Source organism: Cetorhinus maximus, chromosome 24 (assembly GCF_964194155.1).
Source record: "Cetorhinus maximus chromosome 24, sCetMax3.hap1.1, whole genome shotgun sequence".
In the NCBI taxonomy this organism is placed as follows: Eukaryota; Metazoa; Chordata; class Chondrichthyes; order Lamniformes; family Cetorhinidae; genus Cetorhinus; species Cetorhinus maximus.
Window position 1 is genome coordinate 33,019,879 of NC_135902.1, and position 113,132 is coordinate 33,133,010.

The 113,132-nt window shown below is 40.6% G+C and overlaps 1 protein-coding gene across 4 annotated transcripts; it reads left to right on the top strand.

Annotated features, from left to right (window-relative positions):
* Positions 1 to 15,322: 15,322 nt before the first annotated feature.
* On the top strand, positions 15,323 to 72,136 carry LOC144699755 (casein kinase I). 4 transcript variants are annotated; one of them, XM_078570966.1, is made up of 10 exons: positions 15,323 to 15,715; positions 37,198 to 37,308; positions 43,998 to 44,146; positions 45,346 to 45,574; positions 46,175 to 46,345; positions 47,285 to 47,433; positions 51,146 to 51,314; positions 58,911 to 59,050; positions 66,571 to 66,630; positions 70,324 to 72,136. In XM_078570966.1, the coding sequence occupies exons 1-9, from the start codon at positions 15,640 to 15,642 to the stop codon at positions 66,598 to 66,600; spliced, it is 1,224 nt and encodes a 407-aa protein (XP_078427092.1). In that variant the 5' UTR covers positions 15,323 to 15,639; the 3' UTR covers positions 66,601 to 66,630; positions 70,324 to 72,136. The 4 variants fall into 4 exon arrangements, with proteins under 4 accessions (XP_078427092.1, XP_078427090.1, XP_078427091.1 ...); XM_078570964.1 differs by lacking the exon at positions 66,571 to 66,630; XM_078570965.1 differs by lacking the exons at positions 66,571 to 66,630; positions 70,324 to 72,136 and adding an exon at positions 63,812 to 63,883.
* The last annotated feature ends 40,996 nt before the right edge of the window (positions 72,137 to 113,132 follow it).

Genomic DNA, 113,132 nt, shown 5'->3' on the forward strand with positions numbered 1-113,132 from the left:
TTTCAGAACCAGCTGACATTTGGGAAATGTGCTACTGCTACATGAGCTTTCTGCGCTCTTAGCTGGCAGGTTTTTTCTCAAGGTATTGACTGGGACAACCGTGTCTCCCTTGATGGCTCCTTCCATTGGGCGACTGAGTAGGTGAGCTGTGTGGACTAGGAAGGTCCCAGATTTAATTCTGGGCACTGCGCAGGTTGATGGACCGCTCAACTGCAGGAGGCACCACCGCCATGCTTAGTTCCATCCTTACCTAAGATCCACACAGCATGATTTCTGCAAGGGCTGCTGAACATGGGTCGGGAGAGGGAAATCTGGCCAAATCTCCCTCTGCTCAATAAGCTACTGACTTTGCAGGAATTGTGGTTCTCCGCTGTGGGTTCAGGGTGGAGCTGATGTGGACATAAGCCCTGTCCACCCCATGCAAACAAAGCCCAGGAGGCGGAGCTTCACTCCGCCCCTGAATTTCCTGTAGCCACCCCAACCCCCCCATCGCCTTGTGCTCAGAATGTATTGGTAGGACTGGACACACCTACCTGGCAACTTCAATTATAAAGTGGCTCCACGAGTTAGAATGAAGCCAGCTCAAGTCTGTCATCTGCTGCAAAGCTACAGCAGCCAAGCTGCAGCCATGACAGTCAAAGTCACCTCCCCCTTTCGATATTTTGCCATCACCTCCTACAATATGCTGCTTTGCTTTCCTGAGATGTACCTTTCCCTCTCATGCAATAGCAAGGGCAATTACCCGCTCTAGTGTTTATGTGAGCCCGTGGTTGGATGCAGTGGTCTATTTGGCAGGCTTCTTAAAGTCATTTAATCTTTTATCGACATCATTCCAGGTTGTCTTATGATGGGACGCAATAGTCAAGTGTCATGTAATCATTTCGCAAATGACTCAATGGGCTCTGAGAATTCACATGCCCTCTTCACCCCTCACACTAATATAAAGTGTGACGGTCAGCTGTTGGATTGATTTCTTTTGGGTATGAAGTTACTCCAATGCAGCAGTGTAAAATCCAGGAGACTCCTGTTTACCTCAAAAGTGCAACTTATGCAAATAAGCACCGAGAGGTTTTGACTGTTTGCACCATTAATAAGATGGAGGAAATTTGTTTTTGATGCAATATAATCATGTGCTTAGTGCAATTTTCTCAATCTTTTAGTGCAACAATGACATGACAAGTGTGTAACTGCCTTATCTTGCGAGGAACTTCACTTCCTATGTTTTACTACTGCCAATAAACAATTATTTTCAGCTTGTGAGCTAACCTGATGCAGTACATCACTTTGTACAGCAGGTGGTGATGTCCTCCCACACAAAAAGTTTCCTGTTCGTCTTCCAGTTTATGTTGCTAATCCTTAAAGGAGAGCTTTCCCTTGTAGCCTGATTCTTAAGAATTAATTTTAGAACATACAAATAAATCAAGCTGCCCAGGTTGAATTGAAACAGTGTCTCCTCAGCTCAGATGCACAGCTTACAATACCGGTTCAAGATTTCCCTTTCACAACTAAAAATGTCACCGTGAAATAGTCACTAGGTGCGACAGATAAAATCCAACACCTGAGAGATGCCAGGCAGTCTGGGGCCTGTTACTGGACTCCCATTCAACAACACACTACCCTCGCTATTGACCATGCGTGAAACCCAATCAAGTTGACTACCAGTATTCCGGACCCCTCTCCTGCTCTAACAGAGCATATGCACCTCAACCTGCATTGTTCTCATTGCAAGCAGCCTGATGTGGCGATATATTTTTCTCATGGGCATGTGCATTCAGAATGCGCAAGTGACCTCATTAACACAATATGGGAATATAGGATCTAATTTAATTTGTGTGATTATACATCTAAGTGTACAATTGGCTTACAAAAAATCTGCGCAAATGCACCCTTAATTTACAACAATTGTACACAAAATGTACATGAATGTGCACCTATATGTATAGTAGCTTCATAAAATATGTATGAATATGTACACCTTATAACATTGAAAAAAGTTCTTAGCAGCCCATTTAAAAAAAAAGAAAATGCGCAAAAATCATTGAATTGCTTGTTAAAAGGAAAGGGAATGTCAAATCTGAACCTAGGCTAAGAGGGAAATAGGAATTAAGGAAAGGAAATACAATTTAAGTGCTCCCAGATCCATACATACTGTTTAGAAAAAAGTTCCTGTCTTTTCTTGTGAAATGTTCTCAGGGGTTTCTTTCTGCGCATGACTCAGCATTCATGCTGCACCCATCAGTACACATGTGCCCCACCCTCCCCGAAATGATCCTACCAGCAAACTGAATTCCAAGAGCCATGTGGTGGCCGGACCACTAAAAATAATCTCAGAGCCTTAAGATGTGGGAGAAAAAATTTGCTTGGGTTTCAGTTCAAGCTCGCTATCTCGGGTTCACGTACATGAGTGAACACACAGGATGTAAGGACAGAATAGAGCGCTCAACCGCAATTGTCCTATCGTGGGCATGTATCTCACCAACACCCACTCTAAAGGACTTGCATGTGAATAATGGGGCGAGGGCCTAATGGTGATTGTTGCTTGAGGAAATGTGAGGCAACGAGAAGTCACTGGCTTCAGGAGAAAAGGAAAAGGGCGACAAGCAGGGGAAATAATTGACAAGAAATAATACTCACCACAACAATATGAAAAATTGACATAAAATCTCCAAGTTTGTGGAAAAATAGCAAATTATGTTGACTGGATTGTAAACGGCAGGGAAGCAAACAAAAAGCGGTAGCACATTTTATCATTTTCAGTAGACCAGCACATTGAGCACAAAACAATCCAGGTGTATCACTAGTTACATGAACAGAAGTCAACGTCAGTAATTTCATGTTCACCCCTTCTCCCATTGCTCCGTTCCAGTATCAGACCAATTAGAAATCATTTAAACTCTTAAAGTATGCTAAGTCATAATTATTCAATTCATGTCAAATTCCTTTCTACCCAATGCAGCACTTTGTGCCAATGATTAAGGACTCTTTATGTGAGGGAGTGCAGGCTGTGTCTCACCACTTGTTGTAGAGTAACAATTTATGTACCTCAGTTTGAAAGACCAATCTGAATTTGGGTAAAAGTGTGGCGCATGATGGAACCAAGGCAGGGAGATGGGAGAGGAAGCAAATAGGAGGAGGATGGGGAGAGGGGAGAGGAGGAGGGGGAGACAGGGGTGGCAGGGAAGGGGAGTGAAGAATGAGCAGGGGGAAATTGGGAAGAGGCCGACTGCGCTCAGGAAAACCAGATCTACATCCAATCTAAGCAGCCGCTCTTAAAGAGACACTTGCGGGCTGCCATTACGGGCTGTTTTATTTTTTGAATGTAGAGCAGCGAGGTACAGAAGTACTCCACCTCGCTCCCTATTACAAAGGGTAAGCCAAAGTTCACTTTCCTCTTTTCCATCCTGAGTGTTCACTGGTCGTCAGCCAATCCACCCCCAGTCCCTTTGCAATGCTGTACTTGAAGCAGCTGTCAGGGTGAGTACAGGAACTGTACAGGGTGATACATCCTGTAATTATCCTTTCGTCCCTCCCTGTGGGGAAGAAAGCCTGGCTCTGCTGGCTGCACCCCTGAAGATCTTTGCTTTGGCATGTCATCCTCCAATGCAAAAAAGAAACAATTTTCTTCAGCAGCATCAGCTGAATAACTGTGACACAGCATGATATCAGCGTCTGGTTTCAAATAAAGGAGCGTTCAACCTTCTCAACAGGAGTTCGAGAGAAAATTTTAACCACGCAAATTCAACTGTTGGTGAAGGAAACAAGGAAAAGCAACAAACCTGCCAGGAAACTGGAACCCTCACAAGTACTTGTCAACCAGGAAATGAGGCCAATTTTTCACTCCCTCTCCACACTGGTTATACATCGGGTAAAAGCAGGACCTGCTGACACTCAGTGTATAAGCCAGGGATGTCCAACTTTTTGCCTTTGTGGTCAATTGTACCAGCAGGACAGGCATCAGCTAACCCTGCTCAGTTAAATTTAGAACTTCCTGGTCTGTATTGCCCACTATAGGCTGGAAAGAAAATCTCTTTCAGATGATAAGCCCACCAGTAATTGTTCAGGGATATGGAGGAGGTCCTGTCCAATTGACACCATCAAAGGCTTTCCAGCATTAGGAGCTAACATTCTGGAGCATCAAATTCCCAGAACATGGTGTGTTCACAGTGGCAGAGCCAGTCAGTATCCAAGGGGTGGCAGTGGGGTGGGGGGAGCCATGTCATTCTATCGCCCACCCCCCACCCCCCCCATTCAGGGTGAGGTCAGGCAACATGGTTTTGGGTGCCTGCCTCAATTTTCAGCCTCCAGGTTCAGCCTACAGCTCTGTGGGTCCCTGGGTCAGGGTTAAAGCCGGATATGTCAGTATTCCCCAGTTTTCAGCTCAATCCGCTCTACCCTAGTCAGTGAGATCTTGAATACTACTCCCCCCACTCCCAGTCAGAAAGCCTAGATCCACCAGAGTATGTTAACAAAACCTCCAGGCAATATCAGGCAAGGAGCAGTATTTAGCAAAACCCAGCTAACATACAAGCAAGGAGCAGGAGTAGGCCATTCAGCCTGCTCTGCCATTTAATAAGATCATGGCTGATCTGATAGTAACCTCAAATCTGCATCCCACCTACCCCCTGTAATCTATCACCCCCTTGCTTACCAAGAATCTATCCACCTCTGCCTTAAAAATATTCGAAGACTCTGCTTCCACCGCCTTTCCAGGAAGAGAGTTCCAAAGACTCGCGACTCTCAGAGTGAAAAAAATTCACCTCATCTCCTTTTTAAATGGGCGACCCCTCATTTTTAAAGAGTGACTCCGTGTTAAACAGCAAAGCCGGGTTTTAATTAATATATTTTTTCAGTTAGCATTAATAGATTCTTACACCACTATGAACCATATCTTTGAAAAATTGTACGTGATTATTTTGATTGATGTGAGTATTACAAACATAATAAAGGATTTCATCACTGGGTTTCTGGAAGAATTTCACAGCCGATGAATTACCTTCGAAATGCAATCAAGATTTTTATGGGGTAGGTAAATGTGGTAGCTACCTTTTATATAGCAACACGCCACAAATTATTTTATGTTATGCTGAACCTTCAGAAAGCTCCAATGTTAGGCCACGTCTGGAGTATTGCATCCAGTTCTGGTCACTACACTTGAGGAAGGATGATGAGGGGCCCGGAGAGGGTGCGTAGGAAATTTACTGGAATGTGTCCAAGGATGAGGAATTTTAGTTACAAGGTTAGGTTAGAGGAGCTGGGGTTGTTCTCCTTGGAGCAAAGGAGATCGAGGGGAGATTTGATAGGGGTGTACTGGTACCTCCTGTTTAAAGCGTGTTCTAAAAGCACATTTGCGTTTAAGCGCAGTTTGCAAATTAGGGAAGTTCCCCAAATAGCGCTGGCTTCATTTTCATTTTAGCGCAGTTACTGTGCATTTTTTAAAATAAGCTGCTACTTTGCTCACCTCCTTTTTCCTGCTTGCCACTTCCCTCTCCCAGACCTTTGCTGCTTCCTGTTCACCACCTCACTCACCACCTCCTCCAGATCCATCTCTATGAGTGAGGGTTCAGGAGAGGGATGGTGAGAGTGAGGGAGAGAGTGGGAGAGAGGCAGGTAGTGGGAAGTGGCGAGCAGTTGGGTGCAGGGGAGTCGCGGGAGAGAAGTGGTGAGGAGGAGGGTTAGGCAAGGGAAGCAGTAAGTGGGAGGGCCATTGGAGAGAAACTGGGAGCGAGAGGGAGTGGGATAGGGAAACAACGACGGGAGGGAGCGGGTGAGTCAGGATAGGGGTGACGAGCAGGAGAGTTGGGATAGAGGCAGCAAGCCGAAGGGTTGGGGAAGGAAGGCATCAGTGAGCAGGAGGGTTGGGAAAGGGCGAGCAGGAGGTGGGAAGCAGCAAGCAGGAGGTAAATAGAAAGAATTAGTAAGTTAATAAGAGTTAGTAAGTTATTAAGAGATAGCAAGTTAGTGAGAGGATTTTTGAACAAGCTAGGTTCAAGACAACCAATAGGTTTTTAAAGTAAAAATTACAGGTCAGGAACATGACCCACCCTTACTACATGCTTTCTTATGGGAAAGTGATTTTCATTTGGCACGTTCTCATTTAGCACACTGTAATTTTTAGGAACACATTCAGAGTGCTAAGTGAGGGACAGCTGTACAAGATTATGACAGGCTTGGATAAGCTCGCAAAGAAAAGCCGTTCCCATCAGCTGGTGCTACAAGAACTAGGGGACAAAGATTTAAGGTTTTAGATGAGTGATACAAGTGGATGTGAGGAAACACTGTGTTTTACACAGTAAGTGGTAATGACCTAGAACTCATTGCCCATGAGAGTGCTGGCAGTAAAGATGATTAATGATTTCAAACGAAATTGGATGGGCACTTGAGGAAGATAAACTTGCAGGGCTACAGGGATACTGTGGGGAATGAGGCTGACTGCCTTGCTCTACAGAGAGCCAGGATGCACTTGATGGGCCAAATGGCCTCCTTTGTGCCATAATGACTCTGACTCCATGACTCATAATCTCCTGGCTGACCACTCAGAGGTTTCCGGCTCATTTTTTCTTTTTTATTCATTCACAGGATGTGAGCTTCATTGGCTGGGCCAGCATGTATTGCCCATCCCTAGTTGCCCTTGAGAAGGTGGTGGTGAGCTGCCTTCTTGAACCACTGCAGTTCATATGGTGTAGGTACACCCACAGTGCTGTTAGGAAGGGTGTTCCAGGATTTTGACCCAGCAACAGTGAAGGAATGGTGATATATTTCCAAGTCAGGATGATGAGTGACTTGGAGGGGAATTTCCAGGTGGTGGTGTTCCCATCCATCTGCTGCCCTTGTCCTTCTAGATGGTAGTGGTAGTGGGTTTGGAAGGTGCTGTCGAAGGTGCCTTGATGAATTTATGCAGTGCATCTTGTAGATGGTACACACTGCTGCTGCTGTGCGTCGGTGGTGGAGGGAGTGAATGTTTGTGGATGTGATGTCAATCAAGCGGGCTGCTTTGTCCTGGATGGTGTCAAGCTTCTTCAATGTTGTTGGAGCTGCACTCATCCAGGCAAGTGGGGAGTATTCCATCACACTCCTGACTTGTGCCTTGTAGAGGATGGCCAGGCTTTGGAGTGTCAGGAGGTGAGTTACTCCTCGCAGGATTCCTAGCATTGTTAATGCTCCAGCAAGAAAGAAGGAAGAACTCGCATCACATATCACTTCCACATGATAGCCCTTCCTGCACATAACCACAAATTCCACTGGTTACCATACTGCTTACACTTAAAAACAGGGTACTTGAAACATAAAAAGCACATGGAGAACACAGAGCTGCTTCCATGGACGTCCTCCCATTTGGATTTTTAAGAGAGCTTCAGTTGAGATGCTGAAGCTCCCATTAGAATCAGGCAGGGCTCTAAAGAATACGGCAAGTCAGGGTCAAAAGATGTCATCAAGACTATGGTGGGTGAAAGGATGCTCCGGGCACCAGATTTGCAGGAACACAGGGATTTTGGAGGGCAACACAAGATATTGGTGGACTAGCAGTCAATGCAGGTCAGTGAGTACAGGGGTGATGGATAATTTATTTGGGATGCAGGCAACAGAGATTTGGATGAGCTCCGGTTTACGGAGGGTGGGAGTTGGGAGACTGGGCAGGACAGCAATGGAACAACTGAGTCTGAAGCTAAAAAAAAGCATAGTGAAGTGTGGTTGCAGTAGCAGAGAAGCAGAGGCAGAGCAGAAATGGCCAATGTTACGGAGGTGCAAGTAAAATCTAGGAGACATTTTGTTGTGACTTTTACGTTGTGGTTTTTGGCTACTTATAGCATTTCAAAACTTCTGTAGTGGTTTTCGAATACTGTAGATCGCGGCATATAAGTTGACCATTGAATCTTCAAAAAACCCTTCCAAAAATGTGGTTTGACTTAAACGCCAAGTAAAAAACTGTGAAGCGCCAGTGTTGCTGTAGGTGGTCACCATTCTGAAATGTGAAAAAAAAAACATCGGTCATTCAAATTAAATCAATGTGTCATGTTTTATGTAATGAAATTATTCTACAATGATAGTTTGAACCACAATCATAATGTTTTAAAAATCATCGAATTCATCCTCTTCGGAATCTGATGCAAAAATTTCATCAAATTTATCCTGAGCCACTTTGGCAATGGTATCTTCATAAGGATCCCACTCTGGGTCAGGTGTGGCACTTTCAGTTTTATAATCATCCCTCCACAAAAAATCATCTCCTTTCCATCTTCTGAATTGGATATTCTGCATTTGTTGAACCATCTGACGACAGTTTGTACACTAATAGCATCCCACAAATTGATGATGAAACCACACAAAACAGCAAGCAGGGCAGAATGCATATTTCCACTCGTCAAGATAGTTTTTTTCTCTATCAACCACCCACCTGTTGCATTTGGTGTGAACATGTTTCTTGTATGGCTTGTTGAGGTACACAACCAAAGGTGGAACTACGGACTCTAGACCTCCCAATATAATTGAAATTTGGATGTTATTTCTTCGCAGGCACCTCTTGATCGCATCGGTTATATGAGATCTGAACATGTCCCATGCTAATAAGCTGTGTTTTTTGCATAGGCCTCTGGGACATCTATTCCACACATTATCGATCCACAACTAAACTCCGTCCTCATTCATCCAACCATTGTCATGAACATACACAAAATCTCCCACAGGGAATTTAATGACATGGTTTTACATTTGAAAATTACTGTAGGCTTTAAATTTGTTGTGTCGGCCATGCAGGCTAGTACCACCATGAGTTATGTCTTCTCATGTCCTGTGGTTTTCACTAGAACTGCTTACAAACCTTCCCACTGCACAGTTTGGTTGCCAGGCTTAGCAAAACTCATGGTTGTTTCATCCACATTCCCAATGTGACATAATGGGTCCCTCCATTTCTGCTGCTGTCTAATGATGAATAATTGGAAACCGCTAATTTTGGCATTGAGATCTCTCGGTAGTCTCTGAGCGATCTTCGCCTTCTGCCGCAACACTAGAGATTTTCATTCCATAAAGCAGCTGCACCAGCCAGCTGTTGAAACCTTTGCTGGCCCCAGGGTTTGATGTGCCCCACCTAAGTGCATGTAAACGCGTTGCATTTCTGGTGATGATGTAACCATTCTGACCATTTTCGAGGACCCATTCCAACACATGCTTCTCAAGGTCAAGCCAGTGGCTGGTCCCTGTTCTCATGGCGCATTTGGACTTGGGCATCGTCTTCAGGGAGATTTCCTTCTTCTATTCTCGCATCAGGTTTTCACTAACACCAAATTCCCTTGTTGCAGCACAGTTATTTGACAAGTTAGCAAGTGTTACGACTCTTAGTTTGAAACCAGCTTCATATTTCATTCTTTTTGCAGGAGGACCCATTTCTGTTTGTTGGTTGCCACGCACACTCTAGTCTCTGTGGGGTTGTCTTAAACACCCCTCACAAATTCTTGTCAACATAGCCCATATCATCTACTTGGTCCCATGTGGTGATTTCTAAGGCAAATATGACTTCAAACATGTATTTCTGAATTGAAAAAATTAGGCTGAAACCTAATGTGAATTTAGCCCTAAACATGCATTTATTAGCTGAGTTATTCGCTGAGTAAAGGCCTAAACATGCATTTTAGCACCAAAAAAATGTATTTATTTCTTCACAAGGCAAAAAATGGGAGCATATTTGCCGGGTCAACTTATATGCGATCAATGATATTTTAAACTCTTAAGGTGATTGGACTCTGGCAAGAGGAGGAAAGAAAGGACCTTCTTTCTACAGCTCACATGTTAATGAGCACCTCCATAAGTACATTCATAAAGCTGAGCCCCTGGGTGAAGCCACACTGCTAGCTTCTTCAGAAATTCAATTTCAGCAACCTATCAATGAAAAAACCAACTCTCCTTTAAGGTGTTTGAGGATGCCTTTAAATAAGGCCATCCCATCATATTTACTAGCCTCCCAATTGGCCAGCTGCCTATAGGGGGTAGGATTAGCACTCGCAGCTCGCTGATTACATTTCAATGAAGTCCAATCATGGAAATGGCTCAACATCCCAAAAACTGCATTGAGCAAACAATGTGGTCTTCCCGTCTATTGCCATCTAATCTATGCTAATATACAAACATTGACCCATTGGAAAAACACAATGAGTTGATGAACATCTAAAAGAGAAAGATGAATTAATATTTCAAATATGCCTTCATTAGTATCGTTAGGTTAGGTTGAAGAAGCCCCCTTTTATAAAACTGGCAAGGATTTTTCTTTCTGTTGATTGATCCTAATATGTTTCTGTCTTGACTCAATGTTTACACACGGATTTGCAACCCTGGGCCAGTTATACAGCATGCACTGGATGTATTTAATGGGATTACTATCATACCGGATATGAAAATAGCTTTTGCAAGGTTTGTTAAAACCTTCCTGCCAGAAACACTTAGCAGCTGCTCCAATGCATTCAAACCCAGCCCACAGTGCACAGCACCTCCTCCGGCTGCTACCATGGTAACAGCCGAACATCCAGTAAGCACACCACATATAATCCACAATCAGGTCATCAGACAATAAACACGATTACCAAAAAGCGCAAACAGGAAAAGAAAGACACTGAGAAAATAAATCAAATTTACATAAAGCGTCAAGTTCCCAAGACATAAAACACTTCATCAGTGAGATGTCAAGGACTTTATAGAATCACTGTTAAACAGAAACAGAAAGCTACACTTTACCACAAGATACAGACAATTACAGAACCTGAACAATGAAGTGATATAATTACAGAAACAAAGCAAGCTTCAATACATATGTAAATGCATGTTGCTTGGCAAGGCAAACTACAAATAAAGACCTATTAAATATCAGAAGAACTATCCAACAAGTTAGAAAGGTACCATATAGGACAAAATTTAATAATATGTTACAAGACTCTTAAAACAATGACGCAGGAAGAAAAACTGGTTCAGAAATTAGATCAAACCAAATCAGACCCCGATTTTGGTGCAGTTCATGCTGCACCTTCTTAACAAGGCCAATGCCAGGAACATGTCAAAATGGTCCACTGTCCTCATTTGTATAGCACCAGCAAGCTGCAAGCACCAGTCACAGCCAAGAGACGGCTTGTTAGTCATATGTGGGCAGCAAGATTAGCCAGCCGAGGGCCTAAGCTAAGTCTGGGAATGGGCAGATAATCAGGAAGAGCAGGTGAGCGGTAGCCAGCATCAGTCGCAATTTTCATGTGGAGCCGATCAGAGTACTTCTGCTCCTCCTGGCTCCTTATTATGGATCTTTTATTGTAAAACTTAACTTACTGGCCTAAAGGGCATAGTTGCTAGACTGGGTCTGCAGTAGTTGGTGAGGGAACCAACAAGAGGGAAAAACATTCTTCATCCTCACCAACCTGCCCACCGTAGATGAATCTGCCTACGACAGTGTCGATAGGAGTGAGCACTGCACAGTCATTGTGGAGACCAAGTCCCATCTTCACATCGAGGATGCCCTCCATCGTGTTGTGTGGCATTACCTCTGTGCTAAATGGGATAGATTTCGAACAGATCTAGCAACTCAAGACTGAGCAACCATGAGGCGCTGTGGGCCATCAGCAGCAGCAGAATTGTACTTAACCACAATCTGTAACCTCATGGCCTGGCACATCCCCCACTCTACCATTAACACCAAGCCAGGGGATCAACCCTGGTTCAATGAAAGGTGCAGGAGGGCATGCCAGGAGCAGCACCAAGCATACCTAAAAATGAGATGTCAACCTGGTGAAGCTACAACACAGGACTACTTGCATGCCAAACAGCATAAGCAGCAAGCGATAGACAGAGTTAAGTGATCCCACAATCAACAGATCAGATCTAAGTTCTGTGGTCCTGCCACATCCAGTCGTGAGTGGAGGTGGAGAATTAAACAACTCACTGGATGAGGAGGCTCCATAAATATCCCCATCCTCAATGATGGAGAGCCCCACACATCAGTGCAAAAGATAAGGCTGAAGCATTCGCAACAATCTTGAGCTAGAAGTGCCGAATCGAAAATCCATCTTGGCCACCTCCGGAGGACCCCAGCATCACAGATGCCAGTCTTCAGCTAATTCAACTGATTCCATGTTGTATCAAAAAACAGCTGAAGACACTGGATACTGCAAAGCCTATGGGCCCTGACAATGTTCCAGCAATAGTACTGAAGACTTGTGCCCCAGAACTTGCCACGCCCCTAGCCAAGCTGTTCCAGTACAGCTACAACATTGGCATCTACCTTGAAATGTGGAAAATTGCCCAGGTATGTCCTGTACGCAAAAAGCAGGACAAATTCAACCTGGCCAATTACCGGCACGTTAGTCTACTCTCAATCATCAGTAAAATGATGGAAGGGGTCATCAACAGTACTATCAAGTAATAACTTGCTCTGTTTGGGTTCTGCCAGTGCCACTCAGCTCCTGACCTCATTACAGCCTTGGTTCAATCATGGACAAAAGAGCTGAACTCCTGAGGTGAGGTAAGAGTGGCTGCCCTTGACACCAAGGTGGCATTTGACCAAGTGTGGCATTGGAGTCCTAGCAAAACTGGAGTCAATGGGAATCAGGGTGAAAACTCTCCGCTGGTTGGAGTCATACCTAGCAGAGGGAATGATGGTTATGGTTGTTGGAGGTCAGCCATCTCAGCTCCAGGACATCACTGCAGGAGTTTCCTCAGGGCAGTGTCCTAGGCACAACCATCTTCAGGTGCTTCATCAAAAACCTTCCTTCCATCATAAGTTCAGAAGAGGGGATGTTTGCTGATGATTGCACAATGTTCAGCACCATTCACGATTCTTTAGATACTGAAGCAGTCCATGTCCAAATGTAGCAAGGCCTGGGCAATATCCAGGCTTCAGCTGACAAGTGGCAAGTAACATTCACGCCACACAAGTGCCAGGCAATGACCATCTCCAACACGATAGAATCTAACTATCTCCCCTTGACATTCAATGGCATTACCATTGCTGAATCCCCCACTATCAACATCCTGGCAGTTAGCATTGATCAGGAACTGAACTGGACTAGCCATATAAATACTGTGGCTACAATTGGAGGTCAGAGGCTAGGAATCCTGCGGTGAGTAACTCACCTCCTGACTCCCCAAAGCCTGTCCACCATCTACAAGGCACAAGTCAGAAGTGTGACTTGCCTGGATGAGTGCAGCACCAACAACACTCAAGAGGCTTGACACCATCCAGGACAAAGCAGCCCACTTGATTGGCACCCCATCTACAAATATTCATTCCCTCCACCACCAATGAACAGTGGCAGCAGTGTGTACCATCTCAACGATGCACTGTAGGAACTCACCAAGGCTCCTTAGACAGCACCTTCCAAACTCATGACCATTACCATATAGAAGGACAAGAGCAGCAGACACATGGGAACATTGAAGTCCCCCAGCCAGAGTACATTCTGTGCCTTTGCCACCCTCAGTGCTTCCTCCAAGTGGTGTTTGACTTGAAGGAGTACTGATTCATCAGCTGAGGCAGCAGCAGTAGGTGGTAACCTGCAGCATCCCATGTTTGACCTGATGTCATGAGGCTTCATGGGGTCCAGAGTCGATTTTGAGGACACCCAGGGCAACTCCTTCCCAACTATATACCATTGTTCTGCCACCTCTAGTGGGTCTGTCCTGTCAGTGGGATCAGGAATGGTGATGATGGTGTCTGGGACATTGTCTGTAGGTTATAATTCCATGAGTATGACTATGTCAGGCTGTTGCTTGACTAGTCTGTGGGACAGCTCTCCCAATTTTGGCAGGGTCCCCCAGATGTTAGTAAGGAGGACTTTGCAGGGTCGACAGGGTTGGGTTTGCTGTTGTCATTTCCGGTGCCTGGGTTGAAGCCGGGCTGTCTGTCCAGTTTCATCCCTTCTGGATTTCTCAGTGGCTTGATACAATTGAGTGCCTTGCCATGCCATTTCAGAGGGCATTTAAGAGGGAGCCACATTACTATGGGTGTGGAGTCACATGTCGGCCAGACCAGGTAAGGATGGCAGATTTCCTTCCCTAAAGGGCATTAGTGAACCAGGTGGGTTTTTATGACAATTGACAATGGTTTCTGTAGAGTATTGGTTTAATGGTTATGTTAATGAGGCCATGATGATATTAATGCTGTGAGAATGATATCAGTAGTCAGATGACCAGGAGGGTCCAAGAGAGCTCAGCACAGAACTGTCTGTGCCCTGAATACCATGTGCTTACCTTAAGGTCTTTATAAATAGTTCTTAATAAATTGTTTGAAGTTGAACTATACCAGCCATTCAAGTTACAGTAAGGCTAAAAAAGCATGGGTAACAATGAAACCTCACTAAAGCCCGACAATAACATTGAAATTATTTCATGGTCACTATTACTAAGACTAGCTTTTAATTCCAGATTTATTAATTCAAATTCCATGAACTGCTGTGGTGGGATTTGAACCCACATCCCCAGAGCATAGGTCTCTTAATTGTGAGTCTAATGACATTACTGCCACGCCATGCCACACCACACCACACCACACCACCTCCTCCACCCCCTCATGAACTCCAATGAATATAGGCCCAACCTTTCTTCATAAGACAAACCCCTTCATCCCAAAAATCAGCCTAGTGAACCTTCTCTGAACTGCTTCCAATACAATACCGAAACTGTACACAGTGCTCTAGGTGCCATCTCACCAATGCTCTGCACAGTTATAGCAAGGCTTCCCTACTTTTATATTCCTCACTGCAATAAAGGCCAACATTCCATTTACCTTCCTAATTACTCACTAACTTTTTCATATACAAGGACTCTTTGATAAAGCAGAAAGGCATGGTGAATTCTTATTCCAAGTTTTCTCATGTCCTTATGATAATAGATTCTAAAATTGTTGCGCGGTTGTATGATTCCTTTCATGGCGTGCAGGTCACAAGTATGTGTACAGGTGCAGAATAAAGTTCACATTGGAAATATACAAAAGGTCAAAATTGTGCAAAAGGTTGTTTTTCTATCTGCTAGATAATCACTTCTACCTTTTTATACCATTGGACAAAATGTATCTAAAACTTTAATATTTACATCTACTTTGCCAAGGCAATAGCTTTGTGACAATGCAAGGGCCAATTATCTGTCATTGGTAACTTCACTCACCTGAAAACTATTGCCTGTTAATGCTGGGCAGTGGGGCATAGTGATCATTTATTTCTTTTATATATATATACACTATCTATATAATGCCCACTCTGCAGTTGTAACATCTGAGCGAGATTATATATGACGTCACTGGTGTGCGCTCCTCCCTGTCCAGTGACGTCAGACAGCGGATGTGACGTCAGACCGTTAACTCAGTCCGGCCATGGCGAAGTAGAGCTTAGGAAGGAGAGGGGAGAGATAGTGACTAGAATCCGATGCAATCCTGCGTACAGGTGGCCAGAATGACAATAAAATTTGGTGGAGCATAATCTACAGCGTTTAGCGTGTCGTTTGGTGCAGATATTGTCGGGGTGCATTTGGAAAGGAGCGAGAAAAGTGTTGGTGAAAATCCTTCTGTGAGAAAGGCTGGGACAGACAGACAGACAGAGAGAGAGAGAGAAATATAGAGTTTCACTGAGTAACCGGGTTAAAATCAAAACTCATTCAGTGGGCACCAGGCGAAACCCCACCATGGAACTGAGAGTGGGAAACAGGTACCGACTCGGCAGGAAAATCGGCAGCGGGTCCTTCGGAGACATTTACCTGGGTAAGAACTGAAAGTGGGTATTGGGAGCAAAACAAGAGAGAATAGTACTCCTTAATAATAGCACGGCTAAAAACAGTGTATGTAATATATGCAGTCCTGTGTCACTGGCCCACGAGAGAAAGAACATGCTAATAGTTAAGAAAGAAAAACTGTCATTCATGTAGTCATTCTTCATATCCACATATCTGCTCCTGGGAAGATTATGATTCCCTGGGATCATATATAGAAAGAGCTGACTATTAGATAATGTCCAGGGTTCATTTCACCAGAACAGATGGACTGTTCCATCAATCAAAGGATAGAATATCAGTCATATATTTTCAACCGAGCAACAAAGAAATCACTAAAGGAGAGCATAACAAGCATAGCTGCTTTTTTTTTTAAAAAAAAAGCCCAGCAGATCTATGAAGTAATACTCCTGGGGATACAAGCTGTGGGAATTTGAGAGGAAGAGGTTGAAATCTTTTTAGATGTCCTAGTAATGTGGATGTATAGGTGAAATCCATTGCCAAATGGCGTGATAGTGCTGTTTTCTAAAGGAGCGTTTCAAAGTAATTGTTTTGTTTGTGTAAAAGTAGTGGATTATGGGAGGACCAAAAATAGTCAGATTTGTTTCCTGGTAAAAAAAAATCATGCAGCAGGAGCCAGGAGTATCAAATGATTTTATACATGCAAGAATGATTGCAGTTTGGCTGAGGTCAGAGAATGTAATTAATCTAAAAACCTGTTTCTGAATAGGCTATTCATGATGTAAATATTGAACATCTAGGGGCTATTACCTGGGCACATACCAGTGGAACAGTTTTGTAACTGAGTTTATGATGCTGCAGGTTTCACATATTGGGACAACCAGTGTTATCTTGAAATGCCCACAATAAGCATAGCTTTTCTACAGTGTAGACCTTTCATTTCCAAAATCTCACCCTTTTAGTGTCAGCATCAGCAGCAGACCTGGAGTTAACTCCTTGTCCAGGTATTTCTTGGAGATGAATTAAATAACACTGGGAGTAATACACAAATGCATGGAGAACTTTTGTTGTAAGATTTGATTGAAAATCATAGATGTCTGATTCCTGCTTGGATCGTGTTGACCTTTATTTATCTGAGTGCACATGCAGTGCTATAGCACTGGAGTAGAACATAGTGAAAGTTAAATATGAGAGCAAGAAAGGCAGACAGAATCTAATTGCAGTTCTTTTTATCGCAGCATTTTCATGTTTAAAATAGTGGCTTGCTGCAGTATTGGAGAGCCTAACCTTTTGTGTTGAAGTGATCAGCTGTGTCTTGCCAAACTGATATCTGATAGGCCATTCATGATAATTAAAACAATTGCTTCGGATCTCGTCAGGCAAGGAACCAGAAATTAACCTCTGACAACACGTGTAATCGAACAACAATTATATATGTTGAACAATAACAAAAATATTACTTAAGTCAGTGTTTTATGAATTGCTATTCTATAATGAATGTTGGCTCTTAAGCACAATGCAGTTTGCAGATTTCAAAATTGGCAGAATTTCTATCAGCCTTTGGGGGAAAAACAAATTTGTCATAGATTTTAAATATTCTAAAATTGAGAAACTTGTTGATGTAGATAGCCTTCCCCTCACAGGATGCTGGTCCCAATTGCAGCCTTGACTTTGCTGGCACAGCTTTAATATAAATGCTTTGATTGTATTGTCTCTTAAAGAACCTCAGGTTTGGTCATTTTCCAGAGCTTCTCTGAAGGCAGCAATGCCCCTGCAAGCTCTTGTTCTGATAGATTGTGACTTTTGAAGCACTTTGTCCCTGGTTTTTCTATTGCTGTCAGTATTCTGAAAGCTGCCCTGTATTGTAAATGGGAGAGGGTGTGTGGGTGAAGATTGCAGAACAGCATATTTCTATTTTGTCTCTGATTTTCTTCTGTAGCACTGTATGTCTCCTTCTGAATTCACATTGGAACCATTTCCAAATTTTGGCTGGTTCCTGTTTATGAACAATGGTTAAGGTTTGCATTGTATTTTGGAAATGAATCATGTACTACTGCACATTTGTGCCCCTGGGTCAATGAGTGTTTGGTGAACAGACTCTAGATTATATTGCAGAACCCATTTTCCTGAAATAATAGCAGTGGAGAGCTCTGATATATGTACATTTCATTATAGTCATATTTGGGGATGTCTGATGCACTGTTTACTCATTGTTAAAGGTTCCAAGGATTTGATCTTGATTTCTGTTTAGTAATCTGAAGTCTGATTACGATCCTGTTTACTATGGTTCTTTGATAATGTATTTTGTCACTTTTCTCCCCATCTACTTCCTTTGCATAAGTAACATGTATTAGGCATTTATCCTCGCATGGCCATGTGAACAAATTCTACAATCTTAGTCTTTGTGGGGGAAAAGTCTCCACCTGTTTAAATGGCAGCCCTAAATCATTCCTAAATTTCTTCCTTCCCCTCAAAATCCAGAATAGAATTCCTTGGTGAAATTGTGTGTCCCCTTTTACAGGATACACTTTAAAATCGTTGTTTTAGGAATCAATTTTCAATATGTTCTTGGTTAGATTCTCTCTTTTTCTTGTGACTTGTGCCTTGTCTGTCACTCCCCCCTCCCCCTAAAGGCCTTGATTCCTTTGTTTCTTTGTCCTGAAGCTGTATTGTGTAATTTGTTTTATAAAACACTGTTCAGTTGGCTTTAAATGACATGCAAGAACTACAGCAGTTTTTGGACAAAAAATCTTTATAAAATCTGGTTAGTCCTCAGTTTGATTTCCAACTGAGAACTTATATCAAGGTGCTTTAGTGTTTTGTTTTTCAATTTTCTTCTCAATTTTTCTCATTGTTTTCAAGAAAAATGTTGCATTTGATAGATTGACCTCAAAAGCAGAAGTACCCCACGAGTTCTATTTAAACTCTGAACTCAGTCCAGCTGATGCTGCAGCACTTTGTAAAACCATTTGAATGTTGACTGACAGTCTGTACCAGCTGGTCGTTAATGGATTTTATTCCCATCTTACAAAAATTATACGTTCTTCAGATTAAATGTTTCTTTTATCTGCAATAAATAAAGTGATAGGCAGCTTAAGTACAAAAAGCAGTGTGTGTAAGCTTTTTTCATTGTTTTTGGTTGTGGCGTCATGCAAAAGAAGGGCTAGTGACCATCTGCAGTGTTCAGACAGGGCAGGAAAAGGACCACCTTGATGCTTGAAAGCTGTCATGCGTGACCTTTAAGCAAAATTGATCTTCTAAAATATGTGCTTAAGTAGGGACGTGATGAAGTTTTGATGCATTTATTTAGGAAAATCAATGGAATTGATTACAGCCTCTCTGAGCTTGGGTCTCTGTTAGGATATAAGGAGATTTTTTCAAACAGACTTGCGCCTATTTAGCACCACTGATCGGTTTTTGGTGCAAACCACTGTGAAAGTCAGAGGACTCGATCGTTACTGTCTTATACCTCATCTGGGTGGGATTGCTTTCTCATATTAACCTTGGAACTTGGATTTATTTCAGCAGTTACCAGGTGCTTTGCCACAACCATTTGGCATAACTCCAATGGTTCAAGAGGCAAAGCTGTGGCAGATGGCCTCCCTTTGTTGTTTTACCAGTATATGAATTTTGCATCCCTAATTTTGCATTGGAGTTTGATGTTTCCTCTACTGTTGTAATTGTGGGGTTATTAGACTCCAGTCTGCCAGTATCTAAATTGTAAAATTCTCGTCGTTATCTTTATGGACTTGCCCCTCACTAATCTGTAACCTCTCGTAACCCTCAGAATTTTCCATTTGGCTAATTGTAGCCTTTTGTAAAATGTCAGCTGAAAAGACTATAGCTTCAATTTAAAGAGGATTCAGAATGGAATGATCTGAAATAGAAATCAGAAAAATTATTTCCTGGGAGCAACTCAGCTAGTACAGCAAACGTGGAAGAAGATGCTACTTTGAAACGTTGAGTTTGCAGTTCGTCAGATTGTTTGCCCCATGAAGCTGCAGCGTGAAATGTTCAAGTGTGCTTGTTTGTACTTTGAGCTGGATGTTTGTTCTTGGAGGGGCTGTGTTTTGATTGACACCTTCAAATTCCCTGATTTCCTTTCTGGAGAGCAATAGTGTGTGAAACTGGCTCTCGTATGTCCACTGAAGTCATTTAACACAAGACACAATGCAAGATTCAATATTAGGGAAATGCGTCTATCATTCAGAGTCCTTTTGTGGCTGTAAACAGCAAAGCTTCCCCTGAAACTGCAACACTTTCTTAAGATGTATGCTGCACTAAAAATAGATTGCAGCTCTGATTAGGAAGAGCAAGAAGTGTCATTGTTTTATCTTTGTTTATATTTCATGCAAATAAGGAGTGTATGTTTATCTCCCAACAAAGTTCTCTTAATGAATAAATGTAAAGGCAACTCCTCCAAGTGTCTTATGGGTGGCTTCCATTTGTACAAGCAGCAACCAAAAAGATTGTCAGTGTAAGCTGATATAAAGTATTGAAGCTTTTAAAGGCTGTAAAGAGTTCTGAAGGATTTCTATGCTAATGGTAACTTCATGTTTTCAGTATGACACCATCTGGGCACCTGTCATGAAAGTATAATAATTCTCATAAAATTATTGTGATTTATTGTAAAAGTAGGTTAATAGTGGGGTTTGGATAGTTCCTGTGTGTGTGTGTGTGTGTGTGTGTGTGTGGGATTTAATTGAATTGGAGATAGCAGGTCATCAAAAGGAAGCTAAGCTTGAAATGCTAAATATCTAAACGTGGCTGAAGTTCTAAAATGTGAAGTGAGGAGAATTTGCATTTTTATGTAATCCAGGATAGTTTGAATTTCAAAGAAATGGTAGGATGTTCAACCTAGCCAGAGAAGCTAGGCCAAGCAGTGTGTTTATTTTTCCCCAAAGGTTACTGATAGTATTAGCACCATGAAAAGATTTATATTATGAGAAAGGTAAAGTTCCAAAGACATATGGGAACAATGGAATTTGCATTAAAAGGGAGATACATGTATAAAGGGAAATGAGGCTGTGTGTCAGGGAAGGCATTGCAAGATCTTCTAGAAGTGTAAAAAGCCTCCAGTGTTTGTGCATTAAGCTGCTGTCCGCAGAAACCGACACTGGGAAAAGGCACTTTAAATACTGCTGTCCAGAGTTGCCTGGATCTGTTTAAAATCTATTTTTTCTTTACTGTTGTCTTAACGGGGTGTAACTGGAAGCCAAATTAATTAGGGGTTTTAGGAGTTGTTATAGTAGCAATTTGTAGACCTATGTATGTACTTGAAATTTTTTCTTTTGTTAATAAATGTTTAGTTTAGTTTTGTAAAAAAATCTCAAGCCTTGGTGGACTTATTACTACTGAATTCAGGGCACACATCTCAAAATAAAATACAAATTGCAAAATTGTTATGATTGCATATTCAAGTTTCCCTCATGAATTTGATCCACCTGGCACACATCTTCTGCCACATCATAACAGCACCGAGTTACTCTAGAACCATTACACACTCTTGCTCTGTGAACTTTCTACCATAGATGTCAGCAGATAGAAGCCTCAAGAAATCCCCCAAAAATAGGCCGACTTGTACCCAGAGTATAAAAGTGAACTGCTGGTGTGGGTGGTCGCCATTTTGAAATATGAGAAAAGCCACTGGTAATTCATATTAGATCAAAGTGACGTGGTTTATTGAATAAAGTAACTATACAAAGAAACTTCTAGCCATAATCAAAATGTTTTTGAACCCATTATATTCATAATTCGGATATCTTTGGCATCTGATCCAAAGCAACTAATTACATAATCATAGCCATCCCACTCTACAATAGATTTGGCTTTCAGTTTCATAATCAAGCCTCCACAACCATCCCTGCTGATCTGACATAATGGCTACTTGTGTTTTAACAGTTCCCTGATAAATCACTGGAAACTGATAATTTTGCCATTGAGGTCTTTTGGTAGTTTCTGAACAGTCTTGGTCCTCTACAACACCATAAAGTGGCTACACTGACTAGCTGTTGTCTTGAAATCTTTGCTGAGCTTGGGGTTTGGTTTGACCCACTTAAGTTCGTGTATACGCATTGCATTTCTAGTGACGATATAACCATTCTGATAATTTCTGAGGACCCATTCGATACCTGCTTCTCAAGATCAGGCCAGTGGTTGGTCCCTGTTCTCATGGCGCACTTGGTCTTGGGCATCATCTTCAGGGCAGATTCCTTCCTCCGTTGTCACACCAGTTTTTCACTAATACGAAATTCCCTGGCTGCAGCAGTTATTTGACGAGTTGGCAAATGTTACAACTTTTAGGTCAAAACCCGCTTCATACTTTATTCATTTTGTTGGAAGCCTCTTCGTTGTTCACCACACAGGGCTTGTTCTGTGTGGGCATTCCTTAAAATCCCGTGCATCTTCACAACACTGCGCATTTTGCCTGTTTGATTTCTTTGCACCCAGTTATAAGGTACTAGTACATAAAATCATCATTCGTGGGGTGAATAATTAAGGCTGACTACTAATGTGAGTATAGCATGTTGTGGCTGATAAAGGGAGTTGACTCATATTGTGAGTACATGCAAAAACATAATTTTTGCAGCCAGTAAAATGGGGTTGTCTTATACACTGGGTTGACTCACAGCTGTGATCTGCGGTATTCATAAAATTTCACTGATGCAATGCTGCAAATCTACTTGGTTGTCCTGGAGTCTGGAAGCACAAGGTATAAGAATCTTATGGTTAAACAGGAGGGTAAATAGTACATGCCATTCTGTTTTTTTGATGACTGTCTGACTTAATTAACAGTAACCCTTACACTTGATCCCCTGTTCAAACATATGTTTCATCTGCTCGCTTTTAGAATGTCATGATAGTAAAATGTAAAACTATTTCTCAAAAATAGTGTTCTGTTGGCATGGCTAGTTTTAAAATGTGGGATGTAGCTGTTGAGAAATAAACAATTGTAAGTTAGTTACAACATTTTCAGTTTTGTGTTTTGCTGACGTAGGAATTGACAACTGGTGAATGTTTTTTTCAGTTGTGTTCTTGCACAATATCCAGTTTGTATTGGAACAGGAAATTAAACATATTCATCAGTAAGAATTAACTTCAACTTGCTGTCTTTTAAGACACCAGCGAGAAGAAAAATGTGAAGCATATTTGTCATCAAGTGGACCTCAAATAAGTGAATAAATATGTGAAGCATGTTTGTCATCAAATAAGGAGTGTTTGTTTATCTCCCAACAAAGTTCCCTTATTGAATAAATGTAAAGGCAACTCCAAGTGTCTATGGATGGCTTCCATTTGTACAAGCAGCAACCAAAAAGATTGTCAGGTGTAAACTGATATAAAGTATTGAACCTTTAAAGGCTGTAAAGAGTTCTAAAGGATTTCTATGCTAATGACCTCAATAGGAAGATTGTGTGCAGTTCACTCAAAACATTAAATACAAGTATGTTGTGGAACATCCTAATTCTAGACATTAAAAAACTACTGTTCGAAGCCACTCTTAATAGAACTTCTTAAAGGAAACTTGTGTTGAAAATTAAATGTGGAGTGTCTGAACCTAACCCATTAGTAAATTATGGACAATCTTGCTCATGAAAAGGGAAAGTGAGACCAAGCCGTTCCCTGCCAAAGGGGTGAGCCAGTGACTTGGTCCCATGTCAAGTATCAAAGTTCTTCAGCTGTTTGGTTGATGTGTTGTCTTTTGGGAGTGGGGGAGAGGAAAGTGACTGGATTTTTATCTACTTCCCCTGAAGGCCTAGCAGAGATTGGAGTTTGTGTTAGTGATGCTGTGTTTTACTATTCCCTGCAATTGTACTTGAATAACCTGGGCTACCACATTGCCCCAATTCCCCCTCAAAACATTTAGCAAGTTGTACTAGTTGAAATAGGATCTCCGTGCTTGCAGTAAGACATCACAAGGGAATTGATTTATTAAATACCTTTTGGAAAATGCTTTCTACTCAGCCTTTAAGTGTTTTTTGGAAAGCCAGGCATTAATTTAAGTGGACTTAAATTGATGAAAAACAACAACTAGCATGCACAGGAGCAGAAAGCCTTGACTTCTATATTGACCAACATTGTGTGTGCTGTTGTATGTATATAATCAAAAGAAAATCAAAAGACTTGCATTTGTAAAGCACTTTTCACGATCACTGAACATCTCAAAAGTGCTTTACAGCCAATGAAGTATTTTTGAAATGTAGTAACTGTTGTAATGTAGGAAACCAGGCAACCAATCTGTGTGCAGCAAGCTCCCACAAACAGCAATATGTTAAAGATCAGAGAATTTCTTTTTATGATGTTGTTTGAAGTTAAATATTGACCAGGACACCAGGGATTTTCTTCGCTTTTCTTCGAAATAGTGTAGTAGGATCTTTTGCATCCATCTGAGAAGACAAATGGGCCTCAGTTTAATGTCTGAAAGATAGCATGTCCAGCAGTGCCTCAGTGCTGCATTGGAGTGTCAGCCCTGATTTTTGTGCTCAAGCTGTGGAGTGGGGCTTCCTGGAACTTTGACTCAGAGGCGTGAGTTCTATCAACTGAGCCGCAGCTGACACAAGTATGATTATCATATCTTTTACTTGCTTGCTACTGTCATGCATTTCAAGAGAATATTCTTGTCTTCAGAGAAGATTTGATTGCACTGTTAGAATCTGCTGCATCACAACGTGGAAAAATGTAGACCCTGACCTCCAGAGCTAAGTTCAGCATTAAACTAAAGCACTTCAGAGAGGTGACTGAAAGGAAGACCTCTGCATAATCCTGTATATTTTATGCAAATCACAGTGAACCTTTACTAAATAGCGTTGTCAGAGACATGGGAGAAATAATTTGCCCTTTGCCTTAACCAAAGATGATGTTGGGAGGTGGGGTAAATGAGAGAATAAGGAAGATGACTTGATTTATGTATTGATCTATACATTCAGAAAGGAACAGCACACGAGTCACTTGATTGTTTCAAAAACAACGTATATATTATTTTTTAATCATTCCCTCAAAATTACAATGGCTTCTAGGAGACCAAATAACTAATTTAATTTTTTAAAATATAAAATCACTGGACAACTGAACTGTAAAACATTGCAAAAGAGAGACTATAAATATACAACAATTTCAGAGATAATTCTTGCTCCCTCACAATGGGATACATAATGTGCTGATGTCATCCATATTCAGTCATATTATATTACAACCCTCAACCTGGTTGTAATTTATTTTGGATAGTCACTGGCAGTAAGCTGCACTTCTTCCCACTGATGTAGATGTAATCTGGCCTCTCCATTTGCTTTTGGAGGCTGGCACCTGGGACTCAACTCTGCAATTTTTTTTCACAGTGATTTGCAAAATCAATGCAGCCTCCTTAATGGATCTTCATTTTCCTCTGAATCACCCTTGGAATCTCGGCTGTCAGCTCCAATTTCCAACATAGTCCACTTGTTTTTAAACACGCCTGAAGTTCTCCACAGAATCAATTTTTTAAAAAGATTTTGGGACTGCCTTTTCAGGAGGACTCAACAGTTCATTTAAAAGTGGCTGCGATTGGGGAATGAAAGTGGGAAACCAATTGCCAACTGTGATACTTTAGTAAATATCAAAAATCGAGGAACAAATGGCATTCAGTAATCTGTTTGAGTAGTGTCAATAATACTTAAATTTAATTCAAGTTATAGGATATCACTACATGGTTTTATTTTTCAGCTAGATAAAAACTGCCTTAAAAACTTTCCCTTCCTAAGGTGTTGCTGATTAATTTCCAGGACAACAAACTTAAGGCATTATACTATCTGTTTTCTGCGTGCAAGATAGGAGTGAAGTGAAATTAGCAGCTCTAAGCTGGAGTTTTATATAAATCAACTTATCATTGGTATATGCATTTTTATAATCAAATTTAAACATTTTGAATTTTTCTGATCAATTAGAATCATTCTAACGTCATGCAAGTCCTTGGGTCCTGATGTACTTCATCCTGGGGCCTTAAAAGAAGTGGCTAGTGAGATAGTTGTTGCATTGTTTTAATTTTCCAAAATTCCCTCGATTTGGGGAAGGTTCTGTTAGATTGGAATATAGTGAATATAACTCCTTTATTCAAAAAGGGAGGGAGACAGAAAACAGGAAACTACAGGCCAGTTAGCTTAACGTCTGTCTTAGGGAAAATGTTAGAAGCTGTTATTAAAGACATTATAGCAGGGCACTTAGAAAAATTCAAGATAATCAGGTAGCGTCAACATGGTTTTTGTGAGGGGGAAATCGTGTTTAATCAATTTATTGGAGTTCTTTGAAGAAGTAACATACGCTGTGGATAAAGGAGAACCGGTGGATGTACTGTACTTAGATTTCCAGAAGGCAATTGATAAGGTGCCACATCAAAGGTGACATATTGGCATGGGTAGAAGATTGTCTAGCTAACAGGGAGTAGGCATAAATAGGACATTTTCTGGTTGGCAAGATGTAATGAGTGATGTGCCACAAGGATCAATGCTGGGGCCTCAACTTACAATTTATACAAATAACTTGGATGAAAGGACTGAAAGTATGGTTGCTAAATTTGCTGATGACACAAAGATAGGTAGGAAAGTAAGTTCTGAAGAGGACATGAGGCTACAAAGGGATATAGATAGGTTAAGTGAGTGGGCAAAGATCTGACAAATGGAGCACAATGTGGGAAAATGTGGAATTGTCCATTTTGGCAAGTAGAATAAAAACATATATAAATAGTGAGAGATTGCAGAGCTCTGATATGCAGAGGGACCTGGGTATCCTAACATATGAATCACAAAAAGTTAGAATGCAGATACAGTAAGTAATTAGGAAAGCTAATAGAATGTTATCATTTATTGCCAGGTGAAATGAATACAAAAGTAGGCAGGTGATGATGCTTCAGTTATACAGAGCATTGTTGAGACCACAACCGTATGGTATTGGTCTCCTTGTTTAAAGAAGGATGTAAATGTGTTGGAACCAGTTCAGAGAAGGTTTACCAGACTAATACTGGAATGGATGTGGTTGTTTTATGAGGAAAGGTTGGACAGGCTAGGTATGAAGAAAGGTTGGACAGGCTAAGCTTGTATCTGCTGGAGTTTAGAAGAGTAGGAGGTGACTCGATTGAAATACATAAGATCCTGGGGTGGGGGAGGATCTTGACAGGGTGGATGTGGAGAGGATGTTTCCTCTTATAGGAGAATCTAGGACTAGCGGTCACTATTTAAAAGTAGGGGGTCACCCATTTAAGACAGATGAGTAGAATTTTTTCTCAGGGTCGTGAGTCTTTGGAACTCTCTTCCTCAAAAGATGGTGGAAGCAGAGTCTTTGAATATTTTTGAGGTAGATAGATCCTTGATAAACAAGGGGGTTGAAAGGTTGTTGGAAGTAGATGGGAATGTGAACTTGAGGTTACAATCAGATTCGCCATGATTTTATTGAAGGTGGAGCAGGCTTAAGGAGCTGAGTGGCCTACTCCTCCTCATTCATGTGCATGCTCATATGAGACAGCTCCTAGCTTGAACTCTTTATAACTCTTTCAGAGTTAAAACAATAAACTAAATTAACACAATAAGGGATAAATCAGGCACAGCCCCTAAGTCAGGTCAGCTGTAAAGCCAAGGACAAAGTTTAAAGGAACCTTACAAACATCAAACCAAAATGTGATTAAAGGGGTCAACAAAACACCCCAGTCCCCGCGGTGCCCACCGGGTGAACTCTTTATATATGTACATAGTTCTTGTAGTTAATAAGTACATACAGTTAACCTACTTAAGACAATGAAGACTTCATTAAGACCTACCAAACGGTATCCAACGCCCTACAACATGATGGCAGCAAATGGAAAAATCCAAGACCTCATAAAAGTTGCACTGAAAAGCTAAAATCCTACAAGACTAAACAAAAATTCGAAGAAGCATTCTGACCTCCTGATCCTATTTCATATGTGTGAATGTTTTGTTCAATTTCTTAAGCACTGGGGTTTTAGGTTTTTAAAAAGCATAAAAAGTGAATTTTATACCTCTCAAACCATATAGTTTGAAATCCTTGTTTTATAGAGGTTACAAAGAAGGGTTCTTTATAGCTTTATTTAACATTAACCTGTCCGTACAAGCTTTTTGTAACTCCCTTCCTTAATTCTAGGTTCAGCACAGAGAAGCAAATTTTTTTTATGATGGTGTTGCAATGTTTGAGAGTGTCTCTTTTTTTTGTCATGAATACGTGATCTAAGTATGAGTAAAATGCACTGCTCATAGTCTAAGTCAGTCCAGGATTAATAATCCAGGTGAGTTCATTTTGACCGGAATTGCAAAATACCCAATACAAGAACGGGCAATTCTGCCCATCAAGTTTGCACTTCTCATTCATTGTATATTTTCTCAAGCATCTATTCCCCTTTAGGAGGAATTTATGACCTGTGCATTAACCATGGTTTCTGGCAGAGAATTCCATTTTGCATGTAATGATTTTTGTCCTTGCCTTTCATTTAGTTCTGCTCATGATTACCTTTAGATTTGTGCCATCTCATTACTTTCCTGGAGACCCATAAATAATCTTAACTCATCATCATCTTGAAGATCTCAATTAGTTCATCTGCAACCACTTGTTTCCAGTGAAGAAATCTTTAGCTGCTCCCATCTCTCTTTATAACTCTAACCCCTTGTCTATGGTCAAATCTAAGTGAATCTATGCTGCACATTTTGTATTTCTTTTATATCCAAATGGTAATAAGGCACCTGGAACTGTACACAATACTCTAACTGCTTCATTGCTGTTTAGTCAATGTCTCCAGATTCATCCATCTTTGTGGGTCCCAGTTTAAAAGAACAACTCTTGCTTTGGAAAAATATGTTTAAGGGAAGAGAAAATGGGGGACTAATTTTTCAAGTTTTCGATGAGTCACTTACCATTTGTTTATCACACTCCACTTCATTACCCACTTCTATAGATGTGTAGGTAAGGTTAGAGTGATTGCTCTTGACAGCACAGCAGCATTTGATTGTGTGTGACTTCAAGGAACCCTAGAAAAATTGAAGTCAATGGGAATTAGGAGAAAAATTCTGCACTGGTTGGAGTCATACCTAGCAGAAAAGAAAATCATTGTGATTGTTGGGAGCCAATCCTCTCAGCCCCTTGACATTGCTGCAGGAGTTCCTCAGGATAGTGTCCTAGGCCCAACCATCTTCAGTTGCTTCATCAGTGACTTTCCCTCCGATATAAGGTCGACATGGGTTTATTCGTGCTGCACAAGTGCAGGCAATGATCATCTCCAACAGGACAGAATGTAAACATCATCTTTTGACGTTCAGTGGCATTACCATCACTGAATTCAACTACCACTGACACCTTATGTGTTGCCATTGACCAAAACTAAACCAACCATTTAAATACTGTGGCTAAAAGAGCAGGAGAGGGGCTGGGAATTCTGCAGTGAGTAACTCCCCTCCTGATTCCCCAAAACCTGTCCGCCATCTACGAGGCACAAGTCAAAAGTATGATGGAATACTATCCACTTGCCTTGATGAGTGCAGCACCAGCAACACTCAAGAAGGTGGACACCATCCAGGATAAAGCAGCCAGCTTGATCAGCGCTCCATCCACCACCTCAAACATTCACTCCCTCCTCCACCGGTGCACACTACTAGCACTATATCTCATCTACAAGATGCATTGCAACAACTTGTCACGGCTCTTTTCGACAGTATCTTCTAAACCTGCGTTCTGAACCACCTAGGAGACCAAGGGCAGTAGATGCATGGGAACAGTCCCGTCTGCAAGTTCCCCTCCAAACCTCACACCATCCTGACTTAGAATTATGTTGCCATTCCTTCACTGTCACTGAGTCACAATCCTGGAACTCCCCTTCCAAACAGCAGTGTGTGTGCACTGGCACCACATGAACTCCAGTGGCTCGAGAAGTTGGCTCACCACTGCCTTCTTGAGGGAAATTAGGGATGGTTAACAAATGCTGGCTTTGCCAGCAACATTCATATCCCTTGAACAAATAAAAATAATTAATTTCTAAAATGGAGTTTTGATAACCACGGGTTGATTGGATATTCAGACTGTTGTTAGGAAATAGAGAGAGTTTAAGTTATATTGATATTTGTGGGTGTTAGGAATGAGTTTTAGCTTTAATGTTTAATTTTGATTTGTATTTCTGTATCTGTGTTAAGAAAAGGTTAAGTTGAGTTTTAGTTTCACTTCAAAAAGGTGCCTGCATTTCTAATGCGAGTTCACAACTGTAAGAGAAGTTAAGCAAACACAAGAGTTGAAAGACTGGGCTGTTGCCTAACAACAGGGGTCCAGAGAGGCAGGTCCCTCCCACAGATGCACACAGAAGAAACTAAAAATAGCAGTTTTTGAGTTCAGTTTTGAAGACAGCTGCCAGGCAGAAGCAGCCGAGAAGGCTCAGATAGCCAGTTGCAAGCTAAAGTTGGTTGAAAGTAGCTGCCAGGGAGAGACTGAGCAAAGAAGGCTCAGCTAGCCAGTTCCAAGCTAAAGAAGAAAGTCCCCAAGAATCCAGGGGAATGGAACAGGAGAAAGTCCCAAGCAGACCTTCTAGTCAAAGGAAGGACAGGAACCTGGAAAAGATCCTGTTAAGTGGTTAAGAATGAGGAGCAGAGAAAGGCTCCAAGCTTAAAGCTCCGAGCTACAGGAAGCAGAGTCAAAGCGATATAAAGGCTTGAGAAGTCAGAAGGCCCACAGTGGCAAGTGAAGATCTGTAACTCTTTGCTACAGGTATGTGAAGCAGTGGTGTACTGTTGGCAGCTGAGTTGGTGAGAGTGTGCATGTGGAAGACAGCTTGAATGCACGTGGTGACCCGGGGAGAGGAACATCAGAAGGAGAGTTCAAAACCTGGAGGTAAGCCCTTGTGGAAGACATCTGAGAGGAAGCGTCAGTTTTGGGAGAAGATTCCAAGGTGAGATTTTGGAAAGTGGAGATTGGAAACCCTCATGTGAAAAACAGAGTTCAGTGAGACTGGTTGGCTCACAGTGTAATAAGCGTCTGGAAGGGAGCTGAGGAGAGACCCATAGCATCTGTCTGGGATGGCATCTGTCACTTGGTTTCAGAGTGTGGTGTGTCTGACCACAGGTTGCCAATTGGTTTACATGGACTGTACTTACTGTGAACATTAGAATATAAGATAGCTTTTGGAGCTTGTGTTTTCCTTACAAACCTGTGTATATCTGTAAAGGTATAGTTGTGGGTGAAGGAATATTGTAATATAATTCTTCAGTAAATGCTTTATGCTTTTGTTAAAAGTTCATTAGCTGACTCCGAACTGTTCAGTCGCCTCACTCCACATATCTAAACAAGCAAATAAAAGTTGAGATCTATCAAGCTGGGCTCCACCCTGGGATCAGGCTTGTCCAGTGGTAACCTCAGCTGGGGATCATAACACTGTAAAGTCCTTTTACATAATAAAATGTCTTAAGGTGCTTCACAGGAACATTATGAAACAAAAAGACACCGATCCACATCAGGAGATGTTAAGTCAAATGTCCAAAAATACAAGATTTAATGCATGTGATTTAGCTGAATGAAAGATTTGTTCCAATAATGCCTTGCCATTTGCAAGAATTACATTCCTGCAAAACCCCACAAACAGTGAAATCACGAATGATGAACATGCTTTTAATGGGAGTCAATTAGGTAAGCTCCAGCAATATGAGGGCAGCATTGGTTTGTGCAATTACTGTACAGCAAATTGTGGTACCTGTGTATGATGGACAGGGGGAGCCTCTGAGCAACACACAACCCTCGTTTAAGAAAAAAATGAATCACCTCAAAACTGGCAGACAAAATCAATGAATGTTTCAAAATTGAACAGAGCCGTTATTGCAGCTCTGGGCTGAGAGATTTGGACATCTCCAGGCTAATCTCTCCGTTCGGGCTGCACTTTAGCTGCAACCATTCCAGGCACCGTTTCTCACCTCTGTTGGAAAGCTGCTTAAGAAAAGAGAATTAAATGTCCATGGCCAGGACTAATGGAAGGAATCCGCTTCCAGAAACTTTTGACACCACCTCCCCATTAAAACATGTCAAGGTTTGTGCTCTGTCATGGCTGCCATCTCCTTGGGGAAAGAAGAGAGATGGGAAAGAAAACTCAGATAAGTGAGTGATAAGGATGGGCGATGTGTACAAAGGCTTTAGCGCAGGTAAGCAAATACATGAACAAGCAAGTCGCGAAAGGTGGGACTTTATATAAAATGAAAGAGGGTTGAAATGGTTTTATTGGCTTTGTAAAATTGTTAAATGACACATTTGGTTTTCATTGTGGACTACTTTTTCATTCTTATGGCAGGTGAAACGGTTATAATTCGGTCGAGATTAACAGTCCTTTCAATGGCTTCAGCTGAGGCAGTGTGAATGGTTTTGTTGCCACCAGGATTGGATATCTTGGGGCAGACTAGGGACTAAGATCAAATTTGACAGTTTGTGTTGCAATTATGTATTAAGTTCTAGTTAACTCACTCTATTAATTAAAGTAGGTATGGTTAAAAATAAAATGTGCTTCCTGATATGAATATTGATTCTTGGAGTAACAGAGCATTAAAAACATTGGATAAAACCATGTAAGTTCACTATTACTAACTTCAGAGTTACATAGGTTAACGTATAAAGTCCCGACAAAGTGTAAGTTTTTGCATGCCTCGTGAAGTAATCCACGCTGAACCAGAGTAATATGCTTTACTTTGGCGAGGGTTAACCAAATATTTTCACAAACTCAACTTTTGTTTGTTTTCTTGTGAGGATTTACCACTCTATCAAGTTTGGGATTAATTAAATTATTAGCTAACAACCAGTTCTTGTATCTTAATGTATCCTACCAAAGTATCATTTCCTCCTATGAATCATTTCTCTAGTATACTTCCCCCTTCTGGGTTGGCCCAAATTACATATCACTGGCTCCCAGCGACTAGGTCTTGGTGGGGGCGGGGATGTACAAGAGAAGATCTGGTGATATGACTTACCCACTGATATCCTGCTCCCACCTAGCAGGGAAACAGCTGGCCTCCAATCAATACTGATGAGATTACAAACTTCCCATGTAGGAGTCCAAATGAAGTGTGAATTTCTGTTGAGGCTTTTATTATGACTTTGTTCATAGGAGCTTTATTGCTGCACATTGCAGTGCTGGTGGGTGCAAGTGTCACCTTCATCCATTTATGTAGCTAGAGGATCGGGAAAAAAACAACTGATAGGTCAAAACAAGATATATTTTCAATGTTCCCTTGTTCTTGTGCTGGTGAATCCAAACAGAGTTTTAGAGTAACAGCTCAGTTTATCTTGTCTCTTTTCTAAGTGTGTTGTCTTGCTTCAGTGTAAACAAAAAGAGTTTGGTTTGAGAGTGACGAGGCTGACCATTGTGACAAGCCCATAAATTTAATGCTGCTGTGACTTTTCTCCATTTTGCTTTCACCCATTTTCAGATTGCCAGTGTCTCTTTTCTATTATATGCTGTTTAAACACTACAAAGTAGACTTCTCAGAAGGCTAGCATTGTTAATGATTTGTTTCTTTACCTTATTCTACTTTTAAATGTTGCTGGCTGCTGTTTAGAAGTTGATGCATGCATGGACCTGTATATTCAGCTTTCTTGTCCCAATGTTGGGCGTAAGTTAATCAGAAAGGTATTTTTAAAGTATGTATTTTGGTCTACGTTAGTTTTGGGCAATTGTGATGAGGCACAATAATTGCATTATCTTTAGGTTACGTTGGGGATGGGTACTGCGCAGTGTCTGTGCTAGGCTTATTTAATGTATTGCTTCAGGAAAGTATACACTTGAGCAAATACATTTTAATGTTGTATAATTGTTTTTTGTACATTTACTCCTCATCACCAAAACTGTCCCCAAGATCACTACCAGTGGCACATCCATAAATGCCAATACCTTATTCTTAACATATGCTCCAAATGCTTCCACAGAGTCTACCGTAGTTTGGAAGAGTAGTCTTTAATTTTCTTTCTGGCAGTCTTTCCTACAGTTCAAGTGAGGAGAACATAAACATTATCACACACCCACCATACCAGTGACAGCACTGCTGTGTGACATTACAAGCCTTCTGTTGAGTTAAAATCCATTTGTTTACTTTGTTTTCCAATGTGAATGTATATATCGGAATAAAAAGATTCAACCTGTGACATTAAATGTGTTCTCTTTTAAAGGTCACATTACCATGAATGTTTATCATTTTCGATGTCAGCTTCTCTAAGTGTAAAGTAACCCACAATTTCCTTTGCAGCCTCTACCACTCATGCTGTTAATAGATCTATTTCCTCAACATGTTAGTATACTGTTGAAATTATTGTCAAATGTCGAATGTGACATTTTCTTAATTGAGCTTTTATGCTCATAAAGATGACGGATGAGAAACAACGTTTCATTTTTAAGTGAACCAAGGTTCTCCTTGGCTTGACTTACAGGATTAGATGAAGAGTAAAGCTCCCCAACCTCAGAAGAACATTCCAAATGGTCCAAATTAAAATGTCAGTTTTCTGCATCAGCTACTGTGGACAGCCCCCGAGAATAGGTGCTGAATTAAAATTTTGACCCAGGAACAACAAATTGTGTCAGTCAGGATGCTGTGTGGTGGGGAAGTGGTATTGAGAATTGGAAGATGTTCCAGAGTTGGGAGATTCTGTCAAAACAAGCTTGATGAGTTGCCATTAGTGCATCCTGTAGATACATATTATAATCACAGTCTGGGGGTGGATGTTGAGTTTTTGATAGGACAACAGTAAGGCAAGACTGTACTGTGATGAAGTTGAGTTTCATGAGTGTTATTTCAGCGGCACTATCCAGGCAAATGGTGAGTATTCTGTCACACTGCTGGCTTTAGCCTTGTGCACATGGAGCTTTGAGAGGTCGGAAGGTGAATTATTTGTTGCAAAGTACCCAGTGTCTGCCCAGTTTTTGTGCTCTCATTGTTGATACAGCTAGTCCTGCTAAGCTTCTGGACAGTGGTGACCCCAGGGAGAAATCTTTGGTAAGAGACATGTTGGTGCTTTGAAGATTGAGGAGAGGTGCTTGGACCTTGTTTGGAAATGTGTATTGGTGAGTGTTAACCTGTCACTTAGCTCAAGTATGGATGTTGTCATGGACCTGCTATATTATTGGAGGAGTTAGAATGAAGCGTGTTGACCAGGTGAAGTGAGTAATGGTGATTAGATCAAGGATACTTCGAGGAATTCCTACAGCAGTGCCCTGAGCTTTGATGATTGGCCATCAATAAGAACCATCTTATCTATTTGTATGTGCCACCAGCTTCTGGGTGGTTTTCTACTTGATCCTGGTTGATCTCAGTTTTACTTACTTGTTGCAAAAATTAGATGAATGCTACCTTGATATTCAAGGCAGCTACTTTGGCTTCTCCATTTGCGCATATCATACTCTTTCCATCCTGTAGGTGAAATTTCAATGTATAATGGTGAAAATTCAGTATTTTTGACAAAATGCCTTTCAGGCTTTAATGGCATGTGTGTAGCATCAGAAATTGGAGTACACAATGGTCATCAAATTTGCATGCAATATATGTAACTATAGACATCCTTAGCATTTTGAAAATGAAAGGTTTCATAACTGGCAAACAGAATTTGCTAGTTATTTTAAAATCATAAATTGAAATGCATATATTGCCCTCTGAAATACAAGCTAATGACTCCGGCTTTGACTTTTTGGGGGGAATGCCCATAGTATATTTAGAATTGTACCGATCATATCCAATGTGCATTTTGCCTCATTGTATGATTAATAAGAATGGTTTGGATGTAAAAATGTCAACATGGGGAAGCAACTTTGATACCGATTTTGCTCTGCAGAAACTGACTGATGCCCCATTCTCCAGTTAAGAGTTTCCTTCCCATAGGGTGTGGAGTATTTAGAAGAGGGTGTTTGTCCCCATAACTGTTAAAAATTATGATTTGCCTGAATTTATTCAGGAGCCTCTAAGAAACTGAAATATAGATTATAGATAGAAACCTGTGCCTAATGAGAGGAATTGTCATTTCTGTATGGCATGGCATGTTTCCTACAGCAGTTTCAAGCCTGGCTACAAGAGAGTGGAAGTGAATTAGCAGTGCTTGACATGATTACTATTCCTCCTGTTACTGGCTCATTCATTTTACAATCTTTTCGATAATTAGCATTTGTTTCTTTAAAAAAAATACTCGCATGTACACAGGAGCAAAGAAAATAGGTATGCCTAGTCACTAGACAAACTCTATAAATGAGCTGTTCAAGTTCCTCACTCCTGTAAAGAGGGAAGTCCAGTCCCAAATCGGTAATGTTTACCGCCTTTAGTGCTTGTCTCTTCAGATCTTTGTGGCTAGCCAGCATTGGAGGTGGCCTTGGGGGGAGGAGCCACTGATTTTGGTGGTCACAGCTGTCTCAAATTCCTGTTATGGTGTAGATTTAATTTTGCAAATTTACTGCTGATTTCAACGGTTCTTTGTGATAAATTTGCTGTATAAATTGGCTAACCATTAGCTTACAAGAGTCATGGAGTCACAAAAAGAGGTAATCCTGCCAGTGGAATCCATGCCTGTCGAACAACCAGTCAGTCTCATTCCCCTGCTCTCTCCCTGTAGCCTGGGATGTTTATTTCCCTTGTGTCCATCCAAATTCCATTTGGAGTTATGCTGAACTTTTATAAACTTTGGTTAGGCCACAGATAGAGTATTGGTCCCGTTCTGGTCACCACACTTTAGGAAGGAAGTAGAGGGTCCTCGAGAGGGTGCAGAAGAGATTTACCAGAATGGTTCCAGGGACCATTAATCGCCTCTGTTTCAACCACCCTCAAACACAGTGAGTTCCAGGTCATTACTGTCAATGTATCAGTAATTACATTGCGTAGCAATTATATTGTTAAAGACAATTGCTAGTTAAAACAGGTGATGGGCATTGGTTCTCCAATCAAAACATTATAAATAGATACAGCTGGAACACGCACTGTGGGAGGTACTAAGGAAGTCTGTTACACTGAAGAGCTGTCTTAACAATAAACCAACTTGTGGAAAAAGACTAGTTTTGGACTTTTTCTTCCACGACAAGCACCTATTGTGAATAACAATTGCACTCGCTGTATAAAATGTTCTTCACGTCCCCCTGCACCTCCTGTCCAAGACCTTGCTTTGTGTACACCTCTGTCATAACTCCCCTCAATCTCCTTTGCTTTGAGGAGAACAAACCCAGCTTCTCCAACTCAAACCCTATAGGTAAAATCCTCCCTCCTGAGAACCATAAGAAGCCATGTGGCCTAACCAGAGTTTATAAAGGTTCAGCATAACTTCCCTGCTTTTGTACTCATACCTCTAATTATGAAGCCTGGGATCCCATTTGCTTTGCTAATTACTCTCTCAATATGCATTGCTCTGGTCAGTTGCCTGGTGGTAGAATAATGAAGTGCTTTTATTTTTCACTTTCGTGTAAAAGAAAATAGCAACCTTGGCTTAATAGGTGACATGATACCATGTTCAGATCTGTATAGTCCTTTCAATGAAAGAAATAAGCATTCAGTTGTTTTCCTACAGGAACTGACATTGCTGCAGGAGAGGAGGTGGCCATTAAGCTGGAATGTGTGAAAACCAAACACCCACAGCTACACATTGAGAGCAAGATCTACAAGATGATGCAAGGAGGTGGTAAGGTTTTTCAGCTTATTTGCCTGACTCACTTCATTCAGTTATTTTTATCTTCAGTGCCTTGTGGTTGGATTAAAATTTACTTGTTGCATGCTGAACACACTTAGTTGTATCAAATCCTTGGTGAAATTGTTAGTTTTGTTGCATTTTCTTTACCTTCATCATGTGTACAGTACTTATTAGTGGAGCGAGTTTCTTTTCATTCCCCTCCCTGCAACCCATCCCATTCATTATATATCCAAATAGTTCTTTTTATCAATGAATGTTACGTTTCAGTGTTAATAAGGCCAAAAATGCTTATTCAGTTCAGTAGTGTGAATCTGAATCTATTTAACAGAATGTTTTACTCTGAACAGCAAAATATCACCAGGGAAAATTAGTATATCGTACCCAAAATTGTGGTGACTTAAGGAATTGTATAGTGAGGGTTTTACTTGATGATATCTGTAAAGTGGCTATTTTGGAGTAAAGCATTTTCGTGTTCATTTGCCAACATAGGATAAATGCTTTATTTCAGTGGTCCTGGCTATGCTGCATACTTAGCTCCTCTGATCCTTAACACCAGATTCTAAATTACTTCATGTTAGAATGTGTAATGGAATAAATGAGCAAGAATGTTAGATTTTCTTACGGCATGGCTGATGGTAAATGTCGAACTGCCCAAACCCCAGAGGGAAACTTGAAACAGCTGCCAAAATGTTTTTTGCAATTTGTACAGTATGAGGAGAGGTTCTGAAATCAGGAAATGATGTGCCTGACTACTTGTGATGATTTTATAGTAGAGTAAACTTTTATTAAAAGAACAAAGCAAAGAAAAACACAATTACACTTAAACACAAGAATGGCTTCACACAGTAAACAGCACTCTAAAACAGTTCCACAAGATTTTAACTTAACTACCTCAGAGCTAACCTTCCCTTTTTCTGTTCAGCAACTACCCTTATAGATTTTCGAAACCTATAGAATTCTCGGAATTTTTAACACACAGTGCCTTTTTTCCTTGGGGTGTCCTCTGAGGCTGACAACAACTGGGACTTCAGGTCTGTCTTTGTTCACACTGGCTTCTGGGAGGTCTGACCAGCTATCCTGCTGTCTTCTGGGAGATCTAAGCACTACCCCCTCACATAGGCTTCAGTATTTCCTTAAATGTGTTCCTTCCCTTTGATCTCTCTATTGCCTCAATCAGTCTCTTTTTAGAAATGCTTTCTTCCCAAACTTGATTAGACTTTTCTTTACTTTAGGTCTTATAAAAAATAAACTTACTCTCTCTTTACCTTATTTACTTGCACCTTTTTACAACCTGCATATATCCCCTTTTGAACTAAAACAATTCAATTCAAAACTACTCCTGTTATTGCTTTATTTAAAACTCTGATTGTAAGTTCCTCTTTGTTTATTAACCTATCAAAACCACTTCTTACTGTTTGCTTTAAACTCTTGTGGCCACTCTGGCTCTTACTCCAATTACCATATTTACACCCCTAACAACCTTTCTTCCAGTACATAAGAAATATGACAGGGTTATTAACAGAAGAAAAATATAACAATTTATTTTTTTCTTGGCAATTAACAATCACAGGTATAGCCTTCCTCTTTCTGTGAATGCAGCAATATTCCACATGTAAGGCTTTCTCTCTTTCTTGCCCATTCTGAAACTTCTGGAAACTATAGTTTGGGACAAAATCAGTAGTCACTTAGATAGGTGTGGGATAATTAAGGAAAACCAGCATGGATTCATTAAGGGAATTTTATGTTTAACTAACTTGCTGGAGTTTTTTGAGGAGGTAACAGAGAAGATTGATAGGGCAGATGAAGTGTATATGGATTTTCAAAAGGCATTTTATATAGTGCCACACAACAAACTTGTGAGCAAAATTCTAGCTCATGGAATAAAATGGAAAGTAGGCACTTGGATAAGAAATTGGCTGTGACAGGAAACAGAGTAGTGATAAATGGTTGTTTTTCAGATTGGAGGAAGGCCTGTAGTGGAGTTCCTCAGGGGTCAGTGTTGGGACCCTTGCTCTTCTTGATATATATGAATAACCTAGACTGTGGTGTGCAGGGCATGATTTCAAAATTTATGGAAGAAATGAAGATTGGAAGCATTGTCAACTGTAATGAGGATAGTCTTGAACTTCAAAAGGACACAGACATACTGGTGGATTGGGCAGGCAAATGGCAGATGAAGCTCAATGCAGAAAAGTGAGGCAGTTCATTTTGGCAGGAAGAATGTGGAGAGACAGCATAAAATAAAGGGAGAATCTCTAAAGGAGGTGGAGGAACAAAGGGACCTCGGTGTATATGTACGTGAATCATTGAAGGTGGCAGGGCATGTTGAGAGAGCAGTTAGTAAGCATATAATATCCTAGGTTTTATTAATAGGGGCATTGAGTACAGTTGTAAAGAGGTCATGTTAAACTTGTATAAGACACTAGTAAGGCCTCATCTGGAGTACTGCATCCAGTGCTGGGTGCCATAATTAAGGATGTGAAGGCATTGGAGAGAGTACAGAGGAGATTCACAAAAATGATTCCAGGGATGAATAACTGTAGCTATGAGGATAGATTGGAGAGTTTGGGCCTGTTTTCCTTGGAGAAAAGAAGGCTGAGAAGGAGACTTGATAGAGGTATTCAAGATCCTGAGGAGTATGGACAGGGTAAATAGTGAGAAACTGTTCCCTCTCAAGAACTAGAGGGCACAGATTCAAAATAATTGGCAAAAGGAGTAAATGTGATATGAGGAAAAGATTTTTTGCCCAGAGGATATTTGGAGCCTGGAACAAACTTCCTGAAAGGGTTGTGGAGGCAGGTTCAGTCAAGGTATTCAAAAGGGAATCGGATTGCTATCTGAAAAGAATGTGCAAGGTCATGGGGATAAGGCAGGGGAGTGGGATTAGGCAAAGTGCTCCTTCAGTGGGCCAGTGCAGACTCGATGGGCCAAATGGCCTCTTGCACTGTAAAGATTCTGTGATTTAGTGGTGTTTGGAGCTCTTGTTAAAGTTTGTCCATGTGTTTCCTCATCGATATTTGTCTCTCCACTGCTTCCATCAGTATGGAGGGTGGAATATACAATGCAGCTTTGTGTGGGGACAGCTGCATTGTGTTCCTGAACTATAATGACTGAGGTCCCAATTTGGCCCAAGTCTGTGTTGTTGATTGATGTCTGCCAAGATGTCAGGAGTCATGATGCAAATAGATTCAGTGTATCAAGGCTAGGAAGGAGAAAATCAGTTATGCTACCCACTCATGATTAATATCCAGTACATGTTAGATGAGGACAAGATCAGGCTCAGCTACTTTCAGCTAACCGACTCGCACCAATTTATAAAGAGTGGCCACTTGGATGAGGCCCCTTGCCTGAGAACCTATCTCAACAAAAGCCAATTACTTTGTTACAAGTACGAAGTTTATAATATATTTTGTAACCTGTTCTAAATTCTACTGATAGTAAACCTGGGTGGTTTGATTGTTAAAGATTGTTCTACAGAGAAGAAGGTGCAAGCTATTCACACTTGTTGACAATGGCAGAAGCTTCTGTGCTGACAGTGGATAGACTGTGCTAGTCTCCAAAGTCCCAGGAATGTGTTAAGAATGTCAGGCTTTGTAAGCAGTTATACCTTAACTGATATTTAGTTTTAAGGTAGAATGGAGTTGAGAGTCTAAAGGATAGCTAGTTAGCATTTCTACCTGGCTACACAACCTATGTGATTTGCATTGCCATGGAGATGGGCTTTGTGAGGGAAAGGGCCCATAGGAAGCCATTTATAGGATTGAGGTTACAGGCTTTCCAAAAGATATCCCTGAAACTCTGAGACAAGTCAATTTGCCAGGGTCTGAGAGAGAGAGCAGCTAGAGGCAGCCAGTTTCTATGGTTCATCATGCAGGTTCTGGGAGAATTGAATGTCTATTTAAGGGACAGAGTGAATTATAACTAGCGTGAGATTTTCAGTTGTATTAAAGGTTAAAAGGGGAAAGTTATTTCCTGTAGTTTATATGCTGCCTATGAAATACTGTTTGGTGAACACTGCTTTTTGTTTGCTTGTAAAAATCCAGTAAAAATCTTAACATGAAATCTTGTCCTGTCATCCTTTTCATTCATTGAAAGTTTGCATTTCTTTTTAAAAGTTACTGGTCTCTATGGGGATCATAACTTGGATCAGTAAGGATACCCTGGTTAATGTTTTTTTCCTACCTCTTTCATTTTCCCCAATATAATATAATGGCCTAACCTGTAATGGTTTAAAAAAAACAGTGCAACACTTCCATTGACGATGAAAGTTTCATGTTCTCACTGTTGTAATTTAGTTCATGGTGTAGTGTGCCCTACCCCAAATCAGTAAATAATTTCAACCTCTGTTGTGCTTAAACAGGTTATGAATGTTTATTCTTTGGTACAAAATGGAATTGATTTGAATTGCTATCCTTTAGGTCCTGGATTGGTGAAATATAATGTAAAGTAATTAATGTTCATAGCCACACAGCTGATGTATCTTATTTTGTCAGCTCTATCAGCTATCATTGGGCACCTCTCTCCAAATAATATGCATGCATGAAATCCATTAAAAAGAATCTCATGGAAGTGCCCATTTGCGTGTGAAGCGAATGAGTTCTGAGGTGTAACTTGAAAAATTGGCTGTTTTTGCCGCCAGTTATTAAATAATTTCTAAAATATTGCATGTGTACAAGTCAAGGGAGTTGTAATAACTGGAAGTTTAATAAAACAAACTTCTTCACAATAGGAAGTACTGGTTTTTAAAAGAAGTTGGTCACAAAATGGTCACATTAAAATTGGAATTACCATTAAGCACGTTGCTAACTGTATTTTCATTTAATGGCGAGTGGTTCCTATTTGAGAAGTTAAGCAGAGCACATTGATTTTTAACTTCAGTGATCCAGCTCCCTCACAATATTTGAGTATCTTAAACTCCTTTCATATTGTGGAAGATTATTTACTGGATCTTTTTAACACTTCAGCAAGTTCACTGTCTGGTTGCAGCCAAATGTACAAGACCTGGATGTCAGAATTGATAGCACTAGAAATTTGTGCAATTATAAAAGCAGTTTGAAACTAGTGTCTTGGGAAAACGAGAGTATTCATGACAGTATTGAAACATAGCAATGAGGCTTTTTCATTTTTTTTTTAAAAATGGGAATGGCTCTTTCTACAAAAGCGTTCAGTAAACATTGGATTAGTTCATTTGTCTTTCTGGTTAAATATTTGTGCAGTTTTTACTGGGGCCATATATGCAATGATAAATTTACATCTCACCTGTTTTCCTGCTAGCTGTTGAAACTGCCCTTTTGTATAGTCGGCGAGAACTAGGAGGTACATCCTGTGGTATCCTGATAGTTTTTTTGTCATGATACCAAAGTTTATTAGTTATTTTGGTTTATTCAGCGAAATTCAAGTGTTTTTAGAAGATTCTGATTTCTTCCTTCAAAGCAGTGCACACACGAGTGTGCTGTGCTGATGATATTATTTTATAGCAGCTTTTTTATCCTTCAGTTTTCACAAGTACAATCAAAATGGCCAAATTGAGCAACATAATAAGACTCAGTGCAGACAGATAAAGCTGTACATATGTTTATACACAGGCACAATTTAGAAGTGCAGTTTACATCACCCATTTTTTTCACACATCTTGAAACTAATTTGAATCTTGTGCAGAAGTGAGTTTGGGGAATTTAGATGTTGAATTCTGGCTCTCTATTAAACAAGCGATTGGATCTTGCTCCTAACTTTGTATGTATAGCCTTGTAAATTAACCATGTGGGGAACAAAAGATCGAGAAGATTCCCCATTTTGAAGGGTTTTTTGTCATGTTTCAGCTGTGGTCCAAAATTAACTAGCTGAAGTTTTCAAGACATTGAGTGTGATTAACTATTCTCCTGGACATGGTTTTAAGAATCCTCAAACAAATAACTTGTTTAAACTTGTTTATAGCCATGAGGGTTGCAACATTATGGTCTAGCCATTTCCTGCAGAAAGTGGCTGCCATTGCCCTTGCTGTAGCAGTGTTTACTGGGCAGAAGGTGGCACTAAAGGTCAGCAGTTTATTCTAGAAAACTATAAAAGACATTGAATTGTATCCCATTGTCTCTGAAGAGAAGTTATTGGGTGGACTATTGGCTTGTATCACATGTAATTAATTAATTAATTAATTAATTTGAAACTGAATTGCTGCAGAGTGTCATTGGTTCTGCTTGGTATTTAGTTGCTAAGCTTGTGATCACTAAGTTACCACACAAAATGAGAAAGGGCTGCTTTGGACCTGATGTTGGTTTCTTCTAACAAAACTTGGATAATTTAGTTATTAGACACCAAGTGACATAATATGGGATAAGAATGGAAGAATATACTTTTGCACCATTTTGGATGTTACTAAAGGTAAACGACCTTAAAGTTTTATCGACTTTGAAATGTTCCCAATATTTGGCTTTGGTGGAAAATGTTTGTCTGCACTTGGACATTTCCGTGGCCATCAGTTACGAGTTGTGACCTATAATTTGAAAATGGCCTCTTTTCTTTGAAGGCCATATTTATATGTTCACACAACAGATAAGATGTCACTTTGGAACCTAGTTTTAAGACCTCTGGCCCTAAGCCTCAAAAGTTAGCTGAAATGCAAGTTCACAGTAGTTTTTATGTTTCCTTTGTGTCCACCTGCCTTAAGTCTGTTTCTTTTGTAGTTGGCATTCCCACCATCAAGTGGTGTGGTGCAGAGGGAGATTACAACGTGATGGTAATGGAACTGCTTGGACCAAGTCTCGAGGATCTCTTTAACTTCTGTTCTCGTAAATTCAGCCTTAAGACAGTCCTTCTCCTTGCTGATCAGATGGTAAGAAACAGTATTGCGCTTGCTTTTTTGTGTTCTGTTTGTGGAATGACCAGCTAAAGGATGAAACCTCTGTATTTTTTCTCCTTCCCAGTTTACACCCACTAACAATATCCTGATATAATGTGTGCCTTTCTTTCCAGCAACTGTTAATATATCTTGAATTGAAGAGATTTGTGAAAGAGGGAGTCAAGCAATGTCAAGCTTTAGGGCTTCATGTGGTAAAAGATGGGTTAGTAATCGCTATTTCCCTCTGTGTTCCTGGTTCCAGTTGTTCAAAGGTGAAGGAGCAAGGATGGAAGGACTCCTCTCCATGAACCCCATCTGGCTCTCGATTGATCGCGCAGGTGTAGTTATAGTACCACTTTTTGCTTCAATGAAAGTTGTTTCGGGTACACATTGATGCAAAAGTGCCAGTTTTTCTTGGGAGTCCAGTCCCAAACTGATTCCCACATACATTAATGATATGCAGTTTGAGGTCAGTTGTCTTAAGTAAGCAGGCATTTTCAGCTGCGCTTTCCTAATCTCAAAAATTAACAATTCAGGGCCTTTGTAGCTGGCTTTAATATGAAAGGCCCACTGCCAGCAGTATGATTGTGCTCTGTCATTCTAAATTTCACTCCAAAGGCACCATCTGATAGCAGTGGATGTAGCGTTATTGCCAAATTAGCCTGATGGAGACCAGGGAAGCATGGCTACATATGGTGCAAGTTGACTAAAGTGGTAAAGGTGGGGAAATTATCCTTGTAGAAAGAGATCAGGGTGGTATGGGGGAAAGAGTGGTACAGTGTTGATAAATATAATTTTCTAAATGAATAGCTCTTGTTTCATCCAGTAATTTGCTTTAAAACAATTTCAGTGTAAGTAACTGTAGGTTGGATTGTGTATTTTTGTCTATTTTGTAATTCATAAATAGCTCACTTCAGTAACTTCGTGATAGGAGCTTTGATTCCAAACTAGAACTCGGACTTAATTCTTGCTTTGTCCCCAAGTTACTTTTGCAAGATTGGGCATGGGGAATCAATATATATTACTAATCCTATATCATTCAAAATTACTTCAGGATTGATCAAAAGGTGGGCTGCCCCATTCTCTCAAAGTTGGATGCAAGGGTTGATGGTTCAGCTTTATGTAAAAGGATAATCCACGTGAACTTGCTGACTTTTCCCATATAAAAGCTATTTTTTTTCCTTTTTATTTAGATCAGTAGAATTGAATACATTCATTCGAAGAATTTTATCCATCGTGATGTGAAACCTGACAACTTCCTAATGGGGTTGGGAAAGAAAGGCAACCTGGTCTATATTATTGACTTTGGGCTAGCAAAAAAGTACCGGGATGCACGGACACACCAACATATACCATATCGCGAGAATAAGAACCTCACAGGAACAGCTCGATATGCTTCAATCAATACCCATTTGGGAATAGGTAGGCAGTTGCACTCCTCTGAATTACCTTGTGAGTTAGAAACTCTCAGGTTTATACCAATTATTATTCTTTACATATCACAACTAACCTATTAGATTGATGAAAAGACCTCAAATCCATAAGCATGTCATTTTGCTTCAGTCAACACAACCAGTTCAACACAACCAGAGCTGGATTGAATTGTAACTCATATCACTGCTGTTATTGGGATTTAGCTGTGGCTCTTTGATGCCCACAACACTGTCACTACATTTCAGAGCAATTCTTTGCGTGAAGTATTGTGGGGTGCCAGAGAGACATGATAAGGTACTGTATCTAAATACATGTCTGGCTATTGTTGTATATGAAAAGTTATATATTCACTCAATTTTAGGATTTGTGTTTTGGGGAAAAACCTGTAATTCAAAGTATATGTGCTGTAGTAAAGCTGTGTGGATAATTCACATTTAAAATTTGGTAGTTGTGAGGTTTTTATACTGTAATCTTTTACAACTTTATACAAATTTGGAAACTGGATTTCACCATAAATTTCCAGCACTGAACAAAGACCTGGTTGTTGTGTAGTGGTGTCCCAAACTAGTGTGCTTGTCTCTTTTCCAGAACAAAGCCGCCGTGATGATCTGGAATCCTTGGGCTATGTTCTGATGTACTTTAACTTGGGATCGTTGCCTTGGCAAGGTCTGAAGGCAGCAACAAAGAGGCAGAAGTACGAACGCATTAGTGAAAAGAAAATGTCGACACCCATTGAAGTACTCTGCAAAGGTTACTCGTGTATGTATAAAGATTGTCTTTCTGACAACAATACAGTATTATATGTGGAGACCTACTCTCTTGATCATCGGGGTCAAGCAGCCACCTGTCATGATGTATTGTTACAGCAAGCTGTTTCTGATTTGTGGTATTAAATTGTGGGAAATAAGCCGATATTACTTCATGATTACAACATACGAACTGGTAGGAGTAATTGCTTCCCAAAATTTGATGGTTGTGAAAGAAGCCCTGGGGTGATTATCACATTTTCCTTGGTGAAGTGAATTCCTATTAGTTCTCAGTTAGACTCTATATAGAGTCCTTCAAGGTATTACATCTTCAGATGATTTCAGAATTTTAGAAAACTGACCTAGATTAGAGCATTCTGATTCAATTTTCAGGACCGTAACAACAAAATTGAGAGCTGAAAAGCAGTTTACAGATTCGTGTTTCTGACCCCCATCTCCCCCAGCAACCAGAACTGTTGGAGGTAGCAAGGAGGGAGCAACATAGGAGGCATTCATTTTTTTTATCCATATGTACAGCTATTTCTATTGCTCATACTGATATTTTGTCTCTTTCTTTAATTACCTTCCATTTAGTACCAACATTTTTGGTACATCCCACATTTTCCTTTTTGGAGTGGGGTGGTTGTGATCATGAACCCTGAAGGTCTTATAAATGGTCAAAACTAAACAGCAAAAAATCCTTGCATAAGATTTTCATTAAGATTAATTAGGTATGAAGTGTTACAGGGGCCAATGAACTACATGTTTCAACTAGATTTGATCTGTTTTTGTCTCAATCCAAAAATAACCACTTACTACAGAACTGCCTCTTTGGTTATCTTGAGCTTTTCAGACCACATCTGCAATGGAAGTTAATTTTCAGATCTTTCTGGGCATGTAGCACCACCAAGTTTGAAAACAAGTAATTTACTGTCCTTTTTCTTCCCTGCAGCTGAGTTTGCCACATACTTGAACTTCTGCCGCTCTCTGCGTTTTGATGACAAACCAGACTACTCCTACTTGAGGCAATTATTTCGTAACCTCTTCCACCGCCAAGGCTTCTCTTATGACTATGTCTTTGACTGGAACATGCTCAAATTTGTACGTTTATTTTGTGCTTAATGCTGATATTGCAGAAGAGTGTTCTGTGCATCCCTCATATATTTAAAGTTCTGATGGCAAAATAAAACTGAAGTGTACTTTGGTGCTTGTTAGTAACCTGCTTACCAAATATTTTTATCGCCATCAGGATTGAATCTTCACATTATTTAGAATTGTTTAAGATTGTTCATATCAGGCCTGGTTTATTGGAAGCATTCTGATCTCTGAGTCAAAAAGTTTATGAAAGGGCCCCACTCCATGTTTTTAATGTATAAATTCCAGTGAAGTGCTGATGGAGTTCTACTTTATTGGAAATAATGTTCACCTGAACAGTTAGAGCCTTATCCTCTTCTGGTTGTTCAGGAGAATTTTAAAGATCCCATGATACAAAAATTGGCCATGTAGTTGATAATGAAGAGGATAGCTTTTGATTCCAGAATGATATCAATGGTTTGGTTGGGTGGGCGGAGAAATGGCAAATGGAATTCAATCTGGAAAAGTGTGTGGTGATGCATTTAGGGAGGACAAACAAAGCAAGGGATTATTCAATAAACAGGAAGTTATTGAGAGGAGTTGAGGAAGTGAGAGACCTCAGTGTGCATGTCCACAGGCCCTTGAAGGTGGCAGAACAGGTGGTCAAGAAAGCATATGGAATGCTTTCCTTTATTGGGCGGGGTATTGAATACAAAAGGAGCGATGTAATGATGGAACTGTATAAAACGCTAGTTAGGCCACACTGGAATTTTGTATACAGTTCTGGTCACCGGAAGGACATAATTGCTATGGACAAAGTGCAGAGGAGATTTACATGATTATTGCAAGAGCTTGAAAATTGCAGCTGAGGAGATATTGGATAGGCTAGGGTTGTTTTCCTTAGAACAGAGGAGGCTAAGGGGTGACCTAATTGAGGGGCCTAGATAGGGTAGACAGGAAAAACTTGTTTCCCCTAGCTGAGGGATCAATTACCAGGGGGCATAGATTTAAAGTGATTGGGAGAAGGGAACATGAGGAGAAGTTTTTTCACCCAGAGGGTGGTGGGCGTCTGGAATTCACTGCCTAAATTGGTGGTTAAGGCTGAAACACTCAACCCATTTAAAAGGTACCTGGATCTGCATCTGAAGTGCTGTGACCTGCGAGGCTGCAGACCAGGTGCTGGAAAATGGGAATAAAATGAGTGGTTAGTTTCTCTTTTCGGCTGGAGCAGACACAATGGGCTGAATGACCTCTTTCTGTACCATAACCTTTCTATGGCTCTACTAGTGGAAGAGCATTGTGTTCTGGTATTCTGGCTATTGCTTGTAGGTGTTTGTTCTGCAGTGAATAAATACCATTTTTGCCAATATAAGGTGTAAAATTCTAGGCAATATAACACAGGTGGCTATTCAGCCACTCATGCTAGTACTAGCTCCTTAATTGAGCTATAAGCTTTTAATCCCTTTTCCTCATCCTTTTATATTCCTTTCCAATTCTCTCAATTGTTCCAAAGAATAGTCGTAAGCCTGAGGATTGGAAGTGTTTTAGAAATCAGCAAAGGGCAACCAACAAGTTGACAAAAAGAGGAAAACATGGAATGAGAGTAAACTAGCCAGGAACATAAAATAGATTGTATGAGCTTTTATTCTGGAATATATTATTAAGGAAGTCTTAATATGCTTAGAAAATCATAGTATGATCAGACAAAGTCAGCATGGTTTTGCGAAAGGGAAATCATGTTTATCAAATTTCTTATGAGTTTTTATGGGGATGTAACTAGTAGGGTAGGTAAAGGGGAGCCAGTATATGTGGTATGTTTGGATTTCTGAAAGGCATTCACTAAGGTGCTACAGAAAAGGTTAATATGCAAGTAATAAGTGCTCGTGGAATTGGGGGGGAGTATATTAGAATGGATAGAGGATTGGTTACCAGACAGGAAGCAGAGAGTAGGGATAAATGTTGCATTTTCAGTTTGGCAGGCTGTAATTGGTGGAGTTCCGTAAGGATCAGTGCTGGGCCCTCAGCTATTTACAATCTATATTAATAACTTGGACAAAGAGATCAAGGGGAATGTACCTATGTTTGCTGATCATTCAAAGCTAGGTGGGAATGTAAATTGTGAGGACATGAAGTTGCAAGGAGATATAGACAGGTTAAGTGAATAGGCAACAAGGTAATAGATAGAGGATAGTGTGTGGAAGTGAGAGATTATTCATTTTGGGTGTGAGAACAGAAAAGCAGAATAGTTTTTAAAAGGTGTGAAACTTCTAAATGTTCAAGAGGGACTTGGGTGTGCTCATACAAAGAACACCAAGTTAGCGCATGCAGTATACAGCAAGAAATTAGAAGGGTAAATGGCATGAAGACTTTTTGCAAGAGGATTGGAGTACAAGAATATGGGGCGTATTGCTACAGTTTAATCGAGTTTTGATGAGATCATGCCTGGAGAACTAAGCACGATTTTGGTTTCCATATTTAAGGAAGAATATACTCGCATTGGAGGCAGTACAATGAAGATCCACTAGATTGCTTCCTCAACTGAGAGGGTTGTCGTATGATGAAAGGATGAGTAAATTGGGCCTATAATCTCAAGTTTAGGAGAATGAGAGGTGATCTCATTCTGATGGAATTTGACAGGATAGGCACAGAGATCGTTTCCCCTAAGTGGGGAAGCTAGAACATGGAGGCACAGTCTCAAGACAAGTAGCCGATCGTTTAGGAGGAGAAACTTCTTCACTCATAGAATTGTGGAATTCCTTACCCCAGGGGTTGTGGATGCTTCATTGTTGAGTCTAACTAACACAGATTTTTGGCGTCTCCGGGAGTCAAGGGATAGAGCAAGTGGGCGGGCAGGAAAGTGGAGTTGAGGCTGAAGATCAGCCATGAACACAATGAATGACAGAGCAGGCTCACGGGGTCCTTTGGCCCCCTCTGTTCTTATTTCATATGTTCTTGTGTTCTTAAATCATTTTAGTATTCTAATAACTTGTAAAAAAATAAATCCATGATATGATAACCCCCTGTGGGGAAAAATGTTTTTAAATTTCCCATTTTATTCATTCCTTTCATAATCCTGAATTTATCCCTTACTGAAACAGCACAGGATTTCAGCAAAACAATGCTTACAGGTCATGGAACTGTTGCACCAGCAAGTGGGCAAATGAACTAGATTTTTATGAGGCAGCTTACATTACAATTGAAGTTTTCAGTTATTAGCTCTCCAAAATCTGGCTGTTTTCCAGATAGCTTTAGCAACTTCCTTGATCTGGTGGTTCCTGAAGGCAAGTTTTATCCATAATTAGTATGTAAATGAAATTGCAATGCATGCTTCTCTCGTCTGCTTGGATGCCCTTTTCCGGCCATGATGCAGGTTTATGCAGAATGGAAGAAATTTTATTGTCTTCAGATCAATGGTTTGACTGTCAGTTGGGACATTCTTCGTGTTTCTCATTGTTTTTCATTGTTGAATTAGTGTCAGAAACCTGACTATTGCCAATTTAACCCTGATATACTAAACATGCCCTGAATTGTTTATAAAGAAGACTGAAAAATCATCCCAATCACGTGTCTTGAAGTCCTCAGTATCTTCAGTGTCTTGTTCAGTAACATAGGAATAGTGCTAGACAAGTCATTCTTCAGATTATTTTGTTGTTTACAACTGATTTTAGTAAAAGAAATTGATTGACGTTTCAGCAGAAATGATCCTTGATTACATTTTTTCCCCTTCGAATCATTTCAGGGGGCCAGCAGAGCAGCAGATGATGACCGTGAACGGAGAGAACGAGAGGAACGAATGAGGCACGGTCGAAATCCAGCAGCACGGGGATTGCCCTCAACTGCTTCTGGGAGGCTGAGAGGAAATCAAGAAGTGGCACCACAGACGCCTCTCACCCCCACGTCCCACACTGGTAAGATAAATCTATTAACTGAATTTACTTACAGCTGTTTTTAGACTATGAGTCATGATCTATATGATATAACAGGATAAGGGCCTGAGATTTTATCTAGATCAATTTTTATTTACTATATTTTAAGAAAATAAACTAAAGCTTGGTAACCTTGCACATTTGCTTTCATTGCAAACATCATTCCAACTTGAGTTGCTATCATCATAAAACAAGTGAGTTAGAAACGCAAATTCAGCATAAGGAGTATTAAGGAACAGTAGTGGGTGCAGGACGATGGCAAAAATTGTCTAGAAACCTCTTACGCGATGAACAAATATGGAAATCAGGAAGGACTTAGCAAAAACAAATGTACTTACTGACCTTTAAAGCACTTCATCTTTCTTTTCAAACAACCTCTAATTATCTCTCCTAATTATATCCTACATTTTAATAGTTACAACAGTTTGATTATCACCACTTTATACGGTTAAAATATTTAAATATTCTAATTGTTACCCAAGATGCGGAACTTCTATTTTGAAAGCTGGAGTAACCACCTGTGTTCCGTTGATACAAATTAAAATCATAACAATTTTCCTATAGGTGTGAGAAAGATCAAGTTAGATATTCAGAAATCAATTGCAAAAGAGCAAAATTGATGAGCTAACAGTGATACCTTAGAAAGTTGCAAGGCACACCTGCCACATGGGAATCCTCAGTCCTCGACTAGTCTCGTCCTGCCTCCTTCTCTACTGCTGACAGACACCTGGAACCCACCAATGAACCACACTTCAGGTTGAATGAACCCCCAGTTGAGCCAAAACTCAGTTCTGCTTTCCACAGTCCTATCAAACCTTGGGTCCCACCCTCATGGAAATGCCAGATGAAAGGATATTAATTCTGTTAACCTTCAGCAAGTCACCGCAATTGTCAACCTCCAAGACCCCATTGCAGTTGTATTAAACCCCAGGATGATCCCCTGGTGATGCTAAAACACAGCCACCCAAATGCAGGTAAACCCAATTCCTCACTTCTAGTATGAGGAAATGTCAGATATTTGCCCCTCTTTGGTATATCCTGCCTACATCATACTTCACCATTGGCAGGAAAATTTAATTGCAAGTTTACATAAAAGATTTGTGCCATAAATATGAATCAATATTGGAGTATCTAATAGAAAAAGTTTTTGAATTGGTACAGATATAAAATTTTTCACACACTAAATTACTCCTAAGTTTGGGAAATAAGTGGTACATTAACATGCCAAGCCTACCATGGTTCAAACACTTTTGGTCAACTGGCCTAGCTGTCCAGAACCAAATCTGACTCTACCACAAAGCTTGTACCATTGCTTCCTTTGCTTGGGAAACTGTTTACTACTCCAATATCATCATTGAGAGTAAAAACAACTCCAAACTCCTCTTCTGCACAGGTTGTTAAAATCTTTTTCTTCCCCCCACCCACCACTTTGCAAATCTCTCCTCACACTTAATGTGAGGAGCTCATGTCCAAAGTCAAAGCCATTCTTTTCCAAATGGATCAATACCGGCCAGATTTTATGGTTGGCAGCAAAGGAACAGTGTTTGCCCCAGACCTCAAAATGCTGCCCACAAAGATTTACGAACATAAGAACAGGTAATACGAACATAAGAATTAGGAGCAGGAGTAGGCTACTCGGCCCTTTGAGCCTGGATTTTAACCTCAACCTCACATACTTTTAGAAAGAGAACAATTTTGCTACACAAATGGAGAGACAACTCAATCTTCAGAAACAATAGAAATATCCAATATTCAACCCGTAACAGTTAAAATGACCACCATTGGTATATCGTTGCCTATGTTTTTACTGGTGCTGAGTAGTGCCCCTCAGGTATGGTATTATATTGGGATATTATGAAATATAAATTACTTTCATCATAAAAATCCATTGCATTTTTACTGTACTGTAGGGCTTAAAATTTGCTTTGTTTCCGATGGCTCAGCATGAAATTCATCAGTGCACAAAATTTGAGAATAAATGGGGTTTAGTTGTGATAGCTCCCAAAATCGGGGTAGCCTGTTAAGAATAATATAGATATGGTACTACAAGCATCTATAGGTGGAGTGTGCATGTGCATACATTACAGTTAGTTTTACAAGAATGTTTCACCTGAGGCAGCAATTATTTAACACAATAAACATGTAGACTGAGTTTCGGAACAAATCAAAAGTCAGACTATAGTAATTTGCAAATAAACTATTTTTGAGAATACTTTTGGACATTACTGAACTGTTTTTTATGGTATGCAATGATTTTTGAATAAAAACAAATGGAATTAAAGTAAGTCTGTGATGTGGGCTGAATTATAATTTGTTGCAAATTTTGGTTGAAGAGGAATAATTTCTGGGGAAATAACTTTTTGCTAAAATGAAGCATTAACTTCTCATTGGAAAGCTATTATATCCCTGATTCTGTTTTTCCCATTGTCTGACTGATTTCTATCATTCATTTCAGAAAAGTTCACAACCATAATATAGAGAACTTTCTAACTCTACAAACGAAAACATGGTTTTAAAATGTCCTTCTGCAGTCTTGGTGCCCAAGAGAGGAATTTCCTTTGAGGATTCAATTAAGTTTCTTAAATTTTATTTGTAGTTTACTTTCTCCCACCAGTTTTGATTGATGCTATCTTAAATAGCAGCCCACTTTGGCTTCTTCCAAATGGACTAATTGTAGTCAAGTTGGATGGCTGATTTAAGTTCCTGGTCTTAAAATTCATATTGAATCCCACACATTCCTTTGCTTCTCCAAATCATATTTACCCGTCATTAGACTATGGATTTCCTCTACTCTGTTGCAACCGGGATGGGAGGAGTGCATGATTTATCAAGCACTGGTCAAGAAAATGTTTAATCTTGACTGCAGGTCAAGAAAATGTTTAATTTTCTCACCAAAATTACCAATTGTTTATCTATACTTCTAGTACCCAGAAGGAAAGAAACTCTGACCAGGCTTCTTTCAATAATCTCAGACTGATTAATTTATTGTAAAATAAAACTGCTTTTAGACAAGTTTCAAGAAGTGATTGACACATTATTGTAATCTGGAAGTGTAACTAAGTAACCATTGTAAACTTCCCCAGTACACACACACACATAACCAGGTAGTCTCTGCATAGTGAGGCGAATGGGGGAAAAAAGACTCTTAGAAAGAAAAGTTGAAGTTCATGGAGGTTTGATGTTGCCAGTTTGAAGTTCCCTTTGAACTCAGTGGACGTCGGGAAGTTCACCAATGATGCCTCAGTGTGGAGGAGAGTATAGCTGGACCGATTCTTCCTATCTAAACTAGCAAGTTCAAAATTATGCAAACAAACTACACCTAGGTGAGGATTATCTGGCTACAAGTCAAGAACCAAATACAGCTTCAAAAAGCAGAGGGAGAGCAGGCTAGTGAGCCTTCTGTTCTCAGCCTTTCCCCAATAAGGCTGAAAGCAAAACCACAGGTTCAAACTTATGGTTTGCCTCTGCCTTGTGATTGCCTTTTTGTCTTCCAGCTTCGTTATTTAAAGTACTTTGCAGTTCAAAACAAACAACCCCCTCTCAAGTACCATATAGCCCAAGTGATTTCTTGGAAGAGGCCTGCTTGTTGACAGTTCCAAGGTGAACATATGACCCTTGTTTTTTAATAAAACTCTCAGGCAACCTCCAAATGTCCAAATACTGCAATGTCCTTCCATATTTTAAAATGTAAAATCCGGTTTAAAGAGATATGATTGCAACAACTCTGACATGACTTTGAACGTGGCACCTTCTATGGCATCCAGCAGCAATGCAAGCAGCTGATAGCTGATCAGAAAATCAGAATGAAGAATCCTCATAGACAACAAAGCAGAGATTATAATTCACATTTTAACCTTTTATACTTAAATAAAGATTGGCACATACACATTGTATTAACAAAAGTTGCAATATCAAATTTTTAAAAAAATATTATTTGAAAACATCATGCAATTTTTATAAAGTTATTCTGAGCAAATGAGATTCCATGCTTGTAGAGTTAGTTTTACAGGACCAGGGAGATTGTTTAGTAGTCATTGGTCGTGGCAGCCTTTTGTCTCATGAGACAGTGACCTGTGCTGCGGTGGTCAACACTGTGCTAAACATCGCCTGATGTGACTCGGACACCCCATTCCAGCATGGCAGCCTATGCCACATTTGTTGCAGAGGAAGACTGAGCTGAGAGTGCACGGTTTGCTGGCTTCTGTTTTCTGTGGGCCCACTTCTCTACCAGCTGAATCTTTCATTTCTGCTCGCCTCTTCCAATGCCCTTCCAAACAGTCAGCCTTCAGAGGTCATGGCCATCAGCGACTGTCTCCCAACTGTCAGTGTCGATATCTGCCAAATTCGTATCTCGCTTACAGGTGTCCTTGGAGCAGAGTTATGGCCGTCCAGGAGGTGGTGACCCAGTGGCCAATTCATCAAACAGAAGGTCTTTGGATATACGGCTGTCATCCATCCAATGAACTTGGCCAAGCCAGCAAAGATGTTGTTGCTGATGGAATTAGCACTTGTAAGACCTCTGAGTTGGTGATGTTGCCCTGCCAAGAGATGCCAGGGATATGTCTGAGACAACGAAGATGGAAACTGTTCAGCTTTTTCTCCTGCCTACCTAGCATATGTTGCCCAGGCCTCACCAATGTAGAGGAGTGTGCTGAAGACACAAACTTGGTAGACTCGTGTTTGATGTTCTCAGTCAAGTTGCTGTTGTTCCATGCCCTTACTCAGCTTGGACATTACAGCTGTAGCTTTTGCAATGCGTGTTGATTTCAGCATTAAGTGACAGATTGCTGGTGATTGTGGAGCCTAGATATGCAAAGCCATCAACAACCTCCAGCGTCATATTGTCAATGCTGATATGTGGCAGTATGGCAATACCTTGGAATATGACATTTGTCTTCCTGATGCTAATGGTCAAACCAAACTCTTCATATGCGTGAGAGAATCTGTCCATTTGCTGCTGAAGATAGTAATTACGCCAGTAAAATCTGTTACTTCTGATTGAGCAAGGCTTAAATTTTTCATTTTTTTTATTATAGTGGGAATAGTGTGTCCAAAATTAAAGTTTACATCAAATCACTCATTCCGTGCTGATTGCATCTGTGAAGACTGCAACAGTGCATCCTGGAGGAGCAGGAGATTACTGACAGCAACTTCTGCATTTAACTGTGCATATACAGACTTTAGGAGTTGCTGTCAGTTTTGCACAATAAATGGCCACGAGCGCTGACAGTTTTGCTGTCATTACAACTGCACATTCTGAGCCTAAATGCCTTGCCAGCACTGCAACCTTCCCATGACCCCTTATAAATTTGGCTTCTAGCTCACCGCATTGATATCCCATTGGCGTAGTCCAAAGATGAAATTTTGTGTGACTTGAAATCGTGACTTGCTCCTCATCCTCTTAAATCTCTGAAGCTTTCAACAACATTGACTAATCCATGCTCCTCTAAGGTGGTCTTTGAAATCCAGGCTCATGATGATGCGTTTGCCTGGTTCCATTCATATCTGTCACAGTACTTGCTTCATTGCCACTAATGAGTTTTTCTCCTGGCTTGTACCTTCTACCTTGCCACATCTCTCTTGTTTTTCTAACTATATCTTTGTACTTCTCAATCACTACCTATTGTTCTGTCATCCCATTTCAACATGTCTTCTTACAAGTGAAGAACCATCTTGGAACACTAGTTTGTACAGAGGACTTCCAACCGTGCATTTCTGCTTCGTAACCCCTCAATCCTAAGGATACAGTGAAATCTGCATTCCTTGATTGTGCTGGTCTTTAAGACAGTTCGTTATACATTACTGAGACTTTGAAAAGTTCTGTATAATTTATTGTTTAAGCCATTGCTTACCATGATGAAGGAATAAACTATCACATGAAGGTATTGAGGCAAATAGCATAGATGCATTTAAAGTGAAGCTAGATGAATACATAAAGGAGAAAGGAATAGCAGGATATCCTGATGGTGTTAACTAAAGTAAGGTAGGAGGTGGTTTGTGTGGGGCATGGGCCCTTGAAGTGAACCTGTTGGGCCAAATGGCCTTTATCTATGCTGTAAAATTCTATGTAGAACCTAAGATACCAGTCACATTAAATATCTGAAATATCTATTACAGACTTGTAGCTTGCCAGTGGGCTGCTGAAAAGAGATAACCTGTTTAAAAAGTTGAACAATTAAGTGTTTCTGGCAAAGGATTTACATCTTGCACTGTGATGTGGGATGCAGCCTTGATCTGCTAACTGGGTTCGCTGAGATGTGGAAGTCTCACTTAGGGAGAGGGCTAATTGCACATTATATTAGCTTCATGTCTAATAAATTCATCATTGCATTGCTGATGTTGCCAGTGCAGACTAAATTACAAGTTTACCCAAATTGGGTAATGTAGAAAGTACATACAGTAGTGCAGAACTTGTGTGCAGACTAGTGATTAGGCTACAAGTGATAAGGTATTCAATATAATTAGAGCTGTGGGGCTTGTTGAGTAATTTGTTGGAGTAGCAAGTTTAGACTTTACCAAAACTATTGCAAGAGATGTAATAGTAATTGGGGATCCCCTAAAAAGCATACTTTTTTTTAAAAAAATGCCCATTCTTACCCTAAGCTTCAAAAGAACACACGATCTGTTCCTGTGCTTGTCTTTCTGCTGTTCAAGTAGCTCTAGTAATGTTTACAACTCTACCAAAAAACAGCTGGTCACCACACAGCTCTGACTGAAAATGAGAACTGTTATTGATGGAATTAATTCATAGCCTAACCATGAGACTTGCTACAATGAATGCTGTTGGGAAATTGCAATGTTTGGCCTTATTTTTAAAATGATACATTCAAATAAATTGGAGAATGGATTTGGATTTTTCATTTTCCAGTTGTGGGTTATTCTGCGTTCATAGCCACTTTGAAAACTTCCCATTTTCAAAATGTTCCACGTGTTTTCCATGTTTTCACAAGAAACAATATGTTAAGCGTATGGTAGATGATTAGTTCATAAAACAAATAACAGTATATTATTGGCATGAGTTTAGTTTGGTAAACCAGTTTAAATCCAATTCTGGCATCTGAAAACTGGAAATCGTGCAAATGTGGTTCCAGTGTCAAATTAGTGATTTAGAAAACAGTCATCCGTTGCCAAGATGGTGCTGGTTAAACTGACAGTTCTGCTTTTGTTCACCATTTGCAATATAGAGTCAAAGAACAGAGGTCAGCCATTTAATTATCAAGCCACACAATTCATCAAGAAATCAGTGTAAAAACTTGAATATCTTTATGGTAGGAATGGAAATGTTTTAACATATTTTTCTTGTGAAAACACGGGTACATATATGAAGCATTTGAAAATGGAATGGTTTCAAAATGGCTATGAATGAACAGCAGGGCTGGAAATTTAATTTTATAAGGGGAAGTTTTCTCCTTACCTGTAATCATCACTACCATAAACCCTTCCATATGATAAGCTTAGCTTTTCATGGTAACACACTTTTGAAACACTATTAAGCAAATGACTATTCAATTTACTTGTTGGTTTTTTTCTCCATGATTCTGAAGTATGACTGGCATTTATTTGGCTTTTATTCTTCAGCTAACACGTCTCCACGTCCTGTTTCTGGCATGGAACGGGAGCGGAAAGTGAGCATGAGGTTACATCGTGGCGCTCCTGTTAACGTTTCCTCAACAGATTTAACCGGACGTCAGGACACATCACGAATGTCAACATCACAGGTGAGATCATCCCAAATCAATAAACTACACACATTTTTCCTAAATTTGATGCAAAATGGAGATTTTTTTGTAATGGTTCTGGGGGTTTTAAACAATCTTTTGGCCAGCTAATGCAAACTTTAAAAACTAGAAATAAAAAACTGGTATTGGTAAAAGTGACCATGAATCTGTCAGATTGTCATTTTAAGAAACCCAGCTGGCTCACTGATCTTGAAGGAAGGAAATCTGTCATCTTTACTTGGTCTGACCTATACTTGAGAGCAGTCCCACAGCAACCCTTAACTGCCCTTTGAATTTCTTAGCAAGCCACTCATTGTGCAGGATAACTAGTGATGAGTAATAAATAAATGATAACCTTGCCAGAGATGCCTTCATCCTGAGTTGAGTACAATTTGATGCAAATCCATAGAGAGAATATTTGAATGATACATTTTTAATGTGTTTTTCCTTTGTTCCAACAGATTTTGTTTCTCTTCTCCCCACCCCCAATTCCCTATGTAGTAATGGCTATATTGGGTGTAGTTTCATTGGATATAAAAGGCCTCTATTACTATTATCATTATTACTATTGCCGTTGTTTTGTGAGCCAAGGCTATCAGTTAAGCCAACACCCACCACCTCATGTTTCCATTCACTTAGAGGAAAAATTAGCTTCCAATATGAGACCTTTGGATATGCCAAGGTGGAGAAACTGGCAGAAATTAACCACTAGATCAACAGGAAAGAGATGTTAAAGCTTTAACCTAATGCTTGTGGTACACTATTTGATCCCTGTTATACTAGTGCTTTATTTTCTTTATCCATACTCTCTGGTAACAATCAATCATTGGCAATATTTTATAAATGGCATTTATAAGTATAATTCAACATTTCTTAAGGCTAGATTTTTTAAAAATTAGTTGACCATTTAATTTATTGGGTATTCACCTTGGGAATTGTTTGTCAGGAATGGCTAGTTCCAAAAAGCGGTCAAGTTTTTAAGTGTTCATGTTAATTGTTTGATTCTGTTCAGCTTCGAACTTCACAGAAAGGTTAACTGAGATCAGGCCAAGGACATTACAATAAAATTTAATGATAATCTGTGATGTAATTAATCCCATTGCTCGTACAATGAACTTCTTTGGAATGGCAATTAGTCAGGTTGCCACTCCACCCCTAGTTTTATACCTTAAGTTTTAAGTTTTTTCGATCCTGTCTCGTCTGGCCTTCTGACTCAGGCCTGATGTGATCCAGGCAGTGCAGCGTGTCCCCAGGACCTAGCATCGAGTGAAGTTCTGTTGGATGCAAGGAGGCCACATTCCCCGCTTTACGGCACTAGCTGCCATAAACCAGATAAGTTTAAAGCTCCTTGAAAGGCCAGGAAGAAAGAAAGAGGGTAGGATTTGGGGTTGGGGTTGGTTGAGCCTCATCAGGGGGATCGGGCTAGGTCAGACCTCACTGGGGGGCAGATGCTGAGAGCCCAGCTGAGTCCCCATGGGGTTGGGTGGGGGTGCCCTGTGTAGGTGAGAGGGAGAGGGGTGGGGAATGGTGCGGTGTATGGCGGGGTCAATCTGGGTCTGTGCAGTAGTTACCCAGAAGTTATTTCAATTCTTCTAACTTTTTCTGCATAACTATTGATGTAACCCAGTTGGAATTATCAGAAGTTTGCAGTTTAAATCGCGTTTTCAGATGGATCCCAGTGCAGAATAATTGCCCTGGGGAAGTTTGTACTTCCAGGCAATTGCCGTGCAAACCTTACTTCGGGGATAATGTGGGGGGAGGGGTTCCCCAGCGCATCTTTGGAGTACCCCCCCAATGCAATGCCCTGGAGCTCAGAAGTTATGGCCCAATGATCAGTAAACGCATATTTGTTTTATTTTTAAACCTTTCCTTATGGGCAAATAAAGCTTCTGCAATGTGCAATGGAAATTGTATCTTCATGATTCCAGTCTCCAGCTTCACTGTTAATAATATTAGATTAACATTTAAATCTTTAATGTCCTGAAATCCGTTTTGTTGTCTATTATTTTTAATCATTCTTCTGACGATCAAGGAAATGCACACTCCCTATTTAACTGTGCTCCCTATCTCAATCCTTCTTCTAAACTTCCAGCTACAGTGTGAATTTTGTGTACAAATACTATCTCGCGCTTTCATAACTGTTTTAACTATTGATCTCCCATATCTGGGCAAACAATAGCAGGCCATTTTTAAACATGCCTTTTGAAAATAATAAGATCTGGCAGGTAGTGCAGTAACGCGTTGTGAAACATTTATCAAAGCAACAAAAAGGTTATGGCACGTCAGCCTCTATTGGCCTTTCCAGTGCATTTATTGCATGGTTGTCCAGCCTTTTCACGTGATGGGCCACCTTTCTGTTTTTTTCTCACTCAAGGGGCTGATGAGCAATTTCGGCAAGATAAGGTTTGGCACAACATGGATTTCTTTTTGAAAATCATATTTAATGTCAAAGCAATAAATTGATTTTTTTTAAAAGAGTAACAAAAATGACCATTATAAAGTGCCAAGCAGCAAAGCTAATTGATAAGACCTTTTTGCCTTCTCACTTAAGCAGAGCTAGACACACAGACTAGGCCCCAAATCCTGGCCACCAGGTAAGAGGTGGTGATCAGGACTGAACTAAGGAATTGGGTTTAACTAACACTGACCTTGCATTTGCCTCTGGTGACACCTACTCCAGGCTGGCCTCAGCAGAATTCATACAGAAGTGGGGTTCAGAAGCAGGTTACCTTTTAGCCTGGGATGTACTCCCCTCCTGGTCGTCTTTGTGGATAGGTTTTTGGGGAGCAAGGAGAGGAATGGTGTATGCATGTGTCCGGCTCACTCAGTCTCAGGGTTCTTGCTCTCACCCCCACACTCACACAGACTCACTCACCCACCCACTCTCGGATTTGCAAACTGGCTCAAACAGGCTTCCCTGCACACGCACAGACTCCCCCTCACCTGGACCCAGGAGGTTTGGATATTTTACTTCTGAGGAGGAATTCAGGATGGTTGTGAAGGTGCCAAGATAAACTTCTTCACTTTTCCCTGTCGGAGACTCCAGCTGCTCCGGGCAGGCGTTGCTGCCACTGTGTTGATCCTCATGGCCTCCCTGGCCTGTTCCACCAGCTTGACCCCTGTGCTCCTCTAGGGGGCAGGTGCCTGTGTGGGAGGACAAGAGATAGAAAGTGACACCAAAGGCAGAGAAGAGCGTGTGCTGTAAAACAAAATAGAAGCCACTCACCTTCACACTGCTCACTGGTGAGCCTATCAGCAGCAAACATAGGAGAAAAACGCCCTGTGATTGGAGGAGCAGCTCCTTCCGAATCTTTCATTGAACTTACCTATATTTTGAACAGTAAATCCACGGGCCGGATACAAAGGCATGGCAGGTCAGATTGTTGGACAAGCCTGAGTTATTGTGTTCCTTAATCATTAATTAAATTTTCCATGGTGAATGTGGATAACTTAAGATAAATTAATACGTCATATATCAAACATTAAAGAGGTAGCAATTAGTTTTAAATTGTGTATAAATGGATTCCAGTTGCCGAAATTATCTTGTCTGAAGCTTTTAACTTTAATTTAAAAGATATATATTTCATCATTATGAACCCTTATTTTTTCTCAAGGTCCTACATTTCATCATGTACTAGCAGTAAAAATATATTGGTACTATTCAATAACTAGAGTTAAAAAGGACATATTAGGGAGTGATTAACTGGAGGCTGTTTCACTTGTGTATCAGATCCATAAATCCCACTCACACCAGCATTCAAGAGCTTTCAGAATTTCATACTTTTGAAAAAATGCCCGTATTCAATAAGCTTTAGTTACTCTGCATTCTCAAAGTGCTTGGACTGTTATCGGTTTAGATGTAAGTGTTCACAGCCGTCAATGGGAAAAGTAATGAGATCAGAGAAGAATATTTTTTGGTGAACCATTGGATGTACATTTCATCACTAAGGGGTTGTTGCTTACATTTTAATAAGGAAGTGGTAAGTTGTTGATTGTACATGAAGCTTAATGATAAAATGGAAGTTGGCTTATCTATGTAGAAAGTTTTTAAATAATTCCTTCACTTCCTTTCCTTCCTGTGCTCTCTTTACAGCTCAAACTCCTTTTAAAGTAGGAAGTGGTTAAATATACATGTCAAGGATAAGGAAAGGCTTTGTACACCTATTAAAAAATGAACCTAGCGTCAAATGTTGCATTCCTTCAAACACCACATCACTAATTCCAAGAACGCACATGATTTGAGAACTCAGTTAACAGTAATAATGAGTGTTGAATTCTTATTTTTTGTGGAACCTGGAGGGAGGGAAACCTGAGCTACAAATTGATTAACTGTGGAGAGTCATAAAAATGGCTTTTGTAGCCCATATACACACTGCACATATACACACTGCAGCAATACAGGAGAGTCAATGCGTGCATTTTAAGTATTGTTAGACTGAATTGTACAGCTTCCCTCAAAGTGACAGTGTACTTTGTTTTAAAGTTACAGGATGTCTCTTATGATATGCTTATAAATGGGGAAATAAATTATGGGAAGAAACTGCTTAAATGGATGCCTTTGGCAGAAGATAATGTACTAAATGTTACCAGCTAGGAAGATATAGATAGGCAGGAGTTTTTTGTCCATTGTTGTCCGTCCGTGTCTCCCCCCCACTCCTTCCAGCAGTATCTCAAAAAACCAAAAATCTCAAATGTAGCTTGTCTTTACAGGTTTGAGTGGAAGTAAATAGAAATTGTGTATCATCTGGTTTTCCTTTACAGATGTTTCTCGATGAATTACGGCGGAGGTTGTGAGGGTGCATTCCTGGTAATTTTAAAAATGAGATTATAGCCCACTGGCTCCAAAGATAGTAATTTAAATTGAAATAATCCACACTTAGCTTGACTTTGTCATTTCTAGTGTAATGCACATCACACCTTCCTAGTAATTTGAATTTTCAAACAATTGCTTACTTTGTATATAGATAATGCTGAAGTGTCCTCTTTTCAAGGAAATGCAAACTTTAATGTAAAAATTCACATCACTAACTATTTGAAATTAACGTTGTTTCCAAAAATGATTTCAAACTAAGGCCTTCCCTGAAGAACACAACTTTCTTGCTTTCCTCCCCACCTGTTTGCAGGTCACTGTTGTGGAGCAGCAGGGCTCTTAACATACATTTGAAGCCTGTAAAACACCTAAAACTTTCACCTTGCCGTGTCTGGATTATTTTGATGAAAATAGAAAAGTTGCATCGCGATAGTTTGAATTAGCTGGGCTGGTTTGGCTTGTGGTATGACTGTAGCGTGCTGTGTGTGTGCAGGCTGGTGACCTGTGCTTCAGTAACAATCGCATTTGCTTGCAGCATTCACATATGCAATGCTGAAACAGGCTTTGCAAATGTGTGTGAACATGGCACGTAATTCAGTACAAAATGGGAGCACTTTGTATTTGATGCAAATGGTATTAGCTTACCTTGTCAGCTTAGGGTAGGGTGCGATTCATTTGCTTTCTGTTTGGCATTACTTCCTAAAACATAGAAACCAAGTATTTTTCAAGGCATATTTAAAGGGCTTAACTGTTTGAATTGAAATTACTAACTGGCACCATTTTATAGGTTTATTTTTACACTCTCCCTTACTCCCAACAGTTTGAGTTTCAACATAGTTTTTTTCAGCATGCCAGAACTCAAGTATCAAGCTTTAATATGGTTGAAAATCATTCATCATGACTTTCTGACAGAAATTAAATGACTTCCTTTGTTAATATCGTTGCTTGGGAAATGCTCTTGAAATAATTCCATAAATAAAATTATGGTACCTGTATAACCCGATAATGTTTTTGTTGCATGTTTTCATAAAATTGAAGGCAGAACCTTTCAAATATAGTTTCTGCTACTTCCAATAACAATTTATTATCCAACAACTTGAGGTAATCCTATGATGCTGCATTATTTTATATATGAAGCCTCATTGTTAGACTTTGCACCTGGACAGTTTGTACCCTTCACACTGCCTTCACTGTTGAGGTCCACATGACAATGAAGTTTACTCAAATAAAATTGAAGTCATTTACAGATGTTTAGTTTACACTGTGTATTAATAGTTCTGTAGTATTGTCTTGTTTCTGTTAGACCTCCAGACCCTTCCACCACTTAACAAATCTGATGCATTTTATTCCTTTTTGACTTATTTTATCGTTTTCTTTCCTTTATTTTCTTCCCATTAATACAACATTTCCAAGCGTTAGACAATGCTGAATGATATGAACCACCTATTCAAGGTGTTCTGGATGACCCCTGGTCCTGTAATATACAACAACATGAAGTTTCTTTTATAGAGTGCCTTTAATGTAGTAAAAGATCCCAAGGCACTTGACAGGAATGTAATCAAATGGAAAGAATTATCACCAAGCCAAAGAAGGAAACATTAACACAGGTGACAAAAGCTTGATCAGAGGGTAGGTTTTGAGGACTGTGTTAAAGTAGGAGAGAGAGGTGGTGGGGTTTAAGGAGGGAAATTCCAGAACTTGGGACTTGTACAGTTGAAGCCAATGAGTGATTAAGTCCTTGGACGACATTACAGAGAAATACATAGGTGAGGCCATGGAGGGATTTGAACACAAGAATGAGAATTTTTAATTTGAACCATTGATGGACTGGGACCTAATGTAAGTGAGCACACGGGTGATAGATGAAGGAGACAATGCTTGTTTGAATATGAAGCAGAGTTTTGGGTGAGCTTGGTGGAGTGTGGACAATGGGAGGCGGTTGTTCTGGTTGCAATTTGAGTATTGGCACCAGCTGATTTGAACTCGGCACCTGGCAGTGAGGCCAGGTTAGCAGAGTGCATTTTCATAGTTTCAGCTTGTGGGGAATGAAAGGCTCACAGCAGGTTACTAGTGCTGCAGGAAGCTAATGTGGCTTTGGTGTACAATTAGTTCAAGATGCTGTGAAGGAGTTATAAACTACCAGCACAGTCATTTGAAAGAAGTTGTGCGGAATCATGCTTGAGAATGTAATGGAAGTTGAAATGTAAATTTTATGTGCGTTGCACCCATAAGTAGATAATGTATAGAGCTTTTGAATATCCACGGATACTTATTCCACCAAAGAGATGGCCAGAGCAGATGTCTTTGAAGTGACCGTTTTATTTAGTATATGAAAACAATTGAATTCTGAAATTTCAGCCCTGTGCTCATAATTAGAATGTTGCTGTTACCACTGCTCCGGTGGATTTTTCTTAAGAGTTCTGAGCGAACAATTGGTTTAAACCCATATACATGATAATTTGCACTTCTTTAGGCATGGACCAGGTTGTCCAAATTCTTGCTGACTTATTGGTTCATTAAAGTGAGGATGATAAGATGGAACCTGTATCCCGTTAAACTCTGGATGGTGTACAATTTAAAGCTCTCATGTCCAACTTGCTAATTTAGCTGTGCGGATAACTACTGGAGTTTTACAACTCATTGTTAACAATGGTATTTTTGTGTGGGTAGTGGCACAGATTACAAATGGCTGTCTTTTCCCCCACCTCAGAATAGCCTCCCTTTCGAGCATGGCATGTAGCTGGTCCACACGCACTGAAGGCAGCACTGGGTGAGTTTATCTCAGTCCCATCTCATTGAAGTAGAAAAGAAAGGATGGTAGGGTTTAAAGCAAATTGTGTAGGGATCAAATGTCTAATCAGTACAACAAAGTGCCATGGAATCACCACAAATAATCACACTCCACATGGAAGATCCTTCTTGTGAACCTTTCAATTTAAGGTAGATATTGATGTCTCAACCTTTTGTGTAGAGCTAGCTATACAGATATAATTGTAAAGAACACTAATGCTTTGTTCGCACTCAATGTGTGTACTACATTCCACCCTGTACAGTTTGGGTCCTTAAATTTGAATTCACAGTGTACAAGAAAGGAGGGCAGCATTAATTATGCTGGAGTCTTCAGCTCCTTTTGCAGTGAAACTGTATGTTAAATATCGGTTCAAAAATGTAACTGCCCAAAGTCAATTCAGAACTGCCTTTGCATTAGATATTGTTGAACTTGTGTAAACAGTGTATTCCAAAGCTGCTTTCCCAAATATACTGCAGAGCATGTCAAACATTCAAAGACAAGTGCAAGAGTGGTCAAACCTGACCTGTTTTGAAATTAATTCTCAATCAGATTCAGTACAGGGAGCTTTGGAATACATGGAACTTATGTTATCCAGCACAATAAAGAGTATAGCTTATGCATATGTACTAGTGTGGATGCAGCATCAGGTGCCACCAGTATGAATGTAGGCTGAGTAATCAATATAAATTTCTGGATATTCTGATTAATAATATGAATGCATATATATGAAACTTTTGGGGGTTAGGGAATAGGGCAAGACTTTGCTTCATTTTTACATTACAGGTCTGTGTGTAAGGAAAAACCCTCAAAGCATGGATATTGAAAGGTAGTTCAACATTTCCATGCTAAAAGTGTTTTCATGCTGCCTGATACTTTTCCTCAATCACTTGCTGTAACATGTTATCCTGCTTGTAACCTCTGCACCCCACCCCAAGACTGCATCCTGGCTGCTGTATTTCCTTGGAGCCTTAGTTTGCATTTTCCAGTTTGAGCTAGTGTAGACCACTTCTGCAGTGATACTTGATCTTCTTAAATTTTGCCTTGATTTCCATTTAATCTGCTTGTGAAATCTTGTTGCACGCTCTCCTGCTTTGATAATATTACTGTCAACACTTCACTTTCTGCGTGGGGGAGTTTTGCTGTGTTGCAACATTTTTGCTTTAAAAATGAAATTAGAAGATGATGTGTAATTTAAGCTGTTATTTATTGCTGTGCAACCATTTGAATTACACTGGTTCAATAAATGAATAGATCTTTAGCATTATGTTCTGATAGATCATAGTCCAATGTTTAAAGACATTAAACAAATTAAAGTAAAAAAAGGGGATGGTAGCAACTGGTATTGTGTGTTGGTGGTGCCTGTCTCCAGCATGAGGCAGTGTGCAAAGTTGCATTTCAGGTTTGGCCTATTAGTTTTTACCCCAAGTTTACTTATCGAGTTTTTCTCTATGAATTGCCCAGGGGCTGTTCAACAAAAACAGCTTTTACCTATATAACTGTGTGAAAATCTTTGTTAGCACTGCTCCCTTTCATTTGTTGTTTTTTATTTCATATTGTCAGCATTACAGTGCTGGTGTGTATAAGGGATGTATATCAGTCAGTTCAGTTACAAGTTACCAATTGATCTGCTTCAAAAATCTGCAAATTGGCCTGAGTACAAGCTTACGGTTAGGATCATAATTATCAAATACACTAGTGAGACTGGGGCTACCTTTTGGATTTTGGTGATTCCAAATCTGTTTTTATTTAAATACTGAACATAACAGAACATTATTAATGTTTGATGCTGCTGAATAAATTAAATATTTTAATTGATAACCATTTTGCAATAAAGAGAAGTGAAGTAAATTCAAACTTAATATTTCACCTGGGATTCTACAAATTAGAATGTTGACATGATATGTGGCCACGACACTAAGCGTTTTCATTGAGATGACTGGGCTAATTATTACATTGTTATGGTTGTCACAGATTCATACCACAGAAACCCTAAATGGTCATCAAAGACTCAAAATGCCTTTTTATCGAAGGTAAAGCGGAAAATGCCATTGCATTTTCCTGCAGTCTGTATTGTCATGCTTCCAGGCTGAAAAATATTTCAATAGATAGTCTGCAAATGGTTTTGCTCTGGTACACTTTAGATGCATACCTGTGACACCAGAAAACACAGAAATGTAATATATTTCAAAATAGGGTAATTAGAGAGTTGAGAATAAACTGCCTCTTAAAGAGGTGAATTTTTAATAAACTTGGAGAAATTGTGCTTAATCCTTTTGGGGAGTAGTTTTGATATTGTATTTAAATATTTGCATTGTGCAATGCCAATGACTATATTTTCTTGGGTGACATTTAAAGGACCATAACCTCAAAGACTTACCCACTTGAAGTTCAAAACACATGAAGTTTTCAATTTAAATGTACAATATTTAGTTGAAATTTCAAAAGTCGTTAAATTATAGAAAGTTCAAAATGAATCGCTCGAAATCCAACATCCAAGTGTTTTTTGATCTGTTCCACTGTGACCAGCTTCATTAGTTCTTATACTCCTATTGCAAATGTATTTTGCATGTGGACCCATGCAGTGAACAATATTATTAAATAAAATATTGTAGTATGACTTTTTAAATCATGAGTGAAGTTGTTGAAATCAGTTTCGACAAAATAACCTCGTCCTTTAGCGATCTCCCTTCAGTGTAAGGTAGGAGAGAATCTGGAATGAGGATTTTCTGTTCAAAGTTGTTCACTCAACCTTTTTCTTTCTGGAAACTAATTTCTCTGAAACGGAAGTATAGCTGCTTAGTTAATGTCCCTGGCTTTGAGCAAATAATATTGGTGTTATTTAGAGCTATCCCCTGGTTGAAAGGAAGAAATCTTATGGGACGTGCAGCTGCTGCTATATCTTACAGCAGTTTCTTAGGGTTTGTTTATGTGCCTTTGAAGATGAGTGCTATTGATCACTATTGCTTTTGGCGATTGAGATAGTTTCTACATTTTGACAAGGCAAATATTGCCAGACCAGATATGCAGTGGGTAAAATGCAAATTGCAATTTCTGCTACCAGTCCCAGTGGCATGTCTTGATTCCGGCTTTAATAGCACCCTGCTGCATTCAGTATTGGTGGGAATATTTCCATTGCTTTTACACCAGCATCTTTGTGGTTTCTGAATTTGAAAACTTCCTGAAAAATAATTTCAATAGGTAGGCTGTTAATGGTTTTGCTCTGACCCATATTATGCAGAATTTTCAGAGGGTATTCTTTTGTTTTGACTGTTGCCTGCTAAGAATTGGGTTAAGGTGCCTCAGCTCAGCTCACTTACATACTACATAGGCAGTAAGGAAAATGTCATCCCAGAAGTCTGGACTGGCTTCACACATTTCAGAGATGAAGAGGTTGTACTTCAGCCCACTGCTCTATCCAGTCCCCAATTCCCTTAGTTGATTTTTTTTTTAGGATGCTTTATAAAAATTTGAATATCCCCTAAGTTATAACTGCTTGGAACATGGATTTGTAGAAAGTATTAATCCAATAGCTTTTTGGGCTGTATCCCACTTTATGCAGCTTTCTTGTGTTTGCATTTGTGATCCACATTCCCCTAACAATGTATGTCAGTGGTTAGACATTAACATTGTGAACTGATAAGGAACTAATTTTTTGTTTGCTTCTTTGGACAGATCCCAGCCCGGGTGACTTCCAGCGGCATCCATTCCGCTGTTCCTCGATGAAAATGACTCACCATGGAGGGCGGACAATGCATGGCTGATGTCCCATTCTAACCTTGAAACTCGTGACCCCCTACAAAGCAAACTGATGAAATGAAGCTCTCGATGCCTTTAACTAAAATGCGGAAGGAAAACTTTTTTAAAAAGTTTTCTTTAAGAACGCCTTTGCAAGGAGACCTTTTGCCTGACTGCAGTGTAAAATACAAGTTAAAAGATTGCGCCCACTGCTTCAGTAGCAGGGACAACTCTAAAGACGGTTTACAGAATTGACCGCAAATAGAATAGATATCGCCATCCCTTCTCCTTCCATGATTGGCATTATGTAGCCTTTTATTACTCTACTGTACAACCGTAGATCTTTACCCAGTTTAAATATTTTGTATCAGCCTGCTAAAATTGAAAGCAGCATCTATGTAGATAAGTAGAATGTTGTCCTGCTTTTATGTATGTGATGCTCTTATAGGTTTGAGAATCTGAAATGGAGATTGATTGACTTGAAAAATCCTGTAACACATAGGGTTGGCAATGAGTGTTTGTGAATTTAAAAGCAGCTGATTTTATTTAAAGCTTTCTCCAGTCTTTTGTATTAAACTTGAGTTTGAAAATGTTCCCTTTTTTGGTAGCACACTGTATCAATTAATGTTTTTGGTTTTTATTATCTAGGTTGTTTGCGCACTTTTAACTTCCACATTTTATTTTTTTATCATAATAAAAACTGATCATTGGTGCCAGAAGCCATTTTCTGTCTTGTGGAAGAAGCTGCCAACATACTAGGCAGAAGCAGTGTGGAAGAAAATGGCAGTGCCAAGGTCCAGCAGAAAATGTGACCTTAAAAATCAAAATGTGGAAGAATAAAGTAAAAAGTAATGATAAAGCTGTGTTTTGGTGACAGTTATTTTTAAAACTAGTGTGTCTGATTAGTGTTGGTACCGAGTTTACTCTTGGGGTTCCCTAGCCTAAGGAGTTATTGCATTTCCATTAATCGCTTAGGTGTAGAAAGAGCTTTTTAACCAAAAAGCTGTGAAGGACTTGTACAGTAAAAATGTGAATTCTGCCATTAGCTTATAAGGGCTGATGAATCTATACATTCCAATGCGCATGCTTCAAAACATCCTACTTTGTTTTTAAAATGTTTACATGTGGCGCTGGTGGACCCAGCTTGAAGGTTTTTTTGAAAGCTAACTGGGATTCAGGCAAAAATGGAGTATCATAATATGGTTGCTATATACAGCTTCCGGGTAGCACACTGAGGGGGATGGAAGAACTCATAGATGTGTGTTTTATTATTTTTTTTTTCTATCAGCCACACTTGCATTTCTCATCAGCTTCTTGGGAGGTAGCATGAAAGGGTATCTGGCTACATGTCAAATGCCTTACTCTTGATGCATGCACACTGACATGTTAAACAGGAACACAGCGAGAACTGGCGTTACTGCATTAAGATTCTTCCCTTCATTTAAATAGTCCTGTGGGGGTTTTGTTGTAAATGTTTGTGGTTAAATTAATATTTCCCATAAGATTTGTAAGGAGAAACTTGAAGATTCCCTACGACTGATTTGTCAAACTGGTGGTGCCTCCAAGATATCGGACTCCTCCAATTTTCCTTTCAAGCAAATGAACTACCATGATCTTGGGTGGCTGATTTACCCCTCTGTAGAATGTCTGTGTATATCCTGTGTAATGGTTAAGAAATACTGGTAACCTATTTGTATTGCAGCTGTATTTGTGTACTTTAAAAATGTAAATAAATTCATAATGACTTGTACTGGGTTCTCTGTATTGCTCTAAAATTCAAAGTTAGGGCACCTTTGTAATTAAAGCTTTGGATATTTGTTTATTTTCAATTTAACTTTAATGAGAAGTCTTAACCTTCCCTTGTTCGTGTGTACAGTTTTATAAAGTTTGCAGTAGTTTCTTTTGTTAAAGTTTGGAAACAAATGGAGTGTGTGCTCTATAACCCCCTTGCAATTATAGCCTCAAGTCCTTTGCATTTCACAAAGAATTGTCCAGTTTTTTTTATTGGAATCCTGGATAAATGATTGGAATTTTGAACAGTTTCATTCAATCCCAAGGGAAACATCCAGCCTCCAAATGGGTATTCAGAATACGGAACACCGCAACACCCAGATGCTACAACTAATTAATAATTCATCTGCACGATACAAAATGGATTGACGTGGATAAGTTTCCAGTAAAAGATGCTGATTGACTACCAAGCCATTGGTCTGGAGCCATAATCTTAAACTGGTTTTCAGCTTTGTTGATATTAGACAAAAAGCTGCCCTATCCTTAAATGTAATTTAGCTATTGGATGTTGGTGATCTCAGTTTCCCCTGGTCAAAGTATCAACTCTCTCGTTTGAATCAGCCTAGCCCCACAATGCAGCTATTGTTAGACTAGTGACAGTTGTCTGCCGAATATAGGATTTCTGTATTGAACTAATCATTTTCAGATTTTTTTTAAAAAGGCAATTTCAATTCTTATTTTAATGGATTTAACACATTTACTAGTGTAATCATATACAACATTTCTAATCAGTATCTAGCAGCAATATCAAAATGTCTTTCAAATAATAAAATGACGTGCCAGTTTACAAAAGTAAATTTATTGATTAGCAAAACTTTAAGATTGACAGTAAAATGGAAACTTCCATTACAAACTGATTAATCAACTAACTAGTGTGTTGATATCAATGATCTATACAATGGTGCAGTGTTTGTGTGTGTGTGTGTGTATATATACATATATGTATTTCTATTTATATCATAAATTGAAACAGTCTACAAATTAAATCATTGGTTAATTATTGCAGAGACTTGATGTCAGATATTTCATGTATGAAAACTTCCCAGCACAAGATGCTCATATCTTTGGGGATCTGCTATGTATTAGGATGGTAACAGTTGCAGCAAGATGGAAGTCTTAGTCAAAGAAAGTTGCATTACGTTTTCTCAAACTAAATTGCAGCTAAAGACTAGCAGGCTGATGATTTTAAATCAATTCTTGTTGACCCCCTATTTCTGTGATTTTCATATATTCATCTAGTGCTCTATTCCCTTGTTGAAGTTCACACCCTCTCTTCGTCTTTTGACTTCATGCGACTGGATAATTAACCTAAGGCTCAGAGTATAAACTGTAAACAAAATTAATATACTCCTCCCTGGAGATACACTAATGTTGTCAAATAGCATTCTTTTCTGCAAGATAATTAACTAAAAATGCAAGCATTTTTAAGCTCCATCTTTATTCAGTAATGTGGAAGCTATCAACCTGTTTTTATTTCTGGTGGTTATCTGTTGTGCTGTGGCCAGTTGCCAACTTCTGCAGATGTGTAGCATTCCTTTGTTAATTGGGACACCAATTCAAGGCTTTGAGAGTTCATTCAAACTGGGAATTGGAGAAAATAACCTCTTTACAACTGCATTTGGATTCTGTGCGATAAATTAATGAACACTACAACACATTGCCTGTGGGGAAATGGAACCGGGCTAAAATGGATGAGTCAGCAGCTGTGCCCTTCTCTGTCCACAAGTAGAATAATGGCACTTGCAGCAAGCCTTGTGATTTGACTTTTTAAACATGTAGAATCACAATGTTAGAACCCTCACAAATAATGACTCATTTAAAGCATAACTTTTCTACTAATCCAGAAAGTGCAGCATCTTTCAATCTTTCAACAAGTCTTCAACGACCACCCCATGCATGAGGATGGAAAAGCATCCTCAAAAGGATGACCATTTTGTATATGCTATATTAAGAGGACGTTTCTAAGATATTACTTTATTGTCAAAATATTTTGTGCTGTGTCTATTTCAAGCTTTTGTAAAGGGAGACATTGCAATTATATTGCACTTTTCACCACATACCAAATCACTTCACAATGAACTACTTTTCAAGTGTAGTCATTGATGCAATAGAAATGCAGTAACTAATTTGGCCCTGCTCCCAAACAGCCTGCCTGCCACAGGGAAAAATTCACCCCCATAAATAGAGTGAAGCTTGAATCTTCTGACTCTAAGGCTGGCTTCTAGTTCTCAAATGGTTCCTTTTGCAAGCAAGCTAGATGCTTGGTAAACCATATTTTGCAAATAGTTGAAAGAAGGGAGGATAATGATCAATTTATTTGCAAATAATGCACATATTTCCATGTAAGAACATTTGATTTGGTGGTACACTTGCTCTTAAATTTAAGTATCCGTGTGATCTAGTTACAAAACTGTTCTTCATATTGTGAAGTTTGATTTGCTTTTGAAAACATTAGACTTAAAGTTGCTACCTTTGTTGAAGTAGCTGCCAGATGGTGCCTGTAATGACAATGGAGTGGGCAGGTTTTGACAAGAAACAGATAAACTTTATTACAGAAAGCTTTTCAGGTGCTACATGCTCAATCAAGACTCTCATCAGGAAGCCTAAACCCCCAGATTGCTCGCGCTTAGGGCTCATTGGTTGGAGCTTTCCAGAACATCACATGACCCCTGATAGACAGCAGAAGAGGCTATACCTTCAGTTACTGCATTTCCTCCCTCGAGTTTTTTTACAATTTCTATTTACAGGGAAACATTTGAATATCCAACAACATATACATATATACAATTTCAAGTGATTAAAGATCAAGTCTCTGAGGTGCTCTGTTTATACAGCTAGAGTGGTGTAACTCTACCACTTGAGATTCCTCAACAGGATTTGGAACTGCAGCACGAGACACATCATTAGAAAGTGGCACTTCTGAGTTTGGCAACTCTACAGAGACAATGGGCATGTCTATTCTAGATGGATCTGTCAGCTCAGAAATTGACAGTTTGACGTTAATCACCGGTGGAATAGTTGGTTGTTGGAATGTCTCTCTGGCACGAATATGATCTACCTGCTTACAAACAATTCTATCTCCCACTTGCACTTGGAAAGATAATGGACCAGTCCCTGAGACAATGGTTCCAGGAACCGAACAAGGTCCACTTCTGGAATTTTGCACAAATAGTGTGTCACCTACACTGTGCGAGCTTTGCTGTGTAGATCATGGTTCAATTTTTGATTACTCTGATTGCACCCTACCTTCCCCTTTAAATTTGGAAACATCAGGCTTAACCGTGAACTTAGACAGTATTTCATCAATAATTCAGATTGTATTGAACCTGTAGGTTGTACGATAATTGAGAAGAAAGTGGAAAAGTCGAGGTTCTAGAGTACATTCGGATAACGTTTTCATACCAGACTTGAAAGCTTTTACAGCTCTCTCAGCTAAACCATCTGATGAGGGATGGTAAGGGACTGTTTTAATACGTCAAGGGAAATTGACGGGGTTAAACTGTTTATACTTCAATGCAAAGAGTATTACAAACAAGGTAGATGAGTTAAGGGCACAGGTAGACACATGGCAGCAGGATGTCATTGATATAACGGAGACCTGGCTAAAGGAGGGACTAAACTGGCAGCTTAATATCCCTGGTAATAGAGTCTTCAGACACGATAGAGTAGGAGATAAAAAAGGAGGGGGGTAGCACTAATGGTTAAAGAATCAATTCCAGTTGTGAGAAGGGATGATATACTAAATGGGTCAACAAACGAGGCTTTTTGGATTGAGCTTAGAAATAAAAAAGGGGCAGTCACACTACTGGGAGTATACTACCGACCCCCAAATAGTGAAAGGGAAATAGAAGAACAAATGTGTAGGCAAATTTCTGCTTGTAAGAACAAGAGGGCAATAATAGTAGGAGACTTCAACTATCCTAATATCAACTGGGATTCAAACAATATAAGGGCCACTGAGGGAGAAAAATTCATGCAGTGTGTCCAGGAAAATGTTTTCAACCAATTTGTGACAAACCCAACGAGAGGAGATGCAATTCTAGACCTAGTCTTGGGGAACGAAGAAGGGCAAGTGGGTGAAGTGACAGTTGGAGACCATATCGGGGACAGTGATCACAATTCAGTTAGATTTGGCATTACCATGGAAAAGGACAGAGATAAGGCAGGAGTAAAAGTCTTGAACTGGGGGAAGGCAAATTTTGCAGAAATGAGAAGGGACTTGGCTGAGGTGGACTGGACAGCAGTGCTGGAGGATAAAACAGTAGAAAACCAGTGGGAAGCACTAAAAAGCGAGATCCTAATTGTACAAAATAGACATGTCCCCTACAAAAATAAGAGTGGTACTGCCAAACCTAGACCCCCCCCCCCGCCCCGGTTGTCTAGAGGAATACAGGGGAAGATCAAACAGAAAAAGAAAGTATACAATAGGCACAAAGAACTAAGCACTGCAGATAGCCTAGACGAATATAGGAAGTGCAGGGACGAAGTAAAAAAGGAAATAAGAAAATCAAAGAGAGGGCATGAAAAAAGATTGGCAAGTAAAGTTAAAGATAACCCAAAGATGTTTCACCAATGCATTAATGCTAAAAGGTTAGTTAAGGAAAAAGTGGGACCTATCAGAGATGAAGATGGAAACTTGTGTGTAGATGCAGAGGCTGTGGGAAGGGTTTTGAATGAATATTTTGTCTCCGTGTTTACAAAGGAAAGGGAGGATGTAGATATAGTAGTCGAGGAGGAACACTGCGAGACATTGGATGGGATAATCGTAAAGAGAGAGGAAGTACTCGAAGGGTTGAAATCCTTGAAAGTTGATAAGTCACCAGGACCTGATGGATTGTTTCCGAGGCTGCTGAAGGAAGTCAGGGAGGAGATAGCAGATGCTCTGAGGATGATTTTCCAATCTTCACTAGATACAGGGGAGGTACCGGAGGACTGGAGAAATGCAAACGTAGTTCCATTGTTTAAAAAGGGATCAAAGGAAATGCCAAACAATTATAGGCCAGTTAGTCTTACATCAGTGGTGAGCAAATTAGTAGAATCAATCCTGAGAGTTAGGATTAACTGTCATGTGGAAAGGAATGGACTAGTCAGGGATGGGCAGCATGGATTTGTTAAAGGAAGGTCTTGCCTCACAAAATTGATAGAATTCTTTGAGGATGTGACAAGAAGATAGTGAAGTGGATGTTGTGTATATGGATTTTAGCAAGGCATTTGACAAGGTCCCACGTGGCAGATTGGTCAGGAAAGTAAAAGCCCATGGGATTCAGGGTAATGTGGCAAACTGGATAAAAGGTTGGCTTTGTAACACGAAACAAAGGGTAATGGTTGACGGATGCCCTTGCGAATGGAAAGTTGCCTCGAGTGGTGTTCCACAGGGCTCGGTGTTGGGACCCATGCTGTTTGTGTTATATATTAACGATTTGGACGTGAACGTGGGGGGCACGATTGGGAAATTTGCAGATGACACAAAGATTGGCCAAGTAGTGGATAGTGTAGAGGATAGCCATAATCTCCAAAACGATATAGATGGGTTGGTGAAGTGGGCGGTAAAGTAGCAGATGGATTTTAACATAGAGAAGTGTGAGGTCATACATTTAGGGAGGTCAAACAGTTACAGGGATAACACAATAAATGGGAATATACTAAGAGGGGTAGATGAAGTGAGAGATCTGTGAGTACACAGGTCCCTAAAGGCAGCAGTTCAAATAGACAAAGTTGTAAAGAAGGCATATGGAATGCTCTCCTTCATTGGCAAAGGTATAGAATATAAAAGTAAGGATATAATGTTGGAATTGTATAAAACACTGGTGAGGCCACAACTGGAGTATTGTGTGCAGTTCTGATCACCACATTACAGGAAGGACGTAATAGCTCTGGAGAGAGTGCAGAGGAGGTTTACAAGAATGTTGCCAGGGTTAGAAAAATGTAACTATGAGGAGAGATTGGATAGGTTGGGGTTATTTTCCTTAGAACAAAGAAGGCTGAGACATGACTTGATTGAGGTGTACAAAATTATGAGGGGAGTAGATAGAGTGGACAGGATAAAATTGTTTCCCTTGATGGAGAATTCTAGAACCAGGGGACATAGGTTCAAGATAAGTGGCAGAAGGTACAGGGGGAACATGAGGAAGAACTTTTTTACGCAGAGGGTAGTGGGCATCTGGAATTCGCTGCCCAAGTTGGTGCCAGAGGCAGAAACTCTAAACCCTTTTAAAAAGTACCTGGATCTGCACCTAAAGTGCTGTAAGCTGCAGGGCTATGGGCCGGGTGGGATTAGAAAGGGGACTTGGGTGTCCTCGGGCTGGCATGGACAAGATGGGCTGAATGGCCTCCTTCTGTGCTGTAACTTTTCTATGGTTCTATGGTTCTATGGTCTGAATCCATTTAGATTCATGAATTTCTGAAACTCTGTGCTGGTAAAGGCTGTATCGTTATCAAAAAGAACAATTTCAGGTAGGCCATGTATGCTAAAACAGTGATGCAGCTTCTTGATGTTGGTGATCTGACTTCATATACATCAATCCATTTAGAATGTGCATCTACAATCAACAAAAACATGGTAACTAAGAATAGTCCTACATATTCGATATGTAGTCTTACCCAGGGTTGACCAGACCATTCTCATGGATGCAGAGGGGCTGAAACAGGCAACTTCTGTTGTTGCTGACAATGGAGACAGTGCTTGACCATGCTTTCAATGTCACTGTCAATGCCTGGCCACCAGACATAGCTTTGCACAAGCATTTTTATCTCTGATATGCCTAGATGCGCACTGTGAAGTTCTGTCAAGAGTGGTTCTCTACCTTGTGGTGGGACAATGACCCTTGATCCCCACAACAAAATTCCATCTTGACAGCTTAACTCTGTATTTCTGGCATGGAATGGTCTCACATCTTCAGATACAGGTGAATTTGACCATCCTTGCAAAACAAAGTCTCTGATCTTAGACAATAATGGTTCTCTGTTTGTCCAATTTCTAATTTGCTTCACAGACACAGTCGAAGAATCCAAGAAATTCAGTAACAGCACAACTTCTTGTGGATCAGGAGCATGTACAATGCTATCTGGTAACAGGAGACAACTAAGAGCATCCACATTTGCAATGCAGAAGCCAGGACAGTACATAAAAGTATACTCATATGCAGATAATATCAAAGCCCAATGTTGAATTCTTGCTGATGCTATTGGAAGAATGGCCTTATCCTCACTGAATAAACCCATTAGTGGTTTATGGTCTGACACAATGGTGTCTGTAGGTATGTAGGTACTGGTGGAATTTCTTCACTCCGAATACCACTGATAAACCTTCCTTTTCTAGCTGGAAATAACCCTTCTTGGCTGTGGAAAGGATTCTCGAGACATAGACAATGGGTCTTTCTAATCCATTTTCCATTCTATGTGATAACACAGCTCCCACACCATAAGGAGAGGCATCACATGTTAATACCCACTCTTTCAATTGGTTGTAGCGTACCTATAAACACGACGAATGCAACAGATTCTTTACTTTCAGAAAGGCTTCTTCCTGTTGTGAATTCCACGACCAATGGTGATTCTTTTTTAACAACAAGTGTAATGGTGCTAACACTGTTGATAAGTTAGGCAAGAAGCAGCTTTAGTAGTTGATCATACCCAGGAAGGACTTGAGTTCGGTTACATTGGATAGTGAAGGTGCATCTTTTATTGCCCGAACTTTCTCTTCTACTGGATGTAACTCATGGTGTCCACCCTGTGACCCAGGTAAGTAACTTCTGGCACTTGAAATGTGCATCTTTCCTTCTTTATCCGTACGCCGGCTTCCATGAATCTTCTTAACACCTCTTCCAGGTCGGCGAAGCTTTCAGTCTCGGTTGACCCAATGATCAGAACATCACCTAGGTATACTACCACTTGGGGAAGTCTTTACAAAATACTCTCCATTATTCTTTGGAAGAAAGCGCAAGCAGACGATACTCCAAAGGGTAGATGAGTGCACTGATAAAGACCTTTGTGTGTGTTAATAGTCACGTATTCTCTCAATGTGCTATCCAGTTCTAATTGTTGGGAGGCATGGCTCATATCCAATTTTGTATAGGACTGGCCTCTAGCCAGCTTTGCATATAAGCCATCTATCCTTGGAATGGGGTGCTTGTCTAGTTTTGCTGCCTTATTTATGGTCAATTTACAGTCCCCACAAATGCGTATGGTTTGGTCAGGCTTAACCACTGGAACTATGGGTGCTGCTCATTCCCAGAATTGGACAGATTGGATGATGCCCAGCTTTTCTAACCAGCACAGTCCTGCATTCACTTTCTCCTTCAACGCATAAATCACAGGTCTGGCCTTAAAGAAACGTTGCGTCGCCTGAGGATCCACATACATCTTGGCCTGCACTCCTTTTAACTTCCTAATTCATCCCAATACCATGTCTTATTTCATTAGCAGTTCAGGAACTCCTCCTGTTTTCATGTAAAATATCTCAGTCCAGTCAAGTTTGATCTTCTGCAACCAGTCTCAGCCTAAAAGACTGGGTCCTTCTCCTTTCACTATTATCATAGGCAGCTGGGCTGTCTGTTGCCTATAAGACACTGGTACAGTGGCTGATGCCCTTTACCTGAATAAATTCTCCAGTGTATACCTTTAATTTAGCAGTTGTCCGCTCCAGGTTTATTGGCTGTCTACCTTCAATAAGCTATTTGAAAGTGTGCTCTCCCACCACTGTAGTTGAGGTACCCGTATCCACCTCCACCATGAGTGGCTTCTCACTAACTTGGATTGTGACAGTGATAGGTTTGGTTTTTGCAGGGAATAAACGTCAGTGTCGGCAGCTTCAGGTTCTGCTGTATTTTTTAATTCAGTCATGTTGGTTTGCTGCTTTTCGGGCTGTTCCGGCTTTGCCCTGCATTGACCTTTCTGCCTTCTTGAATTTACAGGTGTCCGGCCCATGGTCACCTCCACATCTATAACAATTTAATCTTGGAGCCACTGCTGAAGTGTTTCTACTCGGCCCTTTCATGTTTCTAACAGCGGACTTTGCATCTTGCTTCGATGCTGTGGGTCTGGCCTTCACAGTAGGTTCCCGCCCCACGTGAAGAACGGCAGGATGTTGTATGTGTTGCATAGCCTGCGAGACTCTTGCAGCACTTTCCATGGTGAGGGAGATTTCTAGGGTGCACTTAAAGTCGATGTTGACCTTGGCGAGTAAACAGCGCTGAATGGCAATGTCCTGAACTCCATAAACTAATCGTTCCTGCAGCATATTATTTAATATGTCCCCGAAGTCACAGTGTTCTGTCAACTGCTTCAGATTCGCTACATAGGCTGCGATGGACTCTCCCAGGGCCCTAACTCTGGAATTAAATTTAAAACGCTGCATTATTACAGATGGCTTTGGCTGGAAGTGCGTTTTCACGAGGTCCACTAATTCATTATAGGATTTAGAATTTGATGCGCTCGGGGCCATCAGGTTGCAGATGGGATTCTATGTTTTACTGCCACATACATTCAAAAAGATTGCTTTCTGCTGTTCCTTCCTGATAATTTCATTCGCTACGAAATAAAATCTGAGGCGCTCTACATACTGCCTCCAGTCCCATAGTCGCATCATAAGGATCGATTCTGCTGAAAAGTAGCATGACTGGTGAGTAGCCTTTTCTTCTTCTTACGAATAGTTGAACTCATGGTAACAAGGTGAGGTGCAGCGTTGGAGCTATTTTAACCCTTGTCGCCAAATGTAATGACTTGACAGAGGGGACAGGTTTCAACAAGAAACTGATTAACTTTATTACAGTGAGCTTTCAGGTGCTACATGCTCGATCAGGACTCTCATCAGGAAGCCCCACCCCTCAGATTGCCCGTGCTTAGGGCTCATTGGTCGGAGCCTCCCAGAAAACCATGTAACCTCTGATAGACAGCAGGGAGAGGCTAGACCCTCAGTTATTGCAGTGCCCTTGCAGGAATGGGACAAGAATAATCCAAAGATTAAAAACTGTAGCAATAATTAAGTATTTATATTTTGGCACAAACATTTTTTCATGAACAGTAGTCACTAAACCAAAATCACCTTTCTATGCAAAAGTTTAACACTGCTCTATTGATTAGAAAGTCTTCTCACTTTCTCATCAGTTTTTAAAGGAGTAGGCGGTACCATTTCTACCACTCAGGTAATTAATTGCCTATGGATTTTTTTTATTTTCATAGGACATGAGTGTCACTGACAATATTTGCTGCCTATCACCAGATGCCCTGGAGAGGATGGTGGTGAGCCAATTTCTTGAATTGCCGAAGTCCATCTAGTGTAGGTACATCTACTGTACTGTTAGGATGAGAGCTCCAGGTTTTCAGCCCAGCGATGATAAAGGAATGTCAATAGAGTTCCAATTCAGGATGGTATGTGGTTTGGAGAGAAACTTACAATCAGCGGTGTTCCTATGTGTCTGCTGCCACTGTCCTTCTACTTCTAGGGTCGGGGGCTTGGAAGCTGCTGTCGAAGGAGGCTTGGCAAGTTGTTGCTGTGTACCTTTTGTATGGTACACACTCGCCGCCATTGTTTGTTGGTGGTGGAGGGAGTGAATGCTTAAGGTGATGGATTGTGAAGTATGGCTACAAAGAATGATCTTGTACTTAAAAGTTCAGTAATTAAAATGTTTTTTCAATATTCTTTCCCCCTTTTCTGTCCTTATATTTACTCCATCACATGGTACGGCTCTACAGGTGCTAGGCACCCTTTAGTATTTTAATTTAGGCCAATATTCATTCTGCTAGATTTACTGTTGCTTTACTAACTGAGTCAAAGGTTTTACAAGAACAGGAATGTTGTACCAATTCTCCTGGCAGTATTACTGAGGAGTCCTAAGCAAAGTGTACGTTTGTATAAAACAGCATTCAATTGCCTGAAATAAACACTATGAGAATTTAATCCCTAGTTTATTTCTAATTCTTTTGGAAATAGCAAAATAAACCTCAAAATTCTCACTCACTCGATGGGAAGACACTCCCTTCAACTGCTCGTGATGCAAGTTCCACGCTGGGAAATTCTGTAAACGAGATGCTGAGGATGTGAAGACATGATTGAAAGCTCTCTGACAGTTGAAGCCCGGGCTTTTGAGACCCACAGAACCGGTGAAGTAAAGACTGCAATGAAGGTATTAAAACAGACAAAAGCAATTTAATGGATGGATTTCATGTTATTCAGAAATATGACATTTTTAGTTGTGTTCAAAAATATATTTTTGACAATAGAAAATTCAACTATAGAGGAATAAATGGCAGATGATTCTTGTTTTTTATTTAAAAAACATTTTGAACGATTGTGGGGAAAGAGTACCATATAGTGGCACGTTAGATATTAGTGACAGGCAGGTTTTGTCATTTAACCCCCTTGAAATGCCCAATGAAGCCGCAACTTCACTGGCAGTATTATTAATGGGTAAGTAAAAGTTAAGTCTTGTCACTTAAACATTGGAATTGAAAATATTTACACAGAAGACGAGGATTCCTCATGCAAGAGTTTTCCCGAATGTAGATGCGACATTTGACAGCAGCAGCAAGCTATCTGATAATGAAGGACATCACCCTCATGTCTTCATCTGCTGTCGTACATAGACATTTACAGTAGGGGTCATTGTATAGCAAACAGGAGCAAGATCTCTAGGTGGTATTTTTATGCCTCTTTGAAACCAGAGAAAGCATGCTCCTATCATTGTTCCACCCTTGATCTGCTGCCTCACAAGTGAGATGGACGACGTGGGCATGGAAATCAGGCAGAAGGAGTGTGATTAATTAAAGAAATTAGCTTAGACAGGGAGGAGGTTCTAAGTGGTCTGGCGGGCTTAAAAGTAGAAAAATCTCCAGGCCCGGGTGAAATGTATCCCAGGCTGCTGAGTGACGCAAGGGAGGAGATGGTAGGGGCGCTGGCAATAATTTTCAATACCTCCCTGGCCATAGGAGAGGTGCCAGAGGACTGGAGGACAGCCAATATAGTACTGTTATTCAAGAAGGGAGGAAGGGATAAACCAGAGAACTACAAGTCAGTCAGTCTAACCTCAGTGGTGGGGAAACTGTTGGAAGCAATTCTGAGGGACAGAATTAATCTACACTTGGAGAGGCAAGAATTAATCAAGGACAGTCAGCATGGTTTTGTTAAGGGGAGGTCATGTCTGACCAACTTGATTGAATTTTTTGAAGAGGTGAGCAGGTGTGTAGATGAGGGTAATGCATTTGACGTAGTCGACTTGGATTTCAGCAAGGCTTTTGATAAGGTCCCACATGGGAGACTAATAATGAAGGTAAGAGCCCATGGGATCCAAGGCAATTTGGCAAGTTGGATCCAGAATTGGCTGTGTGGCAGGAAGCAGAGGGTGATGGTTGAGGGGTGTTTTTGTGATTGGATTCCTGTGTCCAGTGGGGTTCCACAGGGATCGGTGTTGGGACCCTTGCTGTTTGTGGTATATATAAACAATTTAGACTTGAATGTAGGAGGGTTGATCAGTAAGTTTGCGGATGACACGAAAATTGGTGGGGTGGCAAATAGTGAGGAGGATATCCTTAGATTACTGGAGAATATAGACAGGCCGGTCAGATGGGCTGATCAGTGGCAAATGAAATTTAATCCGGATAAGTGTGAGGTGATGCACTTGGGCAGGACAGACAAAGCACGGGAATACACGATGAATGGTAGGACGCTGGGAAGTAGTGAGGGTCAGAGGGACCTTGGTGTGCATGTCCACTGGTCCCTTAAGGTAGCAGGACAGGTAGATAAGGTGGTTAAGAAGGCATTTGGGATACTTGCCTTTATTAGCTGAGGCGCAGAATATAAGAGCAGAGAGGTTATGCTGGAACTGTATAAAACGCTGGTTAGGCCACAGCTAGAGTATTGTGTGCAGTTCTGGAATCCATATTATAGGAAGGGTGTGATTGCACTAGAGAGAGTGCAGAGGAGATTTACCGGGATGTTGCCTGGGCTGGAGAGTTTTAGTTATGAGGAGAGATTGGATAGACTGGGGTTATTTTCCCTGGAGCAGAGGAGATTGAGGGGGGACATGATTGAGGTGTATAAAATTATGAGCGGCATAGATAGGGTAGACCGGAAGGAGCTTTTCCCCTTGGTGAAGGGATCAATAACCAGGGGGCATAGATTTAAGATAAGGGGCAGGAGGTTTAGAGGGGATGTGAGGAAGAATTTTTTTACCCAGAGGGTGGTGGGAATCTGGAACTCACTGCCTGAAAGGGTGGTAGAGGCAGAAACCCTCATAACATTTAAGAAGTATTTGGATATGCACTTGCGATGCCATGGCATACAAGGCTATGGGCCTAGTGCTGGAAAATGGGATTAGAATAGTTAGGTACTTGTTTGACCGGCGCAGACTCGATGGGCCGAAGGACCTTTTTCTGTGCTGTAGACCTCTATGACTCTATGACTCCGTACATACATGGGATGGACCCTGTGCTCTTCCTGCCTGCATTTTATTTTGCTTCAAAAATATACTTTATTCATAAAATTTATAAAAGTGCATTATAGTACAATCCAAATGGTGCAATTCATATAGTGCAATACAGATCAATTAGTTTAAATACAGTAAATGGTACATTAAAGTCGCTTACTCAACTTACAGTGTAGGTGGCATCCACATTTATATTACATTAAACATTTACTGATGTATGCAGCATGAGGGGTTTTACACTGGCTCGAGACCTAGGGTGTACCATGGCGAGAGATCTCTAAACTGTGGTGTTTCCTCAAGCGTTTGCAGCAGCTGCCTGAAGCTTCAGTGCGTTCCTCAGTATGTAGTCCTGAACCTTGGAATGTGCCACCCTGCTTCGCTTGACTGTTGGCAGTTCCTTGTACCGGAAGACCAAATTTGGGAAGACCAGACTGTTCACAGAGTTGAAGGGCTTCCAAAAGCAATTGTTATTTATTTCAGTGCGTGTCTCTGGGAACAGCAGTGCAGAGTCCTGTATTACAGAGTCGCTCAGGATGAACCTCAACAAAAATCACAGCGTTTCTTCCCAGATGTTCACATTATAGAAGGAAATGGGAAGCGGCCTCTTCCCCACCAAGGTTGTGTTGAGGACAACATGCTGTGGCACTGAGACACCAGGGGTATAAGATGGATCTGACCTCCAGCCAATCTCTTGTTTTGGTGTTTGTTTGAAAGTCTATTTATAAGGCGCTCTGCCACATCACTTTGACAGTCTGTTCGGGAAATAATCCGGCGAGATCCACCATTCCTTTTTTCCCGCTCGACGTCAAGAATCTTAAGTCAATCTGGCAGTGGTCTGCACGTGTGGTCAAATAAGCACAAACTTTTCTGCAAGTGACAAACAGGAGTGCCTGGTGCAACTGAATGGAGTGTTCCACACCAAGGTGACCAAACCCATCCTTCACAACACCAGGGACAGATGGAGCCTCAGCACATAGTTTTGTACCGGGTCTTTGCATAGCTTCATGCAGCTGTGCACGAAGGTGGACATAAAAATGAGGGTGGGATTGGGCATGCTTTTCCTCCCTTTATCTGAATATTTCTACACTGATTCCAGGCAGACTCTGGCAACCAGTATAGGGAGGCCTTGACCTGAGTGCCTTTCCCGCCCGGGATCATCAGCCCTCTTATGCCCTTATCCTTTCTGATGGGCACGGCAAAAAGGTTCAATACAACAGATGAACAGGACAGATGCAAGAGGACAGCCCTGCCTGGCTCGAGGTTTAATTAGAAATTGTGGATTCACTTCCCTACTCCATTTTGAAGAGTACGTCCATCATGCATGTGTGCAATATTCTTTCAGATGCTTTCTCCTGATCAAACTGATTAAGCTGGTGTCTACCCTCCTGTGCTGCACATAAGCATTAGACTCGGGCATATAATTAGAGATCTTTCTGCCAGGTATGGAGCAGGTTTGATCCGGGTGGATCTCTAGCTTTAGAACAGATTTGACCCAACTGGTGCTAACCTTGGACAAAATGTTGTTGCCAACATTAATGGGCTGCCACTTTCTGATCTCTTCGCTTTCTCCCCCTTCTACCTGTAAGTGAGGGTGATGATGCCTTTACTCTTGGATTCTCACATGGTTCTGGCCAGAAGAATGCTCCTGTACACTTCCCAACAGCTCTGGGATGCAGACCCACAGAGTCAATATAAATCAACCAGTAAACCACATCTTCAGGAAGTTTTATTCGTCTCAAAGGACTGGATGGATGATCTTTGTCAGCTTATCCAGCTTTAGCATGTGATCCAGACTCTCCCACCTGCTGTGATCTCAAACCTCCAAGATAGAGGACAGATAGGACTGGAAGACTGTGCTGTCTGTAGGCTTCACATAATGCAACCTGAAATTGCTGATCCTTAGTATGTCTGACTGCGAGGATGTCACTGAGCCCTCTTCTCCCTTCAGGTCTCTGATCACATAGCTCTCTATGTACCTTCCTATACTTTGTTTCAAAAATATACATATATACATATATTCATAAAATTTGTAAAGGTATATCACATAACAGTTCAAATTTGACGTTACATAAAGTTCGAAACAATTGAGTTTCTTTCAATACACTGTGGCTTCATTACACTTACCGAATCACATGTTATATTTACCATATATATTTACATTTCATGTCAAAACACTCAGTTGCGTAAGGTCCAAGTGGTTTTACACAGGTTCCAGCCCCTCAGAACGGCAGGGGTCTTTAGACACAGGCCTTCCCCCACTGAGTCTTTGTGGCAGCTGCCCTAAGCGTCAGTGCACCCTTCAGCACATGCTCCTGGACATTGGAATGCACCAGCCTGCAACACTTGATCATGGACAGCTCATTCCACCGGAAGACCAACCAGTTCCGGGCAGAACAAAGAGCATCTTTCACTGAGTTGATTGTCCTCCAGCAGTTGATGTTTGTCTTGTTGTGCATCCCTGGGAACAGCCTGTAGAGCACCGAATCCTTGTGTGCCTTCCTGTATGGTTTAGATGAAGGCTTCTGTATTAGTTGGCACATTTTAACTTTCCTTTTCTATTTCCTATAGGTCCCATTAGACCATGTACTTCACCATAAAGCTGTGAAAGCACATTCTTATAAAATTCAGTCAGTGTAGCTCTTGCATAAAATTTGCCTGGAATAATGATTTTGGCCATTAGCTTTACCTCTATCTGGCCTCTCCCCCTTCCAATGGACAACCTGCTAACTCCCAACAACATGGCAAAATTAGAATTTACTTAGTTGGAACAGCAGACTAGACCTTAGTTCCACCAGTTGGTGCTGGTGCTGCACGTGGCCTCAAATCATGGGCATTTGTAAATATTTCAGCGTGGAATTCCACCAGTATGTAGAGACTTGTGTAAGGCCCAGAAGGTTGTGAAAACAATTTCCAATTCAACAATTCACCCCAACAAAAAGAATATCGTCCTAATAGCAAGATGTCTGCAAAATACAAAATCCATGATTGGAAGTGTGGTCTTCTTGATTTTTGAGGAAACCACAGTGGAGTACCTTGTCATGTTTAGGGTTGCCAACTGTGGTTAAATGTACTGTTGGAGGTTTCATCACATGACTTGCCCGCACTCCAGCCATTAGTGACATACGGTCTTCCTACACCAATTGGAATGCAAAAAAGACTCGTTACCCAATTGGATGATGCTTGACTGTCAGCCAAACAGCCTTTTTTCCCACATTTTCAATATTTTTATATCTGGTAAAGAGAAATGCTCCAAGAAAATAGCTGAAAAAAATTATTTTTAATGTTCTGATGATTTTTCCCAGGATTGCACACAGCAGTGTCCTGGAGAATGACCTTCAATTCTAGGAGACTCCAGACCAATCCTGGAGGGTTGGTAACACTAGTCATATCACTATACTATTAAACATCTATGTTACCATACCATGTGTGGATTATTGACTAACACTAGGGTAGTTCAGAAGGATATTGATAATTTACATTTTATAAAAATTATCAGTGAAATTGGATTGTATTTCAATTGAAAATTCTAATTTCTTTGTACTGTTTATTATTTCCACACCCATTGGAATTCAAAAGGTAAAGTATACAGCCACCAATTAAATGGTTCTTTGAAACAGTATCCAAAGACAGCAGTACAAAGTACAAAAATAAGACTGACAATGTCTCGGTAACCGCAAATAGCAGTTAGTTTCGTGGAATGATTGGTGGGTTTACTTTAACCTCATCATAATTCAATTTGCAACTGAGACAAAACCCTGGAATAAACAAACAGACTTAAAATGGACCAAGTTGCTTAAAGCGTGCTTGAACTCCAAAGAGATCTATTAGAGGGAGCTACTTAGTTTGTGTCGGCTATGCTGGCACAGAAAATAAGTTTAAAATGAGAGGGAAAACAGAAGTGTGTGCTGTGTGCAGTGGATTTAGCCTCTGGATTAAGAGAAGATTGGTACCAAGAGGGAATTGCTGATTACAAGATTACCCATTCTTGAATTTTGACAATAAATAGTAAAAGCTTTTACTATAAGAACAGGTTGAAAGGGAAATTGCAATTGGCTCTGCAGTAAGTGCTGGTAGCAACTTTCCACTTGTCTGTAAAGTTAAGCATGCTGCTGTTTACAATCACTGCTTCTACTACTGAGAATCATATCCAATGCCAAAGTGATCCAAATATTAAAATATTCAGTCACATACTTCGCAATTTTTCCAAAGTCATTTTGGATAGCAAGTCTCGAAATAAAACCGATGGCAGGGCTGTCAATTCTTAAGTGTTTTCAAATTTCTCAATATTTAAGAACCTCTTTTGTCATTTAATTCAACAACACTTCAATTATTTATCGTATGGGCTGAGTCACACCAGCAGCGTCCTCTTGAAAGCCATCCGCCCCAAAAGGAATTCAATATTGAAGCACACAAGAGCTGACAGTTTCTGTAAAAATCACCCTTTAATACCAAAGGGCAAATTTTACAAATGTGCAAGAATGCATCAGAAATGTAAAAGAAAAGGGAACCGTACAAAAAAACACAGGATCATCTTTGTTGAAATTTTGAAAACCTTGCTAGTTCCACCCTTCCCCCGAGCCAGCCACAAACCCGACCCCCACTGGATACAATTACATGGGTGCTGGGTCCCGCTTGGTACCTCAGCCAAGTGAACATTATTCACGTGCGACTGTTGCCAATGTCAGCAGGTTGTTTGACTGCGTTGTGCATGAGAGTCGAGCCCAATTCTGCACTCACCCAATGTCCACATGCGAGCACTTCCAACAACGCTTGTAGCCTGGCTGTTCTTCCTGACCCAAGGCTGAAGCAGCTGATGTCAACGGTAGCATTACTACTGCCCCTGTTTACATTAGATCAGACATATCTGTATCGCTCCACTTCTCACCAGATAAACTTGTTGGGCAATCAAGCATCATAAGCTTAGATCAAAAGTTTACTGAATCCAGTAGTTATTGGAAAAAGGCTGAACTGGGACAGTGGGAGCCAGGCCGATTCTGAAGGGGTTGCCAGGATTCTTTTTGTGCGTCAGTGTGTCACATTCGGTGCAGGCGTTTACATTCACACGTATAATCAGTAAGAACATAAGAATCAGATTGATGGCCTAGCATTTGATTCAGTGCCTTCATTCTTTTCCATTCTGTTTTATGACAATATGGGCTGTTAAACAGTGTCAGCTGCGTCTCAGTGTGTAGAACTCTTGCCTCTGCATCAGAAGGGCTCTGGTCCCACTCCAGAAACTTGAACATGAACATCTAGGCTGATGCTGTAGAGTAGTACTGAGGAAGCGTGGCACTGTGGATATGTGGGAGGTGCAATCTTCTAGATGAGATGATACACTGAGGTCCTTTCAATGTAAAAAACCCCATGGCACTGTTTTGAGGAAGAGAAAGGGGTTGTCCTGGCCAATATTTATCCATCAATCAACATCACAAAAACAGATTACTTGATTATTATCACATTTCTGTTTGAGGGACCTTGCTGTGTGCTAATTGGCTGCTGTGTTTCCTACAATGCAACTTCAAAAGCACTTCAATTGGCTGAAATGCAGTTTGGGCCCTCCTGAGATTATGAATGGTGCTGCATGAATGCAAGTCTTTTAGTTCTTGTTGTTGGCTCCTTTATAGTGGATCAATATCATTGTAAATTACAGTTTATTTGTTCACACACATTACAGGTGGACACACCCATTACAGTTCACACTCATTACAGTTTACAGTTGGACTGTTTTATGATTGTCCTCCCTTCTTCTGAATGTGTTGATTCCTTTTGAGGCTACAGGTGCATGGATGCCAAGTGTCTTCTGTACTATACCCAAGTACCTAATACTCATGAATAAGAAAGGCAAAATAGTGCATGCTAAAAGCTTCATCCTGATTTTTATTTTGTGCAAGAAAGCCACTTTCAAGCCAATTGCATTAACTATTGATACCAAGCTATTTTAGTCACTTACCTGTTATTTTGGCATGTTTTCACTAGTCCTTATAGGTATTGGCTGCCACTAAGATGTGGTTCCACCAGGTCACCTGCTTAAGTAATCATTTACCATGCGTAATCCAAGATAACAATCATTAAGCGGGTAATTTGAGTGTCAAAAGCAAAATGAAGAGCTGGGCTGTTTCTTACCTGCCACCCACACATTTTTTTAAATCAAGGGTCAAATGATAAGGAACTGTAACTGATTTTCACTCCACAGCCCAGGGTATCTGAAGCCAATTCTAGCACTCCTGCCAACACCCTTGCCAACAGTCATTCCAACTGCAAAATCAAGGCAATGATTTTAAAATCATTGATCATAAAATCAAACCTGCTGATAAGGGCAGTGCTGTTGCTGCCTGGTGTATTGACCTCTACCTCGTAGAGGCTGTGCGCCAACTCGCAGACACTTCCTCCTACCTCCCCCTGGACCATGACCCCACCAGTGAACATCAAGCCATTGTTTTCAGGACTATCACTGACCTCATCTCCTCTGGAGATCTTCCCTCCACAGCTTCCAACCTCATTGTCTCCCAACCTCAGACGGCTTCTACCTCCTACCCAAAATCCACAAACAGGACTGTCCCAGCAGACTGATCGTGTCAGCCTGTTCCTGCCCTGGACGTTGAGGAGGGGGGATGTAAAGGGACAGGTGTTGCACCTTCTGCGGTTGCATGGGAAGGTGCTGTGGGAGGAGGTTGAGGTGTAGAGGGTGATGGAGGAGTGGACCGGAGGGAACGGTGTTTGGTGGTGGCATCATGCTGGAGTTGGCGGAAATGGTGGAGGATGATTTTAAAATCATTGCCTGGATTTTGCAGTTGGAATGACTGTTGGCAGGGGCGTTGGTAGGAGTGCTAGAATTTTAAAAATCAATGATTTTAAAAATGTGAGTGACAGGTAGTGTTGAACCACTGGTTTGCAGTCTTTCTCAAGATACTAGCTTCTAATTGACTCGAATTACTGAAATAGTCTTCTTCCTAACTGCGTATTTATATATTGTATTTGAAGTTTTAAATCATGCATAATCATCTGTTTAAACCCGTAGGCTCCATGCAGTCTGACAACAGCCTGCCCCAGTTCTATTCCTGGGGTTGACTGATTATTATTATTATTATGCATATAAACAAAAGCTACATTTCTTTGCCTTGATTTCTGCTACTAGTTCATCTTCTCAGAGGGTTCTCCATCCATGCATATCGCTCTGGGGATCAGTGGAACTGAACAAGCATATTAAACAATTCACTCAGACTTTGGTGTTAATGCAGTTCAGGCTCAGAGGTGGTGGCTTGTCTTATTCTGCTACCCAACTAAGAAGTGAAGAAAATCCTCAAATGTGGCTGGTGGATTGGAATGTCAGACAACTTTGTAATTTGATCAAATGTCTACAGTGAAAAAAAATCAGGCAATATTTAGAAGGCAGTGCAACCAATTCTTGGCCAAACAATGTGATGACTAATGGCAGGGCATCCTGCCTCAGGGTAGAATCATGGGATGTTACAGCACAGAAGTGATTGATCTGTTTATCTTCTTCATGCATGGGGCTCATGTTCATAGGTGGTTGAAGGTGGCAGGACATATCAGGATAACAAGAAGCAAAGCATATGGGATTTTGGGCCTCATAATTAGAGGTATTATCAAAAGCATGGAAGTTATGAGGAACATAGGAGGAGTAGGCCATTCAGCCCATTAAGTCTGCTCCACCATTCAATTAGATCCTAGCTGTTCATTTACCTCAATGCCACTTTCCTGCCCATATCCCTTGATGTCTTTGGTATCCAAAAATCTTATCGATTTCTGTCTTGAATATGCTCAATGATTGAGATTCCACAGCCCTCTGAGGTAGAGAATTCCAAAGATTCACAACCTCTGAGTGAAGAAATTCCTCCTCATCTCAGCCTTAAATATCCTACACCTTTAGACTATGCCTTCTGGTTCTAGATTCGCTATCCAGGGAAAACATCCTATCTACATCTACTCTGTCAAGGGCCCCTGGAAGAATTTTGTTAGTTTCACTTGGACCACTCTCTTTCTTCAAAACTCTATAGAGAATGAAGGCCCAGTTCCCTCAATCTCTGCTCAAAAGACAATCATGCCATCCTGGGGATTAGTCTGGTGAACCTTGACTCCACTCCCTCTATGGCAAGTACATCCTTCCTTAGATAAGGAACCTTTATAAACCTCTAGTTAGGCCACAATTAGACTATTGCATCCAGTTCTGGTCATCACATTTTAGGAAGGACGTGAGGGTCCTTAAGAGGATGCAGAGGAGATTTATCAGAATGGTTCCAAGGGTGAGGGATTTTAGTTACAAGGTTAGGTTGGAGAAGCTAAGGTTGTTCTCCTTGGAGCAAAGGAGATTGAGGGGAGACTTGAGAGAGGTGTACACGATTATGACAGGTTTAGATAAGGTGGAGAAAGAAAGTCTGTTCCCATTGGCTGATGGTTCAAGGACTAGGGGACAGAGATTTATAAGGTTTTGGACAAGAGATATAAGGGGGATGTGAGGAAAAACTTTTTTATGCAGCGCGTGGGAATGACCTGGAACTCGCTGCCTCCAAGAATGATGGAAGCAGAGACAATCAATGATTTCAGAAGGAAATTGGATACACACGAGGGAAACAAACCTGCAGGACTAGAGGGAGAGGGTGGGAAAATAGGGCTGACTGGATTGCTCTGCAGAGTGCTGACATGGACTCCTCCTGTGCCGCAACAACTCTACAAGTCTATGCTTTAAAGCTATTCTTGACAGCTGGTAGTGAAATTCATTGGAAGTGGTACTGTCTATAGTCTACAGTTGGTCAAGGGTATTCTCTCCTCCTGACAGGTGGAGGAATTTTGGCTGTGCAATAATAAATATTTTACTACAGGGTAAAGAGTGGAACAAACTGTACAAGAAAAGATTCTATTCAAAGGATAAATAACAAACATGCTGCATCATTAGTACATCTTTAACAGGAAACATCTTAATGGGATGGCTGTCAAATTGTCCAAATGCACATTAATAGTTATATATTTATTTCTTCCAGACATACTGTTGTTTTAATTGAGACACTTAGATAAAGAGTTCACAATATAATGCACCACCAAGGTTGAAAAAGAAGCTAAGTAGTGTTTTAAGCTTAGGTTTTAAATGTCTGGAGATTAATGGCAAAAGGAAAGACTGTGGGTGGTAAGGAATTCAATAGCTTATTGTTCATGGGTAGGAATCAATTAGAATAGAAATCTGCATGATGGAAATCTTCATTTCAAAACAATGGGAACGTAGGAAGATCTTCATTCTCTTCTCATGCCAGAGGGCAGATGAAGCACATTCTTACACCTGTTCCCATAGCTAGTTTTTTCCCTGGAACAGGTCACTATTCTGTCACCACAGACTATAGCTTGAGGGGCACACATCAAGCATGGCTGACCAGGCGATTCTCCCAGTAAACAAGTGCATTTAAAGTTATCATTTTTAATATCTTGCCATGAGATTTCAGTGTAGAACCATCTGTTACTGCATTAACAACTGCATGTGATAAATTAATCATAGTGACCCTTTCAGTTCCCTCGAAGCAAAACCCTGCAACTGCCATGTCCTCACTCTGTACACATAAAGATTGCCGGACTTGGTGGAGCATCGAGAGCTGTCATCCACCCACATTCTGTAATAGCTGCTGGGGGAGTTTGCATTACTGTGTGCACTGACTTACATTCAATCCTGGCTTCCTGGTCTAGCAATGTCTTGATTTTAAAATTCTTATCCTTATATTCAAAGCCCTCTATGGGTTTTCCCTTCCTATCTCTGTACCCTCCTCCAACCCTAATTCTGGCCTCTTACCAATTTCTTTGGCTCCATCATTGGTGGCTGTGCCTGTAGTTGCTAAGCCACAGGCTCTCGAATTTCCTCCCTCAGCCTATCCATCTCTCTACCTCCCTCTCCTCCTTTAAAGGCCTTCCTTAAAACCTACCTCATTGACTAGCCTCTCATGGTTCAATGGTTCAAGATTTTATGGTTCAAGTTTTATCTGATAAGACTCCTGTCAAACACTTTGAAACGTTTCACTATATTAAAGGGGCTACAAAATGCAAATTGTTGTTGTAGTGTAGTGGAATCATCTTAGACTCCCTGCTAATTCTCATGGAAGAACAGAGAAAAAAAGAAACAATTAATTTTGAGGAAGTTTTAACAACATAATTAAGAAACAAAATTTAAACTTTGTTTAAGTGCCAATGTTTATGGACAACCTGGGGAAAAGACTGAGTTGGGTGTGGGCAGCAACACAGTTCGGGGCTAATAACAAAGCACAATGCCAATCTCAGGTTATGTTACAGGATGGAACATGTCATAAGTGGTTTTATAATATGTACAGTTTTGCAAGTGAAGGAACTTTCATATATACAATAGTGCCTTCTGTGTTCTTGGGATGTTCCCATAGAAGCCAGTGAGGTCCATTCACTGTGATGCAGTCATGTGTGGAGCACAGTAAAGGAGACAAATATTCTGTTCCTGTGGTGTCGGCTGAGGGATAAGTGTTAACCGGGACATTGGGAAAGCTGAATGCTCTGTCATTACTTACTGTCAACCCTCATGCATGAAAAATATCCCTTATGGGAAGCATCCACTGGAGGGCTGGCAAAATCCATGGAGCTGTATCCTGGAACGTGTCAGTGCATTTGATCAGGAGAAATTTAAGGGGTGAGGGAGTAGGAGAAAAACGCGAATTTGTCTTCATATAATTTTTGAAATATCCATTTTTCACACTTGTGGCATAAACCTATTAGTAATCATTACTAGTGAAATGTTCTCTAAGAATTCACTGTTAAAATGGTGAAATTTTTAGTGCCGTCCATGGGAAAGAGCGGTCATTGCAGTTATATATTTTTTCCCTGCTAGGAGCAAACAAAAAATCTTCATTTAACAAATTCGGATTTAACCATACTTTCATGTATCTTAAAATAAGTGAATTGACTAGGATAATATATAAAATTTAAACTCTACAATTTAATTTCCGGGTTAGACACTGTAAAGTGCAGATGCAGTTTCAGCAGGGGCATCATTTCTTATTGATGTGATGGAGTCAGTGTATTGCTAACCACATCATTGAATAAACTGCCTGCAATTCCATAGTCTTTTAGCCCATTGATTTGCAGGTGAGGTATGACATTAGTAGCAGGTATACTGAAAACATGGCAAAGTGCAAACTCACCACTAGGTGTTGATAATGAATAAGAATCGTTAACTTCAGTATCTGTGATGGGACATGACTCGTGTGTGATGGATTTTGGTGCTTACCTACATGAAAGATGTTAGAACTGGGACATCTAGTTGGTGCAGCAAAAAGGCTCCCTCCACCACTCTGCGCCAACAATTTGCCTTAGCCCCAACTCAAGGAGAACACTCCCCAATATATCAGTGTAATCTTTTCCTTTTCCCAAGCTGTCATCAGTCGGACTGCCAATTTAGCCCTGCAACTGAAGTTTCTTTTTCCATTACTGATCCATGCCCACCTAAGAATTTGATTGATATCAGCCAAGCAAGGAGACGTTCATCCCAGCAGAATGGATCAGATTCAAATTCAGGTCCCAGAAATAACAGATCCAGAGGGCATTCCATTGTTGTCGTCGGCTGTCCCTCAATTCGAGGATGACATCTCCTCAGGGTTGTGAGTTTCTGCCAAGGGTCTCCATGTGACTGAACAGGTCAATTCTCAACCCACAGATCTTCGGGCCCATGGGGCAGGACCTTCCACGATGTAGTGGGATCCAGAGTGCAGGATTTGCTTCCTTTTCTTTCCTTCTCAGCTGCCGCTCTGTCTCATCATTTGGACCCAAAACATGATGCAGCGTCATGGACAAGTTGTTGCCATTTTTAATAATCAGTAGAAAGCTCCTCCCAGTTATTGATGTCAATGCTGCCGCACTTCAAGGAGAGATTCAGAGTGTCTTTGAAGCGTTTTCTTGTCCTCCCCTGGAACGTTGGCCATTTGAGAGTTGAGAAAACAGGACCTGGTGGGGAAAACGTTTTTCAGCCATCCAGACACAATGTCCAGTCCATTGAAGTTGATTTAACAGGAGTTTTGCCTGAATGCTTATGGAGCTGGCTTTAAGGACATGAGTATTTGTTTTTCGGTCCTCCCATTGAATCCAGATGGTGAGGCATAGGCATTGCTGATGGAATTTCTCTAGTGCTCTTATGGTCCAGGTCTCACTCTAGTACAGGGCTGCATTGACGGCAATTGCTCTGTACACCATGACTTGTTGATTGGCAGAGGTGTTTGTTGTCAAAGACTCACTGTTGTAGTTTCATTGTTCCATTGTAACACCCACTCGTTCATACGATCTTCTGTGCAACATACCCAGCAAGATTCAAGTCTTGTGAACAATTTAATTATTAAATTTCTATATTTACACACATTTATGGAGAGACAGGCAATTTAAATGCTAACATTAGGAGATAACAACTAAACTGATTTATTGACATGTTGTATAATATTATTTTGTGGCATTACTTAAAGGACTTATATTTCAAATGAATGTAAAATAAGCTATTTTTAGTAATGCATAGCCAATCGCCAGCATCATCAACACTCAAGTATTCACTCTGACCTTTAGGAGAATGTATTGCAGCTTAGAAATTCACACACAGTTATTATTAATCTGCTCAATCTATTGTAGCAATGTAGGGTTATTAATGGGCATTAGTGCCTGGACTGACAGCATTGATTTGTCTTTGCAATAATCTATCCACTAATGCACTTTAATCCATAAAATAAACATGTGGCAAACCTTATATGAAGCTGTCCTCATAATATTTTGGGGTAGACTTTAAATATCCATAAAAACACTGAACTTTGGCCCAATTCAATTGGTTTTGGGTGTATTTGTAATTCAGGAAATGTTACTGTACAAAACGTGAGTCTGAGCCCCTCACACCATATGTATCATCGTTTGCTGGGCTGGAATTGCCAAGGGTTCCGTGAAAGGAAACAGCCTCAGCTCTTTCACTGAGTCATCAGCTGCTTATACTGTCGGCATTTAAAACAAAAATATTGATTTTAGCTATAGTTATTTTCAAACTTAATGATCTATTGTATTTATCCATTTCCTTCATATTTCAGTATGGCTCAGGTCTGATGCCTCTGAATTACGTATCTGTCTGGGGGACAGTGTATCACTGTTGCTTGGTAAAGTAGGAACATGTGTGTGTTACCTGGTACTCTGACAGAATAAGTCCACATTTTCTGGCAGCCACCAAGTTCCTTTATCATCTAGTGCAAAGGGATGATACAATTTGCCCTGTTTATCGCGTGAAGGGAATTATCCCAATGTCTCCCGGTGATCCAATGGAGAGGCTTATGCTTGATTATTGTATATCTGGATCCATCCATATTTCCTTTATGTTAGTGGAAGGAGGTGAATTGAAGGAGGTGAATTTTATTCCCTGGTGGTCAGGTAAAAGTGGTAATATTTGTCTTCTCTCTTTCTATATTGGAAGGGGTTGATCCACTATCCCTGCTGGCTTAATGGGGTAGATCGGTTTCATGTTCCCTGGCACTGTCGGGGAAGGGAAAGCATCTAGATTCCCTGCCAGTCTGTTGGAAGAATATACCTATCGATTGATGGAGTACTAGAGATGGAGATGGCCCTGTTGATTTTCATTTGGAGGAAGGAAATTCACCCAGGTTCAATTGTGATTCCCTTCAAAACCTCTTTGTCTCTTTCTCTCCTTCTTTAAAATGTTCCTTGAAACCTCCTTGACCAAGTTTTTGGTCACTTGCCCTCGTAACTTCTTAAGAGGCTTGGTGTCAAATTTTCTTTGATAATGTTCCTTTGAAGTGCCAAGGGACATTTTACGCCATTAAAGACACAATATAAATGCAAGTTGGTGTTGTTGGTCTAACAGGAGGGTTCCTTCCATATCTTCCGGTAGCCTGGTGGAAGAGGACGGGACTATATTCTGTGGCACTTTAGTAGAGGAAGATAGGGCTTTTTTTTTCAATATGGAGTATGGTTTTAGTATCTCATGGTCCAGGGTGACTCTCCCTTGCATTGCTCCATGCCCTTTTTTACTTCAGATTTACATCTGTTATTTTATAGCAACTCAAAATTAATTTGAATTCATCCAAATTCTCCATTTCAGATCAAGTGGCAGAATGATCCATTGCTCAAAGTTTAAGGTTCTGCCCATAATTGTGAGCATCAACAATAATCACAGTATTTTCATTGAGGGCAAGGCTTTGAAGATTATAGGGGTCAATTTTAATCCTGCAATGGAAACTGGGCAGTTAAAATTGCCCAAATGATTTACTCTCCCTGAACTCACTGGTCACAAGCTGATCATAATTTTAATCTGCTGAATTGAACAGGCGACAAGGATATTTTTTAACAAATGCTTGTCAGGAGGGGAAGCTAAAGGCCGATATCACTCACATACAGACTTGCAAAGGGGTGGGGGGGGGCAACTGTTCATTATTTGAGCTGGAAAATTATCCACAATATTGGGAGGTGGAGGGGGACATGGTGCCACCAAGGGGTAAAGCGACAGCCACTGATGGACTGACAGACAGGGAAATCATTTCAAAATATTTACAACTGGGTGGGAAAGTTTAAAATACAGCAGCTCATTCATGCTGGTATATTTTTTTTGTCTGCATGTGCACTGTGCTTATCCCTGATCATAAAACCACTTGTGCGATGCACAGGGAGTGAAATGTTCTCTGTATCTATTGGATATCAGTAGCATTCTATGAGGCATATGTAAAATGTGACATATACGTCATCAGTGGAAGGCTGAGTCCATCTTGATTCACTTGAGGTTGAGAAATGTTACTCCAGATGGTAGAACAGCAAAGGAAATGAATTGACAAGTCATAGAAAGCAGTGTAAATATATGATTTACAAACCATAGGGGGATCTTTAATCGGAATTAGAATGGAAGCCGTACACTTAATGCACAATTGCTACCATTGGGCCATTTTAATACAGCTTTTTCTCAGGTGCCTGATTCAGGCAGGAACCTCTTAAATTTATGTAAATCAGGGAACTGCAATGTAACTGCAGTGAACAGGAGATGCGATAATAGTCTTGATTTTTCAGTAATGGGAAATATGGGTTAGATCTGGTTCACATATCTTCTGCTCTCACAGGTGGTGAGTTTGGAGGCAGGAAGGGCATGTAAATAGGTGGGTTGGTGGCATACTGGAAACCACCACCATCCCACACCCCACCCCAACTCTCCTACCTCCGCAAGGATTAAGTTCTGGGCATGCAGGTCCATGGGCAACCTTTCTACCCTGCCAATTGAAACCCAAAAGTGGCCAATTAATGACCACTTCAGGGCCTTATCCCACTGTCTCTCATATTAACCCAGCTGCAAGGGGGCCTGTTGCCAAGTGGAATGCAAGACAGGCGAAACTATGCGGACACTCAGTGCCTGATCGAGGGACTGGACATCGGTAAAGGGGTAGCAGGGGCAGGCCCTGACAGCCATTCACCTGCCCTTGTTTCTGACCCCCTGCCTCTCTCCTCATGACCTCCACCTTGCAACCACCCCTCAACCCCTCCCCATTACTTATCTGCAGCCTGGGTCCTCTGTAATCCTGGAACTCCGGGTCGATGGGAGGAGGTGATGGTATCCTTCTGACACAGCCATGGCCTTCTCAATGGTGCTGCTGAGTGCGAGAGCTGTCAGCCTCTGGGTTGGACAGCAGTTCTTGCTAGGTATGACCCCAGGGTCTTGATTCCAGGGGAAGGCCTCGCCACTGCCTGATTGGCTTGCGGTTCGGCGGACCTTCCAGAAAAGAGCCACCACAAGTCTCTCACCGGCTCTCCAGCTGGCAGGCGAGACCCCTGATGCCTCAACAAAATTCTTCCCCATGACCACCAGCCAAACCTTTTGAATCAAGTCCCTTTCCTCCACGTTGAATAAGTTATAGGCACAGGAAGAGCTGTTTGTGAATTGAAAAATGCTTTGATGCTGTAATCCCTAAAGAGCTGCAACCCACCTTTAACTGGGAAGTTGTGCTGAGAACATAGAAGTGGAGAAATTGATTAGAATTGACACAGTGAGAGAACTGTGGGTCTTACTGTTCTGTCTGATGATGCAGAACTAATTTTGAACCCACAGCCTCTGCTCCATAAGAGTTAATGCACATCAACATTTTACACAACTGTTTTCCTTTTATACACACTCTTTCATTTTGCCAAAGCATGATGGCACGTTTTTCTTGCAGCTGTAGGTGGAGTACTTGTAACAACAAATGGTCAGTCTTCCAGCCCAAAGCCCCTTCCTGTAGTTAAGAGAATTTCTCAATGGGATCAATAACCATGGATGCAAAAGGAAGCTCCAGGCTGGAAAGTTATGAGCAAACAGAATTCTCTGAAAAGCTGCAGAGCATGAATACAATGAATGGACATTTACATGGGCAGGTTTCATAGGTGTTGGAGTTTTAACTCAACAACATGTGTCTTTACCACTTGGTAGGGTTCCCCATCCGTCAGCTTGACTGACAGGCTTGGTTTCCGGTCAGGAGAGGGGGTGGGGGGTCTTCAATCCCTCACCTGACGTCTGTGTGGATAGGGGGAGCTTGAGGGGATTATGGGGGAAGCAACTTCTGGCCCACAAGCAGTGCTGTAAATGCATTTCCCTTTTCTCTGAAGCTGTCCTTGTCTTGCTTCACCTGCAGGGTTCTGCACTGCCAAGCAGGTTAGATCAGAGGTTACCCAGCCTCAATAACATGTTTAAAATGCCAACCCTCACGTCCCACCTCCATAAAGACTGGAAGTCGGTGGGTTGGATGCTTCCCGATGCGCTTGGAATTTTCCCCGAGTTATTCTCCCCCCCACAGGCCCAATCACACATACTCTTCCATGTCAAAATTCCCAATATTTCTACAGTACCATAGCAGCCAACATTATTAAGGTGCAAAAACAAAAACAGAAATACCTGGAAAAACTCAGCAGGTCTGGCAGCATCGGTGGAGAAGAGCACAGTTGACGTTTCGAGTCTTCATGACCCTTCAGCAGAACTAAGTAAAAGTAGGAGAGGGGTGAAAGGAGTGAACTAGTTCTGTTGAAGGGTCATGAGGACTCGAAATGTCAACTGTGCTCTTCTCCACCGATGCTGCCAGACCTGCCGAGTTTTTCCAGGTATTTCTGTTTTTGTTTCTGTTTTGGATTTCCAGCATCCGCAGTTCTTTGCTTTTATCTCTGTGATTATTAAGGTGCAAATGGACAGAGGGGATATATGTGACAAATGAGAGTAGGGAAAACATTTCTAACACAAATGATAATGAGGCTGTGGGATTCACTACTAGAGTTAATGATTGGAGATGAGACCCTGTCAACATTTAATAAGTTAGATAGGTGGCTGAAGGAAAAGCTGAATAAAGAGATACAGGAAATACAAGATTAGGACTACATGTGCAAGATAAATAACATCACAGATTTGTTGGGCCAAATGGCTTTGCATTTCTATCTAATTCGCAGGTGCGCACTGTAGATGGGGCAATGTCCATGGCCTGAAACAGAAGGATGAAAACTGTTCATTGTAGCAACTTTTATTTCTACCATTGGAAGAGCTCGATGCTTTCCATAGGTTCTTGTGCAGCCCGTCTGCCTAGTGAAGCAGAGATAGCAAAGACAGGCCTCCTCTGACTCCTGAATACATTCCGGCAGATCTGTGAATGCAGGTCCCAGGCACAAGTGATGGATGCAGACTGAATGCCAGAAGTGCTGCTGCATTTGATGGTCTCTCACTTCTCCAGTGGAAGCATTCAGGATAGAACCTGGCAAAGAATGCTGATGCTCAGCACTTTGTATGGTGCCATTTAATTGGCCTCAGGACCAAAAGTACTGGCAAAAATGAAAAGGTGGCATAATTCCCAGCAAAAGAAGCAAATTGTAGTAAGAACACACCTGAGAAACATAAAAGAAGAATTCCTATTCATCAATACACTTGCCAACCTTTAGAAAGCTCCTGAAATAAATGTGTGTCGTTAATCGAGCACTTTGCATACTAGTACTGTGGCCTCGATTTCCTTTTTTAAAAAAAATCATTCATGGGATGCAGGCATCACTGGCCAGGCCAGCATTTGTTGCCCATCCCTAATTACCCTTGTTCAGAGGACATTTTTAAGAGTCAACCATGCTGTGAGTCTGGAGCCACATGTAGGCCAGACCAGGTTTCCTTCCCTAAAGGATATTAGAGAACCAGATGTAACAATTGGTCATCATCAGACTTTTAATTCCAGGTTTTTATTGGATTCAAATTTCACTATCTGCCACATGGTGGGGATTCAAACCTGGGTCTCGAGAGAAGTACCCTGGGTCTCTGAAATACTAGTCTAGTGATAATACCACCTTGCCACCACCTCCACTTCTGAAACTACTAGTTGGGACATCTGGCACATGTGGCTGCAGACCAAAGTTCCTGACCCATGCCCACTTTATTTTAAGCTTGATGTCACTGGTTGAGCATTGGAATATTGTGCTTACTATATTCAAATGGCTTGAAAGAGTTACTTTAAAGTACAGAACACTAAGACAAGGTTTCTCTATATATTTTTATACAAATCTACCATGTATATGTAACTACAAAAAATAGTACTCCGAGCACTTCAAACTTCAAAAAAATAGCAATACTTCAGCAAAGATAACAGAGTAAATCCATATAATCAGATAAAACAGTGAAAACCCAATAAAGATCAAATCATCAGGATAGAATGGAGCTGCAATCTGAAGCAAGCTGTGATCTCTGTGGGTTTCAAGCATAACAGTGCCAACATCAATGTTGTTAGTACGGCCTCCAAAATACTTTAATTATGGTCAAGCAAGCATTCGTAATTCCTGAATAAAGTGACACTATTTCTTGGTTATATACACACACACACACACACATACACACACGCCCGCACACACACGCACATATACACAAATAGTAAATTCATAAATTCCAGGTCTTTTGATTATAAGGAGTAGTGTTAGTTACGATATTTCATTAGTTTGAAAGAATCCTGAGCCTGAGATAAATGGTGTGCACCATTATATTTAATGCAGTGCTCATCCAATCGGAATCACTGAGGTGAAATCAATATGAGGGTGTTTGATGCTGAATAAGACCATGTAGACTTATTCTGAAATTTTAGAAAGTTCTTTTTTTTGTGCATAGAAACCATAACTGCCCACCCCAATATTATAGTTTTTGTTCTTTTTTACTTTTCTTAATAAGCACACAAAGGCTCTGGGCTGGAAATATCATATCGACACAGTAAATCACAACATTCTATTATGACTATTTCTGGTCTAATTAAGACTCAGATGCCGACTCAAGCAATAACAGCTCAGTTGCTCTTTAGGTTTAACCATAACGTTATCAGAAACATATTTACAGGATAAAACCCTTTAGTAACTGGATCTTCCTTTAAATTTGTCAGCTGGAACATGGCAAAGGATTGCAGCCTGAACTTGACACAGTTAAGTTGGACATTAGTACATATAGTAATACAGATTCAGTGAATTTACAGGCAAGACAGCAAATTTGAAATGTTTGGTTAGTTACCTCCTTACAGTTGAGGTTATAGAGAAGGCCAGTATCTGTGTTAACAACAATTACACACATATGGTAAAACCTTGCGTTATAAAAATACTTTGAATGTAATGAAACTCCCAGCATTCAAACTGATTGCTAGTCATTTTTTTCTGAATGAGATTTTCTGAAGTTTTGCTTCAACCCTTTGAGGACAGCATTGTGTTTGCAAATGTACATATTTTCCATTGTCTCGTCTGTGTAAATGTTAAAATGTGGTTCCATTTTTCTACATTTGCAAACCTCACTTTAAACAGGACATCGAAAAAAGAACACACCATAATGTGTTCACAGTTGATCTTGGATTTGCAGAATGAATGTGTCGCTCTTGACACTTGAGTTACCGGGAGACCATAGGGGACGATTTCTTCTCTTCAACCGCCATGGAAAAACAGATGAAATCTCCCCTCCCATACTGGAGTATTGTTCCACCATAACCCTCACATTTCTCCCTCCTATCCTGAAGGCGCTGTGTTTTTCTGGGGTACAGTACCATGGACCTGTTCTTCATGTATTATTCCAGGCAGGGTCAAAAGCTCTGAGGCTGTAAAGGACAATGTGCAGTGTCTAACGCTTTAGTAACTGAATCCTGACACCGCACACATGACTCCCCAGCAATGGTCACAGCAAAATGACCTGCAGGGAATTTCTGGCTCTTTTTCCCACTCCCTACCTCATGGTTGGTGGGAATAACTAGCCCCTAACTGCTGCCTGGCTGAGATTAGTGAACTCATCTCAGATTATTGCTAACTTCTCACATTATTGTTAACTTCTCACATTATTAATTACAATCCCACAACACAGTTTCTGCCTGTCTGAAAACATGGCCTGCACCATATCTTAAAGTGCAAATCTTCTGATGTGGTGAACTTCCTTTCCTTTTTCCTTATAAGGACAATGATTTGCAAAGTATGGCGGAAGTGTTTGCACCAGAATAGACCATGACCCACCCATCCTGTCAACCACTTAAAATTCTGTAGAAAGTTTTTCTTTTCAGGTCAGAAATTGCAAAATCCTCTGACGCAAGAAATGCAACTCTGCAAAATATCAACACCCAAAAACTACTCGTAGGTTTACCAACTTTTCTACATTATTGTCCTTACTATACTGTCCAATGTATACCTTAATGTACACATGTACACACAAAAAAGCATTCTACATTTCTCCAAAAACTGATCTCCCTGAGGGCAGATCAGTTTAGGAGAGATCTGATACTCAGCAGAAAATAATAAGTTAAAAGATTATTAATAAACAGAGGACTCTTCGAGCCAGAATATGCTAAAGCATTCAGTCCGTGACTTGTGCAGTCCATCTGTAATTAGCCATAGTCCACGAGAGACCGTTGATATTTCTCTCCGTAAGAGAGAAACAAGTGGTCATAGCTCGAGGGGTGCTGCTCTGCCTCAAGCATGGCTGACCAGGAATCTCTCCCACTCTTACCTCCTTCCATGAGTATGTTGGGAAGATTAGCAGGTTGATTATCAACTTGTTTGGCCAAGTCATGAATGATCCTTCTGTGGTCACAAGTCCTGGAGTGAGACATTAACCTGGTGCCTCTGGCTCAGAGGCAGGGGCGCTGCCTACTAAGCCCCAAGACCTCCCTATGGTTTGTGCGATATTTAAACTAAAATGCCCAGACATGACAACAGATACTATGGGGAACAAAATCGGAGTTTGGAGGGCACACAAATTGGGCATCATGAATTCCTCACAGGCCTTTTCCGACAGTACAACAGGAAGCCAATCAGCTTACACTTGTTTTGCAACCCTGCTTAAATTGAATTTAACCCTGCCCTCCCCACCCCCCCCCCCCCCCCCCACCCACCCACCATAATCCCCAAGAACACTTTTCATTTCCTCATACGACATAGCCCAAAATCAGTTTGAAATGGATAGGATTTTCAATCCATTGAACAGGATCATGTAGAATTTTATTGGCAAAAAACTACATTGATTTTTTTTGTAAAAGAGGTATCATTCAGAAAAAGAAAATGTTGAGGGAGAAGCTGATGAATTCAGTTACTGGAATGTTTTCACTAGGTTCATATTGAAAAGGGATGGTTAGATATCTCAAATATTCTACATGAATACTTTGCATTACAAGAACTTGGTGCAGAAATGTTCAGGTAGTCCTCAAAGTGTGTAAGTGTAAGTGACACTCTAAGGGGTAGGTTTTCAACTTACTGCCTGGCTAATAATCTGGCACTGCAGGTCAGATGCCCATTATGGAACCTGAAACCAATGGAAATAGAAATTGGGCCATTTCTTTGGGGTAAGTTGCAAATCTAACCCTTGTGCGTTGATTGATTAGAGATTGCGATTAAGAATCATCCGAAATCAAATCCAACTTTTCCATTTGTAAAATGTTTGCATTTAGGAGATCCTAAAACTCTTTAGTTTTGGGAAAGATGCACTTTAAGCACAGGATATATGTCACCTAGTAGCGGGGTTTCCATAGTGGCACTGTTACAGACAAGCATGTGCAAAATGGTGAGTGTTTCTTAGCCATTTTTAGTGAGATCTTTCCAACCTTTCATTATTGTATCCCAGCACTCACTTAGCCAAGTCTACAAGAAGATTACTGATAATGCAATAGATTGGAAGAATTTAGAGGCGATTGGGGTAAAATTCTGATTCAGCATGATTGCAAAATGGGAGATAGCAAGTCAGACTTTGTACATTGAAGTTAATAGAAATGAAAATCAGGCAGGGTGTATAACAGCCAGCAATTTGTTCCCAGTCGTCTTGCACCCCGCTAAAGTCAAAACTCACGGCAGTGGAGTTCTTGCTGTGCAGAGATGTGTCAAATAGCAAAATGTGGAGATTGGATTATTTGAAGTCTTGAAACCTATAACATTAAATCTCTGAAACAATCTTTCTTTCAGCACAGACCAAGTGCAAAGTTCTTAAGCTCTCAGGTCCTTGCAGATCCTCACCCTGGTGACTGTCCACGATCGGCTTAGACTTCTTGTTTTAATTTGCAGCTTTTAGTTAATCCAGAGTTTGTGGAGAGGTTTGAGAGCAATTTGGAATCCATAAACACCCACAATTAGAGTTTTGTTTCTTCAAAGAGTGAACAATTCTAATTCTCCAATTGGATTACTAGGGTTGCTATACAAAGGAAGTAAGTGTGAATTAAGGGGTTCAGTATGGCTTTAATGGGTAAATTATACTTTCTTCTTTCATATAGACTGTGCAATGAGGTTATTGACCTCTCTGGTTAAGAATACAGTACGTTATGGATAATGGAAAGAGTTATACCCACAAAACCTTATTTCCGATTGTTATACTTTTCTCAACCTATGTTAACTTCCTACCCTCCCCATTCCTAAATCAACCTTTATAATAAAAAACTGCCCGTGTAAACTAATCTCATTTAATTACACATTGTCACCAGTCGCAGCAATATGACCCCCCCGATTTTGCATTATCCAGCACCTGAGACTTATTCTCAGCATCTGATACTTCTTCACAAGTTGACACTGCGGTTTTCACCTTTGCAACTTGGTGTAATGGTTTAAATATGAATTGAATCCAAAACTTCTTCCTTTTTAAAACTGAGGGTAGAATTTCCTTAAGCCTGCCAGAGCCTTCTTTAGTGATGCAACTGTGCATGCCCTCCTATGGCTGCACGTGATCACCAGGCCGTGACTGGGGGTCCTTAGCCTCATCTGCCTCTCTCCCTTCACGTAGCATCCTTGTTGTCTGGAGGTAGCCAATCATAGCTTATGTTTGAGGCAACACAAGGAGAAAGGCCCCAAAAACTGCCTTAGCCAGTACAGGGATTGAATCCAAACTGTTGGCATTATCCTGCACCATACTACCACCAACTGAGCTAACCGACCTCATTATCCTTCTTTCTTACCTCCCAGAAACCAACAATATGTAAATCCAAAACAAAAACAGAATTACCTGGAAAAACTCAGCAGGTCTGGCAGCATCGGTGGAGAAGAATAAAGTTGACGTTTCGAGTCCTCATGACCCTTCAACAGTTCTGTTGAAGGGTCATGAGGACTCGAAACGTCAACTTTATTCTTCTCCGCCGATGCTGCCAGACCTGCTGAGTTTTTCCAGGTAATTCTGTTTTTGTTTTGGATTTCCAGCATCTGCAGTTTTTTGTTTTTATATTAGTATGTAAATCAATATTGCCTGTCCCTTTAAAATATAATTTGTCAAACTGTTCCTGTTAACATACCCTTTTAATACCATTTAATTGCACAATCTTAATGAAGCAATGTTTTGTTTGGATGAAACTACAAAATGTTTCTTATCCCACCACCCCAATAATACGGAGCAGTCAAATAGTAATAGAGTTCTTCAATGCTTTACTATCGCAGCCAAAAGTCTTATGTAGTTTGAGATCTATTAAGATTTAATCAAACATTTCAAGATTCAGTTTTATCCTGGAGCAAGTTTCATATGGGATGGCCTAAAGCTCAGGCCTAGGACATTTTAACTCCTGGGCCTCGCTTAAACGTTGCCACTTCCCACTTGGAATGGCCACAAAGAAGGCACAGAGATATTTCTAGCAGGCAAAGATCAGGCAGCCCTGGCCTTGCTGGCTTCCAGATAAATGCTGGGAAGGAGAAATTGGGAATGATGAGGGAGGGAAATCAAAGATTTCCTTCTGCAGCCTAGAAGAGCACACCCGTTCCTGTTGGCCCTACAAGGGGAAATCTTAAACTTACCTGAAGTTTTCCAACGTGCTCCTGCCTGGCGGGAAAGCTGGGATAGCTTCTGCCCTCAGGCCCCAGTTTAAATTGCATCAGGGGCCTACAAGTGTAATAAATTTGTGTAAAGCAGAGCTCTATGAGATTCCTGTCAGTTTTCATCTGCTTACATAGCTCTGTAGATTAAAATCAGAAATGCTGAGGATCTGAGCAGGTAAGTAACCTATTCATTCCTGACGGTCCTGAAGCCTTGTTTTTACCAGACGATAAGGGTTAAAATTGACCATAATTTTTTAATTGGCTATTAACTTTTACCTCCTCCCACATGCAACTAATTCTTTGGTTACCCCACTGCTCCAATCTGGGTAATCAATCATCTATGTCAATTTGTACTTAATGCAACACATAGCATTTTGCAGAATTGTTGTGCTTAACAATGAAGTGATAGATGATTAGTGACATTAAAATCACTTGGAAAACAGAATTTACAGTTGTAGTTCTGTAGGTGCTTTGGCTCTTCTGGGCAGCAATAAATTCATTATCTCCCCTAGATTATTGTTTAAGAGCAAACTTCAAATATGTAACCATGGCCCAGGATTTGTGTTTTAATGATGGTGAAGCAGTCAGCATTTGCCCAAATTACAACTGTGAAACTGACAGCAATTGTCAGAAATCACTTCACTTGATGTGAACTTCCAGTTTTACCCCGTAATGTCGCTATAAGAATTCCTGGAAAAGTTACGCCTTGTCAAATGAGGTGTAACCAGATTTTTTAACAGCGTACAAAGTCATCAGCAGCCTTGAACAACCTCTCTCCTTAAAAAACTAATGTTATATTTCTGCAGTGTCACATTTCTCCATATATTATATTCAATTACAATGGAAAATATTTCTTTATAGATTAATATATTGCAGTTTTTTACTTTAATCCCATGTGTATGTCCCAACCTTTAGTTCACTGTCTGGAAAATTTATAAAGAGTGAATGATAATCAGTGTTGTCCAATTGTGGAATCACATATCAGCTTCCTGATTTGCTGTTTGTGCAAATTCCTCAAAGTGATTGGCTGCTTAGACTGCTCGATGACATTACTGCTGCTGCACACCCAGAGATTCCCTTGACTTCGCACCAGATACAAGTTAACATTGGGAAAGAGGAAATCCATGCCACAAAAATCACTAGATCTAAAGTTAATCTATGGAATTCCGTGTAAAGAGGTTTATTTGAAGAGCTCGTCACAGTTTTTAAAATCAGAATCCAAAAACCTTGGTTTCTGGACTAGAATTAAAACAAGTTTAATAAAATTAGTACTTAATAGTATTTCAGGTTATTATATCTAAATGTGGATGAAAATAATATAAATTAATGGACAAGAGCTAGGGAATTTTTTTTGCTATGTTGTTTCATATTCGAAAGACCTCCATCAGCAACAAACCATGGGAATGGCTAAAGTTATGGAAAAAGATGAATTCTAAACACCAATTTATCCTGCAGGATAATGGCTACCTTGGTCAGATCATTGCTCGCTGCATATCATGCAAACTCATGAATGGGCCTAAGGCCACCACTTTTGGTCCTGAGAAGTGCCCAGTCTACCTCTGATTACCCTGGAAGGGTAAGGTTTCTCAAGAATTTGAGCAACAGGTGAAGCTAGCTGTTTCACGCTGCTATTATACAATAGCAACACAAGTGGTATTCTCCATTAACTGGATGCCAAAGCCAAAAAGACGTTCTGCCTATCACACAAATGAGTAATGATGTTCAGTGCCAGTGTGATGCCAAGTATGTAGGTCGTATGTCTCAAAGACTGGTGGCTCACATCAAACTGCATGTCCCTTCGGCTGTTTGCAACAGGCAAAGTACAGACCGTACCCAACCAGCTCATGCTTGCAAAACTCAAAACATAGCGCAGAATTTAGCCCTCGATGAGCGGGCGGGCGGGCGGCCGAACTCTGCCGCCGAAATAGGCCCCGCCGCCATTTTGAGTGGGCGGGCCAATTAAGGCCCGCCCAGCGGCCTGCCCGACGGGAAGCGCTATGCGCTTCCTGTGCGGGGGGGGAGGGATTCCCCAACTGTCAGAGTGCGCTCTTTCGCACATAAGAGCGCACTGCTCCCTGAGACTAAGTGCTGTCTCAGGGAGAGCGCTGGAAGTTTAATAAACCTAATAGCAAAATTAAAAAATTATTAACATGTCCCCTTCATGTGACAATGTCACACGAGATGTGATATGTTAATAAACATTACATAAAGTTTATTAAAGTTTTTAAAAACAGACAAGAAACCTCATCCTGCCAGTGGATGAAGTTTCATGTTTTTTCAGAAGCCCGCTGGGGCTCCTGGCCTGCCCGCCAACCTTAAGGTTGGACGGGCAGGTCCTTTAATTGGGTTAATTATCCTGTCAATGGCCTCAATTGGCCATTGACAGGTCGGCGGGCGGACAGCTGATTTCACTGTCCTCCCGCCTTCCTGAATATTTAAATGCGGGCGGGATGACATCGGGGGTTCCTCCCGACGTCATCCCGCGTCATTTTTGCGTCGGCAAGTGGGCCCCGCCCCCAACTCGCCAACGGAAAAATTCTGGCCATAGTGTCCAACATTATATGTGATTCCACAATTGGACAACACTTGCTAAACAATCCTGATTGTGCTAAGAATTATACTGAAAACCAATTTAAGATTATCAGCTGGGCTCGCAGTATTGGCTCACTGACGTGAGAAGCCACATATATTCATACACAGGGCCCTGTCCTTTGCAGACAGATGGAACATGTCCATATTTTGTGCCTGTGCAACTAAAAAGCTTGGGGGACAGCCATTCCCTCATTCATTCCCCATGGCAATGCCTTGACCAATCAGAGTCGATCTGCCCAGTATGAATTTGAACCAAAGCTTGGCAGTTACCTGTTCCCTGGTGTGTTTGCCGTGGCAACACTTCTACCAATCAGAGTCCACTTGCTAACCAATCAGCACTCTCTTCTCCTGGCAGAATAAATTGTTATTCATTTTACTATTGGTATTCTTGTGAACTGTCCTGATGAGTGCAAGATAAAAAGCTTCGACAGCATGTCTCTTTTTCAGCAATACTCAATTTAGGAGTTAAAAATGCCTCTAATTTTAATATGCAGTGCATTGAAAGCAAGCTTACACATTTCTTCTGGTTTGAGAATATTGAAGCTATTTTTAAAATATCTATGGGTTAAACATCTGTGTAAACGGCTCCCTTTAAAAGTACCTATTTGTAATTCTCAGACTGTTTTTAATCTTACCAATGATTGTATCTTCAATCTATTTATTACTTCCTCAGCAATACACAATTCTGTCTGT

What these genes read in the sequence shown, in the direction of transcription:
- LOC144699755 (XM_078570963.1), top strand. Translation starts at nt 15,640, where the DNA reads ATGGAACTGAGAGTGGGAAACAGGTACCGACTCGGCAGGAAAATCGGC. An exon ending in CAATACCCATTTGGGAATAG is followed by an intron (nt 45,575 to 46,174) that starts GTAGGCAGTTGC and finishes TCTCTTTTCCAG; the next exon opens with AACAAAGCCGCCGTGATGAT. An exon ending in ACTCTGCAAAGGTTACTCGT is followed by an intron (nt 46,346 to 47,284) that starts GTATGTATAAAG and finishes TCTTCCCTGCAG; the next exon opens with CTGAGTTTGCCACATACTTG.